The 135,128-nt window shown below is 50.2% G+C and overlaps 4 protein-coding genes across 7 annotated transcripts; all 4 read left to right on the top strand.

Moving 5' to 3' along the window:
* Positions 1 to 8,474: 8,474 nt before the first annotated feature.
* Positions 8,475 to 33,215, top strand: Abcb10 (ATP binding cassette subfamily B member 10). 2 transcript variants are annotated; one of them, XM_026412786.2, is made up of 13 exons: positions 8,475 to 9,950; positions 16,928 to 17,128; positions 18,001 to 18,203; positions 20,698 to 20,832; positions 21,489 to 21,635; positions 22,433 to 22,568; positions 24,114 to 24,209; positions 25,157 to 25,366; positions 27,621 to 27,700; positions 29,071 to 29,251; positions 30,479 to 30,522; positions 31,368 to 31,402; positions 31,779 to 33,215. In XM_026412786.2, exons 1-13 carry the CDS (start codon positions 9,464 to 9,466, stop codon positions 32,008 to 32,010), a joined length of 2,187 nt encoding a protein of 728 aa, XP_026268571.1. In that variant the 5' UTR covers positions 8,475 to 9,463; the 3' UTR covers positions 32,011 to 33,215. The 2 variants fall into 2 exon arrangements, with proteins under 2 accessions (XP_026268571.1, XP_026268580.1); XM_026412795.2 differs by lacking the exon at positions 8,475 to 9,950 and adding an exon at positions 12,019 to 12,247.
* A 5,780-nt stretch (positions 33,216 to 38,995) lies between these two features.
* Positions 38,996 to 89,068, top strand: Nup133 (nucleoporin 133). Of its 2 annotated transcripts, XM_026412927.2 has the most exons (26): positions 38,996 to 39,245; positions 43,822 to 43,940; positions 46,137 to 46,240; positions 47,927 to 48,034; positions 49,288 to 49,422; positions 50,271 to 50,441; positions 51,773 to 51,928; positions 52,192 to 52,262; positions 54,877 to 55,024; positions 57,269 to 57,416; positions 58,409 to 58,566; positions 60,082 to 60,173; positions 64,137 to 64,300; positions 65,071 to 65,165; positions 67,340 to 67,564; positions 70,779 to 70,901; positions 71,775 to 71,874; positions 72,485 to 72,736; positions 73,495 to 73,628; positions 74,938 to 75,096; positions 76,547 to 76,682; positions 79,331 to 79,449; positions 80,011 to 80,091; positions 81,038 to 81,102; positions 81,747 to 81,835; positions 84,870 to 89,068. In XM_026412927.2, the coding sequence occupies exons 1-26, from the start codon at positions 39,064 to 39,066 to the stop codon at positions 85,004 to 85,006; spliced, it is 3,471 nt and encodes a 1,156-aa protein (XP_026268712.2). In that variant the 5' UTR covers positions 38,996 to 39,063; the 3' UTR covers positions 85,007 to 89,068. The 2 variants fall into 2 exon arrangements, with proteins under 2 accessions (XP_026268712.2, XP_026268721.2); XM_026412936.2 differs by lacking the exon at positions 47,927 to 48,034.
* A 1,830-nt stretch (positions 89,069 to 90,898) lies between these two features.
* On the top strand, positions 90,899 to 93,790 carry Acta1 (actin alpha 1, skeletal muscle). Of its 2 annotated transcripts, none has more exons than XM_026412460.2 (7): positions 90,899 to 91,005; positions 91,874 to 92,014; positions 92,110 to 92,434; positions 92,551 to 92,712; positions 92,811 to 93,002; positions 93,152 to 93,333; positions 93,409 to 93,790. In XM_026412460.2, the coding sequence occupies exons 2-7, from the start codon at positions 91,886 to 91,888 to the stop codon at positions 93,550 to 93,552; spliced, it is 1,134 nt and encodes a 377-aa protein (XP_026268245.1). In that variant the 5' UTR covers positions 90,899 to 91,005; positions 91,874 to 91,885; the 3' UTR covers positions 93,553 to 93,790. The 2 variants fall into 2 exon arrangements, with proteins under 2 accessions (XP_026268245.1, XP_026268236.1); XM_026412451.2 differs by having other exon boundaries at positions 90,915 to 91,023.
* Positions 93,791 to 115,672: 21,882 nt separating this feature from the next.
* Ccsap (centriole, cilia and spindle associated protein) lies at positions 115,673 to 130,511 on the top strand. The gene is made up of 3 exons (XM_026412319.2): positions 115,673 to 116,125; positions 127,102 to 127,370; positions 128,283 to 130,511. Exons 1-3 carry the CDS (start codon positions 115,777 to 115,779, stop codon positions 128,457 to 128,459), a joined length of 795 nt encoding a protein of 264 aa, XP_026268104.2. The 5' UTR covers positions 115,673 to 115,776; the 3' UTR covers positions 128,460 to 130,511.
* Positions 130,512 to 135,128: the final 4,617 nt, after the last annotated feature.

Here is a 135,128-nt window from a genome sequence, read left to right on the forward strand (position 1 = left end):
CTCTCCAGGGTGCAGGGGTGAGGTGAGCCTGGCTGTGCCTGGAAGCTCTCCAGGGTGCAGGGGTGAGGTGAGCCTGGCTGTGCCTGGAAGCTCTCCAGGGTGCAGGGTGAGGTGAGCCTGGCTGTGCCTGGACACTCTCCAAGGTGCAGGGGTGAGGTGAGCCTGGCTGTGCCTGGAAACTCTCCAAGGTACAGGGGTGAGAAGGTGAGCCTGGCTGTGCCTGGAAACTCTCCAAGGTACAGGGGTGAGAAGGTGAGCCTGGCTGTGCCTGGAAACTCTCCAAGGTGCAGGGGTGAGGTGAGCCTGGCTGTGCCTGGAAGCTCTCCAGGGTGCAGAGGTGAGGTGAGCCTGGCTGTGCTTGGAAACTCTCCAAGGTGCAGGGGTGAGAAGGAGCAAGCCACAAAGAAGGTAGGGGGAGTCCCTGGGCTTCTCTGCTCAGAATACACCTGTGAGTGTCAGGAATATCCCTTGGATCTGGGGGCTGACCATTTGTACTGCAGTGGATACCAAGTCCTGGGCTGGGTGGGCAAGTGGAAAGGCAGTGGAACCCCCACTCAGACATGTCATTTGTAACAGGTGACACAGAAGCTCAGGAGGCGGCTCTGTTCCCAGCCCCTGGAGGCAGAGGCAGAGCAGCCTGGGAGCTTAGGAGTTCAAGACCAGCCTTGCCAGTCCAGCAAGACCCCTTCAGAAAGGAGAAAGGAAAGGTTTGTTAATGACAGTTGCTAAGATAACTGGTTTTCTATAAGGAAAACAATGAGCCTGGACCCACCTCATTATACACTACAAAATCAACTGTAAGAAAATCTTTGCTAGCTGCTTTTCTGACAGGGGATTAATACCCAGAATATAAAGAACTCAAAAAATTTAGGATCAGAAAAAACAACCCAATCAATAAATGGTCAAGTGAACTAAACAGACATTTCTCAAAAGGAAAAATACAGATGGCTGGGCATGGCAGCACATACCTGTAATCCCAGCAACTTGGGAGGCTGAGGCAGGAGGATTGCAAGTGAGAGACCAGCCTCAACAACTTAGTGAGACCCTGTCTCAAAATAAAAAAGGACTGGGGATGTTGCTCAGCGGTTAAGCATCCCTGGGTTCAATTCACCTCCCCCCCAAAAAAGAAGAGAAATACAATTGGCCCCCAAATAAATGAAGTACTGTTCAACATCTTTAGCAATTAGGACAATACAAATCAAAACTACACTGAGATTTCATCCCACACCAATCAGAATGGCAGTCATCAAGAATACATGCAATAATCAATGCTGGAGAGGATGTGGAGATAAAGGACCACTTTACACTGTTGGTGGGACTGCAAATTAGTACAGCCACTATGGAAATCAGTATGGAGTCTCCTCAATAGACTAGGCATGGGACCACCAAGTGATCCAGCTGTGCCACTCCTGGGTATTCATCCTGAAGAAGTAAAGCCCTCTTACTCCAGTGACACACGCATACCTGTGTTTATAGCAGCACAATTCACAATAGCCAAACTGGAACCAGCCCAGGTGTCCATCAATGAATGAATGCATAAAGGAAATATGGTTTATACACACAATGGAGTTTTACTTGGTCATGAAGAAAAGTGAAATCCTGTCATTTGCAGGAAAATAGATGGAATTGAAGACCATCATGTAAGAGAAATAAGCCAGACTCAGAAGGTGAAGAAGGGTCATATGTTTTCTGTCATGTGGAAACTGCAGAGGAAACAAGGATAAAAATCATCTTATGAAAATAAAGAGATACAACAGAACAGAGGAGGGGGCTGCAGATGGGAGGAGTGCAGGGGGAGGGGAGGAACAGTGTTATGTGCACGTATGGAATATGTCATGGTGGGAGTCTCTGCATTATATATAATGAGCCAATAATGTGAGTGTGAGAAGGGCTGGGTGTAGCTCAGTGGTGGAATGTTTCTGGGTTCATCCCCAATACCACACCCAAAATTTTAAAAAGAAAGACAAGACCAGAGGGAAGGGTCCTGTCAGGCAGGTGGGGACGCAAAGTATGAGCAGACTGGGCCCTCCCCGCCCGCAGGAGGGAAGGAAAGCAGGGCCCACGCCTGCAGCTCCAGGGGCACGTCTGACCAGGGCCTTCGGAACTCACAGGCCTCGGCCTGAAGTGGGGCCTGTATCCAATGCCGGGGCTCATGCAAGTCTTGCAGACAGCTGCCTTTGATCAGGAGACACACCATTATCTTATGTGCCACCTTCTCAAAACAGGCTCCAAAGGTGAGCGATGCTTATTTAGCTGGGCTTTCTGGTGGAAGCTCACTTAGACTCACGGGGATTTTATAATGAATGAGATTCCCGCAATGGGTCCCACAGCTCCCTGCACCACGTGGTCTCAGAGCACCCACTCAAGGGCTGGCCAGACTCTGCACAGTGGTGGCCCTTCTGGGTCCCCACAGCAGGTGCCATGCAGGCCTCATTCCTTCCTCAGACTGCACCCAGGTATTCTGCTGCCTGGACTGGAGAGGTGACAGTTATTCTGGCTGCCACCTCACTAGAAACCATGTCATACCACAGCCACCCCTGGCAAGACGCTGGCCAGCTGTAAGCCCTGTCCTCTCTTTGGCATTTGCCCAAAACTGAAAAAAAAAAAAAATCCCAGGGATTGAAGCTAAGGCTGTTTAACCTGAGCCACATCCCCAGCCTTTTTTATATTTTATTTTGAGACAGGGTCTCATTAGGTTGCTTACAGCCTGGCTAAGTTACTGAGGCTGGCTTCAAACCTGCAATCCACCTGACTCAGCTTCTCAAACATTGGGATTTCAGGCGAACACCACCACACCCAGCAAAATCACATCTGAGGAGATTAACACTAAGAGAGCTTCTGTTTTTTTTTTTTTTTTTTCAAGAGGGAGTGAGAGAGGAGAGAGAGAGAGAGAATTTTTAACATTTATTTTTTAGTTCTCGGCGGACACAACATCTTTGTTGGTATGTGGTGCTGAGGATCGAACCCGGGTCGCACGCATGCCAGGCGAGCGCGCTACCGCTGAGCCACATCTCCAGCCCATTAAGAGAGCTTCTGTATGGTGTATTTTTTTTTTTTTTTTAAAGTTTCATTTGTCTATCTTTGTGGTGCTGGGGCTAAAACCTGGGGCTTCACCAGTAGGAAGTAGGAGGTGGCCAACCCTTACAAGTATTCGAATGTTCTTGGGCCTCAAGAGATCATTTACTAAATAACAGACAAACTCCCAAGCTCAAGCTGCAGTTTCTGAAGGGACCGGGGTGGCAGGAAGAGTGGGGCCCGCAGGTGGGCAGCTAGGGCAGCACTGGGGCTGACCATGCATGTTTGGAGCCAGACCACCTGCAGTCCACAGCCACCACCTGGTGGGAAGAGACATGAAAAATTTCTGTGTCTGTTTCCTCATCAGGAAAACGCAGGCAGTGAGCTGTGCTGTGAGTCTGCTGCGACTGGCATCTGGGGTGCCAGGCAGGGCAGTGCTCCCTAAGTGCCACCTCCAGCTTCCGTTTCCTCTCATGTGAATCAGAAAGTCTAGGCAACCATCCCAGAAGCCACTGGTAGCTATGACAGAAGCCTGTGATTGTGACCCCTGTGCAGCAGGGCGCTGACAGGCACCTCTCCTCTGCACGCAGCCATAGTCCTTGATTTGGCCAACTCTTGGTGCTCTCTAGGAATGGTCCAGTGAAGGTGGTGTTTTCCTGGGTGCCTGGTGATGGCAACAAGTGTCATGGAGACACCTGTTTAGTCCCAGCCTGAGGCTGAGGCCAGGTCCCAGGTGGGGCAGGACTGCTTCTGCAGAGGCCTCCCCTTCAGCTTGCAGATACACTTCTCCCGGTGTCCAGTGTCTTCAACAGAAGACCTTCAAGGGAGTATGACTCATCCTCTCACAAGTGTCCCCTAGTTTCAGAGCCCTCACCCTCCTCCAAACAAGGGACTGTTAGAGGCATCCACTGACCCAGCAGGATGAGCATGAAGTGACCAGCAGGCTGCAGCCCTGGAGGTGGAGAGAGGAGCTTGCCCCACTAAGACAGTGTTGAGGTGCCACGGAAGCTGCAGGGGACCTCCTGCCAAATAGAAGGCAAATCCCTTGCCACAAAGAGGCTCAGCAGGCTCTGGAGGCAACAAGCCACACACTGGGGACTGCAGTCCATCTGTAGCAGCTGACCTCAGGAAGCCTGCTCTGCATGGGGTGTGGGTACAACAGCGGGGCACCCCTCCTCTGAGGTGGCCAAAGGCTGTGTGCAGAGGTGGAGGCAGCTGTGCTGGGCTCAGCCTGCCCCCGCAGAGGGTCAGGACAAGGAGTAGGGTGCTGCAGTGGGCGGGGCTGTGGTGGGTGGCACAGACACCAGGAGGGTGGGAGCAGACCAGTAGCAAGATGCTGAAGGTCAAAACAGGCTTCCTGGTGGCTGAGAAAGGCGTAGGAGGCACCCTGAGTGGGATGCCGGGGTTCCCCAGAAGACAGCCCAGCCAGAGTGCAGCAGAGCACTAGCTTAGGCAGGAGCCCTGCTGCTGCCACCCTCCCACCCCTGCTCTCCAGCTCTGGGAAACTGGGTGGGGGGTGGGGTGGAGAAAGGAGAAAAGCAATGGCAAAGACAGGGGCAGAGGTTTGGTACCAACGTAGAACCCCAACCTAACAAAAGCCTGTGCCTGCCTGGTATCCCTCCCAGGAGAGGGAAGAGGCGACCCGCTCAGCCAACCTTAGAGGGTGCATGTGCCCGAGGCACCATTCAGCACACTAGAGGCTGGCACAGCCACCTGCTCTCCTGGGACAGAAGGAAACCTGTCTGACCTGCTCTGACCACTTACTAAGAAGTGCCCGAAGCCTGGAGACTGGCAGAGGGGCTGCTGGGAGTTGTCTGGGGGGGCTCCATCTTCTGCCTACCAGCTAGTGCTGCTAATCTGGTGTTCACAGCTTGAGGAAGAGGGGTTGGAGGAGAGAGAAGTGGCACCCATTCTAAGGTGACCTCAAAGGTTATCCCATCTGGTCAAGGGGGATCAGCCAGCTTTGAGTCTGCAGTGCCAGTCTTATTCCACATCCCCCCTGCCCCTTGAGCAGTCACCTCCTGCCTGTCCGCAAATGTGACCTGGAAGTCAATCTTGGACACCTCTTAACTCTGACTACCTGCTGGGTGTTCCCAGCGCTTACCTGGTGGAGGGGGACACACTGCTCTGCTCCTTTAGGCCAGCCCACAGCCCTGGGAACTGCCCTTCAAGGAACTCTATTTGGGGGTGGGAGTGGCTGGCTGGCAGGTGGCATGGTGACTACAGAGAAGCCAGAGGAAGATTTCAGGCTTTCTAAAACAGACTAGAAAGACAGTGTCTCGTTCACATGGTCCTTCCAAGGCCTGCTAGCCACCCCAGGATAGCCAGAGTGCTGCTGTTCAGGACCAGCAGCATACATCCTGACTTCAGATATGCAATCAGGTGTCTGAATGTTGGGCTGGACACACAGATGAGCATGTGTAAAATAAGTAATGTCTTTTTTTTTTTTAAGAATTCATTAAACATTTTATTTTGATTTAAAATCTCAGTATGGCTTTCCTTGCTACCCAGGGAGGGATCCATACGGCGTTGTTCTTGATTCCCGTTGTAACTTTAAAGGGAAACTGTCACAATGTCCGGAGCCCTTGATGTCCTGAAACAACCAAATTCTAAAATAAAATAAAATAAAATAAAATCTCAGTATGAATTCATAATTTGTATTTTCATTTAACATTTATAGACAAATTTAAAATTTGAGAATATAACTTTTAAATACATAAAAATATCATTTTTACATTTACATCAACGTTAGTGGGGTATGGTGGTACATGCCTGTAATCCCAGTGGCTTGGGAGGCTGAGGCCGGAGGATCATGAGTTCAAAGCCAGCATTAGCAACTTAGTGAGACCCCCAAGCAACTTATGTGAGACCCTGTCTCAAAATAAAAAAACAGGCTGGGGATGTGACTCAGTGTCAAAGCACCCCTGGGTTCAATCCCCAGTACAAAAAAAAAAAAAAACCATTTACATCAATGTTAACTCATGTTAATTGAGATTATATCCAAATTTGGGTGATCTGAGTACAATTATAGTTGCTGAACCCTTTAGACTTTCACTGTCAATAAGAGGCCAATTATATGATCATTATTATATTGGTCATAACAACATCAGTAATCAATTTTTATAAATGATTCATACATTCATTTATGAATCATAATGATAATGTTCATTTATTTCCTAATACCTAAACATGGGCAGTAACAACTTCAATGATGTTTGGTATTTTGCTTACTTTTATGTAAAAACCGTAACTTTGCACATTTCAAAAATGTCATCATAAATATCAAGGTGCATGTGTAATTTAACACTTATCTTGATGATTCTGAGATGGATTCACAATAGTTAGTGCCACATTCACACTCTTGCCTTAGACAGTGCATCTGTGAGCTGGGCTTACTTCTCCCTCCACGCATGTCCAAAGGGAGGCCGAGGGGAGGAAGGTTTTCACTAACCAGTCTGAGGTGCATTGCCTTGTGTGTGTGTGTGTGTGTGTGTGTGTGTGTGTTTATGTGCGTGTGTACAATCTGTAGGTATTTGGAGCAATCTGACAGAATAGAGATTCTAAATGAATCAATTAAAAAGAAAATCAAAAACAATTTAAAACCCATGGTTTGACATTACATTTGCAATGGGACTATTCAATAAATTAGGTATATGATTCTAGAATTAATACTACATTGATTTCTCCTCATTTTTAGGATTATCATATTTTAAAATGGTTTTCAAGATGTCAAGAAAATAAAGTTGTGACAGCAAGGCAATTGGATTAGAGGGAGAAAGGGGTACCTTGGAAATAAAGTTTTAATATTTTATGATGCTGGGCTGGGGATAGAGCTTAGTTGGTAGAGTACTTGCCTTGCATGCACAAGGCCCTAGGCACCCCCCCAAAACAAAACAAAAAAAAAAAAACCTGTGATGCTAAGTTACTTACCAAAGATTCAACATTTTTTAATTGAATAAAATAGAATAAATAGAATACAACTATATACCATTGGAAAATGTAAGAATTGTCTTTTTTGTTTGTTTGGTTTTTTTGTTTTTTGTTTTTTGGTTTGTTTGGTTTTGGGTACTAAAGATTGAACCCAGCGGTGCTTAACCTCTGAGCCCATCCCAAGGACTTTTTATTTTGAGACAGGGTCTCACTAAGTTGCTGGTGCATGCCTCACTGATCCCTCTGCCAGGCATTGTTCTGTCATACAGTGAGCTTGAGTTATGGGGAAAGAAATGCATTGGGAAGGATCAGATGACCCAGGGTCAGGCTGCAAGTCAGGGAGCGGCTTTTGGCTTCCAGCATTCCTGTGTCCACTTGGGCTTCCACTTTGCTGAGGTGGCAGACACCTAAGAAGTCTGCCCTTGAGGTAATCCTGTCTGGGTTTCCTCAGAAGAGCTGCCTTCTGAATTCATACCTGTCAGCTGCTAAGCCTACTGACCCTACTCCCTGAGGGTCAGATTTTGTCTGAGGTCAGCCACACCTTCACCAAATGTCCTTGTCCTGAGGGCAGGATGGGCTTTTATTCTAGCTGCTGTGCTGGGTGCACCCACCCCTAAGCAATGTGGTCCTCCCCATGCACCTGGGGCATCCTTGCCTTTTCAGAGAAACTTCCTTCATTTCCAATACTTTCTAAAAATCCTGGACATTTTCTGTGTATTCTTATGCTCCTGAAGAATGCTGGCTAGGTATATTAATATGGTTGTCTGGGTGACTTTTTTTTTTTTAAGCCTGACATTTTTGTTAGGGGATAACTGTTTTCAGATTACCTCCCCAACTAAGTTCTAGAAGTGTAACAACATGGAGAGCCTGTTTTATGAATCAGCTATTCTGGAGCTGTTCTCCCATGCACTCCAGGCCTAGTGCATACTGGCTGAGAATTCAGGGCAGACTCCAGGTTGATGAAGGCAAGAGTCTGTGGCCAGTGCCTCATTCCCTGGCCCTCCACAGCAAGTGTTTTCTGGAAAGTGGGAAAAAGAGGAAACTTAGGTTTGGGCTGAGATGGCCACTTCCTCTCCATCTGGGAGGGTTGAAGGTGGCAGGATGCATCATAAGGTCACCTTATAAGGTCTACCTCAGAAGGCATTGCCTACTCAAAGGTCAATTTCACCCTGCAGGGGAGGATTCTGCCCTAGGTCTGAAGGACTGGATTTCAGAGGACTTTACTTCCTCCTTCACAGGAAGATCAAGCCATGACATAATCCCTAATCCTACACTGCCTTCCTGTTATTGGCCCTTCCACTTCCACCCCTTGTATCTCAATAATCAAGCAATGAAAAAATTATTTTAATGGAAATTTTTAAAATATCAGATAACAGGGGCTGTTATCAGCGGTAGGGCGCTTGCCTAGCAAACTGTTCGAGGCCCTGGGTTGGATCCTCAGCACCACATAAAAATAAACAAATGAAATAAAAATATTTATTAATACAACTAAAAAATAAACATTTAAAAAATATATCAGATGACAGATTACAGGTTTTTGTAAGTGAAACTTCCAGGACTGGATTTGAGTGGCAAGAGATGATAACGTGAATGGGGCTGGATCCTGCATTTGGGATTTTAAACTTTTGTTCATTATGAACATTTTTTTTGCATTTCTCTTGATTTCTTAAAATTCTTAAAATTGCACTGAAATATTTATCTTGATTGTTGAAGTTTTTGCTTGCTTTCATTTTGTGAGACAAATGAGGTGAGTCCGGTGAAAATACCTAGGAGTCCACAGAACTCTACACTGCCCGCGCTCACGAGTGGGCCGGATGGTTTCCCGCGGTTCCAGCTCAGATGCCCACGAAGACTCAGGGCGCATCCTCTCCCTGAGCGCGTGGATGCTTCCAGTGGTCTTCTGGCGGCCCGGTGACCCCACGCCAGGTCATCCCAGTTTCTCCCTGCCAGCCCTCTCCTCCACGCCTCCCCTAGCCGCGTCCTCCCGCTGGCTTCCGCGCCTCCGCCGGGACTCTGCACCACACAGAGTGACCCGCCCTCCGCCTGCCCCTCCCCTTCGCCTCTGTCCCGCTCCACCGCGTCCCCGCATCGGCTCCCCGCAACGCCCCTCCCTCGCGCCTCCAGACCCCCAGGGCCGCGTACGCCACTTCAGTGCGCTCCGCCGGTCTCTGGCCTGAGAACGTGGCCGCGCGCCCCAGAGCCACACGCGGAGGTCGCGGGGGAGCGACCGGGAACCTTGCAGTGCGCAGGCGCGGGCGCCCAGTTCCGAGGCCCGTGCGCGGCACTGGCTGCCCGGCGGGGGCGCTCGGGGTGGCGCGGGTTGGGGCCGCCCCGGGGTGGGCCTTGCCGCGGCGGAGGCGGAGGCGGGCTCGGCCTGGGGGCGCCGGCCTGATGGGGCGGGTGACAGCGGCCGGGGAGGGGCGGGCGGCGCGGCCTCCACGCCCTGCGCTCGAGCCGGAGGGGTCCTCCGGCGCGTGGCGGGACTGGCGGGTGAGAAGCTCCGGTTGGACGCGGCGCCATGCGTGGCCCCCTAGCCTGGCCGCTGCTGCTGCTCACGCGGCGGGCCCCACCCGCCCGCGCGGGGACATCTTCGGCCCACAAGTGGACTATGGCCGTCCGTGCATGGACCCCGGCAACCGGCACCTGGACAGCGTCGGCCCATGAGTGGACCCGGGCCGCCCGCGCGTGGACCCCTGCTGCCCGCGCGTGGACATCGTCGGCCCACGAGTGGACCCGGGCCGCCAGAGCCCCTACTCTCCTGTCAGCGCGGCCGGGATTGCCGGGCGGCGCGGGTCTTGCGCGGGCCCCGGGGCGCTGGGCCGGGTCCCAGGGCAGCGGGCTCCAGAGCGGCCCGGCGGCGGCGGCCGGGGCTGGGACAGAGGCTGGGCGGCACCGGCCACCAGCGAGCCCCGGGGAGGACTGGCGGCTGCGCCCCGCTGTGGCCGGGCGCTCGGAAGCCCGGAAGCTGCTGGGGCTGGTGCGCCCCGAGCGCGGGAGGCTGGCAGGTAGGGAGCGGTGCCGCGAGGGGCCGCTGCGCGCGGGGTGGCCTGGCTCGCCTGGACGCCGTCGGGGCGGTGGAGACCTGCAGGTGGCCGCGCCTGTTATAGGGCTTGCCCTGGGCTCTCCATGGGCTGGCGCTTCCAGCCACCGGCTTCGTGGGAGCATCTCCTTTGGGACATTCTCTGAATGAATTGGAGTTTCCCTCTTTTTAAAAAATTAATTCTGCCAAAAATATACCTACTTTGCACCAGCATTTGAACCATTTTTAAAAAGGTGACCGGGACTGGGCTCTTTAATCAAGCACTCAGCAGTCTTTCATCAGGTGATACAAAGTTGTGCGAACCCCGACGACGCACCTCCTGATTACCCTGAGTGGTGATTGGTGACCACCTGGCCAGGACTCCCAGGTTGCCCTGGCAAAGAAACTGGACCTTATTCCATAGAATTGTAATCGAGTGGTTTTTTAAAAAGAAATCAAAATGAATGATTTTAGAAACAACATACAAATAGAGAACATTTAATTTATTATTTATGGTAGTGAGGATTGAACCCAGAGACGCTCTGCTGCTAAAGTACATCCCAGCCCTTTTTATTTTTACTTTGAGATAGGGTCTCACCACGTTGCTCAGGCTGGCATTAAACTTCTGTCCTCCTTCCTCAGCTTCCCTCCTTCCTCAGCCTCTGGAGTGGCTGGAGTTACTGCTAGGCCACTGCTTGTCTTAACCATTGGAGGGATGTCTACATAGCTGGCAGGCAGAGATGGAGGGCCCTTCCCCTGCTGGGCTTCCAGCTCAGTGGAAAGAGACAAAGGAGGACATCTTTATGGTTGGAGAGAAGGGCCTGTGAGGTTGTTCCTGCCACAGAATTCCTTGTTGGCAGTTCCTTGCCATGGAAAGTGCCCTCCTGGGGGCAGAGTTTGGGTTCAGGTCAGGTTTGCACCAGAGGGGAGCAGGCAGGTGCCACCTCTCATCTGCCACCCACTTGGGAGTCTAGGAGATTCTTGGGGTGCTTAGGTATAAAGAGAGTCATTTCACAGTTCAGTTGATTGTTGTAGATTTTGATGGAAAAGATCCTTTTCCTCTTTTAGAAGAGTATCAAGGAAAGAGGTCTCCCTGGGCTGAGCTGTCTCACAGACTGGGGCTGGTCCATCTTCCAGTGTCCAGCGCTTAATGTGTGGGGCTGAGGGGAAGCACCTTACATAAAGGACCAAATGACTCAGGCCCCCATGGGGTATCAAAGACACAAGGGTCCCACAGTGTGCCCGGTGCTCCTGTAAGTGGCTCGGGGCTTGGTGGAGACATCCAGTTTTGCTCTATTTCTGAATCATCAGATGTCAGGGTTTCTAAGTGTCCAGTGTGCTGGGATCACCGGGGCCAGCCCTGCCTGTCCTGTGACCTCTCCTGTCACTCCCACAGTCCCCACCTGTCCTATGCTAGCATATTGTAAACAGTGCCTTAGACAACCAAGGACTGTCCCTCCTGGTGGGAGCTGTTGTGGTCTGCCTTGTTGGAATGTTAAATGTGTGATTTCAGGAATAAACCTGTAGTCAGCACACCAATTTTTTTTAAACAGATAGGGCATATTTTATGTCCTGGGGAAATTGATGAAAAGCCCTCGTTAGACCATAGGGTCTCCTCAGAAGTTGTCATAGATAGCTTATCAGGGCCATCTGGGGTTGGTGTTTGGGTTAGTGGGGATCACTATTAATTGGTAGCTGATTATCCTAAGAGCATCCAGGTGTTGACCGTCTCCGAGTGCTACGGTTATGGAGCAGTTGTATGTCTTCAAGTTGAGATGCCACAACAGCTGAGGTGACAAGAAGGAATTCCAGTGTTAATTTGTTAATTTTAGTGGGAAAATCCCTATCCAAAAATGTAGGTTTAGCTGGGGCTGAAGCTCAGTAGCAGAGTACTTACTTGCCTAGCTCCTTCAAGGCCCTGGGCTCCATCCCAGCACCAAACACACCCCCCAAAAGTAGGTTTATATTTGAGTAAAAAGCCTTCTCCATGTCTTAGCAGTTTGCTCAGTGTGCTCCTGAACTGTGTGGTTCTGTTTGATGTCATCGATTTGTGCCAGGAGCTGGAACACAAGAGCCTGCCCTCAGACGTGCTTGCAGATGCCTGCTAGGCACGATTAGCTGTCTCCACTCCTTCTCAGGGAACTACTGTCCTCTGACTTGCTCTACAAGCTGCTGTCTCTTTCCCTTGGCAGAGAAGTGCCAGAGCCTTTTGCACTGATAACTCTTCTTCTTATCATTTTGACCACAAGGAGCCCCAGGGGGCGTGGAGCCCAGGAGGAGCAGGTGTGTGCTTCCAGATAGGAGGTGTTTCTTCAGGCCTCCTGCATGATCGGCAGATAGGCAGGCGGGGTCAGCCTCCAGTGAGCCTGGGCCTCAGGATGCTGTGCTGCCAGGAGGCGCTTCCAGCCCAGAGTCTTCCTGTGTGGCCTCAGCCCTGGGAGGCAGCCCATCTCCCTGGGGGGGGGGGGGGGACACAGTCCTGGTGGCTCTGTGGTTAGATTGTGGACACTACCTACCCTCCATGTTCAGCTGGTACCTGGGTAGAAAGCTCAGGGGTACTGCTCCCTGAATTACCAAGGGGCTGGGTGATGTGAGAGGGAGCCACTGGCTGAGCTGTCCCTACAGCAAGCACAGGGAACACAGTGGCCATGCCACTATGGAGAGGCCAGGGAGTGCTCAGGGTGCTGCTTCCTAGAGCCCGACAGGGCAGGATGCACACCGGATGGGGCTCAAGGACCGGGAGGGTGAACCCTCCACATGGGACACCCTCCAGTGCCACAGAAACCTGTTTCAGAGATAATGCTGGCCTTCCACAACAGAGCTGTGAGGTATGTGGCTGGCTTTGAGCATGGTGTCAATACCGTCAGGTCTGAAAGGATAGAGAATCGTAAAACGTCAGTTACATGCAAATAATGGTTTAGATACATTGGGTCAAATAAAATGTTATTTAATATTATCTATTTTTAAACATTATTATTATTATTATTATTATTATTATTATTATTATTATTATTATTTTGGTACTGGGAATTGAACTCAGGGGCGGTCAACCACTGAGCCACATCCCTAGCCCCCTTTTTAAAATTTTATTTAGAGACAGGGTCTCACTGAGTTGTTTAGCACCTCGTCGTTGCTGAGCCTGGCTTTGAACTTGCGATCCTCCTGCCTCAGCCTCTTGAGCTGCTGGGATCCCAGGCGTGCGCCACTGTGCCCAGCATTATTATTTTTATGGTACTAGGGTTAGAACCCAGAGCCTTGGCCCTAGCTTTATTTCTTTTCTTTTTTGATGTAGGGGGTACTGGGAATTGAATCAAGGGGTGCCTACCACTGAGCCATGTCCCCAGTCCTTTTTATTTTGAGACAGCATTTCAATAAGTTGCTTAGGGCCTCATTAAGTCACTGAGGCTGGCTTTGAACTTACAGTCCTCCTGCCTCAGCCTCCTGAGCCACTGGGATCACAGGTGTGTATCACCTCGTCTGGTGCCCTATTCCTTTTCTTATTGTGGCAACTAGAAAATTGCATTACATGGGTGGCTCCCATGGTCTGCTGGGTGGCCCCCTCGCTCTTGGTGGGGCAGGTCTGGCCTCTGTGAGCAGGAGCCAGTGTGGGCAGAGGCAGCAGGTGCACCTGGGGCTTGGGGACTCATCTGCAACTCCCTCCAGGAACCTGTGGAGTCTGCTGAGCCCTCTGCCCCTCTGCTGGCCCCTTGTGCCTTTCCCTCCCTCCCTGCATGCAGGGCCCCTGGCCTCCCCTCCTGTGCTCCTCCATACCACCCCCTCCACAGCATGTCTCCCAACAGCCTGAAAACCAAAGCTGCTCCCTCCCCAGCTGCCTTCCCCTGTGGCCCAGGCCAGGTGGGACCATTCCTGCACTGATGGTACCACAGGTGACAGCCGGTTTTGTTTGCTGGGACTGGCCCTGGACCACAGGCTCTCCAGACACGTCCAGTCTGTTCCTCACAGCAGCGCCTTGGGGAGGTGTAATTTGTACTGCCATTCACAAAATAGAAACTGAGGCACAGGGGAGTTGAGTGGCCTGTGCAGGGTCAGGCGGCTCAGCCAGACGTGGGATCCAGCCAGCCCCGCCTCATTCCACCCTCTGGCCGCTTGGCCCCAAGCCCTGTTCTTCCGAGAGCCCAGTGTCTGCCCCAGCAGCCTGAGTCTGCACTTGCTCCCCTCTCTTCCGAAGGGTATTTCCCTTGTTTCTGAATGCCATGCCAGGGAAGGAGGGGAGAGAGCAGCGCTGAAGGTATGAGGAGATGCAGCCGAAGAGGTGGAGCCCTGTCAGGCAGAGATGGATGGGCCGAGGGAGAGGCTTAGTCCTGGAGGAAGGCTGGGGACAAGTTTCACAAGGGTCTGAGATGCAAGTTAGATTGACTGTCAATGTCAGAGACAGTGACACACAGCGAGGCCATGAACACAGGGATACAGTCAACCCAAAGCTGGAGAAATCTTCACTTTACCTACATTTGACTTGTGATAGAAAGAGGCACATGGCAGTAACACATGCTGCTGTGTATTTTAAGCAGGGTGTGTGGCATGCTCCTGTGATCCTGGCCACTTGGGAGGCTGAGGTGGGAGGATCATGTGAGCCCAGGAGTTCAAGACCAGCCTGGGCAGCATAGTGAGACCCGATCACCAACCGAACACACAGTCACCCTTAAGATATCTGTTCAGATGAATGAAAAGCAAACCTGAGGGTGTGTGACCCTGCAGGGGGCTTGAATCTAGCCTTTCCTTCCTCTGTGTTGAGTCCCTTGACGGTGTGAGACCTCAGAGTCAGACACCAGGGCGCTCCATTCACTGGAGTGAGAAACCAGCGCAGTTGGGGAGACGGACCTTCGTGGTACTGCACAGGTGCTGTACTTCTGGGGGGGTTCTATGTTGGTCCTTGGCCCTGGGACGGCTCTTCCCAGCGGGGAGCTCTCAGTACTTGCAGTCCCTTGGGGGCACTGTGGCCAGGCGCAGGGTGCTTTGAAACAAGACCTGGCCTTACATCAAGGTGAGCCGGCCTTGGCCAGTGTCATGCTAGCCAGATAGACGCACTGCTTTTTAAACCTGGCCTCACGTTCTTGGTGGGGTGCAGGAGGACTTTGGGCTGATGAACCTTTGCTGCCGCCTTTGCCAAAGGTCAGTTCGCTCATTCATTCGACAGGTGTGGAACTTTCACTTTGTGCCCATCCCTGCAGAGGTGGGGAAGAGCAGGGTGCAGGGCAGGCCAAAATCACTCCTGTCCTGGTGGACGCAGAGCAAGTCAGGCACACTTAGATGGCCAGCCGGTGGCAGACGGAGACCCATGAGGAGAGGAGGAAGCAGTAGTGGGGCCGCAGAGCCTGGGGAGGGGAGGCTTGCACTCCTGGAGCTCTTGGGCTTCCACTCCCAGAGCTCTCAGGCTTGCACTCCCAGGCTTGTGCTCCCAGAGCTCTTGGGCACACCAGCTGCTGTGAGGCCTACACTTTGCTCTCCTTAAGCCTGTGACTGTGTGCGCCAGCCACCAGCCAGCGCCGTCTGTCCGCCTAGTGCTGGGGCTCCTCTTCACAGGGATCTGTCCACCTTGAGCCTAGCGGGGACCAGTGGTTCCTAGTGTGTTCCTTAAGTGTGACGTGTGCACTGAGCGCCAAACCAGAGGCACCCAGCAAATGGGAAGTCATGCTGCACCTACCTGCCTAGAGCTGCTCTTGGACAGAACCTGGGGGGCTGTTAGATATCACTCTTGTGCAGGTGCCCTGCACACATGTAAACTTGAAAAACCAAAAAGTAAAAGACCACACAAATGTACAACTGTAAGGCACCAATAAGAAGTGTGGGGAGAAGGACAGCACACTCGTGGGCATTTGTGTCCTGAATTTGTTTTAACCAATAGTGATCCTGGTGGAGGTTCCATTTCCATGCCTGTGAGGTTACCTTGTCCTCTTAACGACTGCACAGCATTTGTAAAATCAATGCTGCAAAGTAGATCTCATTTGTTCCCCACCAACAGAAGAGTAGAATGTTTTTTTGCTGGTATGAGCAGTGCCTTAGTGAACACTCTTGAATCATCTTTTTTTTTTTTTTGGTGCTGGGGATTGAACCCGGGGCGCTTAAACATTGAGCCTCATCACAGCCCTTTTTATTTTTTGTTTTGAGACACAGTCTCACTAAGTTACCTAGGGCCTCACTCAGTTACTGAGGCTGGCCTCAAGTTTTTGATCCTCCTGCCTCAGCTTCCTGAGTGTCTGTGATTTCAGTGGGAACACAGCACCCAGCTGAGTCTGTTTTGACTGCCTGTGGAAGTGTGTCTGCAGGAATTTTTCAGAGCTGTTATTTTGGATCAAAGACATTGTGCGTTCTCAGTCTGAGGGACTCTGGGCCAGGCTGCTCTCCATCAAGATCATGCCAGTTGCATTCTCATCAGTGGGAGGGGCTAGCTCCACAGCTTGGCTCGTGGCTCGGCTGGCATGCCACGTGCCCTTTGCCAATACCACAGCCACAGTGGCAAGCTCTGGTTCAGACTTCACTGCTGCCCTCCCACAGGTGCAGATGCCTGTGTTGTGTGCTCCTGATTCGATTCTGTAGTACCTTCTCTTCCCACAGGACTCTCCCCTAGTCTGTCTTCAGGGACACGAACCCGCGTGTCCTTATTCATTTCCACACGTGCTGAGGCCCCAGTGCTTGATTCCCCAGCAGCAGTGATGTGTAACAGGTCCAGAGACTGCTTCCCAAAGGTCATTCAGAGGTCTGCAATACTAGACAGAGTCCAACCTGACCTGGAGTCTGTCCTGTAGCTAAGGGAGAGAGGATACCAAGGGAGAAGCAGGTGTCTACAGCTGCAGCAGAATGCCAGGGTGGGGAGAGGCCAGGATGGTATCCGGGATGCCCTGCTGACTCTCAGGGTGTGTGGCATGCCCCTGGGGTCCACCTGCAGTCTGGAAGTTGAGAAGGAGCCCCAGCAGCTGCCCCACTAAGCCGCCTTCTGTCTTCCAGCCGCTGTTGGGTTTCTGGCCGTGTCCAGTGTTGTTACCATGTCTGCCCCTTTCTTCCTGGGGAAGGTCATCGATGTCATCTATGCCAGCCCCTCCATGGACAGTAGTGCCAGTTTGACTGACCTCTGCCTGGGGCTGACCTGCGTGTTCCTGTGTGGTGCAGCTGCCAATGCCGTCCGCGTCTACCTCATGCAGTCTTCAGGTGGGTCTCGGGCAGCGAGTCTCCAGAGAGGCCAGGGGCCCACTGAGCCAGCCCAGCTCTTCTTCTCTGCCAGCATCACATTCAGGGCAGCAGATCCCAGTCAGTCAGAAACAACATTGGAGTTGTTGTTGCTCCAGCGCTCTCTTCTTGCCTCTGTTTTGCCTACTTGGGCTCAGCAGTGGGAGAAATGCCATGTGGGTCTTATAGGAGGTTTGAGAACAAGGCCCTTGGCTGCAGATTGGCACCCGAGGCTTTAAGGATGGCACCCTGCTTTCTGCCCTGTGCTGTGTATCGGCGGGGGTGGCAACTTTGCTGTATTTCTTCTGAGAAGTCTACTTGTTAGCAGGCAGGAAAACACTCAACACCGATGCCAGGGCACTGCCTCTAGGGCTGTTGTGCCGCTCCGTTAATAAAACACTGCGTGCACAATTCACTAGTTCTCACACCAGAGCTCATTGCAAAAGAGGTGCCAGGAAGGAGAAAAATTACCTTTTAAAGATCAGTGTAATCTCCGAGTGTGGTGGTGCACACCTGTAAACCCAGCACCTAGGGAGGCTGAGGCAGGAGACTCACAAGTTCAAGGCCAGCCTCAGCAACGTATGAGACCCTGACTCAAAGTGAAAAACTACCAATGACGGGGATGAGTTCAGTGGTAAAATGCCCCTGGGTTCAACCTTCAGTGCCAAAAAATAAATAAGAAAATGGGAAAGATTTAATGTATTCCAGCTTCTTCATGATACTCTCTATGTACCTCCTGTCTCCTCATCAGCAGCACTGTCCATCCTAGGAGGAAGTCAGTGACAGGCTGTGTGCAGCCGTAGTGCTCTCCTGGTGATGGGCAGCACTCTGAGAGCCCTCTGCTTGCTCCACAGGTCAGCGCATTGTGAACAGACTGCGAACCTCGCTGTTCTCCTCTGTTTTGAGGCAGGATGTTGCTTTCTTTGACAAGACTCGCACAGGAGAATTGATCAACCGCCTGTCCTCGGACACTGCGCTCCTGGGGCGCTCAGTGACTGAAAACCTTTCAGATGGGCTCAGGGCTGGAGCCCAGGCCTCAGTTGGGATTGGCATGATGGTAGGTGGGCTTCTCCTGGGGACCTGATGGCTGGGTGGGCTCGGCTGGGCCAGGCCTCTGCAGCCTGACAGGTGGAGGCCAGCTGTCCTGGAGGCTGCAGTGACGGGGTCTCCTCTCCCACTGGGCTCCCTGCATCTCTCCAGAAGCTCCACAGAATAGCCCCTCTTGATGTTGCTAGGTTTTCTGAGCACTCGGGAGCCCTGGAAACCCAGCAGTGGGAGGCAGGGGAGCTGGGCCTGCGGGAGTAGACCACGCTTCTGCACAGTGGCAGCTGTGCTCCTGCAAGGGGCTCTGCACCCCTGGCTGTGCTGTCCTTGGTGGCTGGCTCGGCCTGTCTAGTTGGCTCGCCTCACTTTCAGGCAGTGTTTGTTCTCAGACCAGCACAGCTGGCCTGATGGCTGTGGCAAAGCCTTGTCCTGACCTTAGTGTTCTGACCATGCTCAGAAAAGCGAAAGGACATAGGGCTGATGATGGTGGTGTTTGTTTAACAGTGTGAATGACTGTTATCATCTTGACGTGTAATTCCTGTCACAATCACTAGTGAGGAACTGTATTTTACTTTTTACATATTATGACTCCAAGCTCCAAGTGTAAGGAACATCTCGATATGGGTGCAGAATTTTCCCTGGCAAGGCCTGATCCAACTTTAGATTTCCTAAAATTTGCAAGTGAAACAGTAGCTTGACATGAGGAGGGTTTGCAGGCATACTTGAAAGCTTGCCAATCATGGAATATTAATCTTAATTAACCCTAAGTGAAATCAGCAGTTCAGTTTTCCAGCCACACCTGCCATAGTTCACGTGCCCAGGGCCACCTGAGGCTCTTGTTTGACAGCGGTTTCTGAATGGGCGGTATCTGAATGAGGGGCTGAGGGCCATACCCTGTAACGCTTTCTTACAAGAAGAAGAGTTTTTGTCTTGTTCTGTATCCCACTTAGCATCGGCAGGGATCGGAAGGACCTGTTGCTAGCATCTACCTGCTAGATCTGTTGTACAGGGCAGAAAAGAGCTTTGAAGTGTCATGGTTTTATAGCTGCAGGAGAAACAGACCCCGGGAACATATGCCTTCCCACACTCAAGTGCCTTCATGGTCCTGGGGCTCAAGAGAGGGCAGTTGGGGAAGCTCTGTACTGTGAGGGAGAGTCCAGTGTAGTAGGAGTCCTGTGTGAAGGGCCTACCCCCTTCACTGGATGCCATAGCTGAGGTCCACAAGCTTAGAGAGCAGTCGTGTGTTTCTTGTGGTCTGGAAGCTGCAATTCCAGGGTCATTCTGAGGCTTCTTCCCTTGACCTGTCAGTGACCAGCATCTTGCCATGCACTCACAGAAGAGAGCTGCCCCTCCTGGCAAGCATGCTCCCCTAGCCCAGGTCTGCCCCTGACCTCTTTGGGCCTTAGTTACTTCCTCAGGCCTCATCTACAACCCTGGGGTTTAGGGTTCCCACACAGGAGTCTGGGGTAAAAACAAACTTCCAGCCACAGTGGTCCTCTTATGGAGCATCGTTGAGATCGGTCCTCTGCTCTGGAGGAGTGGTGGGCTTTGTTCCTCCTGCACAGGGCTGGGGTCCACCCCCTGAGAACGGATATTGCCCACGTCACCCTGCCATTTTCTCCCTGTGTGAAAACATGTGCTGGCGCAAATGCCCCTTTCTGGTGCTGGGACCCTGGTTAGGCAACAGAAGGACATTTATTAAGCCTGGATGCAGAACAAGGTGGGAGGGTGGTCTGGGCTCACCCCAGTCCTGGAGAATCCCGGGGGCCTGTGCCTCTCTACCTGGAGGACACCATCGGATGTGAGCTGCTCCCTGAGCCTGTGAGTACCTCGTGGACCTGTGAGCATACTTGCTCCTCCTCAAGTCCCGTGTCTTGCTTGGTCCTGTGGTGGAGAGGCCTCCCAAGACCGGTGGCCCCGGACATGTGCCCCTCTTCCTCCTCATCATCTAACTCCCACCTGTGGGCCAGGCCTCTGTCCAGCACCTGGGTACTGCTCACTGTGTGAGAGCTTGGCAGGAGTTTCCCCTGAGAGAAAAGACCTAATTGGCGGATCTGCCCGTTACTTTCCCTTCAGTCCCTGGTGTTCCCGGGGGACAGTTAGGAGACCTGCTTTCTGTGCAAATGGGACCTAGCGGGTTCTGTCATGTGCTGAGCAGACACTAGTGCCCCTTCACAGGTCACTGGATTGCAGAGTTGACAGGACACCTCTGCCATGCACAGCAGATGGTGTTCTCCCTGCTGGACGCCCATCTGCCCCCACTTTTGGACCTGCTGCCCCGACGTGTACGGATTGGCCTGAGCACGAGCATCCCGTCTTTCTCCATTGGCTGTGTGCCACTTTACTTCTGTGTAGCACTCATGGGGTTTTATGAAGATTAAAGAGGTCTGAAAAGCTCTCCTAAGACAGGCGGCCTGGCCTGGGGACAGTGCTGTCAAGCCGCTTCCCTGGCACAGAGCAGAGAGGACTGCAGCTCCACCTAACGAGCACCCCCACTTTTCCCACAGTTTTTTGTCTCGCCTGCCCTGGCCACTTTTGTCCTGAGTGTGGTGCCTCCGATGTCCATCCTTGCAGTGGCTTATGGGCGATACCTGAGGAACCTGTCCAAAGCCACACAGGACTCTCTGGCACAAGCCACTCAGGTAACGGCCTCCCCGTGCTGTGGTGTCCAGGGGAATAGGCTCAGAGCAAGGGCCACAGAGCACAGCTCTCCCTTTCCTCACTCTGCAATCATTGCACCGCGTCACAGAGCACGTCCAACCTGACCTGACACTGTCCCACTCTCTCATGTCTTGCTATTGCTGTCTCTGGCAGGGCCAAAAGCTAGTCATGTTCTGGTAATAGTTTTTATATGATACTGTGCCCTCCATTAAGTCAATAAGCAAGTTCTAGAGTGCCTTGTGAAACCAGGTTTGCAAAAAATGAAAATAACTTGATATTTTCATGTTATAAAGCCATGCTTGCTTATCATTGGAAAAATGTGAAAATATGAGAAAACACAAAAACATGGATAATCCTGCTTCAGAATTAATACCATCAATGTTATGAAGTCTTTCTTTTTACCTGCATAAGCCTGTGTGTCATCTGCCTGTTCTCTGTCAATCATCTGGCTCTGTCTGTCTGATGTGCTTTTCAACAGTGGGGTGGTTTGTGTACTTGGCCCTATATCCTTTCCTGACCCAGCTGGGTTTCACAAGTGTCTTTCCATTGATAGTGTTTTAAATAAGAATCACATTTTGCTTCTGCTTCTAGACTCAAGTGTGCCCCTTCTCCCTGTAATGCACCTGTGTCCCTGCAGCTAGCAGAGGAGTGCATCGGAAATATCAGAACCGTGAGAGCCTTTGGCAAAGAGGTGGCTGAGGTGGAGAAATACTCCCACAGAGTGGACCACGTCATGCAATTGGCAAGGAAGGAGGCCTTTGCTCGGGCTGGCTTCTTTGGAGCAGTAAGTGGGTCATTCTGGAAGGAATGGAAAAGCAGGTGCTAGTATTGTGAGAGATGTTTATTCTATGGCTCTTGACACAATAGAAAATACTTAGTCACTATCAGGAAAACAGGTAAATACCAGGAGGAGAAGGTGGTCTAGGCAGGTTGGGCTGGTTCTCAGGGTAAGTCCCACCTGGGCCCCTTAGTTCCCACTTTCCCGACCTCGACCAGGGCTGGGCAGCAAGTCTGTGTTTGAACAGGCCTCTGTGTCATTGTGATACAGATGAATTTGATACCTACTAAGGATTACCTGGATAACCTCAGAGCCTTTCAAGCAGGAAGTGTAAGAACTCGGTTGCCATAAACCTAAATAGGACACATTTCAGTGATATGTCCAAACTGGAAAGGACTTTAGAGGTGATTTGGTAATTGCCACAGTTAACATGGAAACAGTGACCTAGAGAAGGCTGTCCTTACCAAGGCCCCACACCACCTGATGGTCTAGCAGGGCACCAGGGCCAGCTCAGTACGGAGTCACAGCATCAGATGTGTAGGTGAGGGACGGGTCCTCAGTCTTCCTTTGCAAGCGGAACAGAGTGAGTGGAATGGGAGCCTGGTGGGTGTCTCAGCACCTAGGTTTTCATGGTGATGAGATTATGGCAATACTAATACTATTTCAGTATTTTGAAACATTGTTTTGTTTGAAATCCAGATGAAATTTTAAGTCTGAAGAAGGAAATCAGAGGCCTGGTCCCTGCTTTTGGCGTCCAAAGAGGCCCTTGGTTTTCCCTGACTCTGTATTTTCTCCTCCTACAGACAGGACTGTCTGGGAACCTGATCGTGCTATCTGTCCTGTACAAGGGAGGACTGCTTATGGGCGCTGCCCACATGACGGTGGGCGAGCTCTCTTCCTTCCTCATGTATGCCTTCTGGGTTGGACTGAGCATTGGAGGTACATAATTTAAGTGATCTGGGGACTTATGAATTAAAAATCAGGCTTTCATCTGAACAAACATTCCCTATGATGTTATTCCAACTGGTTTTAAAAGAAAATGCAGTTATGAGAGTAGCCAGTGGGCCCTCTGGGACATTCAGGGTCTTTGTAGACCTCCTGCAGCTCAGCATTGCTGGGAGCCATCTATCCCTGCTGTTAAAACAGCTGCCGCTGCTCACAGATGCAGATGCTGCTCGCAGAGGCCAGGGTGATGCTGAACATCTGTGGACACAGAAAACACAGTCCTGTGGTGGTGATAGTTTTACTACTGGCAAATCACTGAGGAATAAAGCTCCTTTTGTACAAAGCTAACCATACCCAAAATGAACAATCAAAAATATCAACACATGCCAGGCACAGTGATGCATGCCTGTAACGCCTGTAAGGCTCAGGAGACTGAAGCAGGTGGATTGCAAGTTCAAAGCCAGCATCATCAACTTAGCAAAATTCTGCCTCTAAACAAAATAAATAAGTAAAAAGGGATGGGGATGTGACTTAGTGGTTGGCTCAGTGGTTAAGAGCCCCTGGGTTCAATCTCAGATGTAATATGTGTGTGTGTGTGTGTGTGTGTCTATATATATGTTTATATATATATATATATATATATATCGACATATTTGCTTGACATATTATCAAGTGCATGAAACAGACTTGCTTGCTTTTGCCAAGACTCTCTCAGAGCTGGATGCCTGCTTTCCCAGCTGCTTAGATGCTGAGGCAGAGGGATCACTGGAGCCCAATCACTCAAGGCCAACCTGGGCAGCATAGGGAGATACTGTCTCAAAAACAAAAAGGAAGAAAAGGGAGAGAGGGTCTTTCAGGGTTTAGCTTTTGCTGTCTGTTCCTGGAAGGGGAAAAGCCTTTGTGAAGTCTGGAGTATTTTTTCTGCACCTCGCACAAGACCCCGGCCAGCCTGGCAGATAGCTGTGGGCCTTGTTTTCCTCCCAGCCTGTGGTGGAAAGGCCAGGCAAGTGACTGAGGTCTGGTTAAAGGACGCTGGTCCTGTGGTGTCAGTGCACCTGGTGTCTGACTTAAAGGTTTTGTTGTTAACAGCTGAAAGCAAAGGCTTTTCCTCTGTCTTGCTCCACCACTGAGCTGCACACCAATCCTTTTTTATTTTATTTTGAGGGTCTTGCTAAGTTGTGCAGGCTAGCCTTGAACTTGTGATCCTCCTGCTTTAGCCTCCTGAGCAGCTGGGCTGACAGATGTGGGCACCGCACCCACCTGTGGTTCAGTTTTCAGAGTGCTTTGTGTACAGAGGCTCCCTGACTGAGGGATGGGCTGTGTCCATATAACCAACCCAAACTGGAAAACAGCTAACGTGGAAGTGCCTTCAGCACACCAGCCTCGGCTCGCTGCCCAGAAGCAAGGAGGTCAGGGAATGGTGAGGACGGTTTCACCTCCTGACTCAGAAGTGACAGATCTCACCTTAAAGTGCACCTCTGCAGGGCTCCCATGGGATGGAGCTGCGGAGCCATGCTGATGGATGCTTCTCTCCTGCAGGTCTGAGCTCTTTCTACTCAGAGCTGATGAAAGGCCTGGGTGCCGGTGGCCGGCTCTGGGAGCTCTTGGAGAGGCAGCCCCAGATGCCTATTGACGGTGGGTGTGAAATGGGCTGCTGTCTGCTGGGGGTGAGGCAGTCTGGCTTCTTAAGTCCAGCACATTACAAGGACACGGTCCCCATGCACAGCAGGGAAAGGGTCAGGCTTCCTATGAGAGGGGATGAGGAAGGACGGCTGCTATAGGCCACCATCCTTAGATGTGTGGACACTGACCTCCAAGAAGGGCCACAGCCAGTTTACCAAGCAGACATGTGAGGGGTTGGGATGGGAGGAAGGGGCCAGACCTAACATTTAAAAGACTGCATTTCTTGGCACTTGGGGTGGGGTGAAGGACCTGGTACTGAGTGGCTGGAGCCTCCTCCTTGCTTGTGGGCAGCTTCCTGCAGCCCTGGGCCTGGGCCAGCTCACAGACTCAGCAGACTTGGCAGAGGTTATGACCACTCTTCACCCTCATGGGCTCCTAGGCACTTTGGGGTGGGCAGGTCCAGCAAGATGGTGCTCTCCAGTGTGATGGCCCTGGACACACACCCTACGAGAGGCTGAGCCCTGTCTCCCACACCAGGGCAAATGGCGCTGGCAGAGCAGACCTCTGACTCCACTATTGTGTAACCCTCCCCTCATCAAGTATTTATTCAGGGTGACATGACGCCCTGCACCAGGAGAGTAGGCTGGGAGAGGCCAGTGGGTTTACATCAGACTGCTCAGAGGCTGGATCTCCTTTCACTGCTAGGCCAGACAGGCTGACCACAGAAAAGTCCACAGAAAAGCTGGACTCTCCGGCTGTGAGATCAAATGAGCCTTTATACATGTGATCCTATGTTTGCAGCAGGTGAGGGTGGCTGCATGGCCAGCCTTAGAGACAGGTCTGCACCTTCAATCCCCAGGAGTGCCCTCTAAGTGGCTGCAGGGGTCCCCCTATCCCCTGTCCATCTTCAGACAAGTTTGGTTTTTGCCTTAAGTACCTGGGTTCCTCCTGTGTTTCAGAAGGGGTCACTTTATGTGAGAAGAGCTTCCAGGGGGCCTTGCAGTTTAAGAACGTGCACTTTGCCTACCCGGCTCGTCCAGAAGTGCCCATATTTCAGGATTTCAGTCTTTCCATCCCGGCAGGATCTGTCACAGCTCTGGTTGGCCCAAGTGGCTCTGGCAAATCAACTGTGGTCTCGCTCCTACTGCGACTGTATGACCCCCTTTCTGGTAAGTGGTGCCACGCTGTGGGCAAGGGCACCCTCCTGACTGCAGAGCTTTGGGTGCTCTGCGCCAGCCACTCCTTCCAGGCAGGAACTCCCCCAAATGGGAGGCATCCTCAGTTTTCCAGATTTTGTGTTCTGCCTCTTCAAACTCAGAATTCCAGCTCTCCCTGAGAGAACAAGAGTGAGGCAGGTGAGGCCGTGCTTGCAGCCAAGGGGCTCTTGGGCTGCTGGGCACCCCTCATAGCATGAGGTGCTGCGCACAGGAGCCCTAGGAGCTCCAGAGATGCTCCTGCCTGGGGGTGTTCATTGGTCATGAGAAAACACTTAGTCTGGCCATCTGGCCATCAGTGATTCATGCCCATGTGACAGCCCTATTGAAATGTTTTGAACCAGGAGGGATTTTCTTAATGGATTTTTGGGTTTGTTTGTTTGTTTGTTTGTTTTTTGATACCAGGGGCACTTAACCACTGAGCCACATCCCCAGCCCTTTTCTGTTTTTTTATTTAGAGACAGGGTCTCACTGAGTTTCTTAGGGCTTCACTATGTTGCTGAGATTGGCTTTGAACTTGTGATCCTCCTGTGTCGGCCTCCTGAGCTGCAGGGATTACAGGTGTATACCACCGTACCCGGCTGTCATTCTAGTTTTAATTTTATTTTTAACTGAATTACAACATCTTTTTCTAAAAAAATATTTATTTTTTAGTTGTAGTTGTACACAATACCTTTGTTTTATTTATTTATTGTTATGTGGTTCTGAGGATCAAACCCAGGGCCTCGCACATGCTAGGCGAGCTCTCTACCACTGAGCCACAACCCCAGCCCCAAATTACAACGTCCTAAAGAGCAAAAGCACATGATTTCACTTTTTTACATCCTTCCCATAGTAGATAATCAGTGTGTATCTCTTTGGATTTGGATTGAAAAAAAACGGTTGTCAGCAAGCAAACGACTATCAGTGACTAGAGTTGTGACTTCATGAAGAGTTTCTCTTCTAGTACTCTTGTTTAAGCCGCATGTAGCTGGTGAGAGGTTGTGCACACTTGGCTTGCAGATCCTAAGCCAGGAAGCCCCACCTGCTCTGGATGAGGGACCATTCTGTTGCCTCCAGAGTTGCTGTTGGGATTCACTCTTGACATGCTATGAAGTTCTGAGTTTAAATAATCGTAGCCAGTTAGATACAAATCAAATCAAAATAAGTTAAGTCTGGTTTCTTGCAAAACAAATAGAATCAAGGTCGAGAGAGCTGCCCTTGAGCCTCTTCCATGGGCACAGCACCCCTGGGTTTCCAGCTGGCCCTCAGCATCTCAGCTCTGCTGGAGAGGAGCTGCACTCCTGGTGTTATTAGCATTCAGCTCTGAGTACCCTCAGCATGCAGAAGTAATTCTGCTAGTGAGGACTGTGAAGTTGGCCTCTGATCACTTAAGATCTCTGCCGTGGCGTGGGTCAGATTCTCAGGTGGCAGATAATAGATTCCCCTGGGAAAAAAAAATAGATTCCCCTGGATTAGATTCATGCACAGGGGATATTTTAAGGAGTAATAAAAGCTCAAAAATCACTGGGCGGGCTGATAAAGCAGATTCCAGGTTGTGTTCCAGGGCACTCTGAGATTTTTTTTTTTTTTTGAGAGAGTGAGAGAGGAGAGAGAGAGAGAGAGAGAGAGAGAGAGAGAGAGAGAATTTTTTTTAATATTTATTTTTTAGTTCTCGGCGGACACAACATCTTTGTTGGTATGTGGTGCTGAGGATCGAACCCGGGCCGCACGCATGCCATGCGAGCCCGCTACCGCTTGAGCCACATCCCCAGCCCCCACTCTGAGATCTTTGCCCGAGAACAGGTGGAGCTCGAGGCCACTGCTAGTGCTGGCCCATCAGGTGGCTGTGGGATCTGCACTACCTCAGCACTGCACCCCTGGGAGGACCAGTAGTGGACCAGCTCGCCTCTCCCTTGTAGCTCTCTTTTGACTCAAGGCCCCTCCTGGGGCATCTGATGGTGGGGCCTCAAGTCACCAGGAGGAGGAGCTTGGACAGGCCGAGGAAGGTGATAAGGCCTGGCTCTTAGCCCACGACTGAGGGAGCCCTAGACTTGGCACCCAGAAGGCCCCTCTTAGCTCTGAAATTCACATGCTGGCTTGGGCTCCACTTGGGGAGTGTCATTAAACTTCACAAACCTGCAACTGGAACTCTCCTACCGTGCACAGTCTGTGTTCCTGTTAGCCGTTGACTGCCTGGCGCTCAGCGACTTTGTTCTCCCCCTACAAGGAGCTGTTCTTCTCGATGGCAATGACATCCGCCAGCTGAACCCAGCCTGGCTGAGATCCAAGATTGGGACCGTCAGTCAGGTGAGACAAGGCCTCTGTCCATCATTCACTCTTTGAAGCTGCTTCTGCCCCTTGCTTTTTCTGGAACTTGCACCTCTCAAGAGAGAAGGACACAAATTTCCAGGAGTGCCAGGCTCGTCCTGTGGCAGGTTTTTGCCACATCCCAAGCGTCAACTAGTTGAAGCAGTGGCTTCATCCAGGTCTGGGGCTTGTGCTTCTCTGAATACGTGTAGTCTAGAGCATGCAGGGAGACTGCAGATGCTTTCAGGGGCTTGTCCCAAGCCCCATGTCACCACCAACCATTCTCTTGCTTTGTGCGACAGGTTTTCGGAATAAACAAGCAAAGGCCCCTCATGAGAAGTTCAGGTTTCAGAGTTCTGGGCTGGGGCCAGTGGCGCAGTGATGGGTGCTAGGCAGGGTGTACGCTGAGCACTGGAGAGAAGCTGCAGGCAGCCTTTCTTTAGGAACCCTTCACATGCTGCCAGGATATGCTCCCACCCAGGAGGAGGAGGAGCCCCTCTACCCTCAGTGGGAGTCATCTGGGAGGGGATGGACAGGGGTCCTCCAGTCCTGAGGGAGGGGCTCAGGTATATGTGGGCTGGCCCCTGTGGGCTCTTGCTGCAGGGTGTCATCTGCAGCATGGTGAGGATAGCAGGTGCTCAGATCAGGCACTTTGTTATCGCTGTTTACTGGTGACAAGACCTTGCTTCCCCGAATGCTGAAGTATAACACCAGAGAAGCACACCGTAAAGGATGGCAGAGAAGACTTCTCCCAGAGGAAGAAGGGTACCCAAAAGGCAGAATCCTTGGAAGGGGAAGGTCTTCCCTTTTTATAGCTAACATCTTCTTTCAGCTTTCCCACACTCATGTCTTTTGTTTTCCTTTATCTTGCAGGGAAAAAATGCAGGTGGGAAGGCCCAAAAAGGTGGGAGATAGGTGGGCTGAAGGAGTAATCTGGGCTGGAAGGGCCTGGGGCAGCTTTTGATTAGCACCTCCCTATTTGCTGGGAGCTGCTTCATTAACATTTCCTTAGGATGGGCTCCAGGCCTTGGGGACATTCACATTTCAATTTCCCCAAGTGCTGCTCTGGTTTCCTGGACTCCATTCTCTATAATGGCCTCCATTTTATTTATCTTATTCAATATTAGACCGATTTACCTAACTACACTAACTACCTATCTTTAAATCTGGCTTCACCTTTAGGGTAAGACAGAGGTCCACGGAGTGTTGGGGGGCCGGAGCAGGAGGACGATGATGTAGAGCCAGAGCAGAGCCTGTCCTTTGTGCCAAGGGCCCATCTGGGTCTAGTGCTGTGCAGAGTCCAAGGCACTGAGGTGCTATTGAATTCTGCCTTGGAATTTGTGACACACATGCTTTGTTCCAATTTGTAGGAGCCAGTTTTATTTTCTTGCTCTATTGCTGAGAACATCGCTTATGGTGCGGACTGCCCTTCCTCGGTGACAGCAGAGCAGGTGGAGAGGGCTGCAGAGGCCGCCAATGCTGCGGCCTTCATCCGGAAGTTCCCCCGAGGCTTCCACACGGTGGTCGGGGAGAAGGGTGTGCTGCTGTCAGGTGGGCCTGTTGTCTCCTCTTTGCCGTGTAGTGTCCCCTCACTCCCCCACCCCACCCCCACCCCTGTGTGCTGGACTCACAGGAGTGCCCTGCTCCCTGGCCTCAGACTGCACCACTGCCATGGCCAGGTCCTGTCCTCAAAGCCACGGGCAGAGCCTCGCGGCCTCTGACCTCTGTGAATGGCTTCGAAGTCTCCCTCTCCTAATGCCCAGAGCTGTCCCAACAGCTTCTGGGCAGTACTCAGTTCCTCAAGGTTTCTTCTCATCTGAGAAAAGATGTTTTGTGACTGGAAACTCAGAGCCCTGTAGAGCAAGGCAACTGTGAAGAGCAGGTGATCTATGCCCACCCGAGGAGGCAGAGATGCTCTCCAGCACTGGCTCTAGCCCACCTGTGTTCTGAGAGGACCCAGCACTTGGTCCCTGCACACTGGCCGCACCCAGAATGCCTCAAAGCACAAGTAGCCCATGGCCGGCTACTCCAGAGACTGGCCCTGGATAAGGGAGGGTCATCTTGGCGTCCTCCTGTGCTAGCTTCTGTGAGGGGCTGGGTCTAGGGCACCATGGTGCCGGCTAAAGGGGATAAACTTCTGGGTGAGTTAGCCAGAAAGGAGTGCCCTTACCACAAAGCTAATGGGGAGGTGAGTGTCCTGAAGCTGGGGAGGAGTCCTGGAGGAAGGGAGGGGCAGGAGGTGGAAGGGCAGGGTGTCACTACAGGCTTCCAGGTTAAGAGGAGACCATACACATGGGAGGAGTAAGGACCAGTGTCTACTGGGGAAGCAGGTGCCCTTTATTCTGGATGCTTCTAGTGCTGTCCAGAAGCCTCCCATATCTGAGCTCCTAACCCCCTGAGGGGGAGTGCATGGGTGGAGGCAGAGCCCTCCACACTGTGTTGGTCAAGACTAGGCTTGCACCTCTGATCCTGAGACCCAGTCTTGCCTGTGCCTCAGTCTTTCCTCTGTAAAGTGGGAGTCAGTTGGGGTGCACCTCGTAGGGTAACACACTTAGATGACACCTGCTGGGTGGGGCGTCCTTAGTGTAGCTGTGATAAAAGTTGTTGCTGTTAATTCTGAGATTGATGGGAAGACAAGGTATTGTAAAAACAGATCTCTGTTCTCCCCTCTATCCCAGCTGTAGGCAGCTGGAGAAGGTACCTCCACATGGCTACATGCCTCATCAGGAAAGCATATTCCTAGAGTTTTTGTTAAGGCTTTTTGTTTATTTTTGTCAGGTGGACAGAAACAGCGGATTGCAATTGCCCGCGCCCTGCTTAAGGTAAGTGTGAAGCCTCTCGACTGGGTTTGGTGCCGTTTTCACTTGGATATCTCACAGTTTGTAATTTCCGTCTTTCTTCCTTATTTTTGCGTTGGGGGGCGAGGGGGCGTAGGTTGTCGACCATTCTTGTGGAAGGTAAGCAGAGCCCAGCGGCCATGTCCAAGTTCAACAAGGGCTTCTCGGGCCAGGAGCTGTCGTGGCTTTGGGCTATGAGGGAGAGCAGAGCAGCAAGTCATGTCCTCAAGAACCATCTGCACACAGTGATCCCAACTCAGGGGACCCAGCACATGCTGGGCCTGCGTACCCACTGCTGGTCGAGTAGTGCAGAGCTGAGGTCCAGGCAACCTCAGGACAGGGAAGGGCCTCACTGGCTACAGGTCAGAGAGCTGCCCCGGAGGACAGCCCCTGCCACAAGTTCCCCTCAGGGACATGGCGAGTTAAAGACAGCTTCACTTAAGCACAATCTCCATAGCATAAACTTCACCCATCTTGGCTGTACTTCTCAGTGACTGTTAGTAAATTTAGAGTTGGTTGAACACAGAACCCACAATCAACTGTAGAACTCTTCATTGCCCTGATGGTGTCTGCCCGACCTCCACTGTGCATGCCCCTCCTCTCTCCCTCTACTGACCCAGCTGGCCACTGATTTTGCCCTGTCCTCCATGCTTCTGTCCTGGTAAAGTTGCCCAGGTGGAACCACGCCAGTGTGGTCCCTCCCTGAGCATGATGCTCCAAGGCCCACCCACACTGTGGCACATGTCAAATGTGGTTCTGTCTTATTACTGAAAACTTGTATTTTCCACTAAAATCATCTTTTTCTTTTCTTTTAAATATTTTCCCTTCAGAACCCTAGAATTCTTCTCCTGGATGAAGCGACCAGGTGAGGGTGTGTGCACATGTGGGGCTGTGTTCTGCACAAGGCACTCAGGAGTGTCCCACTGTAGGAGGGACCCTGCACAGTGAAGTGAGGCAGTCTGGGCCAGTAATGGCAGTCAAGAGGCAGGGGACAGAGGGGCACCAGTGGGCATCCAGCTCGGGAGGGGCCCTGATCCCTGCAGTTGGCACCTGAACAGGGCCTTCTGCTTGGATGCCACCGTGGTTCTAGAGGTGGGGGGTCCTGCCTGCCTCCTTGCTGTCCCTGCTCCCAGCAGGGAAATTTGGGTCAGAACAGAAGTTCACCATAAGGAGGGCCAGAGTGTGGCCCTGGGGCTGTGCACTGCTCTGGCACTAAAGTCTGCTCCTGTGGCCCTGACCAGTGCGCTGGATGCCGAAAATGAGCACCTTGTGCAAGAGGCTCTGGATCGACTGATGGAGGGAAGGACAGTGTTAGTCATTGCCCACCGCCTGTCCACCATCAAGAATGCAGACGTTGTCGCTGTTCTTGACCGTGGAAAAATCACCGAACACGGGAAGCATGAAGAACTGCTTTCAAGACCAGACGGGATGTACAGAAGACTAATGAGCAAACAGAGCTTTCCCTCAGCGTGAAGAAGCAGCTCCCCATGCACTGAGCCTGGGAGGCTTTAAAGCAAGGTGGCACTGCAGGAAAAACACAAGAGACTGATGAAATCCCCAAGTCACACTTCAAGATACTTGAAATAAGTCTATTTTTCCAAAGTATGTAAAAATATTGTTTTGAACCATCCCTGTTATCAAGACCTTTTAGCAGTGTGACTTTCTAAGTGTCCCCGCACCAGGGCCTTCTCCTGGTTCTGTGCTCCCCTTCATGGTGGAGGGGAGCACAGTGTTGCCCAGCACCTTGTGCTCTTTGCCTGACCTCGAAGATTCAAACCGTTGTGGAGAGAGCTCTTGAAATGGAATTATAAACAAGGAGCAAGGACTGTGGACCAGCTTAGCACACATTGTCACCCAGTGTCCTCTCACTGGGTAGTAGAAGTGCAACTTGGCCTTTACTGTGCCTGGAACAGGGAAGCGAAGCTGCCAGGCAGAGCATTAGGTAGAGGAAGGGGACGTTCACGCTACCTGTGCCCTGGAGTTACTGCAATGTGATCCTGGGGTGCGACATGCACGGTCTCCAACATCCTGGCACCTGGAATCCTGACTGGTTTGAACATGGGAAGGAAGCGGTTCCTCCAACTGGAAAGCTTTGTGTTCTCTCTTCCCGTGTCTGTTTCTGTGAATACTCTTGGAGCAAGGCACAAATTGCCGGGTATCACAAGAAAGAGGAATGAACATGAACTTTACATGTCAATTGTGTGAGGTATGCATTTGAAAATTATCTGTCAAAAGCTTATAATTCCCAGAGAATCTAAAATTTATAGTTTTTATAATACTTTTGAACTTTCATTAATATAGCTAAAATCTGAATAACATGGCTATCATTTTCAGCCATAAGATATTTGAAGAAAGTTTGAAAGCCCTCCTGCTCCACAGAGCCCGGAACCTTCTGTTGTGGCACTGTCCTGAGGAGGACACCAGTGGCCCCCCTTCTTGTATTTATGAGCATAGTCTTGTTCACCTGAATGTCTCAGTCGCTAAAACAAAGTAACTGCACAGACATGTTTGCCATGTTCTGATTCGTGCTGGTAACTTGCTGTTGCCTCAGGAAAAACTGCTTTTTCTACATTGATGATGCCAGAGCCTGAGTTGCTATTGCTGACGTGGACTGGCCTCCCTCCAGAACCTCCTGGAAGAAGCATCCTGTTTCAGTAGAGGCATAGAGTGTTGTGTTTTTGTTTTGACAAAAGGGAATTTAATAATGAATAAAATGATTCAGTGAATGTAGTGTTCTTTGAATTGATAAACAATACATCTGTGGTGATCATTTTAACAAGCTTTGTGTGTATTTTCTACAGTTTGCTATTTCAATGTTGTTCTCAGAAGGCAGACAAAACACAAGTCAAATGTGGGGGGGGGGGCGTCTCTTTTGTTCCTCACAGGGATTTACAAGATTGAGTTTGATGATTATTTTTGCTTTCTAATATAAAATGTTTGATTTCTTTACTTTTTTTTTTTTTGTACTGGGGATTGAACCAAAGGGTGTACTGCCACTGAGCCACATCCTCAGCCTTTTTAATTTTTTTATTTTGAGACAGGGTCTCACTAAGCCTCTGAGACTGGCTTCAAACTTGCCATCCTCCTGCCTCAGTCTCCCAAGTCACTGTGAACACAAGTGTGTGCTGCTGTACCCATCTTGTTCATGTCTTTAAGTAATATTTTATATCATATATTAAAATGTGTAGTGAACTTTATCTGTGTCTATCACTTGCACAACTTTATACCATATTAGGTTTCTTTTTTAAAATATTTTTTAGTTGTTCATGGACCTTTATTTTATTTATTTGTATGTGGTGCTGAGAATCAAACCCAGTGCCTCACGCATGCTAGGCAAGTACTCTACCACTGAGCCACAACCTCAGCCCCACTATATTAGGTTTCTTACTAGAATTTTCTATAGAGATTCAGGAATAAATAAAAAATATAACAAATACAGAAAAGCAATCATAATAAGAATTGAAAGCACATATAATTCCATTCCTTCCTTCCTTATTGAAGACTGTCATCACTTCTGTGCTACTTATATTTGTCTAGTTGCTTCAGATCAGGGAATGTCCTGTGCCCCACCAGGACCTGTGGACACAGGGAGGAGAGGGTCAGCAGCTCTGTCCTCAGGGGCCTCCAGCCTAGCAGGGCATGGCAGGCAAATCTAATACAAGAACAGCCACCTGTCACACAGAGATGTGACCAGCCCTTGCCTTGGTACCGCGTCATCCCTCACCCATTCACACTTTTATTTAATGCAAACTTTCTGCATAGCACCAGAGTTGATGCTCTGGCTATCCTGCAGGTGACACCAATACCTGTTGTCCCACTTCCCAGGTCAGGAAATGAGCATGGCAGGCTGTAAATTAATGCAGCAGCATCACCACTGTGTGTAGCCTCGGGCAGAGTGGGGAAGGGCAATGGCAGGAAGCAGCAGGAGCTGGTGGTGTGTGCATGGAAGCTGCTAGACACCTTGCCTCTCACCTTCTTGCAGAACCCCTGGAGGACATGGAACCAGTTTAGAAAATAAGCAGAAAAGAAAAGGAATGTCACTAGGATTTGACAGGTGTGGTTAGAATCTCATCCTGATGAGTTTGCATATTATTGTATGACCTCTGGGGCTCATCTCTGTGGGCTCATCCCCTGACCTTGGACCCTGCAGGTTCCCAGGAAATAATCACAAGTTAGACCATCATAAAATAGGCCAAACCCCTGGAAGTACACTCCTTATAAAGCAGGGCTCCATTTGGGGAAATCTTTTTGTCCCATAAAAATGCCAAGCTGATTAAAAAAACAAATAAAAACAAATATAAATGTTATAAAACAGTTAAGTACATAAATGAAAGATGTATGAAAACTACACTATCAGTATTCCTTTGGGGTGTTCTTTTGAACCTGAGGCATTGTGGAGTTTGCTCAACAAACCCTGAGCATCCACTTGAATAGATCCTCTGCCTGCACCTACCTCACAAAGCTAGTGCAGCGGTCAGCAAGCTGCCCGCTTACCTATGTGTTTATGACCTGCAAACTAAGGATGGTTCTTAGTTTTGAATGGTTGAAAAAAATCAAAAGAATAATATTTCAAAATACATTAAACATATAAGAAATTCAAATTTCAGTGGCAGTAAATAGAGTCTTGTTGGAACACAGCTGTACTTTTTTTTTTTTTTTAAAGAGAGAATTTTTGATATTTATTTTTCAGTTTTTGGCGGACACAACATCTTTGTATGTGGTGCTGAGAATCGAACCCGGGCCGCACGCATGCCAGGCGAGCGCGCTACCGCTTGAGCCACATCCCCAGCCCCTAGCTGTACTTTTCCATGTAGGAAAATCCATAGCTGCTTTGCCCTACAACGCAGAGGGGAGTGGCTGTGAGACCCCTAGGCCTGCAGGCTGAGATGCTGGATGAGAACTCTGCTGACCTCATACTGCGTTCTGCACTTCTGGAAGGACTTCTGTGCTGAAATTCAGCTATTTGGTGTCATTGCAATCCGGTGAGGGTCAGGTGAATGCCTGGAAGTGTCTGGGTGTGGATGATTTCCTGCCTTTCCATTTCAGCATCTGTTACCAGCCTGCTGAGAATGGGACCTGATGGTTCTACCCAACCTGCAGGCAACAGTTCTGGCTGCTTCCGGCTGCTGACTGCAGTGATCAGTACCACATATATCAATGTTTGATCTTCACTGCAAGGGCACAGAGCCGAGGCACATCTGTATGGGACCTGAGGCTGGGCCCTCACACAGAGCTGTCTGAACCAGCAAGGCATATTTCTCTTAACAAAAGTGGTGTAGACTACATGTGGAGGAAAAGATGCATGTTTTCTTCCCATTCTAGGTTCATGGCTGAGGCCCCTATAACGAAAGACAGATTTATAAGAGAAAAGCATACACTTTTATTTAATGCAAACTTTCTGTGACCTGGGAGCCTCAGGAAATGACCCAAAGACACGGGAACTCATGCGTTTGGGTTTTTTTTTTTTTTAAGTTGTCAATGGACCTTTGTTTTATTTATAGGTGGTGCTGAGAATCAAACCCAGTGCCTCACAGCTGCCAGACAAACTCTCTACCACTGAGCCACAACCCCAGCCCCATCATGCATTCTGAGACTTGGGTTTGATGAGCATGTTGGGCAAAGGCATGTAATACAGTGGGGACTACGGGGATTCTCGACAAGGCCTCTTGGTTCAGAGTCTTCCTTGTGTCCCTGTCTTCAGGGATATGGATGATCCTTTCCTCCAAGTACAGGAGGGCACCTCTTACAAGAGGGTCCTATGACTTGCCTCAGGGATAAGGGCAGGTCAGAGTGACTGTCCTTCTCTTCCTTGATGTCTTCTCTTTTTTTGGTACTGGGAACTGAACTCAGAGGTGCTTAATCACTGAGCCACATCCTCAGTCCTTTTTATTTTTTGTTATGAGATAGTCTTGCTAAGTTGATTGGGGCTTTGCTTAGTTGCTGAGGCTGGCCCTGAACTTGCAATCCTCCTGCCACAGCATCCCGAGCAGGAATTGCAGGCCTGGCCACTGTGCCCAGCGTCTGCTGTCTTAAGTGCCAAGGTGACATATTTTGGGTAGTGTGTCCTGAACCCCATCACTGCACAAACTGTTCTTTATTGTGTATATTTAAGGTGTGAAGCATGTTTTGACACACATACATGTGGTGAAATGATGGGTGAAATAGGGTCAAGCAAATAATTGTCACCTTCCATAGGTATGGTGCAAGAGCACCTAAAAACTCTTAGCATATTTTCAATGTTTCCTTGTAATACCCAGAGAAAGAGGAAATACTTGAAAGCAAGCTGCAAATTCAGGGGGGAAACTCAGGCGGGAGAAAGTAGAGCAAGGTGAGGTCAGGTGCCACACGTGCACAGATGGTTTTGGGGCTCTTATCTCCCAAATACCAATTTACTTAAGTGTTAGGATGGCCTTAGACCTGAGCCTAAGCAACTCCATTTTAAAAACTCCAGTTTGAAACGTGCAGTTTCACCAGGCACACCCACAGAACCCTCCAGTATGAACACAAACAAGTTACTTCCCCTCACCCTGATAAACAGAGTGAAGCCCCTGGCAGGCTGTCCTCATCTGATAAGAGGAAACCAAGAAGATCAAGGTGGAGACCACCAGACCAAATGTTTCTGACCCCAGGTTAAATGATGTGACTGAGATATCAGTGGTAGCTGATAAGGTTTGAAAGGAGGGTCAACCCCCCACCAAATTTAGTGTAAATAATTATAGAGCAAATTAACAGGGATTCAGCCAGCCCAAACAAGGATGCATTTGAGCTGGAAAGCCTGATGAGGACCTGACATCCCATCACTTGTCATCATTCTTCAGCCGCACGAGCAGCACACTAGCTTCATACTAGAGGTTCGAAACATAGAAATTAACTAGTGAGATCAAATTAAAGACACATAACTCTCAATTTACCTTTTTCTTGCCCAGCTCAGAGGCGGCTTCCCCCAGCTCTTGCCTTTAGCCACCTGATGGCGGTGGCGAGGTTTACACAAGAGACCAGCAAGAGAGAAAGAGGCACGCCAGAGAGTGAGCTTTTATTGGGGAACAAAAAATTCAGCAGAAAATTCCATCCAATGAAGGTCAAGGGGGATGGCATTCCAGGGTCAGGGTCAGTGACTGGTTTTCAGGTCAATGGTCAGTCACACCCCCACACGACAAGCCCTAGCACCTGGGAAGGGTGGGGAAAAGCTCTGACACAGCTTGTCTGAGCGCCTCACTTCTAGCCAGGGAGGTAGCTAGATCACGTGGGAGAAAGGCTTCCCACAATCATTTCCTGAGCCTTTCTGTGATCCTCACCTCTCTCAAACTCTACCGCCTAGTCTGGACAATGGTGAGAGCTGCAACTTCTCCCTACCATCCTCTCTCCTGAATGGCGGTCCACTCCACGCCAGGAAAAGTCTGCCTTGGTTCTGGACCTGATCACTGCGATCTGAGCGAGTGTGCATCTGCTATACATAAAGTCTAAGGCTTAAGACTTTTGAACTTAGCATGCAGAGGAAATGTCTGTCATTAGCCTATCATGATTAAGTGTGTTTTACAGTGCTTAGAACTAATCTATAATTGTTTGCTGTGAATTGATTATGTCTATTGCAGTGCTTAAGGATTGTTGTTTTCTTGATTAAGAACCTAGAGTGAAATTATATTGAGTAATTTGAATGAATAAAGCATTGAAAGGGGAAGAAGCCCGTGGACATTCTTTATTTCTCCCCTTAACTGCATACCTGCAATTTTGCCCCCTCAGACATTAAGCCATTCCCTTATTTCAAGATGAACGTCTACTAAATATCTGTTGGGTGTGCACGAATGTATCAAAGTCAAATGTCTTCTGTCAAAACACTTGAATGTAGCTACTTGCGAGTTAGCTATGAACACAAAACTATTATGCAGAATAAAAATACCAGTCTGTGTACAGGAGCATAAAGGGACCTCCAGGTTTTCCTGGGACGCAGCACTGAAGGAAGGGGCTGCTGGGCCAAGTAGGAGGGCAGGCAACCCCGGAACAGAAATGTGAAGGGCAGAGGGTTTCAATTTCTAGAAAGGTAAGGGAGGAATGGTGGATGGGCAGGCGTGGCAAAGCCGGCCAGTCAGATCAAAGCAGCTCAACAACCTGCGGCTGGTGGTCAGCCGCCAGAGTCCGTCCCAGAGTAGCGTAGGCCTGCCCCAGTGCACCTGCTAGCGTGTGGAGGGCCGGAGGGAGCGAGATCAGGCCAAAGGGAGCGAGATCAGGCCAGAGCCCCTGCCCACGATTCGCGCTGCAGCACTAGCGGTAATCACCACTCACCCAACCCGCTCCGACCACGCCCTGCGCCTGGGCGCAACGTTTGACGTACTTTCTACGCGCCTTTAGCCCCCGCTCTGATCACGCCCCGCGGCTTAGTGATGATGTAATTTTCACGCGCCTTCCGGCCCCTCCGACCACGCCCGTGGCGTTTTGACGTCATCTCCCCGCGCCTTCCGGCGCTAGGGCTTTCAAGTTGTGGACGCGGGAGAACCGTGCTTGTTTCGGTCGTCGCTGTTCCCTGCGGCCATGTTCCCGGCCGTCCCTTCACTGCGGACCCCGGGTCCAGGGTCCCGAAGGGGCCCGCTGGCCGGTGTCGGGTCGGGCTCCACACCCCGTGCGACGAGCAGGAGGGGCCTGTCCATGGGCTCTGGGGTCGGCAGCCCCGGGCTCTTCTCGCCCGCAGGCCGGCGGAGCTCGCTCAGCTCACGGTGAGTGGCGGCGCCTGGGAGGTGGCCCGCCTTGTTCTTGCCGTTGTTTCAGCTCCGTTTTGGTTGTCGCTTGAGTCCTAAGTTTGCACTTTTCGTGTGTCAGAAGACAAAAGTGCAACAAATTTAGTTGCAGTTCTGATTGACTTTTATTTGCGATTCGTGAGTCCGCGCAGCCTCCATTCTTCAACATAGGAAGGGAGCCTACAGTAGCACAGTAGAGGGTCTCTTAAGGCGGAAAGAAGGAAGCAGCGCAATAGGAAAGGTTGACGGGTATCATCAGGTTACTCTTTTGCGCGTTAAAGCAAAGAGGATTTCTTTATAATACTCAGACTCGAATCTCTCATTCTCAGGAAAAACTCATGGGTTGGGGATCTGCCCGCCCTTAAAGCTTCAGCTTGTGAGACTCCATTTCGGTGTGGTCTAGTCTTTGGGGCCTGGTGCAGGAGCTCAGTACAAAACGGCGGCTTTCCATCATTTTTGTTTAACAATTCCCACCGTTTGGTCAGGAACTCAGTTAGGTGAAAGTAGGAACAACACTAAGGGTGTGGCGCTACTTTGTTACGTTATTTTGGTGTCCAGTTTTCGACACATCATTCATAGGTTACCATGTCCCTGTGATCACCAGTTCCTTCAGGTTTTTTGTCATTCTAGCTGAAGAGAAATCATTTGACATTTGATGGATGGCTGCATGCAGATGGAGAGAAGGTAGTGTACCAGGAAGACTGCTGTTAGGACTGGAAGATAATACCAAAAAATGTGGAATATGCTTTTTACTAGGGTCCACATGAACCAAACCAACTAAAGTCAACTAGATCACAGAATGAGCCAAATGAGTCATTTTAACCAAGTAGCCTGTTCAATTCCTTCCTTCCTTCTTTCTTTGTAACTGAATCTACTATATCTGATGTATTTATCCATGTGCAACAAGAAGTGTTTGTGACTGCACAGATTCCTCCTTGTTTAGCAAGTAGGTAGCAAAGATTCTTTTATCTAGCATTCCATGACCAACTTAAATTAAAGCAGAGAGTGAGAACAAGTGGGTCTATAAGTCTAACTATAAAGGAACCACTAGTACAATTTTCAGAGATACTTAAAAAAGTGCTGCTAAAGTTACCTGCTAGGTGGACTAAAGTCTCTTAAGGCATGTATAGATTTGGGGTGAACTTGACCTGCTGTCACTTTACCACAGTAGCCACTGAATGAAATTCTAGTTACAGGATTATCCTGCCAAGTGAATGAGGTAGGCATAAGCAAGGAAAAGTCGGAAGAGATCAGCACCTCATTATTGTGGGAAGTCTTGTTCCCATGTCTTGGGAAAAGCTGTTCACAGCATGAAGTCATCAACTTCTTATCTGGTTTGCCTTTGAATGTCTCTGGTTATGGTTTTGTGGCTTGGTGAACTCATGTCAAGCATGAAATTTATCCCTTGAAGCTTTCTAGCTTTAGTTTACAAGGCTTCAAGAACAGAGGAATTTTGTTCTTAGTGATTCCATGATTTCATGGATTGGAGGAATCTAGAAAATTCAGAATCTTGTTCAGTCTACAGACAGATAATAAAAACTCGACAACAGTGAACAGGACTGATCTAATAACAAGTGTATTGGAGTTTTTCTCCAAAAAATGATTTTTCTCTCTACAGTCACCCCATTCCCACTGCAGGTGTGGGGCCAGTCAATCTCATCAGACTTGGCCAGACTGTTTAGATCAGGTCTCTAAGGATTTTTGTGATTGACCACATAGACACTTTTTAAGTTTGCTCTGCTGGAACTTTTGGTAAGGAGTCTGATTGGACTTGGCAAACCTCGGGGTTAGGTGTACCACACCAAGGTACACTTCTGTGTACACCCTCAAATGGGATATCCCACGGACTTAGTGATAGAACCAGTATTTCCAATATACCCTCCCATAAAGAGCAGATTTTAACTGAACTTATATAAATAATTATATTGCCATAAAAACAAGAAAATTCTTGAATAGTTTTCCCAAATTTTAAGGGATCAAGTTGGCAGAAAGAGCAGGAAAGTAGGCAGAAAAAGTAATTCTTGTTCTACTTGAACTTGGGATCATCTCTATCTTCACTAGGATTTTGGAAGTTCTTACCCAGTTCTATGATATGACGTAAATGCTGTCAGAGTCCTTTTTATGACTCTGCTTGAAGAAGAAGCAGTTTTTGACTGTGGCTGATGCCCAGTGCTTTGCAGCAGAATCGATATCTCTGCCTTGGGTAGCAGAGACTTAGAATAGATGTGGTTAAAATCTGATGAGAATCACCATAGCCAGCAGCCAGCCAGGAAATGTACTTCCATGGCCTGGAACACTTTAACATGACCACAGTTGTGATTGATGGCATGGTAGATTTCAAGGACTCATATAGTTTTTGAAACGGTCATATCAGTAACTATCCTTAAGTATAAATTTTTAATTTTTGTTCTTTTTAGTTATACCTGAATGACAGTAGAGTGTATTTTGACATACATACATGGAATATAACTTTGCATTTTTGTGGTTGTACATGATGGGGAGTTATATTGGTTGTGTATTCATATATGAACACAGGAAAATTATGTCCGAAGTCATCTATTCTTTTCCATTTCCATCCCCCCTTCCTTCCCGAGACTCTTCTCTGTCCAATCTGGGAAAGCTCCTTTCCCCTACCATTGTCGGTATCCAATATCCCTTAAGTATATCTTGAAGATTGAGCATCATTTATTATTTGACAGTGATTCTCATATAACTTAACATTACCTAAGCCTAATTAGCTGGGCGAAGTGGTGCACACTATAATCCCAGCAGCTCTGGAGGCTGAGGCAGGAGGATCACAAGTTCAAAGCCAGTCTCAGCAGCTCAGCAAGACTCTGTCTCTTAAAAATTTTTTTTTAAAAATAGGGGGCTGGGGATGTGGCTAGGTGCCCCTTGGTTCAATCCCTGGTACCCCTGCCCCCACCCCGCTGCCCAAAAAAAAGCCTAAATAATCTTTTTTTCTTCACAGTACTTGGGATAAACCCTATGGGTGTTCTGCCACTGAACTACATCTACAACCCTTTAAAAAATTTTAAATTGTTCAGTCTGATCTCAAACTTATGATCCTCCTGCTTCAGTCTTCCAAATTGCTGGGATTAGAAAGGTGTGCCACTATGCCAGCACCATCTGTCTTACAGGATGAGAAACACATGTTTTTTATGGCTTTCTTGAGACACAACTGGAAAATCCCAAAGTTAATTCAAGGTCAAAAAGATCTAATTTAGAGTTTGATTTTGGAAAGTTTGTCAAAAATGTCGAAAGGCTTAAATTTCTTAGTCATCTGTTTAGTCAGTGTCAAAAAATTATTTTAAAGGCACGTACAAAAGGTTACATAAGGGGCTGGGGATGTGGCTCAGCGGCAGCGCGCTCGCCTGGCATGCGTGCGGCCCGGGTTCGATCCTCAGCACCACATACCAACAAAGATGTTGTGTCCGCCGAGAACTAACTAAATAAATAAATAAACATTAAAAAAAAAATTCTCTCAAAAGGTTACATAATTGTGAGCAAAAACTTAGTTCATTTCAAATATTAAGAAGACTCCCCTTTGTTAATAAACAAAGACCAAATAGAAGACAACATGAAATACAAATTGTCTTGAATGAAACTAAATATGTTTCCTAAACCTTTCCCATTCTCAGATCAATAGTGTAAGAAAATTTCATTGGTTTAATAGAGGAGACCAAATTCTGCTTTTGCCTATGTGCACTGCTAGTATTCACACTCATCAAATCTGAGAGAGCAATCATCTCGTCTCAGCCAACAATGACCACACATCAGGGAGGAGGTCCACGGCTTCCTGGGCTCTTCTCACCCACCCATTTCTGTCCTGCGCACCCCTCTCTTCTTCAACAATCAGCCACTCCCCATCAAAACAGAAAGGATACACCTCAAGTCATACCTCAGAGCTTCACTTAATTACAAACGTGCTTCCCTTGCATGTAGAGTTGTTCCTTTTATTATTTTAAGTTATTATATAGAAAGTAGAATTTTTAGTGCTTAGTAACTTTAATTGCTAGTGAGAGCCCAGGAATAAGTTCATCATACACCAGCATTTTATGAGCATACATTTTATAGCTTCTACATTCACAGGCGTACAGGACAGTTTTTCCTTGCGATAGGACACATTACTAACAGACTCAATTTTTAATTTCTTTGTAATAAGAAGCCTAAACTGATGAATATAAATGTTCAGCAATTTATGTTTTAGTATTTCATCTTATTTGAAAAGTTCTAGGTATTCAGTGAATAGAAGCCAAGAGAGAACATCACAGGGATGGGGTTGTGTTGCTCTTACAGTGACTTCTCTGGACCCTCGTTGGGGGCATGTGGCTCTCACAGTAATTACTGAGCATTACTGGTTGAGCCAGGGGTCCCTAAATCCTGTCAGCCCTTTTTTGAATGAAAAGTACATTTACTCACACAGTATGCACTTGCCAGTGTTTAAGCTCACTTCCTTATTTATCAAGATCCTTTCATCACTTAAATACATATTTAAACACTAGGGTAGCGAAAAGTTCTAAGTGACAAGTGAAGTAATGTGGTCTCTTCTCTTTAGAGGAACACCTACACGGGCATTCTCACACCACTCCGTAACCGAGTCTGTGAACTACGATGTGAAGACGTTCGGATCATCTCTCCCTGTTAAGGTCATGGAGGCCCTGACCCTGGCAGAGGGTAGGTGTTTCCCTCCACTCACCTGTCAACATCTGTGAGCGAAGCAGGCCTCTTGGGTGGATGGACCTGCGGGAGGGTAGAGCATCTGACTGGTTCTTTGCTTCAGTCCAGACACATGATGTATTCGAGAAACAGGGCATCATTCTGACACTATCACATTTAAGTCCAGTGGTTTTAAGTACTGTGCAGAATTCAGTCACATTTCAAAAACTGATCAGATATATGGAATTTAGCTTTAAAAGCAACTTCCAAAACTAGTGCAGTATGTTCAGGTCACACTCCATTTCTGGGTCCTTTGTGGTGTCCCAGAGGCTGTGTGTACAATGGCATGGAATTACCAGTGTAGAGTGATCTCAGAAGGTTCTGTTGGCTGAGATTCATTGTAGAAGTTCAGAAGGTGTGGTCAACACAAAATTGGAAGAGCAACATTAAAGAGTGAGGAATTGGGCTAGGCATGGTCGTGCATGCCCATAAACCTAGCAATTTGGCAGATTGAGGCAGGAGGATGGCAAGGTTGAGGCCAGCCTGGGCACCTTAATGGAACTCTGTCTCAAAGTGAAAAATAACAGGGCTGGGGATGTAGCTCAATGGTAGAGTGTTCCGGGATTCAGTCTCTAGCAGAGTGGGACTTGCAAATTAGACTGCTCTCTGTACATACCTAAGTCGGACCCCTTGACTCTGGCTTTTCTGAAAGTGTTTTTCATATTGCAGCTTGTTACTGAAATCAGTTTAGTAGTTCACAGCTAGCATTAAAAACAACAACAAAAAAAAAAATAGAAGAGAATCACGGTATCAGAGTACATTACAGTGTAAGTAATTTTGTGTATCGCTTACTGTGAATAACATTAGAGTTTTCAGTATACTCCATTCTTGCTAAGCATGATGGCACACATCTGTCATCCCAGTGACTTGGGAGGCTGAGGCAGTAGGACCACACATTTGAGGCCAGGCTCAGCAACTTAGTGAAACTCTCAACAACTTCGTGAGACCCTGTCTTAAAATAAAAAGGACTGGAGATGTGACTCAGTTTTTAAGCACCCCTGGTTTCAAGCCCTGGTACTGAAATATGTAATATATATTATTATATGTATTACTCCATTCTAAAGGAAGGGATGTTTCTCATGGATTTGAACTTGCATATCTGGCTTCCAATCCTGGGGATAGTTTTTAGACTACTAAACTACTAACCTCTATTATATGGTGCTCTGCTTTAAATATACTTTTCTTTTCCCCTGAAAATCTTCAGCTTGCATTGCATTAAATCTTTGAACACACTGCTTATCCATGCTACCAACTTGTTGATAACAAACAACACTGGCCTCAAATCTAGGCATTCAGAGGAGCCAGTCCTGGAAATGAGCATGTGTACACTGAGAGGTGTAAACTCTAGGCTCCTCCTGTGGATGATGCCCAGGGCCAGTGTTGAATCAGGCCATGGAGGCTTGCCACCACAAGCCTGGAGTTTTGAGTGCGTTAATAAAAAGGGCTTCCTGAGCAGGCAGAAGCTCAAGTTCAGCAGAGCCCCAGCACAGCCTGGGTATGCTCCGACATTTTAGCTTATAAGTTGTGGATGCCTCAGGTTCCCCCACCTTAACTCAAAGAGCAGAATTCAAACTAGTGCCATTTCCAGGGCCATCAGTCCCTTTGTGGAGGCCTGGCATCTGTGCGGAAGGTGCCGCAGGTTTGTCCTGTCTGTAGGGAATGCCCTTGGCTCCATGTGGTGGGACCTGCATCCTACTTCCAGGGGCTCTGATTTGAAAAGCATGTTCTTTTGAAGGAATGTGATACTTTTTTTTCCTTGAAATGTTTTTCATAGTTAATGACGGGGTTATTAAATAAAAAATGTATTGCTTTTCAGTTAAATTATGAATTCAGCTAAATATTTCTAATAGAAAGTAGGGATATTTACTTATAACAAAAATCATAAACCTAGGCCCAAAATGCAGTTGTTGCCTTTATGTATATTCTAAAGGCAAATATCAAAGTTAAAAGATCTCTTGCTTAGAAGTCAGTGATTCTTGAATATTCAGGAGCATTCCTGGTTGTCCGTTGATCTCCTGTTGTTGGTTATCTCCTGTGTGTTTCTGTTGTCGGTTGATCTTGTGAAATGAGGCGGTGGCCGTTGTGGCACAGGAAATGTTGATCAGCTTTCCTCATTTGGGATTTAAGGTTGATTGCATCCTTGTTTCTCCACAGTTGATGACCAGCTGTCTGTTCACATAGATGAAGGTGGCTGGGCTTGCCTAGTCAGCAAAGAGAAACTGCTTGTTTGGAAGATTACTCTGTCACCTGTCACCAAGGTAAAGGGGAGTACTGGTGGGTTGTTTGTTTCTATCCTAGGTCTTCAGAGTTGGTGGAGGATGGTTGTCTGTGCCTATGTGGGTTTCAGGGATTTGTGTATGAAATGCTGAGTGCACATCACATTTGTGTCCTGGGAAAAAAGTGTTCTTTCAGTAATTTTAAAATTGAAGTCTGTAATTTTATTCTCTCCCCAAAGACCCACCCTAACCAAATAAAGTGAACATGGCCTCAAGTTGTTACTGTCCTCCTAGTAAAGAGTAAGCTCCGCACAGGTCTCTGGGCCTTCCTCCACCTTGTTCCTCCAATTCCCAGTGTTCTCTCTGCTCTGCAGCTGGCTCAGGGTGCTTCGGCCTCAGCACAGTCTTGTGGGCTTTTAGCCTTTTTTTAGGAGAGGGGCTCCAGCTGTTTAGTGTGACCCCTTAGCTGCTAGGCTTCCCATCTTTCATGCCTTCCCAGGGTGCACAATTCCTTGCACTTCTTGTGCATGTTGCTCTGTGGGGTAGATGCTTACCACATTTCTTGGGAAAGTCAGTGGTCTGTGGAATGGTTCCTGTGTCCACAGAAGCACTGTCAACACAGCACACCTGTGCACTAATTTTAAGGAGAGTCACATTATTTACTTTCATAAAATCAGAGACATTGAAGTTAACAATGATGCCAGGGCTGGGGTGTGGCTCAGTGGTAGAGCACTCCCCAGCACGTGTGAAGCCCTGGGTTCCATCCTCAGCACCACATAAAAATAAATAAAACAAAGGTATTGTGTCCAACTAAAACTAAAAAATAAATATTAAACAAAACATGATGTCAGTCCATCTGCTTAGTGACGTCTGAGATTACGCTGCCCACATCAGCTAATGAGCTGAGGGTGCTTATTTTCAAGAAGATACAACAATATTTTGTTCAATCTACTGCAAGGTGCTTAATACAATAGGAAAAGTGAGACCCTTGCTAGGTGGCTTTCAGAGTGTGCTCCACAGTGTGGTCAGTGTCTGGTGTGGCGGCGGCTCACCTTTAGCAGCCTCTTCCTGCGCAGTGTCTCTGCCACCCCTCCTTACCGTATGTGTACTGGCCTCCGTGCTGCTGCCTAGAAGATGGCGCTTGTGATGAGTGTACATGATGGAGAGATCCCAGGGATGGTTCTGAGGCAGCAGGGGCTTTGATACTTGGCTCAAAGTCAAAGAGGCATTGTCAAGGCAACTTGGTTTAGTTACTTTTTGGTCAAGCAAATTTTATTTCTTTTTTTTTTTAACCTTTATTTATTTATTCATTTTTATGTGGTGCTGAGGATCGAACCCAAGACCTCGCATGCGCTAGGCAAGCGCTCTACCACTGAGCCACACCCCAGTTCCGGTCAAGCTAATTTTCAATGTCCAGCAAATCGCAGGAGCTTGGGAAAGGTTCATAGGAAGCTTCTCTTCACCTGAGGACTCTTATCCACAGGTCTGATCTAGAGCTGCATTGGTATTCAAGATTCAGCCTAGATCTTACTTGTCTCAATTCTGTGAATGTTGTTAAATTCCTGTAGCCTGATCAAAAAGAGCTGCAAAAGGACAGAATACTTGTAGAATGTTGTTTTCTAGCAACAAATCAGAATCTGCAATATGCAGAGAAAGGAAATAGAAAAATCATTTGCACAAAGACTTGGGTTTCATGCAAAAGGCTTTCTGTTTGTGTGTGGTCTCCAGTTATCTGTTTGCAAAGAACTCCAGCTGCCACCTAGCGATTTCCACTGGAGTGCCGACCTGGTGGCCCTGTCCTTCTCTGCTCCCTCAGGTGAAGCACATTCCATTCAGGTAGGTGACTTAAATGCTTATCGAAATGAGGGCATTCTGAATGAGGGACATCAAACCCAAATTTAAGACATTACTGTAATGTACAGAAATAAGACTGTGGCACTGACAAAGAGGTAGATGGTGGTGTGTAGAGCAGGGTGGAGAGTGCATTTTAGACCCACAGTGTGGAGCAGGACAGAGGGCACCTTCCAGACCCACTCAAGGACTGCACTAGTCTCTGACAAATGCAGAAGCACTTCAATGAAGGTCACTCAGTAAATAGTGTTGGAACAATTGGTAATCTGTTAATTTTAAAAAACAAGTTGCATGAAGATTAACTTGAAATGGATCATAGATCTAAATGTAAAATAGAAAATATTTTTAGAAAAAGAAAGGAGATAAATTGTCATGATCTGAGATTGGGCACAGTTTTTAGAAACTTCAAATCATGATCCTTTAAAGTAAAAAATTGGGAAAATTAATATTAAAATAAGATCAAAGTTAAAACTTTGCTTAAGACAAGAAAATGAAGAGACAAGCTACAGACAGACAATATTCGTAGATCATACATCCAAGAAAGAAATTATGTCCAGAATATAAAAAGAGGTCTTAAAGCTGGATAAGAAAACAGTGCAGTTTAACAAGAGTCACTGGGGAGAAAACCAAACAGGCAGCACAGGTCTAGAATGAAACTTTCCAGGCAAGATGTGGGGTGGGACAGCCTCGAGGCTTCCCTTTCTCACGGGTCAAGGCTCGTACTATGGGCCCAGCAGTTCCATTCCTGTCTCTTCACCCTGGAGAAGTGAAAACTGAGGTCAAGGAGGAATACCACACAGGTGGCACAGCTGCTTCCTTTGTGATGTCCATTAGCAGGTGGCAGGGCAGCTGAAGGGGTACCTCCATGGTGGAGTGCTTCTCATCTCAGCAAATTGAGCCGGCAATGCCTATAGTGACCCAATGTGTCTGAGGTGGGAGACTGAGGAGCAGTCAGCGTCCTACTCTGTGATTTCAGCAAAAATGGGTTGCCAGGGGTTAGGGTGGGAAGGTGCTGCCACTTTGGGGAGGTGGGTGGGACTTTCTGGATCCTTACTGTGGCTAGCTATGCGAACCCACATAAGTGTTAGAATTGTTCCACGTAACAAAGGAAAGGCAGTTTTACTGCTCACTCACTTTAAAAGCAGTTTTAAGATAAAGAGTCCTTGCTCTGACTTCTTCAGCATTATCAGACTCTGCCTGTGAGGCCTCCTTGCTGACTATTGTGGCTTTGTTTCCAGGCCGTTGCTGTCATGGTTGCCACTAGAGAAGGGTCCCTCCGCTACTGGCCAAGTCTCGCTGGGGAGGACACCTACACAGAAACATGCGTGGACTTGGGAGGGGACAAGATCTGCAGGTTCCTCACGGCAGTCAAGGTGTGAAATGAGTGTTGCTTTATGTCTGGGGAGAGCTGTGAGCTGGGACTATGGCTCCTAAGCAGACGCACAGCAGGGACGGGACCCACAGGGGATGAGGAAGTTAGAATAGGAGTCTGCCACTGCACACTTGGTGGAGCGAGACCCCTCTAGGGGCTCTGAGGGCTGGTATTGGGTGGTGGTGAGTAGTGTTCACGTCTTTTAGAAGTGTATTATGATCTGAACGCTGTAAATAATGACTGCTGATGCCCAAAGCTTGACTTGTTTAACTTGCATTATGGTGAACCTATTATTTAAAAATCAAATTTAAAAAGAATTAACTGTTTTTCTGCTGCAAAAGTTTTTCTGTGTAGAATTTGTATTGTTGGTCAGAAGGGCTGGAGGTGTAACTATTGGTAGAATGCTCGCCTAGCATGGGTTCAGTCCCTGGTATCACCAAGATAATCATGTCATCGTATTGAACAGATTCTTAATTATGTCAGTAAAATAATGTTGTGCTTTTATTCGTTCTTTTAAATTTGTTTAAGGTGAGGATGATTTTTCTCTGCATCAAAGAGGTTTTTTTTGTTGTTTGTTTATTTTAGTGGTTCAGGGGATTGAACCCAGGGCCTCATTCATGGTAGACAAGTGCTCCACCACTGAGTGACATCTCCAGCTCTTTTTAGTTTTCATTTTGAAACAAGGTCTCACTAATTGCTAAGGCTGCCCTGGAGCTTGCCATCCTCCTTCCTCAGCCTCTCAAGTAGCTGGGTTTATAGCCTTTGCCACCTTACTTGGCTCCAAGTATTTTTTATTAGTTCTCTTCCTTTTGGTGGTGACACTTACCTAATCTCTCTGTTTGCTCACAGGGAGGAAGCTTCGTCTTGTCCTCTGCAGGGAGCCAGCTAATTCGGTTGATACCTGAAAGCTCGGGGAAGATCCATCAGCATGTCTTGCCACAGGGGCAAGGCGTGCTTTCAGGGATTGGTCGGAGGGTTTCCTCCCTTTTTGGAATTTTGTCTGCTAGTAGTGATCTCATGGTAAGTTTATAAAATGTCTGTTTTGGAAGCTCATTTCTTACCTGAAAGTTTCCTACGAAGTTGGTTTTGCCTCCATATGATTTTAAACTAGTTTGTAAATTTAAAATGTGTTTCATAAGGATTGAGTTGACGTTTTAAAATTACCGCAAGTATCCTCACTCTCATGACTGATGTTCTGACCCTGTTGGAAGTCCATACCTGTGCATAGCTGAGGAAGGGGAGATGGGAGCTGACACTGTGCAGTGTCTGCTCTCTGCCAAGGCTCTGTCATGTCGTGCCATCATTATGACAGCCTGTGAAGTAGAGGGCCTCCTCAGTGTGCCACGAGCGGCAGGGCTGGGGGCTGTGCCCAGGCTGCAGAGTCTGTGGTGGCTCCCCTGCCGGCATCTGCCCCCTACCCCCTGAAGTTATCTTCTTGCCGGTTGCTTTCCTCTCCTGCTTCCATGAGTTTCCTCTTTCCTCCCAACACTGGGGATGAAACCTGGTGCTCTACCGTGGAGCTACCTCTCCAGCCCTTTCTATTTTTTTTTTATTTTGAGACAGAGTCTTGCTAAATTTCCCAGGCTGACCTTGAACTAGAGAAATCTCCTTCCTCAGGCACCACCATGCTTAGTTCCTTGAGTGTTCTTCTTTAAAACAGAACATGTCTGAAAACAAATTTACCAGGTTCCTTCTCTGCCCTGGACCAAGTGTACAGAGCTCGTCTCTCGACTGTTCTGCTAAAGGCATCATCACTTCTTCAGTGACCACCCAGAACCCTGGTGCTTTCCTAGACTCTGTCTGCGTTGGGGCAAATTAAACGCTCCCCTCTGGGTCCCCTTCCATTCCTTTCTTCCTGGTGCTGACTTTAAGCCCCTGCACTTGGCAAGCTTTTCCCAAGCTGCTGGGCCAGGCCAGTGTACTTCTGAAGGTCCTGCCTGCCCCATTTAGAACCACGCTGGACACCCAGGTAAACCTCACACAGGGCTTGATGAGCACGTCTGTGCTTTTGCAGCTGCATGGCCATGTGTAGCCTTTCCTTCCTCCCTGCTATTGGTCCCCTAGGGCTCTGGGTTCAGAAGCCATTACATCTGCTCTGCTTACCAGAGCTACTGACCCACCTCCAGGACTTGGCTGTATCTTGCTATTTTTCAGATTTATTTTACAATTGAAGAGGACATCTTCCTGAAGGACCCTGTACTTCCACACCCCACTCTGCTCTCCAGGCCTGTGCCCCCACCTTGCTCTTGCTCCTCAGTCCATCATGAGCACTGATTGCTCAGCCATCCTGCACATGGGGTCTGAGGTCTCATTGGGCCCTTAGGAAGCATGACTTCTTTCCCTCTGTGCAGCTTGCAGGTGTTTTCTGGGACAGAGAAAGCTCCAGCTTCTACAGCCTCACCAGCTCAAATATCAGTAAATGGGAGTTGGATGAATCATCAGAAAAGCAGGCATACAGCTGGGATGTGCACCGAGCCCTGAAGGAGAACGTCACTGATGCTATCTGGGTAGGATGGCACTTCACGCCCATGGCTATACCAGCTCCTCCCTTCGCTATTTGAACACAGTTGGACGTTACAAGTGTAGGGTGCAGAATGGGGTATTTGTATCTCCATGGTGGGTGCTCATCAGTCGCTTGATGCATCAGTTTCCAGGTGTATGCACCACTCACGCAGCAGCTATGAGCTGCTTTATTAGGTGTCGGGGGCACAGAGGGAAAAGGAGTGCTTCTGGTGCTTGGGAAGCTTATGTTTTTGATATTTCCCCTTAGGGATCTGAAAGTAACTATGAAGCTATTAAAGAAGGGGTCAACATTCGGTATTTGGACTTGAAGCAAAACTGGTAAGCAATTAAATTGTCCTAAGAAAGATAGAAACAGTTTGGGAGATAAGCTGGTGGCTCTTCTAAAGCCAGCCTCCTACAGTCTGTGGAGCCTTCCTTCTCTGGGGGTCCACAGGACAGTAGTCCTCCAGCACAACCTGTCCACATCCAGCAATCCATCCTGCTCCTGCTTCTTAGAGTGGTGCCACAGCTTCTGCCTGTCCTATGGTTGTTGTCCTGCTGTGTGAGCTGGGCACTTAGACTTGCTGTGCTCCTCCTTGCAGTCTCTGAAAACATTGGAAAAGCCACCCGGGAGGTAAAGATGGTATTGCTTATTTTATCTCTGCAGGCATTTTAATTAAATATGGTTTATCTGTTTCCATTATCAGACTTGGAAATTTAGCACTGCTGCTTGGATATCCAAGTTCACCATGGGTTTCACTGTTCTCAGATTTGGAGGCAGAGGCTGGGAATGAGGAAGGGAGCATGCTCAGGAATTGCCGTCCTGGGGGCTCCTGCTCCCAGTGTGGTCCTCTGACACATCCTTGTGAGGCTTTGGAGACTGGCTCACCCCTTGATCTTCCTGCTCTCTTGAGCTCCACACAATGCAGATCTCACTCAGGCCCTTGGGGGTGGTGACCAGTATGCACAGGAAATTCCAGCCACGTGTGGGCTACTTCTGTTCCAGAGTGTTTTTCTTCCTCAGTGCTCTTGACACTTTTGATTTAGTGCTGTAGCCTGGTTTGTGTTTGCAGTGAGCAGGCTTATGAGTTCTTTTGTGAAGCTGTTGCAATAATAAAGCCTGTATATCTTCATTTCAGATATGAAGTTTGGATTTTTTTTAATCTTAAATTTATTACCTTACATATTCCCACATAACTTGTCAATTTTTACTGATGTACAAAATTGCAATTATCTTCCTGTCTTTGCTACCTGAAATAGCTTCAAGGTTTTTCAGATATGAAGCTTTTTTTCTCTCTTTTTATTTTTATGTATTTATTTTGGTTCGGGAAATCGAACTCAGGGGCATTCCACCACTGAGCCACATCCCCAGCCCTATTTGTATTTTATTTAGAGACAGGGTCTCACTGAGTTGCTTAGTGTCTCGCTTTTGCTGAGGCTGGCTTTGAACTCAGGGCCCTCCTGCCTCAGCCTCCCGAGCTACTGGGATTATAGGCGTCAGCCACCAAGCCTGGCAGATGAGAAGCTTTTTTTACTGGCATATAAGAAGCTTGTTTTACAACTATGTCAAAGAAAATTGGTCCTGGCCCCCCCTGCTAAGTGGACTAACTACCAGAGAGACTCCTGAGGCTCTGTTCTGTGAGACTTCACTCCAACCCCTCTCGTGTGGAAAGTTCTTTGGGCCCCATAGAACCCTGCCAGTATATCACAATTTTAAACTAGAATTCTTTAATTCTTTGAAAAGTTCTAGTGGATGTGGAGCGCAAGGGAGAACTGAGGACAGGTGCACGACGTGAAGTGCCACATTGTCTGGGTACTTGCCCCTGTTCTTGGGTGTGACTGTTCGTGGAGGGAGCTGGCCTCCCTGTTGGTATTTCTGAGGCTCCAGGGAAGGTTGCTGGCACTGCCACTGCCACTTGGTTTTTGGGAAAGGCTGGGATCAGAGAGCATTGCGTTGTCTGTTGGTGCAACATCTTTGGAGTAGTAAGAACAGCACACAACTTTAATGAGAACAAGGATTTTTTCACAGTATAGCAGCCTGGTGTTTCAATAACTTGTGCCTAAAATTAAAAGCAATGTTATTCCTCTGGACAAAGGCTAAGTTGTGAAGAACTGATTAGATTGCCGGTTGGCAGGCTTGTCCTGTGACGGGCTAGAGCGAAGCTGTTTGGGTTTGGGCCCTTGAGTCCTTACTGTAACATCTCTGCATTGAGTTTGTGGCATTGAGTTTGTCTCCCTGTGGTGCTTAAATCTGCTTCCCAGAACAACTTCTGTTACATTCTGGGCCTGAGCTCATTTTGGCCTGAGGACTATTCTGTGCCATTCCTGAATTAGGTGATGTGTTGATCCTTGATTTATTGAGGCAAGTTTATTGAGTCCTCATTTACATTTGGTAATATTTATCATTTTCTTCATTTTATCATTTTTAAAGTATGATTCTGAGTTGGCAACTGTGGCAGTCAACCACAATCTCAGTCAAGATATAAAACAGGACTGGGGCTCTGGGCAGTGGTGGAATGCTTGCTGAGCCTTGTGGAGCCTTGAATTTGATCCCCAGCACTGCAAAAGAGGGGGGTGGAAGGGAGGGAGGGAGAGAGGGAGAGGGAGAGGAACACTTCCATCACCCTCAAAAATTCCCTTCTGCCCTGGTGGTCATCAATCTGTTTTCTCCATAGCTTTGCCTCTTTAGAATTCCACATGATTGGATCATATGCTACACAGTCTTTTTGAGTTTGGCTACTTTCACTTAACATAATGCATTTGGGATTGATTTCTTGCATTGCTCAGTCATGTTCCATTTGCACACAGTTTATGGTGTGAGCATGTTTGGTTTTTCTCTTGGGTCAGGATCTGGGAGCAGAGATGCCAGGGTGCATGATGAGCATGTCTGAGTTAGTAAGAACCTTCCAGGCTGTTTCCCCAGAGGCTGCAGACTCTCTTTTTCCCTGGCTAGTGATGGGCTCCTGATTTTGGCAGCTGCGTGGCATCCTGCAGACAACCCCTGCCTGGTCTATTACTCCCTTGTGACAGTGGAAGATAATGGCTGCCAAATGTCAGATGCAATTACAGTAGAAGTCACTCAGTACAATCCACCTTTTCAGGTAAGTCAAGTTACAAAGTAGCTCAACACATTTGAGTGTTTTTCTAACCATTGAACACTTTTTGGGATCTTGTTCTCTGAGTTATATCTGTAGGTCTTGGAAATGCTCTCCAATATCACTATCTCATTGGCTTTTCTGTCTCAGCGTCCTTTTCCCCAACTGTGGCTAAGGGCTGAGAATGGAGGTACTGCAGGTAGTCTGTGACCCCTGCTGCAGCCCCATGTCATCATTTCTGTGTTGCTGAGTGGGCAGGAAGCACTAGTGCAAGGCAGGAGGAGGCCGAAGGTAGTGAGGCTTCATTCAGAGCTCCAGGGAGCCCTGGGGGTCCACAGAGGGCTTGTATTTCAGGCAGCAGCACGTGCGCTCCTCAGAGCTCACAAATGCCGCTGAGTTCCCCTTGCCCTCAGCTGCGTGTTCTCAGAGAAGCCTTCACAGCTGCACACCCTGCGTTCACCCGCTGCATTCTTCTAATTCTGTTAAGTCTTTTTCTCTGCATGACATTAATCGAATCCCACAAAAAAATCTTCTCTTTTTTTTTTTTTTTTTTTCTTTTTGGTACCCGGGATTGAACTCAGGGTCATGCAGTCTCTGAGCCACATCCCTGGCCTTATTTTGTGCCTTGCCATTGATGAGGCTTGCCGGGTTTCTGTTCTCACGACTAAAAGGCTCAGGGGTCACTCTAGTTAAACGGGGCTAACTGGGCTGCACGAAATAACCACACAAGAGACACAAATACCTTTTTCTTTGGGGTCGCTATAACGGCTCCTCTGACCTTAAGGGTCTGCAGAAAGAGAGAGAGCGAGATCAAGTGCTGACCCCTTTTATTGAGGAGAAGCTATTCAAATGAGGCAAGGGGTCAGGTTTCAGGGGGCTGAGTCTATCTTCATGATGTCCACTGTCAGCAGGTTGACTGACACCTGGGTAGGCTACACCCAAGGGCACAGTAAGGAGGGGACACACAAGGCACTTCCATGGAAGATTCTATCCTAAACAGGGCAAGGGGTTCTATTACAAAGGAACAGGTGAGCATAGCTTCACCCATGGGGCTGTAGCAAGACACACCCATTTCTGTGACTGAGTGCCTCAGCACCCAGCTGGGGAGTGTAACTCAGTCACCCATAAGGTTGGCCTCCCACAGAGGCTGGCTTTGGATTCACCATCCTCCTGCCTCAGCCTCCTGAGCTGCTGGGATTACAGGGGTGCACCACCAAGCCTGGCTCCTTTGTTCTTTTATTTCAAATGGAAATGAACGTTACCAAGTGTTTCTGTTTTACAAGAAAGGCATATTCATTGTTAGAAAAAATATTTCTGCTAGTACAAAGGGATATAAAGAGAACAATTTTAGAATAAAATAAATCCTAGGTTCCCACTTTAATGTAACATTTGTAACATAACTTCTTTAATGGCAGTTTATTGTTTTTAACATTTTCTAATTTTATCATTTAATTTGGTCTTTATTTCCATTTCTGGCTCTGGTTCTGTACATGAACAATTGGCTCAGTTTTCTTGTGCTTGACGTGCTTTTTGTTTTGTTTTATTTTATTTTGATGCTGGCCTTGAAGCCTTCATATGCCAAATGAGGTTGAGCTTCTATGTGATGTCTTGACAGTGAAAGAAGAGTCAGAACCTAAATGTTAACCAGGGATTATTTGTAAGGATTTCCCAATCCTACAATAAATAGTGTGGTGGGTTAATAAGCTTTGTTTTATCTCTCATATTTGTTGTGGGCATCACCTTGTAATTGGAATACTTGAAAACATTTTCTGAATTTGCTGATTACTTGCATCTCAGCCAATGACTGCTCTGACTGATATTTGTCCAAGTTTTGGGCTGCTGTATGTAGCAAGCACCCAAGGTTGCGTGAGTTACAAATAATAGAGAATTATACACACAGTGCTGGAAGTGGTCCATACCCAGGGTTTCTGGGCTGCCCTTGCTGCATCATCTTGTGGTAGGAGGGCAGGTGGGTTCACCAGGGCCCTGATCTCACTTCTGAGTAGCCCAAGGCCCCTCCTGACCCCTCACTTCGAGGGCAGGTTTTAACAGGAACTTGAAGGGTCCCAGGGTTGGGACCATCGATGTACAGAACTGTCCTGCTATGCTCTGCAGGTCATCTGATAGCCAGTGTTTGGGCTTTCACAAGGAGCCTGGTGAACTAGCCTGTCATTTCATGGGCTGCTTTCATAGGTATGCGATTATGAAATCATACAAACATGTACTTTTGTTTCTAAATTCTCCTTTCAGTCTGAAGACTTGGTCATGTGCGGGTTGATGGTCCCAGACTCTTCAAGCCAGACCGCCTACCTGTACACTGAGAACGCTGTCCACGTGTGCACCACTGGGACTGGGAAGTTTTCTCTCCCTCGAGAGAGAATCAGCTTCAATTCACAAGGTGCAGTAGAGGTCAGAGAAGGTGCAGCTGGCAGCTCTTGGTCAGCCTTGTGGTTCTCCCTCTCTCCCCACACGTTGCTTGGGCATAGTACCTCCAGGAGTCACTGAGACTTCATACTACATCTGGAGCAGCTGGAGTGATCTTCCTGAGAAACCACAAGAACAGTAGAATCCCCAGCCTGTTAACTTATGGAGAAAAATAGTTGTGTTTTCCCCAAGGGAAGAGACCAAGAAGGAAAGAGATGGCTCTTTTTTTTTTTTTTTTTTTTTTTAAAGAGAGAGTGAGAGAGGGGAGAGAGAGAGAGAATTTTCAATATTTATTTTCTAGTTCTCGGCGGACACAACATCTTTGTTGGTATGCGGTGCTGAGGATCGAACCCGGGCCGCACGCATGCCAGGCGAGCGCGCTACCGCTTGAGCCACATCCCCAGCCCAAGAGATGGCTCTTTAGGGAAGCCAACGCTTGTGCCAGTGAGGGTGGCTTGTATGAGTTGATGTTCTTTAAACCAGTCTGCCTAGAGCCCTGACTAGAGTCCAGATGCTGGACTCCTGCGTGGAGGCACCCACAGTGCAGGCAGGCCACAGCGACTCCCAGGTGATCCAGAGGGCCATGTGGAGGATGGAGCCTGTGGCTTAGTCCCAGGGCACCAGCAGCAGGTAGACGTGCTGAGGCCAGCAGGCCTAGCCCCGTCCAGTGGCTACACCAGGCAGAATCAGGCTGGAGGGCGCCACAGTGAAAGAGGCTGCTGTCTCAGCCTCCCAGAGGAAGTGCTCTTTTGAGCCCCTGCTGTCTTGCAGGGCTGGCTTTATCATCCTGAAGTGAGGGCACAGGGTCTGCTTCTTAAAGCAGTGACTGGTTCTTGGCCTTTGATTCTGGAGCTTAGAAGCCAAGTGCACAGTAGGGAGGAAGTGTGATGGTGCTACATGGCCACAGCTTCTGCCCCACGAGGTGGGCTCCACAAAACGTCCTGTCTGTGTGTGCTTTTCCCTCAGGAGATGGCATCCTGGGCGCGGGCTCCTGTGGCGGCATTCCCCTCCTGTTCTCTAGAAACAGCGGGCTGGTGTCCATCACTTGCAGGGAGAGTGTGTCCCTGCTGGCAGAAGAGCTGGAGGAGTCGTTGGCGTCTTCAGTTGCTGGACCAAGCAGTGATGTAATGTGGTTACCCATCCCATGTTGTCCATCAGGAAGCCAGACGTGTGTTAAGAAGCCTAGATGAGAACGTTCATTCTTTGATCTGCATCATGCCCCGGTCCTCCTTCCCAGAGCAGCTGCTTTTAAGTCTCTGCACTGTTCCTTCTGACACTTTTCCTCTGCACTTTCAAGCAGTATGTGTGTCTGCTGTCTCCCGCTTTGCCACCTTAGGGGTGAGGGTTCAGGTAACTTGTTTTTCCTCCTGTGCCGTGTCAGCACAGGACCTCTCATCATAGTGACATAGTGAACATGGCTTTTGGTTTCCTAAGCCTGGTAACATGCTAACTGCATCTCCTGCATCATAGGACTCTCTGTGGGTCTTGGAGGATGGAAAAGGGTCAGCTCATATTTGCTTACTTAAATGTCTGCATTTGTCACCCTACACCTTCCAGCAGCTCTGAAAAACGCTTCTCAGGGTACTTCTTTCCATGGTCAAATCTCAGGAAGCTGCATCTGCACAGCCACCACTCTCGGCTCCCCTGCACTATTCCTCAGCCGTTCACACCTGTCCCCACTCCACACAGGGTGGCTTGTCCCAGCACTGCCAATGCCCTCTGGTTTCTTCTTCCTGGGTAGTTAGACTCAGAGTTTGAGTTCAGATTGTGCTTATTTCTTTTTTGCTGGGATGAGTTTTAGGAGAGAGAGTGGGGTGAAAAACTCACTTTTCCCCTGTCATCTTGAAACCTGAGATACCTATCCTTTTCTGTGAAGTTTTTTTTTTTTTTAATCTTTTATAGGAGACTAAAAATATTTGGTATTGTTTTGGATATTTTCCATTTGAATTATATATGAAACATAAGCTATTTTGTAATTTAAAGTGATTTGATACAGTCTTTAGAGAAAGCAACATGCTCTCTTTTTTAAATGTTATATATATAATATTTAGCTGTAGGTGGACACATTACCTTTATTTTGTTTTATGTGGTACTGAGGATTGACCCCAGTGCCTCACATGTGCTAGGCAAGTGCTGTACCACTCACTGGGCCCCAGCCCAGTCCCAGCAAGCAACATTCTTAAGCTTTGTTTTGTGGTCCTGTGGTTATTTAATTTTATAACTAACTACCCACATGCTCAGTGGTGTGCATTAAGTGGAGCTGTGTGAGAGCAGACCTGTAGATGGTGTTGGTCTTGCTGAGCTCCCCAGGGAGTTTTGCTGAGGTTATGATCACTGAGCTGTCCACCTTCCTGCAGGACCTGGGGGGTTGGTCAGCACTGGCCATGTGTTTAAATGCCGATTACATCTACAATCTCTAGAGGGGTGTAGGGTATGTCAGGTGTGGAGATGTCAAGCATGGAAGAGTGAGCATGTATGTCAGGTGTAGGGGTGGGGGTGTGGTATGTTTGTCAGGTGTAGGGTGCCTCAAGCTTGGAGCACAGGCAGCAGTGTTGGGGCTTCAGGTGATCTGGTTCTTCCATCAGCCATCATGAATATTCTGGACCTTCACCTCTGAACTCTGGCTTGTGTCCTTGCAGAGCATGGTCTTTGAGACTACCATGAAGAATGGGACAGTAGCCCAGGAAGACAGGACCAAGCTGCTGAAAGCTGCTTTTCTGCAGTACTGCAGGTACGGTGTGTCTTCAAGACCAGGGCCATCCTGCTGCCAGCACTAGCTGTTGACCTTTGGTTTGGGATGGGAGCAACATGGAGGGTGGGGGCATCAGGAGGGTCGGTTTTCTTGAGCATTAGTGCTTTTGCCAGCAGTGGCTCTCAACTTGGGGTCACTGAACCTGGTGGACACAGAGGGCTCACTGGACAGGGCTTCCTGTGGAACATGCCCCCAACCTCCTGGAGAGCAGTTGTACTAAGACAGCTTGCTGGGGCTCCTTGAGTAGCAGGCAAGCAGAGGAGTTGTTGGCGGTGATGAGACTGGTCTTTGGTTGGGCTTTGCCACCTACAAACTTGCCTCAGCGCTGAGGCTGCTGGAGCATAGCTGGGGTCCTGTAGGTGGGCTGCTTGACTGTCCCCACTGGGCCTGTGTGTGGGGACTCGGCTGGCTGGCTGTTTGCTCTTGGCTGGGCCCACTCATCTTACTAGGACCCAGTGCCAGTTCTGCTTCCCATGGCTCCTCAGCACCTCAAGGGAGCAAGTGCATACTGTGGAGCTGCCTATGAATTGCAGGCTGTCCAGTAGCACCCGTCCCTCTTCCCGCAAGAGAGACCACCCAGATTGCCTGCAAATGTTGCCAGGTGCCCTGGCACAGAGGGTAGCGACACTTGGCAGTTTCTTTTTTTGCTAAGGTAACACTACTGTTTTTGTGCACATTTTCTTTAAAATTGCTTTTCATGTTATCTGGATTTTCGTTTTACTTAGCTCAGAAGATATAAATATAAACTCTTTTTTTTAAAGAGAGAGAATTTTTTAATATTTATTTTTTAGTTTTCGGTGGATACAACATCTTTATTTTATTTTTATGTGGTGCTGAGGATCGAACCCAGGGCCCTGCGTATGCCAGGCAACGCACTACCGCTTGAACCACATCTCCAGCCCCCAATATAAACTCTTGTTTATGAGTGTTTGGGGAAATTTGCTCTGTAATTTTTTTAAAAACCAAACAGTGCATTTGTAGGAATGGAAGAAATGTAACAGCTTTATAAAATGCATCAGACATTATGTAAAAGATGTTTCATTTTTCAAAGAAGTTTCCTGTTTTCATCTTTTCCATCTTGGTCAGAATAATGTGCAGTAGTTACTGACTGTCATGGATAAACTGCTTCATTGTGTTGGGCAGTAGTTTTTTTCCTGATGTTCCACGTTGCTATCATCTGTGCTGTGAAATAAAAGGATCTCTGGAGTTAGAGCAGACAGCAGAATTTGAGTGCTAGAGGCCCAAGGACTTGAAGTTCTGAGTGCTCATTGGTACAGCCTGTTCATACATATTATTAACCTAGCAGCACTAGAAATGGAAACGTGTGTGATGAAAGTGGAACTAGGGAATAAGGTCGTTAAACATAACTGAGTGCGTTTTAAATGTAAACACTGTATGTTTCCTCTAAGTATCCGGTAAATAAACTGTCTATCCTAAATTCTAGTTTCAGAGAAAAAGGTGAGAGACGATCACAAAAAAAAAAGTACTTCATGGTATCAGGTCCATTTTTAAAACAATTGAGATCCTTTGGGGAAATTGCCCTGTTTTTGTCTTTATCTAGATTCCTGTGAGTCTTTGTTGGTAATCCATTTCTGCCCGTAACCTTATAGTCTGCTGTCATTTGTATCATTGGATTCTTGTACGGGTTTTCTAGGCTATATACAACTAGCAAAAAGGGAAATCAGGATGTATGTATGGCTCCAGGAATTTTTTGTAGATCGAGAGCAGAATTGGAGTGATGATACAAGGAACACACACCATTGTCCCAGGCTTGAACTCCCAAATCATGAGGGCAGGCAGGTCTGTTGGAAGTACAGGCCTCAGCAAGGGACCAGACCACGCAGGGCGGGAAGGTGAGCCATGCACCAGCCTAGGGCTCCTGGGCACCACTAGGACGAGCCTGCCAAGCTGCCTGAAAGCACCATGGGAACACAAAGGACAGCATCCCTGCCCCCACCCCATTGCTGTGTGGCTTTTTAGTTGGATCTTGCTCTTGTTGCTTCTGTGTTCCCCGAAACCTGCAGTCTGTACCAACGAGCACCAGGGTCTCCAGGTTCCACCTGCCAGTTGTGCTTTTAGGTGGTTTTCTGTGTTTCCCTCATCAGCTCTATCTGCTTTTCTACCAGGAGAGCATTTTAGCCCTTTTCTGGTCTTTCCGCTCCTTTTCTCTTTCTCTCTCTCATTCAGCGCTGGCTGCATGACCTCATTTACGGGTTGCAGGTGCCAGTAGGGAGGACATACTGGACCTGCTGCCCACTGCCTTGCCTGCCTGTGTCTGCACTGTGCAGTGAGGTTTGGTGGTGCTCCGTGGGGACTGTGAGTGGCAGGCTGAGCCCCATGGGGCGAGCTCAAATCTCAGTTCATCTTAGCGTTTTCCTGTACACTTCTGTGTTCTGGTACCTTCCTTAAAAGGTTCAGTGAATTCACATTTGAACAGACACTCCTGAGGATTACAGTCCAGCCCTACTTTGCCCCCAGTGAGCTGCTGAGCCTTGGGACAGATTGGGAATACCCCTGGGTGGAGTTGGCCGAGTGCGGGTATATTGTTGGCAGGGCTTGGTTTAGCTGATTCGTCTGTTTTGAAGTCCCCAGAGTTCACTGCATCTGCTGCCTACAGATCTCAGACCAGGACCCTGCAGCCCAGCTTGCAGAGTACCTGATCTTACCAGTTTTTGCACTTATTACTGTTCCATCAGATATAAACAAGGCAGCAAGCCACCGTCATGATTGCTTTAGTTGCTGTGGCTGCTGGTGGTGGCCTCTGATAAGCAGCCTGTCCACATGTGGTGCTTAGAACTAAACTAAATATTCTAAACTCAGTGGCTTAGAACAGCGGAAGTGTGTTGTCTCAGTTCTGGAGGCCAGGGCCCAGGATTGAGGCACTGTGGGGCAGGCTCCCTCTGAGACTCTACAGGAGCCCCTCCTTGCCTGCTTCTGGCTGCCAAGGCTGCTGCTGGCAGTGTCATGCTGCTGGGCTTGTTGGTGCGTCAGCCCATCCTCCCAGCGTGACCATCCTCTCAGGGTCTTGTAAGGGCACCGACTGTAGGATTTGGGCCACATTAATCCCTACCCTAACTGGTTGTTTCTGCAGATGCTTTATTTATAGACAAGGTTTTGTTCTGAGTTTCTTCTGGATAAGAATGGGGGCACTATTCAGCCCCCTCAGCGTAAGATGATGGCTAGATGTGAACCTGAGTTGGGAGGGCCTCAGGAGCAGCACCTGGGTCTCCTGCTGGTCTGACCTCTAGCTCCTGACTCCACTGGTAGTCCTGGCTGGGAGCTCAGGCAGTCAGGAGTCCTGAGGAAGCAGCCTCTTCACCATGAGCAGATCTAGGCTGCAAAGCAGGATCAGCCTGGATTCCTGCAGTGACCTCTGTCTCATTTGCTATCCACCTGTCAGGGTGAGAGTCAGAATGGCCTGGAAAACAAGGATGGGCCATGGCAGCTCCACCCACTGCCTTCCATGGTCCTGGTACTGCATGTACACTTCGTGCCACGGTTTGCCTCCTTACTGCCCTGGGGATGTGTGCTATGAGGAGCATACACCCTGCTGCATTCCTCCTGGCCCCTGCTAGGCCTTGGGTGGCAGCTTTTCTGCCCCTCTGCAGGCTTAGTGGCCTGTGTCCTTCCCTGTCCTGGTGCTGCGCACATGTGGCTGTCACTGGCTATTGCCCAATTCCCCTGACACTGTGCGTTCTGAGGCCCCGGTTCTTGGTGTCTTGCTCAAACTCCTGTGTCTGGTGCCTGCATGTTGCAAGCATTCAGTGTGTTTGTTGGATTCATGGCTGCAGCTGAGGTTTCCCATTGTAATTAGTCATAATCGACAGTACTTCAAAGGCTGAAACCCATACATGGGACTTGAACCTCCTGAGTAATTTTCCATGGTAAGTTTTTGGAAATGTTTTGCCTCCCTTCTTACTTTTGTTTTCCAATTTGTTTCAGGAAAGACTTGGGTCATGCTCAAATGACAGTTGACGAGCTGTTTTCCTCCCACTCCGACTTGGATTCTGACTCTGAGCTGGACAGGGCTGTAACCCAAATCAGTGTAGATGTGGTGGATGACTACCCAGCCTCTGACCCTCGGTGGGCTGAGTCTGTTCCTGAAGGTAAGAAGAGTTTGACTTTGAGGAATGACCCATTTGAGGAGGAAACTATGTTTTAGTTTCTCAAACAATTGGGAATTTTCGCCTGATATTATTTTAAAAGTTGTAACTGTCCTCATTAGTAGATCTTGAACAGGACTCAAGGTAGTAATCTAGACAGCAGAAGAGCATCTGGGGAACATGGGAGCAAGCACTGACTGCTCCTTCAGAGACAGGCTGCTTTTCTGTCTTGCATTTTATTTCTGTAGGAACTCAATGGCGTGTAGGCCCCCAGATCAGAAGATGGTCTTGGCAGACTGTGTATTTGGTTAACAGAAATGGCAGGCTCTCCTAGGTGCCAGCGAGTCTGGTACCAGAGGTGGGCATATCATGTCCTCCAGCCTGCCCTGGGTGACCTCTCTAACAAATGGCTCTTCTGCAGCAGGGAGACCCTCTGTGGTTCGTGGGAAGCAGGGTGCTATCCTTAATGGTCCTGCTTTAGGCAGACATGTCCTGCTGCCCAGCTCCTTTCCATAGCTGTTTCTTTGGAGCTGTCAAAAGTATAACTACAGTGTTTAAACTAAATAGAGCATGCTTCTTGTTTTGAGTAAGTACAATATGAATTTTATCAAACCCTTCAGATTTCTTTCTAAATTTTAAAACAATGGAATAATGTAAATAATTATTTTTGAAGGACTGGCCCTGTCCTCTCAGGTGTTTTCAGACCCTACTTGACTAGCTGTGGTGATTCTGAAAGCTCTTTTGGGTTCTTTCCCATTTCTGTGTTCTCACAGAGGCACCTGGGCTCAGCAACACCTCCCTGATCATCCTCCACCAGCTGGAAGACAAGATGAAAGCCCATGGCCTCCTGGTGGACTTCTTACACCAGGTGAGAGTCCCTGAAGGTTCAGGCTGCTCTGGTGCCCCACACCTAGGGTGCCCACTCTGTCCTGGCACTTCCCAGTGGCCTGATTCGAGTTCCCATTCCCTGTGCAGACGTAGAAATGAGCAAGTCAGGGCGTGTGAAGGCTGCTACTCCAGCCTTGAAAATTAGGTTAAGAGAAGAAAGGAGCACTTTTCCAAAGAAATGCAACATCAGCTTTTTTGTCAATTTAGCTTTGACGCTGTCGTGTTCATCAGACCAGCTTCTTTCAAAACAGGGTTTCTTGCAGGCTTGCTGCATGCCTTCATGGAAGAACTTTGGTCTGTGTACGTTGTGCTGATAGGTGACATTGATCACAGCAAGGCACAGGCAGACTCATGGGAGGTCAGAGCATCTTCTGCAGGGCGGCGTCACCTTGTTGAGGGTGTGAATGCTGGGTGGGGTGCCACACTTGGATAGGCTGCTTATCAGAGGCCACCACCATGAGCCTTGTGGCTTTGCTGGCCCAGAGACCCAAATGGAGGCTCAGTCACTGGCAGCACCTGATAGGGTCTGGAAGCCCCTCTCTGGCTCTGCCTTTATGTTTTCATTATCTTCCCATCTTTACATCTTGTCTCTGATGAGGAACTACTATGGTAACAGGCAGGAAATATGTGGGACCAGGACCTTTAAGGAAACACTTCTGGCACAGAGCTTTTGCCTTCCTTGAGCCAGTACATGGCCAGTGAGGCTGTGTCCTTATTTTGAAGGTGGGAGTGAGGTCAGCACCTCAGGACACCTGCTACCCACTCTGGTGAGGAGGGTCCTGTGTCGGCCTTGAGGAGTAGAAGTGGGCCCAGCCCCACCTGCTTCACTCATTGCTATATGTAGTGGCCATTAAATGCAGGCATCAGGAGCCTTATGGAAGAACTACACCTGAGAGAGTGTTGAGGGGTGAATTCAAATCATAAATGACTGAGTGACTCTTAAAATAACTTTTAAGGTAACCAGGTGAACAGGTTGAATGAAATGTAACAGTTAGATTCAGCAAAAACATTCCATTCATTAAAAACAATGGATATGGGGCTGGGGCTCAGTGGTGGAGTACTCGCCTAGCGTGCAGGGGGGCACTGGGTTCCATCCTCAGCACCATATAAATGTAAAATAAAGACATTGTGTCCACCTAAAATTTAAGAATAAATATTTAAAAACAAAATGGATATCTAGCTGGGCTGGTGGTGCATGTGTATAATCCCAGCAAACTTGGGAGGCTGGGGCAAGAGGATTGTGAGTTCAAAGCCAGCCTCAGCAAAACGAGGTGCTGAGCAACTCAGTGAGACCCTGTCTCTAAAATACAAAATAGAGCTGAGGGTGTGGCTCAATGGTCAAGTGCCTCTGAGTTCCATCCTCGATACACACACACACACACACACACACAGGATATCTAGCTAGGCACAGTGGTGCACACCTGTACTCCCAGCTGTTCAGGAGACTGAGGCAAGGAGGATCCCAAGTTCAAGGCCAGCCTCAGCAACTTAGCCAGACCCTGTCTCAAGATAAAAAATAAAAGGAGCTGGGGTTTGACTTAGTGGGATTCTGTTCAGTAGGAACCCTGGGTTTAACCTCTTGTACCAAAAAAAATCTTTACCATCATTGTCGTCATTGAATTTTATGAAAAAATAAAATCCTTAGAACAGCAGTGTGGAGTGAAACCTCTTGTGTTTTAGAAAAGGGAATCTGCTAGCAGATGAGGAAGTGAGAGTGAGAGGAGCAGGTGCTAATTGATGACATGGAAAACTGGCCACACTTGTGTCCTGGTTGCTTGCTGGTTCTTCTGTGGTGGCTCCTCTAGTGCTCAGGAAAGCTGGATTCCAGGAGCCCACCAGAAGCCACCTCGGCAGGCGGTGCCAGCAGGTGTGCAGGGCAGCAGCCTGCCAGGTCATGGGCTGGAGCCAGCCCTGAAGGTGAAGGAGAGGTGATTGGTATAGGTGGGAAAGAATAGTTTGACCATCTTGAAAACTACGACCAGGAACTCAGGATATCTGGGGTGGACTCGGTTGGCTCTAACAGGCATGTCTAGGCTTCCTGGCAGTCTTGCCTGAGGAAGCTTGACCAGGCGGCTGCAGGTGCAGGGAACAAACTGCCCTGGCTGCAGGTTGCAGTGAGTGTTGTCTCAGGGACTGTGCTTGTCTTCTTGCAAGGTTGGCCTATTTGGGCGTCTGCGCACATCTCCAGTCAGAGGGACACCAATGGCAACCCGCCAGCTGCTCTGTGAACACGCGGAAAAGCTGTCTGCAGCAATTGCTCTCAAGAACCACCACTCACGGCGGCCAGACCTTGTGAACACTGCCATCCAGGCAGCGCTGAGCAAGAGGGAGCGGGAAATCCCAGCCAGCCTGACACCTGCAGACGTCTTCTTCCGCGAGGTCAGAGGCGTCCTTGTCTGGCTTTCTTGGCTCTGCAGAGGGTACCATTTGCTGACTGTTCTCAGACAGGGCAGACTGAGGATAAACTGAATCTTAGAAGACCCCATGTAAATTTTAAATTGAACTCCCAGTTTTATGGACACTGCTCCTCAGGTGTCAACTCATTGTTACCTGCTCTGCAATAGAGCTTACCCAGCTGACCTAAATGGGCTTCCTGCTTGCTTTGGGTGCCCAAGGGTTCCTGCCTTCACAGCCCCTCCTGGCTGCCTTGGAAAGCTAGCCTTCCCTGGGGACTCCAGCCTTGGCCCCTTGTGAATGTGGGCCACTTCAGAGGCCAGAGGTGGAGTGGCTATTCTCGGCTTTCTCACCTGCCACATCTGCACAAGCCTCTGCCTCCCAGTGGCTGTCCCCCTCCACTTAGGTGGACCATGATCACCAGGAGCACTGCCCCATCCTAGGCTGCACCCTGGATCTCGTCTGCCACTGTGTAGTGGTCGCTGTACTGAACCCCGTCAGTTCCCTCCTGGGTTCCTGCTGATGCCCACTTCATGCCACCTCTTTTTGTAGCGCTGTCTGTGATATCACCCCTGTGATATCTGGAACATCAGGCTCTGCTGACACCTTGATTCTGGCTCTCCACTCCTGCAGCCAGGCTGTGTCCTAGGGTCCATCAGACTGGGCTGGGTTTTTCTTCTCTAGTGCTTGCTGCACTTTCACCTAAGCTCAGACTTTCTGTTCAGTCTCGGGAATGTGTTGAGCTTGAATTTCTTTTTCTTTTCTTTCTTTTTTTTTTTTTTTTTTTTAAAGAGGGAGAGAGAATTTTAATATTTATTTTTTAGTTTTCGGCGGACACAACATCTTTGTTTGTACGTGGTGCTGAGGATTGAACCCGGGCTGCACACATGCCAGGCGAGCGTGCTACCGCTTGAGCCACATCCCCAGCCTCGAATTTCCTTTTCTTAAACCCTGGGTTGGTTAGTTCCTGGGGAGTGTGAGGAGTAGCACTTTGTTTTACAGTACTGGGCATGGAGCCCAGGGCTTCGTGTGTGCCAGGCAAGCGTTCCACCTCTGAGCTGTGCCTCAGTAGCACTTTTTGGCTCTGTTTTAATTTTTAATGTAAGAAATTTGGCAGAAAATTGAAAGACAGTCCACTTCAAGTTTCCTAATTAACAAGTCAAATTGTAACCTTGGTATTTTCTTTGGTCTTTATTCAGACATAGTTTTATATGGTAAGCAAAGATTTTTAAAATGTCATTAATGGTAGATTTTAAAACTATCATAAAGACCTGAGCAAGAGGCTAGCTCCTTTCCTGCATTTGGCTTGGAGGGCAGTAGGGAACAGTAGGGCATTAGGGCACAGTAGGGAATTTAGGGCATGTATAGCTTTCCCGCCAACTGAGTGGAGGTCATTTACTGGGTACATAATTCACGAGTAGCTCTTTAGGAGCACCATGCAGCCAAACTGAAAACAATACTGTGCCACATGAAGGTGTCTTCAGCACATTCCCATCACCCTGGTATGCTGCTCTCTAACCCCCTTCGCCTTCCCTGTGCATGGCCACACTGCCAGGGATTGCTGGAAGAGGGATATGTGAACACCTCACATGTGCAGTCTGTCCATGTGGGGTGATGAGTTTACATACTGAGTAGGCATGTAGCCCTGATGGCCTCTGGTGGAGGGCCACGTGCGGAGCGTGTCCTCTTTGGCGGCCTGATGGAAAGTGCACTGACAGCCTGCACTATTGGCTCTCTTCCCGCCTGGCCCCTCTGCAGCTGGGGAAGTGGCACCACCTTGGACTGGGAGCAGTTTGAGGCCAGGGTGTGCTCGAGAGCACCAAGGTGGACACTTGTTATGTGTGTACAGTGAGTGTGCTTGCTTTCTTACCTTGATCATCTCTTAGTGGTCACAGGGGAGCAGTTCTAGGACCCTGTGAATGCCAAAATCTACAATTCCCTGGTATAATACAGAGTAATGTTTACATAGAACCTATATATATCCTCCCCACTCACTTTAAATTTTCTCTGGTTACTTATAATACCCAGTGCAGTTATTTACTATTAAGTAGTGTATTGTTTTAGAAATAATTTTTAAAAATTTATTTTTATGTGGTGCTGAGGATAACCTTAGCCCCTAAGGAATAATTTTTTTAATGTCTACATATTGGGTACAGTCCCAACCCTGTAGGCCTGTTGCATTCTACCTTGAGCAACATTGTAACTTTTTTCTCCCATCATTTTTAGTCTGAGGTTTGAGTGCACAAAGGTGAAATCTGTGCTGTGGGCAGCCAACAGTGAATGGCTCCATTATTTCCATCTCAACAGCATAAACATTCTTACCTTTCTACTCACAAAGTAACTGTCTACTCTAGCACCTGTGGCTGGGTCAGGTGGAGGCTTGGGTTTGCAAGAGTGGCTCTGCTTGGGCCAAGTGGGGGTGGGGACTCCCTGGGGCAGCAGGACTGAACTGTCCAGTGCTCTGCTGCAGCACCTGTGTGGACCAGAAGGCAAGGAGTCAGGAGCTGGTTTCCCAGCTCTTTGCCCAACACAGTTGGGCCTGAAAGAGCACATTACCGCCATTGCAGAGGAACAGCATTGGTAGCTAGGGCTGTGTGAAGGTCACATCCCAACCCTGAGGCACAGCAGCAGGTGGCAAGTACTTCAGCTACTTGGAGTGTGAATTTAAAAATCTACTTGGTAGGGGCTGGGGATGTGGCTCAAGCGGTAGCGCGCTCGTCTGGCATGCGTGAGGCCCGGGTTCGATCCTCAACACCACATACCAACAAAGATGTTGTGTCCGCCGAGAAATAAATATTAAAAAAAAAAAAAAAAAAATCTACTTGGTAGCAATCCAGGTTTCACTGTTTATAAGACTTGGTGATTCCATGGCTCTTCTTGTTGGTAATGAGGATTTAACCTGGGGCATTTACCACTGATCTGTATCCCCAGTCCTTTGAGACAGGGTCTTACCAAGTTGCTTTGGGGCCTCAGCCTCCCCAGCCACCGGGATTACAGGCACGTGCCACAGCACAAGCTTGGACACTCTTAAAATTTGGGAGATTCTAATTTTCTTGTTTCTCAACTTTGTGTCCTATATTATCGGATAGTAAGTTTTCTCCTGTCTAATGATCTGAGGATGTGCCTTGGAGACTGAGGCTATGGCACAGCTGTCCCCATGCCTCCATGACTTTGTACTAAGCAGTGACTCTACCCTCAGGTGTCCCAGGTGGATACCATCTGTGAATGTCTGCTGGAGCACGAGGAACAAGTCCTGAGGGACATGGCGCTGGACTCTCTCGAGTGGGCAGAGGTGGCCATTGACGTCAACACTGTTCTCAAGGTAGGCCCAGCTGCACCAGCATCAGTGGCTCTGGAGCTGAGAGGGAAAGACAAGAAGGTGGTTTCCTTGTCCCTGCTCTGTTGTAATTGACTTAGCAAGACCATCTCAAAGAGAAAAAAAGGCTGGGAGTGTGGCTCAGTGGTAGAGCACTTGCCTAGCATGCATGATACCCTGAGTTCAGTCTCTTGTACCACAATAAAAAGGCAGAGGCCAGGCATGGTGGCACACACCAGCGGCTCAGGAGGCTGAGGCAAGAGGATCACAAATTCAGGTTCCCTGGTACAAAAAAAAAAAAAATGCAGAAAGAACCCATAGTGCTGAGTATGTATTGTTTTTGCAGTACTAGGGATGGAATTCTATGGTTTACCTCTGAACATCCCCAGCCCTTTTTTATGTTAGACAGGGTTTTTAAAATTAATTTATGTATTTGTTTATATTTATTTTTTAGTGGTAGCTGGACACAATACCTTTATTTTATTTATTTCTATGTGGTGCTGAGGTTCGAACCCAGGACCTCGCACATGCGAGGCCAGCGCTTGTACCACTGAGCCACAACCCAGCCCTAAATTTATATATTTTTGAGACTGAGAGTCTTGCTGAGTTACCAAAGCTAACCTTGAACTTGTGATCCTCCTGCCTCTACTTTCTGAGTCACTAGGATCGCAGTTGTGGCCACCGCATCTGGCCTGAGAATAGACTTTGGTGTTTCAGGTCACCTTCTGAAGCTCATCAATCTGGACTGCACTGTGTCTTAGTGGTAGAGCACTTGCTTGTCACGTGTGAGGCCCTGGTTCAAGCCCCAGCACCACAAAAAAAGGAAAAGGAAAACAGATATGTCACTTCTGACTGTGATAATATGTCTCGTTTTTCCAGGACATGCTGCAGGCTGCTAGTCATTATCGCCAAAATCGAAGCTCCTTGTACAGGAGAGAAGACGCAGGAGGAAAAGAACCGGAATATGTCCCTTGGACAGGTAGAACACTGCTGCTCACAGGGTGTTCCTTATAGCCCGTTGTCCCCAGAGCAGGTCTGTAGGAGCAGAAGCCACATGTGCCCCACAGCCGGTGGTGTGCCTGCTCAGTGTGCTCCTGACAGCCCAACCTGTTGGCAGCTATGTCTGAGCACAGGTTTGTGAGTGGCATGAATAAACCCCAGTGCCACCTCCAACATGAGCAGTGCTGGTCTGCTACTCATTCCTTCTCATGCACTTGTAGACTCCCCTAGCATTTGCTTTAACTAATACTCATTGTGCATCTACTGGTGCAAGTAGTAGATACAACTGGTATCTCAGTACAAGTAGCTGCTCCCAAAAGCAGGCCTGGCAATGGGCTGTATGTTACGTTGACCTAGCACCACAAAGGAGGTGCTGAAGCTTTGACAGAGTTCAGGAAGAAGAAGGTGCAATTTGCCTGACTGCTGAGGGGAGCTCCACAGGCAATGTGGCTCATGCAGGGTACAGGCCAGTGTCACCTGCACACAAACATGCTTCCCTCTAGCAGTGACGTCACGTGGGCTTTAGACAGCTGATTTTCCCTCAGCCACTGGGAAACCCTGACAGCCAACAACTCTTTGTGACTTCACAGCAACAAGTGGGCCCGCTGGCATTCGAACCAGTATCATGCGCCAGCACGGGATCATCCTGAAGATTGTCTACCCGCAGGCGGACAGCAACCTCCGCAACATCCTAATGGAGCAACTGGTTGCACTGATTGATTGCTACCTGGATGGCTATGTTTCACAGCTGAAGTCTCTGGATAGGTCCAGTGACCAGGAGAGATATAACAGCCTGGAAATGGAGTACCTACAGAGACGCTCAGACCTCTTGTCTCCTCTACGTGAGTGCAGGGTGCTTTGTGGAGGCTCTGGGTCTGAGTGTGCAGGACCAAAGGAGGGGTCAGACACCCATATGTCCCTGTGCCTCCATATGGGACACCTGTGAAAACCTAAATTGAGCAACTAAAACCAAAAGTACCGAGGGTCTTTCCTTTTCTTTGCTGCCCAATTTAAGCTTTTATAGGTGTCCAGCAGTGGATGTGCAGCCTGGCCAGCGTGGTGGTGTCTTCCCCGCCCTAACCAAGAATTTGGAGTGTAGCAGACACTACGGCTGTCCCTGTGTGTTTAGTCAGCCTTCTTCAGGCACAGCACCTGCTTGGGCTACACCAAGTACATACAGATGCTGTTGTGGACACAAAAAGATGGCACCCACCCCAAGGCCCAAGGGACAGACCAAGAGGGCAGTTGATTAAACAGTGCCCTCAAGAGCTCAGTTCTCGAGCATTGCAGGAGCAGCCTCACAGCAGAGTGTGGCATGGTTGGGGAGGGCCAGGCAGGCATGCTGTGGAGCTGAGGGCCAGGCATTCTGGCCAGGATGTGGGAGACAGCATTGTGTCTGGAGGCTGGAGGGAGGCAGTGGACTGTGTCTTCACTTTGGCAGTGCATGTGGATTAGGAAACCAGTGTCAGCAGCCAGAAAGGTCCTCGTCCCCTTGGTTATTCTTAGTGTGCAGTATGAACACAGAGAAGTTTCAAGTACTGTTTTCACTATGTCTTTAATGTTTACTAACAGGATTTCTTTCTTCTGTTCTCATTTTCAGTCACCTTGGGCCAGTACTCATGGGCTGCTTCTCTAGCAGAGAAGTATTGTGACTTTGACATCTTAGTACAGTTGTGTGAGCAGACTGACAACCAGAGCAGGCTCCAGCGCTACATGACTCAGTTTGCCGATCAGGTAAGGTGCTGGACATGGTGGGTGGTGGGCCACCTTATGGTCAGGCTGCTCTCTTCCATCTGTCCCTGGGGCTTTGGTGGGTGCCATCATTTTGTGTACACAGCAGCACCTGTGCTAGTGCAACCCAAACAAGTGCTGTGCGTCCTGTGCCCACAGCAGCATCTATAGGGGTGTTGTGGGACCTCACTGGCTCCTTGTGTGGTCAGGGCCCAGCTATGGGGTATGATGTGTACAGAATTTCACAGTAGTGCTGAACTGTGTGCTTTCCACCCATTGTGACTTTTAAATTCTTATTATGGATTCCGATCATCTATGGGCATTTTCCCTCTACGTGTACATTTCCTTTAATGTGTTCCGTGATTATCTTCAAGCCCTGCTGACTTCACAGCCTGCTCACTCTTGAGTCAGCCTCAGCTGCCTGCTTTCTGTGTTGCTGCTTAGTCAGGCTTTTCTTCCTCTTTGGTCTTGTGGTTTCTAGTTGTGGCATGGACTTTGGGGTGAGAGAGCAGTGTGGTGGGATGAGTGTCTTCTCCTGGGACAGCCCTTTCCTTCTACAGTTGCAGTGCGAGGCTGAGTGTGGCAGAACCGGCAGGGAGATGGCCAGGGCTCTGTCACCACCTCTACCACTATGCTTCATTTCTGATCTCGTGTCTTTTGGGAAGAGATCTCTGATGTGAATATCTCCTAATTCTCCCCTGGTCTTCCAGTCCGTGTGCACTGCATTCCAGAGTCCAGCACAAGGTTCCTGGGGGCCTGCCTGGATTCCCACTCACTATGCTAGCCCCCGTGGCTGTCCATGTGGCACTGCCTGCGAGGCCTTGCTGTGGATGGCACAGTCCCATGCTTTCCAGGAGAATGCTCTGTGATGGTGGAGATCATGTTTATATCCATTGTCCAAGAGAGAGCAGCTGGACACACGTGGCTGTTGACTGCTAAGGCTCTTGACTGATGCCTGAGGAACTGAAGTTTTAACATTAATTAAATTTAAATACTACCCATGGCTGACAGCTCCCTCACCAACTTGTGTACATTCCGATTCTGCCAGTAGCAAAGCCAGTGATCATGAAATGAGGTTCCTTCTGAACCTGAACCTACAGGCTTGTCCAGTGAGATGATTGAATTAGGCAAACAGGAAAGTCACTGTCATCGTAGGAATACGTATCGACGTAGTAACAGCATAGGAAATTATTGCTTAAAAGGAGAACCTACTTGGGGCTTTGAAAGCTGCTTAGCATTTTGTTGTAGTGAGAGAGTGTCTTAGAGCTGCACTGACAAGCAGTAATGGGTTCTCGCCTCTGTGATCTTGTAGAATTTTTCAGACTTTCTCTTCCGTTGGTATCTGGAGAAAGGAAAGCGGGGCAAGTTGTTGTCTCAGCCTGTTTCTCAACATGGACAGTTGGCAAGTTTTTTGCAAGCTCATGAACATCTCAGCTGGCTACACGAGGTTAATAGCCAAGAGCTGGAAAAGGTAAGAAGGACCCAGTTGTGTAAAATGGGTGCATGTAGCTGTTGGTGTGTTTTGAATTCATTCGGTTTTAGTAATTCAACCACTATTTATGGCTGTGTGCCTGAGAAGGGGTTAGTGTCTAAGACATATACAAGGAACTCCAAGGCAAGAGAACAAGGAACTCAACTTAAAAATGGGCAGAAGACCTACGTAGACATTTCTGGAGAGAAGTGGTATGGATGCCACAGAGGGGCACGCTGGGTGTCACCACAGCAAGTACAGGACAGTCCTGCAGGCCAGTGCACGCCTTACAGAGTAGCCTCCTCAGCACAACAGGAGAGCGGTGCTGGGAAAGAGGCAACAGAGGGAACCTCTGTCTGGTCTCGGTGGGAGTGTCCCCCAGTGCAGCCAGTGGGGGGCGTGCTGGGGCTGCTCAGAGATCAGCAGTGGCCACACACCCTTCTACTGACTTCTGGGTGTCCCCAGACAGTGTGACATCAGTGTGCCACCCACACCTGTGCACTGTGTGGTTATAGCAACACTGACTGTACAGCGGCCAAGTTGAAGGATCAGCTGCATCCACGTGGGGGAATGACAGGCACCTGCATGGTGGTGCGGCACTCAGCTTTAGAAAGAAATCTACCATTGGCTACAGCATAGGTGACCCTAGAGGACCTGTTGCTCAGTGGAATAAGCTGGGACTAGAGTGATGAGTACCGTAGTCTCCCATCCAAAGGGTCTGGCATGGAGCCATTCAAGCAGAGAGCAGACAGCATCAGAGGCTGAGGTGAGGGGCAGAGGGCCGCGGCCACCATGCCAGCTGCAGCCCAGGAAGGGAAGGTGCTGCTTGCATGCTGCCAGTTGATGGCGGTGCATGCACTCAGGGAGTAGACTTCAAGTATTCTTACAATGGAAAATAAGTCCTTGAGTAAGGGAGCTATTCATTGGCCTGATTTAAGAGTTCCACATTGTATGGGTGTGTTATAACCTCATTTTGCACTCCATAAATGTATGTGCTTGTTTTTGTCAACTTATAATAAATAATGTTTACAAATTTAGAAGGTAGTACTTACAGGTTATTAAATCCTCCCACTCTGGAATAATTTGATAAATCTGGCATTCTCGATTTATGATGACTCTGTCATTACTTCTAATGCCTCAAAAAAAAAGTGAGCTGTTGTGCTTTGGCTACTCGTACAATAGAGTAATGTCTGGAGCGGTCGTTGCCCTTTATTGTAATGAGCATGTTCTCAGAGCTAGCTCATTCCAGTTGGTTGAGTAAAGCACTCCCCCAGCAGGTACCTGGCGGCCTGCCTAGTTGAGACTGCGGCTCCAAGCAGGCTGGCTGTGCCGATTGCTGGTGTGCCATCGTGGGCTCGCTCAGGGGAGGCTGCATTCGGGGTGTGCTGAGCCCTGCTTCCCAGTTGGGTTGGCACCAGGACCTTACCGTGCTTTTTATGGTTTGTTGTAGGCTCATGCAACGCTTCTGGGTTTGGCAAATATGGAGACTCGTTATTTTGCCAAGAAAAAAACACTTCTTGGCTTGAGTAAATTGGCTGCATTAGCTTCAGACCTTTCAGAGGATGTACTGCAAGAAAAAATTGAAGGTAAAAAAAGAAACAAGAGGAGAGCCATGTAAAGGTCACACTGAGAGCCTGGAGTGCGCGTAGCCCTCTCTCATACAAGGCTCTGTGTACTTCACATTCCTGCAGTTACTTGGTTATGTGCTTGAAATCCTTATTCTTTGGAAAGAATTTATATTTTAATTCAGAATTCCTAAAGAATAAAAAGTCGGGAAGAATGGCATACGCCTGTAATCCCAGCAGTTTGAGAGGCTGAAGCAGGATGATCCCAAGTTCAAAGCCAGCCTCAGTAACTTAGCAAGGCCCTAGATGGCTCAGTGAAACCCTGTATCTAAATAAAAATATTAAAAAAGGGATGGGGATGAGGCTTAGTGGTTAAGCGCCCTTCAATTCCTGGATTCAATTTCTGATACAAAAAAAGTATACACACACACACACACACGCATGCATGTAAGTTCAAGTGAGCATGACTGGAGGGCTAGTTAAAGTACTCTAAGATGGGACTGCAGAGAGAGCCCAGGCTTCACATGGGGCTTCTCGTAGGCCGTGCTGTTGGTGGAGTTCTGAAGCTGTTTTGTAGATGAAGTGAGGAAATACTGTTTTGTTTTTGAGAACCAAGAAGGGAGTCACAAGTGTGAAATGAAAGAGAACTGTTACATATTCAAATTGCAGATCTCGGGTGGGGTCTTGTCTGAGGGCCCCACACCATCCCATGCCATGAGCCCTGTGCAGTCTGGTATCTCTTCCAGTTTCCAGTGAGAAGAAACGGGGCTGTTGACCAGGTGACCTAGGAGGGTTCTGCTGAGTCAGAAAGTACAAGAGCCTTGAATAGCTCCTTCTGAGTGTCAAGAGTGATGGTGAAGGATTGCATGTCACAGTTTATGAAAGAAAAGCCAGGGCTGGACATGGTGGCACATGCCCATAATCCCAGAAATTTAGGAGGATGAGGCAGGAGGACCACAAGTTTGAGGCCAGCTTTAGCAACTTAGGGTGCTGTCTCAAATTAATTAATTAATTAATTAAAAGAGTGTGTGTGTGTAAAAAGAAGGTAAAAGTCCATGAATCCACAGTGTTCCCCAAAAGGGGGGGTCAGTAAAATGCTTCTTTAGAAATGATTGACAGCTAATATGGACAGGGTGGTTGATGTCACCACTTTGCAATTACAGTGAATGATGGGTCACCAAAAGATACTAGAATTAGTTGGGTGCTGTTGCACATGTCTACAGTCCCACCAGCTCTGGAGGCGAAGGCAGGAGCAAATTCAAGACCATCCTGGGCAACTTAGCAAGGCCCCCATCTCAAAAAGGTGGCAGGCCCATTCAGTTCTGGGTCTGGTAAAAGGTGTTCCCAGGTTTTCAGAGTGTTGGTACACAGATCAGACACAGCCCACATCCCATGCTTCCTGGGGTGGTGTGACAGGTGGTACCTGCTGTCACCTGCCTGAAGTGTTCATCCTGAATCTGGTCACAAGGGGGCAGCCAGTATGCCTCAAGGGCAGAACCTTTTACAGAGTACTCAGCTGGACATTTAACATTTCAGCAATGCAAAAGACAGGCAGCCCTAGATTATAGAAACCCAAGAGCCATCACCCAGAATTGCAGTTGGCTCTTAGGTCACACCTCTGATTTGGGAACCACTGAGAGAGCCTGGATGTGTTTAATACTAGGTGACTGTAGCATGCTGTGTCCACTCTGTGAGCTTGACTCTGAACCATGGTGATCGGGTAGTACCTGCTGAAGTCTGTGGACGTGGTGTGCCATGACAACTGCACCCTCCATGAGAGGGGGACATGTGTAGTCAGACTGTCCAGCAGCAGGCCAGGCAGAATGCCCAGAGACATGCCAGGTCCCGCAGAAGCTACAGATTTGTAATTTTCTCAAAATAAAAATTGAAGGGGGCTGGGAGTGTGTGTAGCTCAGTAGTAGAGGGCCTGCCTGGCACGTGCAAGGTTCCAATCTAAGTTCCCAGCACCACTGTCACACACATGGAAGTAGTGAAATAAATAGGCCTGGAGGAGGAGCCTCTGCTGTGTGGACAGACTGAGGTCTGCACAAGTGGTTATTTTCAGGTCTCTCGATGGATTCCCTTCAGACTGTTGTCATGACTTTAAAATTATATGAATAACTGTATGGGAAAATAAATAACCATATGGGAAATCTGTAAATTTTAGAAAAAAACACACCAAATAAGTTGTGTTGAAATAGGTCCAAGTTCCCTGAGCTACCCTCTGGATCTGCTTTTCTAGGTATGGAAGTGCACAAACATGCTGACTTTTTAAAAAACTGAGTATGTGTGGTGCTGCAGGTACTTTGACTGCACATCAGTACCTGCCCAGCAGCCCAGAGAGTCTGCGCACACAGAGGCTTTGTGTGCTGGCCAGTAGACTGGCCGCATGTCTGTGCAGGCACTACTCTTCTCTTGTGCCCTGGTGGCTTTGCCCCATTCCCCTGTGTGGATGAGGCTGAGCCACACTGGGGCTAGAGTCTGGGCCCTGTCCCTCTTGAAGCAGCCAGGAGGAAGCAGTGCTGGTGGCATCCTGAGGTCATTGTGCAGCAATGCTGTGATGTAGCAATGCCGTGGCACTAGAGCTCTTTGTCGTCGTAATCAGTTTTGCTTTGTGACTGCAGATTTGAAAGTCTCATCTTTCTCCCTCTCTGTCCTTGGAACACCAGCAATGGCTGAGCAGGAGCGCTTCCTGCTGCACCAGGAGACCCTGCCTGAGCAGCTTCTGGCAGAGAGACAGCTGCGCCTCGGTGCCATGCCCGTGCTGACAGCTCCACAGCTTATCAGTGTAGGTGTTGCACCTCCTGCTCCCATGCTCACAACACCCCAGTGTGTGCTGGCCAGTCTCCACCTACCCGGGCTGCTCCCCTGGCCCTCCAGATCCACCTCTCGTGACCAGGAGGAATCACCTGTAGTTCACTTTCCTGGTACAGGAAGAGTGCATTGTACAACTGATATTTCCTCCACAATGTCACTCTTCAGTCTTCAGATATTTCCTCTAGAATGTCACTCTTCAGTCTTCCGTAGCAAAATGGTTCTGAAAAGGATTTGTATGGTCCATGGGTGCCACCCATGCCTCTTTCCTGGGAACCAAGTGTGCCCGAGGGTATGGCTAGGAGGGGGTTGCATGGGCAAGCTGGCCAGTGCTTTTTCCTCCTGAGTAGACCAGCACCCCACACACACCTCCCACCAGGCCAGCCTGCTGTGGTGCAGCTCACTGGCCTCCACCTGGGTCATGGTTCTCGGCCTTAAAAGCCTCTAGCTCACTCTAGGACAGAGTGGCTTCTCCCAAGTTCTCTGGCATTATGCTGATAGCTGAGAATGACCTGCCTCGTGTAATTCGTTGCAGCTGTACATCTGTGAAGAAAACAGAAGAGCCAACGAGTATGATTTCAAGAAGGCTCTGGACTTGCTCGAGTATATCGAAGAGGTGAGGCAGTTGCCCAGGCTCTCAGGCCTCAGCCTGGAGCAGAGCTGCCATGGGGCTCCGGTTCCTGGTAACTCTCATGTTCTAGTGCACAGATAGATAACAGCAGCTTTTCAGCATTCTGAGGTATTTTCCTCACAGCGCTCACCTTAAGGGGAGTGTTCTCACTTTCAAAAGATTGTGCTGCTCTGCAGGAAGGCCTTCTGTTAGGGCAGGGTGAATGGGAGTTGTTTGGTGGATCTTAAAAACCCAAGGTTAGCTTTTTTTTTTTTTTTTTTTTCTCCAAACACTTTTTTAGTTGTCAGTGCACCTTTATTTTGCTCATTCATATGTGGTGCTGAGGACCAAACCCAGTGCCTCACAGGTGCTAGGCAAGTGAGCTACAGCCCCAGCCCCCAAGGTTAGCTTTTTAAAAATATTTTTTATAGTAAATGGACACAATATCTTTATTTTATTTTTATATGGTACTGAGGATCAAACCCAGTGTCTCACATATGCTAGGCAAGCACTCTACCAACTGAGCTACAGCCCCAATCCCCCAAGGTTAGCTTTTGTACAACCTCATTTAATAACCTTAACCTGAGGCTGGAGATTTAGCTCAGTTGGTGGATTGCTTTCCTCACATGCACAAAGCCCTGGGTTCAATCCCTAGCACTATAAAAAAAAAAAAGAAAAAAAAAGAAAGAAAGAAAAAAAAAGAATCTATCTCTTGCAGTTCTTGATGACCTGGAGTGTAGTGATCCAAAGCTAACTTGCATAGGGCAGTTGGCTTCCCTTTCTAAACAGTACTAATGTCTTAAAAGGAGTTTTTAAAAATGATAAACTATAGTATCAATATTAAAAGCAAAGACACTATTTATGCAGGATTAGGAGTTGACATAAATAAAATTGAAGACTCTTTCTTTGTGACAGCCAGAATTTAACCAGGATGCTTTGTTTTGCTGTAAAGGATGAAGATGTGAACATTGACGACCTGAAGCTGGAAATCCTCTGCAGAGCCCTGCAGAGGGACGAGTACGTGCCCCGGTCCAGCTATTCGTCGCCGGGTGCCGGTGCTCAACAGCAGGAAGTGCTCATGCAGTTTGCTGCTTGCAATGCTGCCACAGAATGTGACCTGCTGCTTGAGACAGTCTGGGAGGCCACAGCCCTCTTGTCTGTGCAGAGGGGGATTTCCACCCCTGGCATTCCTGGTCAGACATGAGCCCCAGGGGAGCTGGGCCCAGGTGTGGACCTGGGAGGTGCAGCTGGGTCCCTGAGGAGCTTTGTTGTGATGCTCAAGCACCCACTGTATGGCCCTCAGTTCATTGTCCTATCCCAGGCAACCAAGAGGAGCCTTGTCCTGCTTCTTGTTGGTGCTGGTGTTTGGTGGCTTGCGTGTTGAGCACTTCAGAGCAGGGCTAGAAGAGGAGCTCCCTTCTGCCACCCAGGCAGTGTGAGACAGGCTTGAATTCATAACCGTACCCATGCACTGGTATATGCTGTCTGAGGTTCCTCCTGTGTCTGGAAGTCAGGTCGGTGGTGGCTGGGAGCATGTCCACACTGCAGGCCTGTTGTTCAGCTTTGACCACCATCACAGAGAGCGCTATCCATCCCCATTGCATCCAGATGGGACCACAAGAGTGATGGTGCTATTTCCTTCATGTGTTTTTGTTTTCTAGCTGGTCCAGTTCAGATGGTAAAGATGATCCAATCGAAGTGTCTAAAGACAGTGTCTTTGTGAAAATCCTACAGAAACTTTTAAAAGATGGTAAGCATTTTGTTACTATTAGAAATCACAGTATCAGGAGCTGGGTTTTTGGCTCAGTGGTGGAGCACTTGCCTGGCACATGTAAGGCGCTGGGTTCAATCCTCAGCACCACGTAAAAATAAATACATAAAACAACGGTATTGTGTTAAAGAGAAAAGAAATTACAGTATCAGCCAGGCATGGTAGTGCATGCCTGTTATCCTAGTGGCTCATGAGGCTGAGGCAGGAGAACCACAAATTAAAAGCCAGCCTCAGCAATTTAGCATGGCCCTAGGTAACTTAGCAAGACCCTGTCTCAAAATAAAAAGGGCTGGGAATGTGGCTCAGAGGTAAAGCACCCCTGGGTTCAATCCCTGGTATCCAAAAAAAAAAAAAAAAAAAATCACAGAATCACTTCTCAGTTTACAAGTCTTTGGATAGTGGGTATTTGTCCAAATGTCAAATGACAGTGGATTTAAGATAAAGCAATTTCAGCCAGGTGCAGTGGCATGCACTGTAATCCCAGCAACTCAGTAGGCTCAGACAGAAGGATCACAAATTTGAGGCCAACCTGGGCAACTTAGTGAGATCCTATCTCAAATAAAAAGTGAAAGGGGCTGAGAGTGTAGCAAGAAAAGCAAAGTAGTGATGCAGGAGGGACACCATGGCCACCACTGGTGTGACTCCCCAAACCTGTAACTGATGGCAGTAAGAGTTCCTTTGATTTTTCATTTAACTTTTGTGAAGGCTGAAGGTTTCTAATTAGCTGTGAGCTCTGGGGTGTATTATGAGCTATAAGGTGAAATGAGCTATGAGGGGTCACTGACCATACCGTACTTAAGAACAAACTAGAAGATATTTGTACAAATCTGTTTAAGACTAGGATTCACTGACAAACAAGAGAGTAATCTGTTTTATGTGTGTGTTTTGTGCAGAAGGCAGTAAGCAAAATTTCATTTGGTGATAAATAGGTGAATAGGCTGTTTCAGATACAGTGTTCATTCTTGAGGGAAAGGTGAATTTGAGAAAACAAGCTTTTATAAACTGCCTTTCACGTTCCAGGAGCAGAAAATATTCAGAATATTGGACAAAAGATGAGAGACTGCACATTTTATACATGAAAACAAATATGACTCATGTTTATTGTAGACTCATGAAGTTAGGGTGTGGGGTGCCAGAATCCAGGCTATGTGCAGAACAGACTGAGCTCCAGGCAGAGACACTCCTCCATCATCATTGGGAGGGGTGTATGATGGCAAGCCCAGGGCCCTCCTGAATGAAAGAACTGTTCGTCAGGTCAACACATCCATGCACTGGACGCCTTAAGGGCACAAACCTGCAAAATACATGGTGCATTCTCACACAACACGCCTGGCCTGCTGTCTGGCATGTGGGAGTCGCCCAGAGAATGTTGGTTGTTAAATGTGGAATTACAAGCACATCAGTGTGCCCAGCTCCTCTAGACCAGGTCCTCCTGCCGTGCCTCTGTCCTGTGTGGCATTTCCACAGGCCAGGGTCTCTGGCTTAGCCACATAAAGAAGGGACCCCAGAGAAGCACCAGGCCCCACAGCCAGTGTTCTGAGCTGCAGAGCCTTTTGCTGGAAGTTCATGAGAGCTAACCTGTGTCTGTGTTTGGAGTTGGGAAGACACTGGACATGACGGCTATCTGCACTTGCAGAGGCTCTAGCTGATCAGATAAGTGTTGGGAGGGCCCAGCCTTGTGAGCAGGTGTTCATGGACATGTGTAGAGCTTAGTTCTTGGTGCTCAGCACCCACACCCAGTAAATGATGGAACAGAGAGAGAGCAAGAACAGAAAGTCCTGGTTCTACACAGAATTGTTGAGTTTTGTACACAGACGGACACCAGGAGAAGCTCCTATAACTTAGAGGGGCATGTAGCCATCCTGCCTTTGGGGCCCTTTCCACATAGGGCTGTCATATAAGAACAGGTTCCAATGTGAACTGACACTGCAATGTGGGCTCTGGGGGTCCAGGGTGGCTGCAACCCATGGCTGAGTTCATCCTACAGACAAGAAATTGACCCTGTGACAAAGCACCTTGCCTTGTGGAGTGAGATGCCATGTCCCCTGGGAGCACCGGGGTTTTTTTTTTTTTTTTAGGCAGTTGCCAATACCTGCTCATTGGGGGTACTTATCAGTGTTGTTTCCTGACTTCTCTTGAAGATTGAAGGCTGTATTCAGCAGGCCAAGGGTTGGCTTGGTCACAATCATGGGGAGGGAGGTGTGCAGCGTCCTGAACCCCTTCCCTGAAGGAGGATGGGCCTCGTGCCCTAAAGCCAGATGCAAGGTGGGATTTTCTGGAGGCTGACCTTCTGACACCCAGGTGGTATCTTCTCAAGAGTAATAGTACTTTACAGAGAAAAGGTTTTTGCTAAAAGTGTGTTAATGGCAGTAAGTAATATACACATTTCAGATTTAGCCTCTAACATTTATTAATCCAGATTTTTATTCTGTGAGAAATACAAAAAAATGGTGCTAGACACTGGGAGTACTTTGTTTTTAAAACCAAAACTTGGTTTTCAGAACTTATGGTGATGTAACAAATTATATCTTAGTCTTATTAATTTAAAATTTTGGTTCATTTTCTTCACTTGTCAAATGAAGAAATTTCTCATGCTTTCTTGTACCCATGGAGATCTCACCTTGCCTGGCCTATCTGGCTGGTGCTCCTTGGAGTGGCCTCTGTGGGCCAAAAGGCTGTGCTGCCTGCTGGTCAGACCTCAGTCATTACCCCTGAGGCACCATGCCAATGCTGTTGACAGCCTCTCTGCCAAAGGGTTTCCCAGCTGGGGAAGAAACTACTCAATGTTGTTTTCAAGTGATTGTTAAGTGTGACCTACACTGTGGGAAAGTGTAGGACTCCACATCTGCTGAAGCTTGCAAGGAGGCGCTGTCCACCTGCAGAAGAGACCTCAGGGGGGCAACTCTGCCAGCCTACTTGCTGGGGGTGGGGGGCGGGAGGCAGCTCGCACAGGCATGGGTCCAATGTGCTGGAGAGTTCTGTACAGTAAAAGTGCTTTTGTTCTTGTCCACAGGCGTCCGGCTCAGTGAGTACCTGCCAGAGGTGCAGGGCCTGCTACAGGCAGACCAGCTGGGAAGCCTCAAGTCCAACCCGTATTTTGAGTTTGTTTTGAAAGCAAATTATGAATATTACGTCCAGGGACAAATGTAAAGTGTTCTACAACTGGTCACTTTCTAAGATCTGTACAAGTGTGTCCTTATAAAATTTGAGGCCTTAAACACTGGGGAGCTCGTGCACTATGGTATCACGTGCAGCAGAACTTTCTCTGCTGTATTTGGAAGCTGATATAATTTGCTGTACTGTGATTTTGGCTTTATCAGTTGTCTGTGCACTTACTGCCCTTTCTCTTCATAATTTTGTGGTACTGGAGGTTGAATGCAAGGATGCTATACCACCAAGCTACATCTCCAGCCTTTTTTATTTTCTTAATTATTTAAAATTTTGAGATGGGGTTTCCCTAAGTTGCCTGGGTTGGTTGTCGTCCTGCCTCAGTCCCTGAGGTGCTGGGATCATAGGCCGCCATGCCCAGCTGACCCTCTCTGTTCTCTGTAACGTGGTCCAGTGAGTTTTGTGGCTCATCCTTGTTCTGGCTGCACGTGCACACATCACTTCTAGGCCTCGGGGTCCATGACCCTTAAAAGTGAGGAGGGCCCTAGAGTATCTCTGATGTTTATGACACTGGAGAGGATCTACGGTGTTTGACTTCTATTTTGTTTGGGACTAGTGGGAAATACCTGTCTAGCAAGATAAATGTCATATTTTACTGACTTAACAGAATTAAAAGCAAAAAAAGAGTGGGTCTAAGTCATGTGGGTTTGTCCACCAGGCGACCAGCACGCTGGTTTCATTAAAGAGGTTTGTGGCATAGAAGTTAACTAGTGAGATCAAAATAAACACACACAGACTCAATTGCCTTTTTCTATGACCAGGTCCGAGATAGCTCTCCCCTCGAACCACCTGGTGGGGCAGCAAGGCTTATTCAGGACTAGCAGGAGAGAGAGAGAGCACACCAGACAGTGGCATTTTATTGGGGAACAAGAAATTCAGGGGAAAATTCCATCCAATGAAGGTTGAGGGGGGCAGCATTCCAAGGTCAGGGTCAGTGATTGGCCTCAGGATCAGTGGTCAGTCACCCCCCCCACACACACACACGCACACACACACACGGACAGGCTTCGCACCTGGAGAGGGTGGGGATAGCTCCGAACGCCTCACACCCAATCTGGGAGGTGCCCAATCACATGCGAGAATGGCTTCCCACAAGTTTGATAACTGAGTAAGTTACTGGGAGCATTTTTAACTTGCACATAAATGAATGAGTTTCAGTAAAAGTACTTCAGTGGATAACAGTTGGTGTTATCTTCTGACACCCTACCCCCCACCCCCGCTGTCGCTGTGGGTGGTAGTCTGGTGCTAGTGGCGTTTCTTCAGTCATCACCGTAGTTGCCCTCATCACTACTATTCACCATGCTGGAGACCCCTGGGGTTTGTTTTCTCCAATCTCTCTGACCTAACCAGTTGTCACTGGGCACTGTCTGGCTTTAGATAAAAGCAGAATAGCAGGCATTGCTGGCCAGCCACTCTTGGCCAGGCGAGTCTCACTAGCTGCTTGCCCGACAGCTGAGAAGGTCAGAAGTCAAATGTGGTGCAGAGCCCAGTTGGCGGTCCCTCTCGCGCCCATTGCTAGTTGGGAAGGAACTTGGCGACCCCGTGTCAGAGCCAGGTCAGGAGCTTGTTGGAGGTACCGTCACAGGTCAGTGGCTAGAAGACCAAACTTCAGTTCACACGACATTAACTGTGATGACACAGTGCTCTGGGGACATGGGCTCCTTCCACCTCCATCTGCCACCACAGTCATCCCCTGCATAAGGCAAGGGTTCCACCTGAAGCCAGGCCGATGCCCAGGCCCCAGGGTTCTGTAGTGAGGTGTGGCCTTCCTGGCAGGGAGGGAGGCTGCTCCCTGGCTGTCTGGGCTTAACAGCTCCAGAACAGTAAAATTGGAATTGAGACATGGTTTTAAATACATTTTTCTGCCTTGCTTTTAGAATTGCTCCATATCACTCTTTATCATTAATGATTTTGGGTAAATCAAGTAACAGACGATGACTCTGGGTGCGACCCATATCCTGTAGAGGGTGTTTGCCCGTCTTATACACGCTATCAAGGCCCACTGGGGGCCTTGGGTGACAGCAGTGAACCCAGCAGCTGGCCTTGGGGGTATGTGAGGGGGTCCAGGACAGGCAGACAAGCTGGGCCCTAAGTGGAGGAGCTGCCTGAAGCCTGGAGCCGGGTCTGGATCCCAGGCCTCCTGCACCTTCTGAGCACACTAGGGCCTGCTGAGGAGCTCTCTTCCCATGCTATTGAGACCCTGAGTGCCTGCCTCGTGTGAACAGTGCGTTTACCAGACGCCAGTTGCCCAGTAAGCACTTGAGGAGGGGAAAGCCTATATTTAGGAAAGGTATGTGAAGAAAGAAGGAAAACACACATTTGGGAAAAAAGGGACTGGAGATGTGGCTCAGAGGTAGAACACTCCTAAGTTTGATTCCCAGTACCTCACACACACACACAAATAAAAAGTTAAAAGTAAGGAGGAAACAGATTCTGTGTCCATCACCTTTCCATCATTGTGACCAAATACCCAAGAACAACAAAGGGAGGAAGAGTATTTTGGCTCAAGGTTTCAGAGAATTATTCCTTGGTCGCTGGGAGGAGAGGAGTGGTGTGGCTGAGGGAAGAGGTGGGCAGGGGTGGGCCCAGGAAAGATGCACCCTTCCACGGCAGCCCCAGTGCCCGTCTTCAGCCATGCCCACTTGCCTGTGGTCACCACCCAGTCCATCCATTCAGACTGGCAAGGGCAGATAGGTGACAGCTCAGGATCTAATCACTTCACCTCTGAACATTTGGGCATTAACAGGAGCTTTTGGGGGACACCTCACATCCAACCCATAAACCCCTGTAATACTCCAGCCAGAAGAAACTGAAATACTTCTTAGAGTGTATGGAGCCAGGAACACTAGGAAGCCCAGAGACTCAGGAGGTTGTGAGGATCACAGGCTTGAGGCTGACCTGGGCCACTTGGGAGACCCCCCCCCCAAGGGGATGTGGTTCCATGGAGAAGGAGGCCGGGTACTGGGGACTGTCTGTACCCTCTGCTTTGTGGCCTCTGGTGGGAGCCGGTGTGAACTCTCCTCTGCTCTTGGCCATTGCTTCGCAGCCCTGGTCCCCATCACCGCTGCTCCTGATACCACCCCTCTTGCAGATCCAGTTTCGATGTTCTTCCAGCTATCTCCACCCCAGGGAGAGCTCAGTCCTGCAGGTCTACTTTCTCCTCTGTGTACTTGGCCCTTGGGAATGCATGCCTTAGTCCTCAAGAGGGGTGTTTTTTTGGGGGGTGGGGGAGGTTGGTACTGGGTATTGAACTCAGGAGCACTCAACTACTGAGCCACATCCCCAGCCTTATTTTGTATTTTATTTACTTAATAAAGACAGGGTCTCACTGAGTTGCTTAGCACCTTGCCATTGTTGAGACTGGCTTTGAACTTGTGATCCTCCTGCCTCAGCCTTCTGAGCCACTGGCATCATAGGCATGTGCCATAGTTTGCACTCCCAAAGTTGAAACATGGGTCGTTTATTGGTTGTGGGTTTTGTCACTTTTAATAATGCTAGAATTATCTGCGCAAGCTCCAAATACGGTGAATGTTGCACTGGCCCTCCCACCATGGGTTACTACCGCTGTCCCTGACCTCTCCAGCCCCTTTCCCCCCCGCAAACCCTCCCAGTCACAGGAGGAAGGACACCCAGGGCCCAGGCACTCACTAGTACAACTTGGCTCAGTCCCAAGGAACACTTTGATCCAGCTGCAGATGCTGGAATCTTCCAGAAATGACTTACCCAAGGTCACTTAGCAGTCAGGGGAGGCAGATCAGGATCTGCTTGATCCCAGAGTGCACTGGGTGTGGGGAAGGGGCACAGAGGGGCCCCACTGCATTTGAATCCTCAGTCTGGAGGTAGCCATCATAGAAGAGGAAGAGGCCAGAAGGACCAGGCCTTTTCTTCTGGAGCCTCGGTCCCCCACACTTGTGGATGGGTAGCCTGTTAGGGAAGGTATCTTCTCTAGGGGACAGCTGCTCCTGAAGTCCTTGGTTTGTATTTCAAGAAGCCTTTGCCTCCTCCTTGGAGAAGATCCAGAGCCCCACCAGGGCACCTTGGTGAGCCCCTGTCAAAGTATAAGTGTTCAAAGTGACAAGAGTATAGGTATTGTTGGAGCCCTTCCCTCACACGCAAGGCCTGGGTTCCCCCACAGCTGGGGCCTGTGCAGGATTAACTTGCTCAGCAGAGGGGAGCTGCGCTGTGTGGCTGAGCCTAAGTGCTCCTCCACCAGTCTCTGGTCTGTTGGCCACTGAGAGACCAGAGTGGGCTGGGGGCCTGGGTGACTGTCAGGGGCCTGTCAAACCAGCAGTCACATGGGTGGAGCGCCAGGTGGGCCTCTCTTTACGGCTGTCAGTGTCTGCCTTTCAGGGACTCCCCCTTCAGACTCCTTGCCCTGGGAGAGGCAGGCCAGTCTACCTGCTGAGGGCCCAAACAGCACATCCTCCTAAGAGGTACATACAGTGCACTCTGGCCACCATCTACTCTTGCCAGCAGACGCCGCGTTAAAAGTGAAATGTGGTCACCCATTCTCCAGAGTAATTGGGAAAGCTTTCCGCGGCCCCTTCCCACTGCTGGGTGGCTGTGCCAACCCAGGGAAGGCTGCTCCCCCAACCAGAGCACTCTCCTACTCTCGCTGTTCCTTCCACACTAAGCCTGAACTGCGTTGCACAGAAGCCAAGGCCTCCCTTCTGGCTTGCACCCATCACTGAGCTCTTCACAGAACACTTCCTTTTGGGCTGTCCTTGTCCCCCACCAAATGAAGCCAAGCTCCCACTGATGACCTCTGCTGACCCTGCTCCACCTTGTCACAGCAGATCCAAGTCCTAGAAACGCAAAGGCAGATCCCTATATATCAGTGGTATAAATAGCCCCAGCACAGCTCTGGCAGGTGGTGACTCTAAGGTGGACTGGGAGCAGCCTGGCCAGTGGACATCATCCTCTAAATATAAAGGGTTTGTTCAGCCCTTGTGGGAGAGGGGGAGTCCAGCATGGGTCCTCTCAGTGAAGACACTCCCCCCACACAGACCCTTCTTCCACCTCCAGGCCTAGCTAGTTGCAGGTTAGGACCCTTCTTTCAGCCCCAGGAAAGGGACACACTCAGGGGCCACTGAGGTGGGAGGTGGATGCCAGCTCAGCCCAGCCATGCAGGGTTGAGAGTCCTGGAGCAGGGGGTGCATACCCCACCCTTCATCCCTCAGGAGCTCCTGGGGGCTGTGGCACCCCACCGGCTCCCTCAAGGCCTGTTGCCAAGCCCCACCTCCTTCCACTGCTCCACCCTACACGCCAATTGCAACAGCTGCATGCCCTCCCCACTCCCTCCCCTCGGTGGCCTCCAGGGTGGGGAGGGGCTGTCCTGGTTGAGCCACTGGATTGGGGAGGGAGGGGGTTATCCGGCAGGGCTCCCTTCCTTCCCTGCCTGGAGGGCTCCCCTCTGAGCCCACCTGGCCGCCAGCTCCTCAGGAAGCTGCCTGCAGCAGCGTGGGGCCTGGGAGAGAGCTGAGAGGGGAGGGGAGCAGGAGGTCAGCTGTCAGCACCTTTGGAGTGCCCAGTGGGTGTGAGGTAGACTGCAGGGAGGCCTTGAAACAGGTGCAGCTCCAGAGCAGGGGCGCTAACCAGCCCCGTGGGTGTGCAGGGGCCCTTGCCCCACCCGACTCTGGCAGGCAACTGGGCGGGTCGGGAGGGGCAGCCCGCTGGGGAGACACTCCATATACGGCCTGGTCCGAGTTACCTGGGCCAGGGCCAGCCTGCTCCTTCTTTGGTCAGTGCAGGGGATCCGGGCGGGGCCCATGCGGAGAACCAGCTGAAGGAAGGGACTCTAGTGTCCAACACCCAAATATGGCTTGAGAAGGGCAGCGACATTCCTGCGGGGCGGCGTGGCTGGAGCGCCCACGGGCTATATAAAACCTGAGCAAGGGGACAAGCAGTCACTGCAGCGGACAGCTCCCAGTGAAGCCCGCTTCCCTCCTGGAGCGACCAGGGCCTCAGCCGAAGAACAGCAGGTGTAGTCACCCGCCCAGGTAGGGTGGAGTGGGAAAGGGGACAGGACAAGGTGGGAACTTGGGGGGAACTCCTAGGACAAGGGCAGAGCCAGCTGTCCAGCCCCAGGCCTGGGCCACCCTGTGCCTCCTTCAAGTCCCAGGTGCTCTATTTTTTGAGATGGGGCTTTACCATGTTGCCCAAGTTTGCCCCAAACTCGCCATCCTGCCTCAGCCTCCAGGGGAGTTGAGATTACAGGCGTGTGCCATGGCACTCCACATTTCAAGGGCCTTAAGGAGAAGACAATCAGCTGGAAACTTCTCCAATCGGACTGCTCTCCCTGGTGTTCAGGACATACCTGAGGAGATCAATTTTAGGATGTGCTTTGGGAGATTCATAGCACTGCTTTATTTTCTGAAGCCAGCTCCCCCAACCTAGCACCAGTGGCAGCTAGGACCACTTTCCTCAGGATGGCAGACAGATGCAAGTGTCCCTCCTAAGTCAGAAATGTTCAGGGTGTCCAGAACAGACCACCTCTCCCTAGATGGGGCACCAAAGCTGGTCTGTGGGCCAATCCTTACACCCTCTAGCTGGCCAGGAGCAGACAGCCCAGCTTAAACCCCTCTGAGCTAGAGCCTAGCTCCTGGAGCAGGTGGAGTGCAGTGGCGCCTGGCGGGCAGTGTCCTCTGGACCCACCATGGAGAATTTTTCAGTGTGCCCTTCCTCTGGGACAGCATTCCTGAGCCCCTGCCATGTGCCCCGGGCTCCTCTGGCTGCACTGAGGCTCAGCACTGGGGTGTCTCTGGGTCCTTGGGGTGGAAGGTCCTGGGGCATGGGGGCCTTTTCTCCCCAGAAGCTTCTTAGTGACTGCTGTTGGTCACCACCTTGCAGAAACCAGACACCATGTGCGACGAAGATGAGACCACCGCCCTCGTGTGTGACAATGGCTCTGGCCTGGTGAAAGCTGGCTTCGCCGGTGATGATGCCCCTAGGGCTGTGTTCCCCTCCATTGTGGGCCGGCCTCGCCACCAGGTCAGGCTTCTCTTCCAGAGGGAGCTGGGATGGTCCGCGTGTTATGGGTCCTAAAGACCGCGGTAACCAGTGCATGGTGTCTTCTCCTCTGGCAGGGCGTCATGGTGGGCATGGGTCAGAAGGACTCCTACGTGGGCGACGAGGCCCAGAGCAAGAGAGGTATCCTGACTCTGAAGTACCCCATCGAGCACGGGATCATCACCAACTGGGACGACATGGAGAAGATCTGGCACCACACCTTCTACAACGAGCTGCGCGTGGCCCCCGAGGAGCATCCCACGCTGCTCACAGAGGCCCCCCTGAACCCCAAGGCCAATCGCGAGAAGATGACCCAGATCATGTTTGAGACCTTCAACGTGCCCGCCATGTACGTGGCCATCCAGGCGGTGCTTTCTCTCTACGCCTCCGGCCGGACCACGGGTGAGTCCCTGCGGGTGCCCAACCCCGCGCCCCCCGCCCCCGCCCCCCGATCCTGCCGCGCCCGGGGGCCCGCATTCGCGGACCTGCGGCTCAGGCGCTGCCTGATCCCGGCGTAGGCATCGTGCTGGACTCCGGCGACGGCGTCACCCATAACGTGCCCATCTATGAGGGCTACGCCCTGCCGCACGCGATCATGCGCCTGGACCTGGCCGGCCGCGACCTCACCGACTACCTGATGAAGATTCTCACAGAACGTGGCTACTCCTTCGTGACCACAGGTGCGCAGCCCGGGCTGCCCGGACGGGAGGGTGGGCGGGCGCGCGCGTGCCCCGGGGCTCGGTGCTGAGGCCGCCGCCGCTGCCTCTGTCCCCCGCAGCTGAGCGCGAGATTGTGCGTGACATCAAGGAGAAGCTGTGCTACGTGGCCCTGGACTTCGAGAACGAGATGGCCACTGCCGCCTCCTCCTCCTCCCTGGAGAAGAGCTACGAGCTGCCCGACGGGCAGGTCATCACCATCGGCAATGAGCGCTTCCGCTGCCCGGAGACGCTCTTCCAGCCCTCCTTCATCGGTAAGCCCCGACCCCGCCGCCCGAGGTCCCCCCGCCTCTCACCGCCCCCCAACCGTCCCGCCGCTCCCCCTCCCCCAGCTCCCAGGTCCCGCCGCTCCTGGCCCCGCCGCCCCCTGCCGGGCCGCTCACGCTGTCCCCCACGACCCCAGGCATGGAGTCGGCGGGAATCCATGAGACCACCTACAACAGCATCATGAAGTGCGACATCGACATCAGGAAGGACCTGTACGCCAACAACGTCATGTCGGGGGGCACCACCATGTACCCAGGTATCGCTGACCGCATGCAGAAGGAGATCACGGCCCTGGCTCCCAGCACCATGAAGATCAAGGTGAGCAGCGGCCGGCCGGGTGAGTGGGTGGGCGCGCGGGCAGGCGGACGGCCCTCCTGACGCGCTCTCTTGCAGATCATCGCACCTCCTGAGCGCAAGTACTCGGTGTGGATCGGCGGCTCCATCCTGGCCTCGCTGTCCACCTTCCAGCAGATGTGGATCACCAAACAGGAGTACGACGAGGCGGGCCCCTCCATCGTGCACCGCAAATGCTTCTAAGCGCCCGCGCCCGCGTGCGCACTCTCCTCAGGACGATGGACGCGCTCGCGTTGCGGGGCTGGCCTCGGCCGTCCGCGGCGGTGACCCCTGCGACAGCCCCCTCGTCGCCGCCGCAGCCTGGCGCCTGTCCATAACGTGTACATACCCAACGCGATTTACCTCATTTTGTTATATTTAAAACAAAGCCCTGTGGAAGGAAGTGGGAGCTCGAAGCATTAAAACCTGTTTTGCTGCACAACGTGTCTGTCGTCTGTTTACCCGGGTGGGCAGCCAAGGAGACGAAATCGTCTCCCGCCCCTTTCGGGACTGCGCCGGGTGGCCTCAAGCCCCCAGGGGTGGTGAGCTGCCTCCCTCCCTCCCCCCAGAGCCTGGACAAGCGGCGGGCGCTGGCCATGGTGCTGCCCAGGGCCGAGTCCCCAGAGCGCATCTCCACCGCACTCACCGGGCTCCCGGTTGAATCTGCAGGTCTAATTAAAGGAACTGTGCTCTGCGTCTAGTGAGCGCCGCCACACACACCTGGCACCGAGAATTGAACCCAGGGGCTTTCAATCACTGAGCCACATCCCCAGTCCTTTTTTTTTTTTTTTTTTTAATTTGTCTTTAAATTGGAGGCAGAGTCTCAGGAGGCTGAGGCAGGAGGATCAGAAGTTCAGAGTCAGCCTAAAGCTAGTTTTAAGATAGTCACCATCTCTTCCAAACTGGGAAGTACTTTGCTTTGCACCCAAGAGGAGCATCCCCCTAACCCCCAACCCCGAGGTGGGAGGAGGGTGAGGAAGCCTGGGGCTGGGCTGAGGCGTGGGCTGAGCCCCATCTGGAGAAGGGAGGTGGGTAAGGGAGGAGGACCCCTCACCCATGCTTTAAAGGCACAACAAAGGTTTTAATTTCTATAGGAGAATGCAATACCTATTTTTTTTAAGTAACTAGTAATAATCCCAAGAGCAGAGGTCCCTAAATTAAACAGATTCTAACACAATGAAGATAATAAACCCATAAGGAAATAGTTCTGTAGGTGCAATTGTGACAGAGCGAGATGGTAGTTGTATTTCGTGCTGAACAGTATGGTGTCCTTTCAGGCCTGCTGCCTGGTTTTAGAAATCTTGGAGGCCTCCAAGACTAATGCTGTCAAATCCAGATATCAGGAGAACCAGTCATTTGGTAAAGTTTAAGATGTTAGTAAAACAAGGGTTGGGGAATAGCTCAGTTGGTAACCACCAAAAAATGAAAAAAAAATTTTTTAATAAAACACATGCATGATAACATGTTTACTAAAAAACATATTTTTCTCTACCCAGTTTGGATAAAAGTTTAAGATGGGCTAAATTCTAGAGTTTCAGAGGAACCCAGCTTTCATTGATAGTATGAAGTACACATTGGCACATCTGACACAAACCAGGACCTGAGTCACTTAAATAAGCTGCAAGCCTGTGTGGAGTGGGGTTAATGACCCACTTCTGTGACCCGCTGTGTTGCTAGGGTGGCTCTGGTGTTTCAGGGCTGGCAGCAGGCTTGAGGCTAGTGCTCGACATCACTCATCTATTGAAAAGGATAGCAAAAGTGGGGATTGTGTGGCTCTTTGAAAATGTAAGAATTACCTCTCGTGATATTTCTAAGAGAAAAAGAAAAAAATCTAAACTAGGATGCATCTTATCAGTGCTGTTTATCTTGTGTTTTTTTGGTAGTAGTTCATGGTCCCAGGCACTGGGCCAAGTGTGCTACCCAAACTAGGCCTGAAAGGATTTATGGGGTAATGTTGAACAGAAAGGAATAGATCTTTAAAGAAGAAAATTAACCAAGGCTGGGGATATAGCTCAGTTGGTAGAGTGCTTGTCTTACATGCACAAGGCCCTGGGTTCAATCCCCAGCACCAAAAAAAAAAAAAAAAAAAAAAAGAAAGAAAGAAAGAAAAAAATTAACCAGGTGTGGAGGCCATGCCTATAATTCAGCAATTATAAGTATTGCCAGCTTGGGCAATTTAGCAAGACCCCATCTCAAAATTTAACAAGACTATCGTTTCCCTGGGCCCAAACATGCACTGAGTTTGATAAGTGTCCAGGACACCAGCTGGATGTCCAGGGGCCTGGATCCTCAGGGTAACATGCTGAGGGCCCATAGGGATCCACTGAACTGTGGAAAACAGGAATGAAGGGCAAAAGAGACAAAGGAAATAGGCCAAAGTGATCAGTCACTGTGGGGGGTGACAAGGTGATTACTATGCCATTTTTATACTTCTGTGTCTCTTTAACTTCATTTCCAACAAACATTAATATTAAAAGCATTAAAGTGGAAAACAAAAATTAATAAACAGAAGAGAAAAGGTCAGGCTAGCCCGGCAGCCCTAAATTCCATTTCTAGTGGAGGGTGTTTGGAGTGTGGGCAGATTCATCACACCTGCTGGTCAACTGTGGCAGGCGCTTAGGCTGGGCAGGGTGCAGGGTGGCACCTGTGGCTCTCATTCTCTTCCTGGGCTGCACAGAGCCCTGCACACTTGACTGACAATAGTGCACTGAGAACTGAATTAGAGGCCGAGTTCAGGCCTCCAGTCCAAGCTGCCTAGGAGGCTGAGTTCCATGTCTGGAGGGCAGAGTTCATGACAGGAGAGAGCCAGGAGGCTGCTCTACAGGATTTCACAAAGGGGGGAACTTGAGGTCTTCCCTGAGAAGCTCTGGTATGCTTCAAGTCACAGCTGCCTCTTCCAGGGCCCCGAGTCCAGCACTCCTCCCTGAACACACACTGCTGTCTCTGGGACTGTGGTGTGAGACACACTATCACTCCATAGCATAGGTTGGCTGTACCTGAACTTCTCTAGTGATGCCTTAAAGGTGGCTGGGGCATGTCACCTCTGCCTCTGGGTCACCCCTTTTTCAACCTCTAGTGCTCCATGCAGGCAGCAGCCAGGTGGAAAGCAGGTCACTAGATCCAGTGAGGTCTAGGACACTTGTGCTGAGACTCCAGGGGTGCCAGATCCAGCCTACCAGACCTGGCCCTCCCTGTGGGTGGGGGAGATTGTGTTTCTTCCCTGACTGCACCTGTCTGTGCAGGCCAGGAAAGAGCTGGGGCCTGCAGCACCTCCAAGTTCTTCTCGCTCACATAGGCTGAGGAGGGAGGCCCACTGCATCAGTCCCAGTCCTGAATGGGGGTGGGGGGTCCTGTTTCCAAGGGATGGTGGATTTTTTCTCAGCCAGGGAATGTCTGTGTCCTGCACCCAGCTTTCTGGTTCTCTGAGTGCTCAGGCAGGGGTTCTCACCAACCTGAGGAGGGGCATCAAGGCATCCAGAATTCAGCTCATTTCCAGCCAGCTCTAGAACTGTGTCACCCCACTATTGACGTACTTATTGGCACCCTCCAGGCCTCAGATATTCATGCATTTATTTAACAAACAGTCACTAAGCACCTAGGAGGTACAAAGAATAGCCAGAAGAATGGGGTTTCAGCCCTCGGGAGCTTCCGTCCCACCTGGGAGACAGACACTTATCAAACAGCAACTCACATCATCCTCTCTGCAAACTGGACCCCTGCTACAAAGGAGAGTCCCACTGAGCCTCTCAGGAGTGCCAGTGAGGTGGCAGGTGGAGCACAGGCACCTCCTGCAGGCTCAGGTGGGCCCTTCAAGCCTTGGAGGGAGGTTGTGGCTGGGGTATGGGATGGTGCCCAGGATGGGGGCAGCTTGCAGGCCCCCTTGCTGAGTGCATACTCCTTTATGGGAAGAGCAATGGAGAGCTGTTGACCTGGGGATGGGTGAGCGCTGGTTGATGCATGAAACTCTGGGGCCTCTATTTCAGTCATTGGGTGCTGGCCAGGGAGAAATGGGGCCCTGGAGTAATGTGGGGAGGGAGGCAGCCTGGGTCTCAGCCCTTTCACTTCCTCTAAGTCCACTGGTGCCCTGGGGCTGGCAGGAGTGTCCTTAGAGCCAGAACATTCTCTATAGAAAACCCTAAAAGACCACAAGAGGATGAAAGCCTGTGCTATTTTGGTCTCCTTCCTCATCATGCACTAACTTGGGGAAATGTTAACTAGTAAATGTCTGAAGAAACCTGCTTGAGGAGGGCTGGGGTTGTGGCTCAGTGGTAGAGGTCTTGCCTGTGTGAGGCCCTGGGTTTGATCCTCAGCACCACATAAAAATAAATAAATAAATAAAGGTACTGTGTCCACTACAACTAAAAATATTAAAAAAAAAAAGAAAGAAAGAAAGAAAGAAAAAGAAAAAGAAAGAGACCTGCTTGGGCAGCTGGCTTCACCTGTCTGCCCTGGAGACCCTGCTTTGTGTGGGAAAAGGGAGGGAGAGGGGCAGAGAAGGGAAGAGGGAGAGAGGGAGGGGAAGGGGAGGGGAGGGGAGGGTTAGAGCAAAGTGGAGAGAGGGATGGGGCAGAGAAGAGAAGAGTGGGGAGAGGAGAGGGAGGGATAGAAAAGAGGGATAGGAGAGGGAAGAGAGAGGGGGCAGAAAATGAAGAGGAAGGGGAGAGGGAGGGACAGAGAAAAGAGAGGAGGAGCGGGATGGGAAGGGGAGAGGAAAGGAAGGGGAGGAGGGTGGAGGGGAGGAGGGGTCAGGGGACTGGGAGGTGGAAGAGGAGGGGGAGGGGAGGCACAGCTGTCGCTGGAGCCTGCCACCCCGTGAGTCACAGTGCCAGCTCCCTCCGCCAGCCTCTATTTTTACATCAGCGCCTGCTGCCTCTGAGTGGTGAAATGAGCCTTCCCGCGGGTGGAGGGGAATCTGGTGGCAGAGGGTGAGGACGAGGGAGTGATTCGGACGTCTAAATAGGAATGGTAAAGCCATCCCTCTCTTATCAGGAGCTCTTCTGCCTTTTTAATAACCAGGCACTTTAGGCTGCAGCCTTTCAGGGCTGGGGAGCTGCCAGCCTCACAGAGGGCCAGCTGGGAAGGGAGCAGAGAACCCACTAGGACCCACTGGCCTGGTGCACGGGCAGCTGCAGGAGGGCTGAGGAGCTGTACTCAGACTCCTGGGGGTGACCCCACAGCTGCCCCGCCCAGGTAGCAGGCTCCTGAGCACACGGTGGCAGGAAGGGAGTCCAGGGGAGCACGGGCTAGCACACACGCAGCTGGACGCTGGCCTGCCAGCTTGCAGGTGGCACTCCCTCACGCCATCTGTCTGTGTATCTGAGCCTCAGTATCCTCATCTGTAAAGAGGGTGCTGTGCCAGCTTTGCTGGCTGGGGATCACAGCAATGGACCAGTAGCTCTGGTCTTGCTGTTTGTGATGAGAGGGACCCACGGACAGCGGACAGCGCTTTACCTCAGTGTGTCCAGCACAGCTTGCCCCTGGCTCCTGGGGAGTGAGGTGGTACCCTTTTTTGGCCTAAGATAGGTACAGAAGCCTTTCCAAAGTCATTGAAGAGGGCCAGGGGGTCAAAACCTCAAGCCCCACTGGGGCCCAGTCTCCCTTCCAGGGAAGGGAAACTGGAAATATTAGGTTCTTCCTCCCCAGGGCTCTGTAATTCAGTGGGTCTTTGGTGCATCTAAACCAGCTATGTGGAGTCCTGGGCTCTGAGACCATGCTGAGTCCTCCTGTGGGTGTTGAATGATGGAGGATCCTGGTCTCCTTCCTTCTGGGAGGGGCCCAGGAGTCATCTTCTTGCTACACCCTGGGGGGACGGAAGGCCAGAGCTGAAGTGTGCGCCTGGGTCCCCAGGTTGGACGCTGGCCCTCTGCCGTCTCCTGGCCCTTGTGCCTTATGGGGAAGAGACCTGCTGGGTCTGGTCTGTCCTCCAGAAGAGTCCTGCCTTCAAAACAAGGAGCTGGGACCTGGCCTGGGCCTGCCTGCACAGGGTGGTAGAGCCCGGGACCCCTGCAGAGCTCCCTGAACCCTGAGGGCCAGCCGACAGCATCAGGCCCATGCAGGCACAAGCTTCTGTTCTGAGACTCCTGGCCCAGTTGACCTCTTTCACATGCTCTGCCTGATTCTAGAAGGAAGCAGAGGGACACTGACAATGTCCTATTCTCTTTTTGCTTACCTCCTGGGGTAAGAAAGCACAGTTTTAAACGCAAATGTTGGAGCCCAGGGAGGCCCTGGAGGCACCTCCCGGGTCTCCTGCTGGGGGAGAAGGAACCTGCAAACCCCACCTGGGTGGTCCAGGGGCCATGGTACTGGCTCAGGCTGTCCTCCTTTTGTCCCTCCTCTGGGGGCTTGGCAGGAGCCTCAGCCCTTGCGCCTGTGCCTCCACACCTGTTGCAGAAGGCTAGGCTCACAGCTCTCCACCCCTCTCAGGTTTCTGGACTTCTGCACAGAGCTGTGTGCTCCTGACTGGCCCCTGTGCAGAAGGTGATGGTGCATCTGCCCAGGGGTGCAAGGTGGCTAGGCCCTGAGCTGCTGGACACCCTATCAGGCCCAGGTCTCCCACCTGGGCCTTGTTGGTCTGCGGTGCTCCCGGAGGGCAGGGCTCACGCTTCTCTTGTACTGTGGCCCCAGAACCTACACAGTTCCTTACACCAGGGTTGCTGGCTGACAGGTGGGGGAACTTCCCTCTGGGAGCCCGAAGTATTCCCATTTATTAGATCTGGAAACCGAGGCTGAGGGGACTAGGAAGTGTCTTGTCAAGCAGACATCTCCTGCTGCTATCTAGTGGTGTGTCCTGGGAGGCTCCTTCCTGGGATGGAGGGACAGAGGCAGGTATCACCTCTAGATACCTCAGCCAGTCCCCTGATGAGGGGGCTGCCCCTTCCTTGAGCAGGCTTCTGACTCTTCTGTCCTCCATGACCTGCATGGGTTCCCCTTCATGCTGTTGGTCCCTGTGAGCATCCCTGTCCTTCCTCGAGGGCAGTCCCCACGTGGTCCTGGCTGGGCAAGAGCACAGGGCTGGGTCTCTCTGCAGCTCTTGGCTGACTGGGAGCCTGGGCAGGAAGAGGCTGCGGCAGAGCCCTCTCTGCAGGCAGCCAGGGCAGGGCGGGTGGGGACAGCTGGGCACATGCCTGCCATTCCCCCCAGCCCGCTCATCCTCTCAATATAGGCCCTGCTGGCGCCCAGCAGCCCTGCTGCTCTCGGGCAAGGCCAGCGGGGACAGGCCAGGGCAGGCTCCGCTCTTCTCTCCTTGCATGGCCAGGGCCTGCAGCCTGCCTTCTGATTCGTGTGTATTATTAGTTCAGGGAGGGTGGGGCGACTGTCTATGAGGGGACCCTGTCCCTGAACCTGGGCTTGGTCGGGGTCCTGCAGCCCCAGCTTCCTCCAGGCCAAATGTGGAGATGCCTCATGAGCTGGGCAATGTCCTGCTGTCACTGACTCACAGGGACCTGCACCCCGGGGTTCCTTCTTCCTGTGAACTTGCCTAGCTCTGGCTGGCAGAGCCCACTTACCTCCCCTGTACCTGGCATGTCACAGCTGGGCCATGTCACAGCTCAACAAGGAATGTTCATTCTGGAGACTGGGAGGGGCTGCCCTGGAGTAGTGGGGCTACGGGGGTCAATACCTCCTGCCCCACACCAGGAGGGTTGATGAAAAGTGACCACATCTCTAGGCAAGGGGACCCAACCCCCTTCACACACAGCATCCAGCGGGGGGAGGCACCACCCATAGCCCCAGAGTCAGAGCCACCAGAGGAAGGTTTGTGCACTCTGTGGCACTGGGAGCCCTCTCTGGTCTCTGGGTGCCACCTCCCCTTTCTCCCCCAGCAGGGCTCACACCAGTACCTCCCAAGCCTTGGTGCAATGTCCTTGCTCTGAATCCACTGGTGCCTGGCGGGTTTGCCAGTGCCCACTCCCTGTCCTGAGCAGGAAGAGCCCCATGGCCACAGGTCCAGAACCCTGGGAAGCCTCCCCTGTGCCCTGCAGCAGGGCCCCAGGGGAGGTGGCCTTCCTGGTCTCCTGATCGGAAAGCCACTGGGACTGCACTTCAGTGTTTCAGCCAACTGTGCCCCATATCTGGGCAGACAGCAGTTACCTGACCACCAGCCACCATGCCTGCTCAGTGCTGGGCAGGGAGCAGACCGGCTCCCCCACCTCCCCTCCCTGCAGGACAAAGGGCAATAGGGATCGCTCCTTGTCTAAGCTCAGGATACATCCAGTGCACACAGGCTCACAGATCCTGGAAGCTTCCAGGTGGAAGGCAAAGGAATCTTGGCTTGACAGCAGCCTAGAGGGTGGGGAGCACCAAGGGTTTGAGAGGCTGGCTTTGCCTCTCCAGAGTAAAGGAGGCCTAGGAACTGCTGAAGACCTTCCGGGTGGGCTGTGCCCAGGGCCGATATGCTCACAGAGGCGAATAAGGCAGAGGAACAGGCCATTTTGGGGCACCTACTGTGTACTGAGCAAGGTCAGGGGAGCATGGCTCCTGCCCCGAAGGGCTCCTGCATTCTGGAGAAGCTGGAGTGGGCTGCATCCGCTGCCCACAACTCTCCTGCCAGATTTGAGGGCCCAGTGCCTCTGGCTGGCACCCACAGGACTGCAGGATGGAGGTGAGCAGTCCTGTGGATGGGGAGAGCAGACCAAGTCTAACAACTATGCAGGCTTGAGGGCCCCCAGATGTAGGACCTTGGGGTTGTAGCAGGGTCCACTCATGCTCTGAATTAGCCCTTGCCACTGCCACTGAGTTTTAAAATGGACCTGATTCTTTCTCCTCCTCTCCCCCTGCTCCTCCCTAACCTCTCCCTCCCTAATCACAGGATGACCTTTCCCCCCATGCAGGCAGAGCACACACACACCACAGGAATGGGGTAATCCAGACTCTGGGGGTGGCAGCAGAAGACCTCCCAAATTAACAAGTGAAATTACAGCTGCAACAGAGACCACCTGGAGCCTCGCCTTTGAGCCACCTCTTTAACAGCCCCCTGTTCTTGCTGACGGGCAGAGAAGCACAGCCTCTGGGACAGGAGCCCCCTGTGTAAACCTCCTTTCCCTTTTTCTCAAAACCGCATTCTCCTTACTGGATTGGCATCTGGACAGGGACTAAGCTTTCAGCAACAGGGTGTCCATTTGCTCCCCTGAGCTTTCACTTCCTTGTGAATAAAAAGAGAACACCGTTTGTTCCAGTGGTGTGGGCTCATCACGGGGTAGCTGCCATTGTCATGCAAGCAGCAAGGCCAAAGCCACTCTGGCTCTCCCCGACCCCAGGGCCTTCAGAGGTGGGGCAAGCCTGGAGGCGGGGCCAAGCCTGGTGGCACTGCCTCGCCCAGGGGGGTGGTCTTTCCCAGGCCTGTGAAGAGGAGAACCGCTCTCGGTCCTCTGCAAGTCAGGCTCTGCATTCTGCTTGGAAGAGGAAGGCTTCTTGGAAGTATGGAGGACAGAACAGTGGCCCCCAGGGATGTCCCCCGCTAGTCCTGGGACGTGACCTTGTGTGCCAAGGGACTCTCTGGGTGTGGCTGAGGATGGACTTCCCAGATGGGAGCTTATTCTGCAGCCTGCCTTCTGATTCGTGTGTATTATTAGTTCAGGGAGAGTGGGGTCCTAGTAAGGGAGGAGGAGGCTCAGAGTCAAGGGGGAATAGGGGAGCAGAGGTCAGAGTGATGTCTTGGCAGGAGGGGCCATGAGCCCGGCAAACAGATGGCCTCTAAGCAACTGTCTTCTTCCCTGGAGCCTCCAGAAGGGACTAAACTGGTGGCCACTTGAGTCGAGACCCAATTCAGAGGTCTGACCCTGAGAGGTGTGGGCTGGTAAGCTTGGTGGTCAGCCACTAGTTGTGGTGATTTGTCACAGTACAAGGGCGCGAGTGGTGTCTCTTGTGGAAAAGGGCCTTTGGCCGACTTCTTCTTGACACTTTCTACAGGGCAACAGACCCTGCAGGGATGGGGTGTGATTTCCTTTGGGCCTATATTACAAACTTGTAATCCCACGGTAGTCAGGTGGACGCTGGTGCTGGGCACCCACCACCTCCCCTTTGGAACTGAAGGTCACCTGTACTGCTCTCTGACGAGGCAGCTGGCCAGCATCAGCCTTTACTGTTTGGAGTGTCTCCCTTTCCTGAGTATGGATGACCATAGTGTCCTGCATGTGGACTCTCACATGTTGCTTTTCCTGTCTGAGCGAGAGCATCTTCAGGAAAGGCTGCATTTGAGGGGCCCACAGCCCCAGAGTGTTCATGAGGGCGTAGTCTGTGCACAGGCCCCCAAGCCTGTGGCTCCCTGTGTTCAAACCCCTCCAGGAGAGGCGGCTAGACCTAAGTGGGGTTGAGGAAGCCTCCAACACCTGCTGTGTTCAAGACTGAGCCCCAGACTTCTTCCTCCTCTTCTCTTTCTTTCTTTAGTACCAGGGATTGAATCCAGGGTGCTTAACCACAAGCCACATCCCTAGTCCTTTTTATTTTGTATTTTGAGACAGCGTCTTGCTAAGTTGCTCAGGACATTGCTAATTTGCTTCGACTGGCTTTGAACTTGTGATCCTCCTGAGCTGCTGGGATTATAAGCATGCACCACCACATCCAGCTACAGAGCCTGAATTGTGAGGCCCTCTGCTGACCTGGGACCTGGCAGCTGAGCAGGACAGCAGAGCTGGGCACCCACCCAGTCCTACCACAGGAATGCTAACATCCACCCAGTCCCACCAGGTGGACCCTGATGCCCACCCAGTCCTGCCATGTAGATGCTGCTGTTCCCTCTCTAAAAACAGTAGCATTTTCTTCTCCATGAACTGGAGAAATGGCTGGAGCTATGTTCTGCATGTTTGGGAGCCAACCCTCTGGGGTTTGACCCCAGCCAGATGACCTCACCCTGATCATGTCACCTCTCTGTGCCTGTTTCTCCTGCAGGAACGAATAATGGCTTTACCCATAGGGCATTGCTATGAGGGTGACCAGAGATGTTTGCAAGGTGCTCAGAAGAGACGGCTTGCCCTGCTGGGTGCCTGCCTGCCTCACTCTGGTGCTGGCCTGGAACAGCATGCTGACTGGATCAGCTTCCATCCTCTTCGGTCCTTGGTGGAAGGTCGAGTGAATTAACACAAAAATGTGAGGACGATTCAATGAGGGGAAGAACAGCATTCTTATCAAATGGTTCTGGGGAAGCTGGGCATCCCCTGCCAACGCACAGAGCTGGAGTCCTCCTTCACCCATGCATGCGGTCAGAGATGGGTCACAACATTAACACAGCCACCTAGCCACTGAGAGTGAGCCGTGGCCATCGAGTAGGTGCAGGGCTCTGACTCCATAAACACAAGCAACAAAAGGAGGAAGAGACCAAGTGAACTTCATCAGAACTAAAACTTCTGTGCTGCAAAGGAGACCATCGAGAAAGTGAGAAGAGGGCCCTCAGGATGGGAGAAATGTTTGCAAATTGTATGTCTGGTAAGAGACTTGTATCCAGAGAAAGTGATTCTTCATTTCCAACATTAAAAACAAACTAATTAGCCGGGTGCATTGGTGCACGCCTGTGATCTCAGCAGTTCTGGAGGCTGAGACAGGAGGATTGTGAGTTAAAAGCTAGCCTCAGCAAAAGCAAGGCCCACCTGAGTTCAACCCCTGGCACCAAAAGAAAAAAAAAGAAAAAGAAAAAAAACTAATTAAAAAATGGTGCTTGGCATGGTGGTGCACACCTCAATCCAAGGCAGTCTCGGCAATTTAGCAAGGCGCTAAGCAACTTAGCTGTCTCTAAATGAAATATACAAAGGGCTTGGGACATGGCTCAGTGGTTGCATGCCCCTGGGGTCAATCCCCCATACCAAAATAATATGAAATAAAAATAAATTAATCAATTTAAAATAAATATGGGCTGGGGATGTGGCTCAAGCGGTAGCGCGCTCTCCTGGCATGCGTGCGGCCCGGGTTCCATCCTCAGCACCACATACAAACAAAGATGTTGTGTCCACCGAAAACTAATAAATAAATATTTAAAAACTCAAAAAAAAAAAAAGAAATAAAATAAATAAACAATTAAAGGCCCAAGGATTTGTATGGACTTTTCTCTAAATAGGTGGTGGTGACATGGCTGGTGAGCACCTGAGACTAAATACCCAGTGCAAAAGGACTATGTGGGTGTGGAGAAGTGGAACCTGACATCACCACAGGAATCCCAGACACAGCGTCTAGTCCCCAGACAACAAAAGCAGCTGGATCCCAGGAAGCAGCTGATGGGGCCTCCAGTCATACCTCGCCTCCTCCCCAGCTCTTTCTCTTTTAATGGGCATTTTTTTTGCTTTGAGAGTGGGAGGAAGGCTGGAGGGTTGTGCCTCAGGCCTGGGTCTGTTCCAGGAAACAATGCCAGTAAACCCCCTGCCCTCAGAACTCCAAACTGGCCAGGTGCCCCTGGACTGTTCCCAAACACAGGTGAGTCCCCCTTGCTGTGGAGCCAATCAGGCCACTGCCAGGACCAAAAGGAAACAGGAAACGGTTAGGTATGCTGGCTGCACCTCTAATCCCAGCCTCTCCGGAGGCTAAGGCAGGAGAGTCGCAAGTTCAAAGCTGGCTTTAGCAACTTAGTGAGGCCCTGAGTAATTTAGTGAGACCATGTCTCAAAATAAAAAATAAGAAGGACTGGGGATGTGGCTCAGTAGTTAAGCACTCCTGAGTTCAATCCCCGTAGATACAAAAAAAAAAAAAAAAAAAAAGGAAAGTCAAGCCTGGCCTGTAGGCTGGCTGAAGGAGGAGGGTGGGATGGGCAACTGTTGGGCCCTGAGAGCAGCCCCAGGTCTCCACTGGAGAGGCTGGTTCATGACTGTTTGTGTGTTTAGGGGTATAGAACCCTGGGCATTCTACTGCTGAGTCACAACCTTGGAACTTTTTATTTTGTTTTATTTTATTTTTATTTATTTATTTTTAAAGGTTACAACTAATTGAGGAAATACTTCCTTTTTTATTTTATTTTATTCTTTTAGTTGTTGATAGACCTTTATTTTATTTATTTATATGTGATTCTGAGAGTCGAACCCATTGCCTCACACAGGGCCAGACAAGTGCACTACCATTGAGCCCCAGCCCCAGCCTCAACCCCAACTTTTTATTTTTTAATTTGAGACAGGGTCTTGTTAAATTACTGAGGCTGGCCTCCAGCTTGTGATCCTCCTGCCTCAGCCTCTCAACTTCTTGGGATGACAGGCGTGTACCACTGCCATCTGGTTGATTCTCAGCTGTCTCAGTGCCCTTCAGAGGCCCACTCTCAGGCTCAGAGCCTTGTGCCTCTCTAATTCCCAGGCCACATCCTCTGCAGTGCACCAGGTCCTCGTACTAATTTCTCTCCTCAACAACTGTGAGCAGATTACTTCTGTCTTTGACTAATATTTTTGTTTGACTCACTTAAGTCCCAATTTTCGGTTAGAATTTTCATTTATTGGAATAAACATGCCACAGCTGGGCACAGTGACATGCACCTGTAATCCCAGTGGCTCAAGAGTCTAAAACAGGAGGATCATGAGTTCAAAGCCAGCCTCAGCAAAAGTAAGATGGTAAGCAACTCAGTTTGACCCTGTATATAAATAAAATGCAAAATAGGCTGGGGATGTGGCTCAGTGGTCAAGTGCCACTGAGTTCAATCCCTGGTAACCTCCCCCACCACCAAAAAAAATTAATAATAATCATGCCACAGATTTACTTAACTCAGGATTGAGGGGGCAAGTAAGCATACAGAGCTGTTTGTAGGATTGTGGTAGAATGTTGGGGAGACGCTTCTGGGGGCATGTGGGCTTCGCCCTGATATCTTCAGCTGGAAGTGCCTTGGATGTACCTGACTGCCGGGTTTCTGTTCTCGCAACTGAAAGGCTCAGAGGTCACTCCAGTCAAACGGGGCTAACTGGGCTGCACGAAATAACCACACAAGACACAAATACCTTTATCTTTGGGGTTGCTGTGACGGCTCCTCTGACCTTAAGGGTCCGCAGGAAGAGAGAGAGCAAGATTAAGCGCTGACCCCTTTTATTGAGGAGAAGCTATTCAAATGAGGCAAGGGGTCAGGTTTCAGGGGGCTGAGTCTATCTTCATGATGTCCACTGTCAGCAGGTTGACTGACACCTGGGTAGGCCACACCCAAGGGCACAGTAAGAGGAGGGGACACACACAAGGCACTTCCATGGAAGATTCTATCCTAAACAGGGCAAGGGGTTCTATTACAAAGGAACAGGTGAGCATAGCTTCACCCATGGGGCTGTAGCAAGACACACCCATTTCTGTGACTGAGCGCCTCAGCACCCAGCTGGGGAGTGTAACTCAGTCACCCGTAAGGTTGGCCTCCCACACCTGACCCTGAACATCCAGGCTCAGCAGTAGGCACCCTGCCCAGGGCCACTGTGCCTTGTGCTGGCAGCTGACCAGGAGCGGCTGCTCTCCAGTGCCCTAAGAGCTTCATACTGTACACGGCCAGTCTGGGAAAAGGTGAAAACTGAAAATTTAAAGTACTATTTCTACATGCATATTGCATTCATACTGGTGTAAAGTAAAAAACCCAAGACAAACCACTATAAATTAGAGGTTGAATGCTTCTAGAAACGTCTAGACACCAGTGAAGGGTGCAGTAGGTTGGGGCCTGTGTGCTTGATCTGGCCCTCGATGGCCCTCTGGGCTGGCCCCCACCCACTGCATTTCTGGTAGGTGTGAAATGGCAAGCTTCTGCTGAAAACTTTGTAGTGGCTGTAGTTAGGTGCAGTCTGAGGAACAGGAGAAAAGCTATTACCTGGGGCCTGTGAGCAGCAGGGATGCGCACGCAGGCAGGCAGGCAGTGCTTGGTCCTGATTTCTGGAGTGGAGTCTGTAGCTTTTGGCAATTCTCAAAGTTGGGAACCATGGACCTTTCAGTGAGCCTGGAGGTTGAGGCCAGGGTGGCCCATGTCCTGCCCTTGGCATGGCTATGCACACTGCAAGCTCTCACCACCCACTGTGCATGGACTCCAGTGCCCCCTGGGACCTGGCAGCCACCTGAGACCAGGGATGGTGGGGACCTTGGTGCTGCCAGTCCATCCTCATCCTTACAGCCATGCTGACTGGGAAGACATCCCACACCAGCTGTTCTGTGCAATGACGGGGTTCCAAAGCTGAATATTCCAAATTCACATTGGGGTAGACAACACCCCTCAGGGTTGCAGTGACGCCAGCTGCAGGTGGGCAGGGGATGAGGCTCAGAGGCGGCTCCTTCCAACCTTGGCCTGTCCTTGTCCCAGCACCTACAGGAGTCACAGGCCGTATTGAAGAATGGGAACGCAAACTACTGATTCTTAGTTTTACTCATTCCTTGTTTTACTCATACCCCTTAGTTTTACTCATATCCCTCCTCAACTTAGGAAGAATTTAAATCTGTTTTGGAATTGATTTCCAATTAAAATGTCTAACATGTTTGCCTCCAATGTGAGTTTCATATTACAAACTCCTGCAATTTTTTTTTAATATTTATTTTTTAGTTTTAGGTGGACACAATATCTTTATTTTATTTTTATTTTTATTTTTTATTTTTTATTTTTTTAATATTTATTTTTTTAGTTCTCGGCAGACACAACATCTTTGTTGGTATGTGGTGCTGGGGATCGAACCCGGGCCGCACACATGTCAGGCGAGCGCGCTACCGCTTGAGCCACATCCCCAGCCCATCTTTATTTTATTTTTATGTGGTGCTGAGGATCGAACCCAGTGTCCTGCGCATGCCAGGTGAGTGCGCTACCACTTGAGCCATATCTCCAGCCCTTCTGCAAGTTTCATTGAGTTAAAAATTGCAAATGCCAATCTTTTATGTTCATTCGGGAGAGTTAACAGTTTTCAAGCAGTTAAAAAAAATATTTAAAACCTTCCAAAAATAGAAATAATACAAAAAAATAGAATCATTAGAAGAGGAAATCAAAGCAAGAAAAGGTAAGAGTAGAAGATAGAGCAGAGTTGTGCATATAAACAGGCCACACTCCACCTTATACATTCTGCAGCTGAAGCAGAAGGAAAATAGTTTTCGGTGTCCACCAGAAAGAAGGAAAGTCAGTTTGTCAACAGAGGGCTGCATCCAGTGTTCCCTGAGAGCTTCACCATCTGGGCAGGTGTGGCTGGTCCTGACTGGAGCACTTCCAGCCTCATGCATTGCAGGCAGGAAAGAAGGGTCAGTTGAACAGCTTGTGTTGCAGTTGAAGGTCTTCAACATTCATCTTCTTGGTTTCTCTAGTCCCAGGTGAGCTCCTTCCGGATCAGCTGTGGCTCCCTGGCAGATATGGACCAGGAATCCCCGAGAGCTCAGCACTCAGGTAGGCCTGCCTGGATGCAGACCCTCTGTTCAGGTCTGGCTTCTCTCTCTCTGCAGGCCCACAAAGGTGCTCCATGCTTGTGATTGTGCCCTCACTTGAGAACTGTGTTGGTCAGCCCCAACTAGGGGATAGGGGTTGTGGTGGTCCCAGCATGTGATTGCAGGCCTCAGAGACTGCTGACTCCCTGGTTGGACCTGGGAGAATGACGATGCTGTCCACAGAAACTGGGACAGCAGAAGGGCTGGGGTGCGGGGAGGAAGAGGTGGCTCTGACGCATGAGCAGGAGAGGTTGACGAGCTAAGCTGGAGAACCCGTGGCCAGTGGGCTGGAAGGGTGGGGAGACCAGCAAGGGGTTGGACATTGAGCAGACTCCTGGTCCCAAGCAGGGATGGTGAGTGAAGAGAGGTGAGAGAGAGAGTTTAAAGAGGGGAACGTGCAGGAATTCCAGGGCGCTGGAAAGCCTACCACAGAGGAAGGGGTTGGGATAGTCCAGTGTGCTGAGAGAAAGCACTTATGGGCACATCACAGAGATCCATCTGGCTGAATCCAGCTGACAAGTGGCTCCCAGGTCCTCTGGAAGGGCTGAAGCAGCAGGCTTGGAGCTCTGAGAGGAAGCTCTGGCTCCAGGGGGCACCTCTGCTCTGAGGCCGCAGCACTTTGTACTTTGGTCTTTGTACTGCAGCTGCTGCTGTAGGGACTCAGCTGTGGTGTCCTCCTCTTACAGGGAGCTACTCCTGGCCCTGGCTGACCGGGATCCAGGCAAGGGCCAGGAGCTGCTGCAGAGCAGAGGTTGGATCTCAGCACTGCGCCCAGGCTGCAGGGGAGGCTGGGGAAATGTTCTAGCACCTACATGGGGGGAGGGTTTGTGAAGAGGGTGGAGTAGACAGGGGCTCCTGGGGATGTCTGTGTTGGGGGGACTGAAAGGAGAGACAGAGACAGGGACAGACATGCAGAGAGAAGCAGGGAGGTGTCTCTGGATGTAACAGGGGTTCACTTGATGCTTTGACTATATCTCTTGTGGCTTTGAAATTTACATGTGTTTTTTTTTTCTTTTTCCCAAACAACTTCTCCTGGATCTCTTCCCTGATCTTTGTTTCCTTGACCTCCTCCCTGATCTTCATTTCCCTGATCTTTTCCCTAATCTCTCCTCTGTAATCTCATTTTCTCTGAATCACCTCTTTAAAAGCCGCCTGTTCCTGCTGATGGGCAGAAGCATAGCCTTTGGGACAGGAGTCCCCTCTGTTTCTCCTTTGCTAGCAAAGCAATAAACCTTTTTCCTTTTTCTCAAAACTGTGTCCTTGTTATTGGATCAGCGTTGGGGACAAGGATTGAGCTTCTGGCAACGTGGAGGGACTCTGGGAGGGCTGATGGAGGGAGCAGAGTGGGAGGGACCAGGAGAGGTGGGAGCAGAGCTTGCCACATGGAGAAGAGCTTTCTGAGAAGGAGAGAAATGGAGGTGGAGGAAGCTCATGGACTATGGCCTCACTGACTTAGGACAAGTCCTGCAGACAGGATGGGGTGATACCCAGGAGGAGAGGCAGTGCTGGAGGCATAGGGAGGAGGGCTCTTGGAGGTGGGAGCCTAGGATGGTGCATGGAGGGTGGACTCCCACTGTTCATGTCTGGCCCACTGTGGTCAGGCCTAGTCACCAGCAGTTTTCCCATTTTCTTTTCTTTTCTTTTTTTTTTTTTTTCACAACTGGGGATTGAATCTGGGGTACTCTATCACTGGGCTACATCCCCAGCCCTTTTTATTTTTGAGACCAGGTCTTACTAAATTGCTGAGGCTAGCTTCCAACTTGTGATTTTCCTGCATCGACCTTTCAAGTCACTGGGATTACAGGTGTGCGCCCCCATGACTGGCCAGCAGGTTTTCTTATGTTGAATCTATATGCCTGTGTAGCAAATATCAATTGTTTTTCTTTTCCTTAGGGAGTCCTGCTGAGAGCCATAGCCAAGTAGGAATGATGCATGGCAATTTCCTTGTCAGCCTACCCCATGTTGCTTAGAGGGAGGACTCTCCATTGTGGAAATGGGCTTGCCTTGGACCCAGGTCATTTGCAGTGACATTGCATGAAAGGTGACCTTGCTCAAGGACCAGGGCGGATCCGGGTTCAGGACTATCCGGGTTTAGGGCGATCTGGTTTTAGGGCGGTTCCAGGTTTAAGGTGTATCCTGCTGGGAATAGGGCGTATCCTGCTGCCTCCAGGTGCCCACTCCTTGAGTTCCCGTGGAGTTCTCACAGGATTCAGAGGGTATTTGGGATGCAGAGCCTGGTGGAGGTGTGGATTTTTCCCCAGAACGTGCGTGTAGAGTGCCGGTGACAGTTTGGGAATAAAGAGTCGCTGTTTGAATCTATAAGGTGTGAGTGGCTTGTGATTTTGTGCCCAGCCAGACTGCGGCAGAGTCCAGCATCAGAACTTCCTTCCCAGGGTAGCCTCCCAGGCTGCTCTCATTGAAGTCTCTATTATGGTTTAGATGTGAGGAGTCCCCCTAAAGCTCATGTGTGAGGCAATGCAATAGGTTTAAAGGAGAAATGAGAGATTATGAGAGCCTTAACCCAATCAGTGAATTAGTCCTCTGATGGGATGAACTAAAGTGGTAGCTGAAGGTGGGTAGAGTGTGGCTGGAGGAGGTGGGACCCTGGGGGTGTGCCTTTGAGTTATATATTTTCTATCTGGAGTGTGGAGTTTCCCTGTTTCCTGATCATCATGTGAGCTGATTCCCTCCACCACACTCTTTCATCATTATGTTCAGCCTCACCTTGAGCCCTGAGGAATAGAACCTGCTGTCCATGGACTGAGACCTCTGAAGCCCTAAGCCCCTAAATAAACTCTTCCTCCTCTGCGATTGTTCTGGTCAGATCTTTCAGTCCCAGCAGTGAGAAAGCTGACTAAAACAATATCCCTCCCCCATGCTTGAGGGAGCAGATCTTCTCTCACCTGTTCTGCTGGGACCTGCTTTGAGTCTTTGGTGGGTGTCTGTCCATTTCCCACTGACTCCATGTCTTCTGTGAGCCCCTGAGGTCAGTTTTCTCTTGCTTACCCCAGTTCCCAGCCAGTGACATCTGCCCTACTTACAGCTGGTCATCTCTGCTCATGGGTCCTAATCTCACGAATAGAACAGACTGAACTTCTTCCACACTGGTGCTTGTGCAGTGCTGCATGAGTGGGTTCTAGAGTACTTCACATCCCTCATAGAGGACACAATTTCATAGATAACTCTCAGATCACAGCAAATTTCTTTCTTTGCTTCCTTCTTTCTCTCCCCTGCCCCCTTCCTTCCCTCTCTCTCTTTTGAGGGGTACCAGGGATTGAAATCAGGGGCACTTGACCACTGAGCCATATCCCCATTCCTATTTCATGTTTTATTTAGAGACAGAGTCTCACTGTGTTGCTTAGTACCTCTCTATTGCTGAGGCTGGCTTTGAACTCTCCATCCTCCTGCCTCAGCCTCCTGAGCCGCTGGGATTACAGGTGTGTGCCACTGTACCCAGCTAGATTTCTTAGTAGTTGTGTCCCTCTTAAGGTCAACTATATCCCAGGAGCCCTACCCCCAAGAACTATCAAATCCCATCTTTCTCATTCTTGTTATTTAAACACAAAGACAAATATATTGATGTATATTTGTCGTTTGCATGCTGTCTTCTCTGTTCTATATGGGTCTCGTTGGACTGTCAGTTCTCGCCTTCCACCTTAGCACCATCTGCAGGGATGGGCACATGGCCTGGGCATAGCTGACCTTTTCACTCAGGTACCTGTCACCACCTGAGCGTGGACTGGGTAACTTTCCTCTGTAAGTGAAAATTCTCTTGCTGATGGTCCTTAGTTGAGACAACATCATTTGGGGCTGCAAGTGGCTCTTTCTCCATCTGTGGGAGGAAATCCATTTCTAGACTAAGAGGGAAGCCCTTAGCAGGAAAGCAGAGTTCAAAGACAGAAGGAAGCCAAGTCCTAATGTTATTGAAACCCTGTATCTAACTACCTGAGCCAGTAGGTGACCTCCCAAGCTGGTATAAATTGTTTGTCACTTCTAATGGAAAGACTTGATGTGATAACACCTTTAAAAGAACAAAAACAAAACATTTAATTATGGAAAATAGGGACAAATTTTAAAAAATAAGATTATTTCTAATTCCATTTCTGAGTTATTAAAAAACTGGTATCATGGGGCTGGGGTTGTAGCCCAATAGTAGAGCACTTGCCTTGCACAAATGAGGAACTGGGTTCAATCCTCAGCACCACATAAAAATAAATAAATAAAATAAAGATAATATTGTGTCTACCTATAGCTAAAACAATATTTAGAAAAAAACTGGTATCACTCTAGGTGTGGGTGTGACTGTGTTGCAGACTGAACATGGCTGCTAGCTGGCTTAGCAGGGGGCCTCTCTGCAGTCTGAGTTGGCATTCACAGCTTGAGTTTTAGCTAGCATCTTAGGACAGGGCAGCAGATGTCCCAGATCTTCTGAGGCCGCTCCAGTTGTCTGTACATGACCCAGGCAGCCTAAGTTGTCTGCTCCACCTGCCATGCAGTGGCCACCTGAGCCTTTCCAGCACTAGTGGTGGGACTGCCCAGCTCACCCCAGAATCCCAACAAGTCTTAAGTCATAGTTGCTCTAACCGCTAAGTTTTGCAGAGTTATACAGTGAAAGGTCAACTGTGTAACTGCATGTCACCATTTCTTCCTCGCTATTAAATATCTACTAAGGTTCTTTTGGTTGTCTAAGCATAAGGGGAATGAATTAGAATGTCCCAGAGATGTGTCAAGGGGCAGAAGGTGACATTACTAAGAGGAGAGGTGAGCTTTGGTGGGGACTGCAGGGCAGCAGATGGTGGGTTCCTTCTGGAAGCTGCACTGAACATAAAACTTCAGGTTCTCAGGAGGGACAGTCAAACCATCTCATTGGGGCCAGTGCCCTCTCAGGGTCTTCAATCTGAGATGAGGGATGGGAGGGCACAGACACAAGGAAAAGGCAGTGAAGCCAGGAAAACCCAGTGCGGGAGCTGGATCTGGGTCGCTCATCCACAGACAGGCCTGCTTTTGCTTGTTAATTATGTTGCAATTTCCCAGAAGGTCTTTCCTTTCAAGGCTTTCTGCGCTACTGTATCCGGGCCTCTTTCTATAAAAGCAGGAAACAGAGGGCCTTTGGAAACTCTTAAGTTCTGCAGGGCAACATTTCTGCACACTGTAACCACAGGCAACGGGCTTCTGGGTGCAAATGCGTTCCTGAGCGGGATGGTGTTGTTGTCTAAGTTGCTCAGGTTGACCTGGAACTTTTGATCTTCCTGCCTCAGTCTCCCCAGTCAATGAGATTACAAAGTGTGCCATTGTGCCTGGCACTACGCGGCTTTTAATCAATCAATGAATACTGGTGTGTTAAAGATAAGAAAAGGCTTGCATTGAAAGAAAGGTTGAAAGTCAGAGCAACAGATACTGTGAACCAGAAGGAAGCAAGGTGACGGGCATGTAAATGGGCCGTTGAGCGTGGCGGCGGTAGTTTGGCCCGGGCCGACCGCTCCCCCCGGCTGACTAACTCTGGGTCTGAGCCTCCGGGGCAGCGCTGGGACGCAGAGTGCGGGCAGGTGGGCCTGGGCTGGCGGGCGGCGCCCACGGCGCTGGCGGGGGCCGGGTAGGCGCGCGGGGAGGCGTCTGCCCTCGGCTGGGGCGGCGCCTTGGCGTAGCAGCCGCGGGGCCGCCGATTGCTCGCCGTCGGCGACATCTTGTCAGGAAGCGAGGGACTACAGCCGCGCTTTAGCTGCTGCGCCACGCGCGCCACGGCGGCAAGAGGTAAGGCCGCTGGCCGCCCACACCTGCGCCCGGAGGGTGCTCGGCCCGCTCTCGCTCCGGCTCAACCCCGGCCTCCGCTTTCCGCCCGCGGAGCCGCCCCCGGTGACGGGCCGCCCGGTCCCCTCTTGGAAGCCCGAGTGGCACCGCCCCCGCTCCTGAACCAGTAGGGCCACCCCCACCCCGCCCCGACTCCGCCCAGCCCCCGCGACCCCGAGGGCGGCAACACCGCCCCCGCCCCGCCCCCGCCCCGTCCGGGCGGGGCTCCGGGTTTGAAACGCGCGGCGGGCCGGCCCGGCCGGGGCGGCTTCTGTTGTGTGGGCCCCTCAAGCAGCGGCGCGGAGCGGGCCGGCGGCGGATCGCAGCACCATGTCACCGGGCAGCGGGTTGAAGAGCGAGTACATGAAGCGCTACCGGGAGCCGCGCTGGGACGAGTACGCGCCGTGCTACCGGGAGCTGCTGCGCTACCGCCTGGGCCGCCGGCTGCTGGAGCAGGCGCACGCGCCCTGGCTCTGGGACGCCTGGGGCCCGGACTGCGCCTCGGACGACTCGGCCTCGTCGGCAGCGTCGGGCCCCGCGCCCCGGTGCGCGCTTGCTGACCCCGAGGAGGCCTCGGAGGTCTCGGAGCCCGCGGAGGCCTCGGAGCGTGAGGAGCCCGAGCGGCCTGCTGGGGAGCAGGGCGCGGAGGCCGGGGACGAGCAGGACGCGGCGCAGCCAGGTACCGGGCCCAGGGGCGCGCGAGGGGCCGCGCCGGGGTGGGACGCTCGGCGTCGAGCTGCCTAGTATGTTTTTTGCAGCGTTTGGGGCAAAAGCTTCCTGTTTTGTTTTGTTTTCGGTGACGTGCGGTGAACCTGCCTATCCCCACGGAGTTTGAAGGGCGTTGGCTCCGCCTCCGCCCTCCCGCCCTGCATTTCCTTAATTAGGTGGCTCTGGGTCAACCCAGCCGTGTGGCCTCTAAGCACAGGGGGACGAGGTCTCCTCGTCGGCGGCAGCTCCCTCGGCGAGCCCCTGACTCCGTCTGTTTCTTGCTGTCTCTCGCGACGGGAGGCGTTTTCATCACGCTCCCAAAGGTGCCCCGAGAGGTTAGGAGCCCCGGACTATGCCTGGTCATAATGAGGCCCGTGCTTTCCAAACAAATTCTCCGACCTCTCCGCCAGGTCTCTAAGGAATGCCGTGCGCTTGGGTGCGAGGATGAGCGGTCTATGCCTGGTTGCTCTCTGGTACTGCCCACTCATGACAGTGCTGCCCCGTGCCTGCCGCCGTGCGCAGGCGGCGGCTCGCTTTGGCCACTGCATAGGCCCTGGCCCTGCCGCTGTCGGGTTCAGAGCCTTCGGTGTGCGCTGGAGTCCTGGGGGGTGCTGGTACCCAGCGCAGAGGTAAAGCCTTTGCACAGCTGGGTGACTCGGGCTCCTGCAGCACTGACCAGGCGCCACCCCAGGTCTCCAGGTTTTAAGGAGGATCTAGTGAGAAAAATAAACACTGAGAACTTCAGTCACCGTTCTAGGAATATGTATTTTCAAAACAACTGTAAGACGTCTGAGAAATTCCACTCAGTCCCATTACTTTGCTCAGCTCCTCTTAGTTCATCCAAGCAGAGCTACCTTCCTGGTATCATGTCACGTGAATCCCAGCCATTCTTGGTGCACAGGACTCATTGCTGGAATTTAGAGTAACAGAAGGTGTGTGTAGGGGGGAATGGACGTCCCAGTGATGCCTTCTAAGGTGAGGTACATGCAGTATCAGTGCTGTCCAGTGGACTTATGGTGTGGTTGTGTGCCTGTGTTTGCCTGCCCAGGTGTGCCCCGTCTTCAGGATCACTGTGGTTGCCTTGGGAGATCCTGACTCCTGGAGGTTCTGAAATTCTTGGTTAAAACGTGTGGTTTGGCATCTGGGAGGAGGGGGATGCCTTCTACATTCAGGATGGGCTGTTGCCGGCACTTTGGCTTCGCAATTCCTTGCCAGAGTTGTTCTCCATTCCTGCGTTGGGAAGATTAGAAATGTCTTCAGTGAGTGCTTTTACCTGCTAGAGTGATGGCCAGACTAGGCTTGGAGTGCTGCAAAGCACAAACATCTCCCTGAAGCCATTCAGGTACACAGGATCTGCAGCTCTGCATGGCTATTACAGAAATACAGCCATCCCCAGCCTCACACACCCCAGCTTCCTGGTGGCTGACTGCTTACCACTCTGGCTTTCCTTTGGTCTTGTCTCTTTTCCAGACAGGGTCTCCTTATGCTGCCTAGGCTGTTTTTAAACTCTTGGGTCCGAGGCATTGTGCCTCAGCCTCCTGAGTAGCTGGAGCTATAGGCATGTACCACTGTACCCAGCTGTGTGTTCTCTCTCTCTCTCTCTCTCTCTCTCTCTCTCTCTCTCTCTCTCTCTGGGCCTTGTGCATGCGAGGCAAGCACTCTGCTAACTGAGTTGTGTGCCTAGCCACCTAGCTGTGTTTATGGACAGATCTTTTTTTTTTTTTTTCAAGGTTGAATGTGGCCTCTTGACTTTCACTCTTCTCAGTGCTGCTTTCAGCTGTACACATAGAGAGTAGCCTCCTCCTTCCCAATAGCCATGGGCTTCTGCTGGTCTCACTGGTGGTGACTGTGATGTTGGGCCTGTGGAAATGGTTGCCCAGGCTGCTTCTTAGGCTCCTTTTTCTTTCTTTCAAGTGGAGCTTCATCTGAGCCACTGTCCTGCTCTTCCTTCTTCCCTTGGGGCCTCTGACCGCCTTCTGTCTGGCCTGCCTGGCTGCCTCTGGGTCCTCTGGCCGGTGGCCATCACCTCAGGCTCTTCCTGGCCTTCCTTGAGAGGCAGCCACTGCAGTTTGGCTGTCATGCTTTTTTCTTGGTTTACCCCTTACTGTCTGGGGAAGGGTAAGGGAGGTGAGTGTTGGGGTCTGTGTCCGAGATGGTTTTATCCCACCCTCACTGGTGAGACTTGGCTTGTCTGGCATTCTAGGTGAGTCAGTGTCTCCAGGAAGTCAGAAGGTGTTTCTCCATAGCCCTGTGATTGCTGACTCCCCGGCCTCCTGGCTGAGGTCCTTGGCCTCTGAAATGGACCCCGTCTATTCTTGTCCATTGGGCTGGGCACCTGAAGGGCTGTTACAGTGACATGCATGTTTTTCCATTCCTGGAAGTTTTTTTGAAGTATTTTGTCGTTTCTGTACATATTTGTTTTTCCCTATCTTTCTTGTTGCTTCGTCTTGCAGTGCTGGGGATGCAGTTCTGGGCCTTGCACGTTAGGCAAGTGCTCTACCACTAAGCGGCACATACAGCTCATTCTTTCCTTTCTAGTTTTTTAAAACTGATACATATAACAAAAATTGTACAGCTATATATAGTGTTCCATGTGACATTTCCATTCACATATACACATGTAAGGTTTAAATCAGGTTAAGCATATCTAGCTTATCAAACATTGATCATTTCTTTATGATGAAAACACTCAGAATCCTTCCCTCTGTTTTTTTAAATACACAGTACTTGTTGTCCCCTGGAGTCACCTGACCATGCAGTAGGCTCCAGAACTCCTTGTTCCCATGCAATGTAACTTAGTGCCTATTGTTCAGCTTCTCTGTCCTCCCTGCAGCTGCTCTCCCAGCCCCTGGTCTACTCAGCTCCTCTGAAATCAGCTTTTTAGATTTCACCTATGAGAGGGCTCAGGCAGCCTTTATCTTTCTGTGCCACCTCCAGTTCCACCCATGCTGTTGCACGTGACAGGAGTCATCCCTTGCTGTGACTGAGCATCGCTGCTTCATGAGTGTGCATCATATTCTCTTCAGCTGTTCCTCTGTCGGGACACAGGTTGTTCCCGTTTCTTGGCATCCCAGATGCAGACGTCTCTTGGATATGCTGGCTTCTCTTCCCTTGGATGTGCATCCATGAGTGACATTGCTGGATCGTATGGTAGTTCTATTTCTAATTTTTGGAGGCGCTTCCACACTGTCTTCCAGAATGGCTGCGCTAATGTACATCCCTACTGGCAGCAGGCAGGGATTCCCTTCTCTGCATCCTTGCTGACTCTAGTTACCTCTTGTCTTTTTATATTAGCATTCTTACTGGAGTGAGGAGGCATTGTGGTTTTGGTTTGCATTCCCTGATGGCTAGTGACATTGAGCTTTTTTTTTTTTAATGTCTTCTTTTGAGAAATGTCTGTTTAGGTCTGTTGCCCATTTTTAAATTGGATTATATGTGGGTTTTTGCTATTGAGTTTTGGAGTTCTTATATATTCTGGATATGAATCTCAGATATAGTTTGTGTTTTCCTTTCTGTATTCCTTGACTAGATGTTAGTCTTTGTGAATTTATCCTCCACTTTTAAAATTTTACTTTCCTAATTTTCATCTTTCTTTCTGTTCTGTTTTCTGGGTAACATTCAGCTGTATCTTCCAACTCTTACTGCATTTTTCATTTGTGGGTCCTATTTTTTTTTAACTTAAGATTCAGTGAATCATTTTCTGGGCCTGCCTGCCTCCCAGCCTGTCTCTCCCCACCCCCCCCCTCCCTGCCTCCCTCCCTTTCTCCTTTTCTCCCTCCCTGCCTCCCTTCCTGCCCTCCCTCCCTGCCTCCCTCCCTTTCTCCTAGCCTCCCTCCCTTCCTCTCTATCTCCCTTTCTGCCTCCCAGCCTCCCTCCCTCTCTCCCTCCCTGCCTCCCAGCCTCCTAGCCTCTCTCCCTTCCTGCCCTGCCTCCCAGCCTCTCTCCCTCCCTCCCAGCCTCCTTCCCTCCCTCTGTCCTTCCCACTCTCTTTTTATTCCTTTCTGAAAATAAAGTCTCTGGTTTTTATTGGGGCACATATTGTCTTATCTTGCTGAAGACATTACTAGATTCTGTGTGCTTTCTTCTCTGTGTTGCATTAGCATAGTCTATTTCCCCATCCTCTGTTTTTGTTTTGGCTTATAATTCTGAATTGCACGGTTAGAAGCTTTTTTCAAGTGTGTGGTGATTCTAGGGTCCTTATTTTGCTTAAGAGATGGGTCAGGAAGGCTCTTTGGAAGTTCCCTGCATGTATATGGGAGGTGGGAGTGCTGACTGTGGGACCCCTAGAGCAACTAGACTGTCTCCAGTTTCTTATTTATTGAACCCAGAAGTTACCACTGAGCCACATCCCTGGCCCTGTTTTTATCTTTTTTTTTTTTTTGAGAGAATTTTTAATATTTATTTTTTAGCTCTCGGCGGACACAACATCTTTGTTGGTATGTGGTGCTGAGGATCGAACCCGGGCCGCACGCATGCCAGGCAAGCGCGCGACCGCTTGAGCCACATCCCCAGCCCCTGTTTTTATCTTATTTTGAGACAGGGCCCAACATGCCTGCCTCTGCCTCCTGAGTGGCTGGGATGACAGGCGTGTGCCACCTCGACTGGCTTACACTGAATCGTTTTTTTAGCAGAGGGTAGGTGATGTGATTTTAAAGTGTGTCTGAAATAAGAAAAGCCGTCCTGCCCGCCTCCTGCCCTGCTCACCCAGCTCTTCCTGGCTCCCTTGCAGCTTCATCCCCTCCCTTGGTGGCTTTGGTTTTAGACTTTGTAAACATTCAAATTTCATAGGGTGAAGTCTGGCTCCTGGTTGGACTCTGCCTCCCTCACTCCTTTTGGAGGAGGATGTTCTAGGATCCCATGGGGAGCTTGTGCCTGCCTCTTATCTGGTTGGGGCCTTTCAGTGGGGGAGTTCAGTTCAGTGATGTTTCTGACTGGTTTTGTGTGTGTGGTACTGAGTATTAAACCCAGGGGTGCCCTCCCACTGAGCTACAGCCCAGCCTCCCCACCCTGTTGTGTTTTTAGATAGGGTCTCCCTAAGTTGTCCAGGCTGGCCTCAAACTTGCAATCCTCCTGCCGCAGCCTCTCAGTCATTGGGATCACAGGCACGTGCCATTGTGTCTGGTCCTAGTACTGGTCCTGCTCTATTTGTTTTTGGTTGTTGTTTGTTTGTTTGTTTTTCTATAATTCTTGGCTGAATGGCATACTTCCTGGATCAAACCTATAACATTTTTCTTTTAAAATTGGAATTTTTGGTTTGTTTTCTGGGAGAACTCCTGAATTTTATCTTCCAAGCCCTGTATTAAAATTTTCCATTGTACCATTCCAATTTTAAAATCTGAGATAAGAGATCACTGTTTAGTTCCTAAGTGTTTTAATGTTTTTCTTCCACTTTTTTAATCGTGTCTCCCCCTTGTCTTGGGGGCAGCTCAGGTGCTTGCTCTGCCCCTCTGCTCATATGAGGTATGCCCTGAACCTGTTTCCCAAGAGATGGATCCTGTAGTCAGATGAGGACCCAGGTGTTCCTTCCTCTGGGGCACTGGGAACACTGTCATTATTCCCCTGGGATCTCTTATATGACCTTCCCCAGATGGTGAGTGCCCCTTGCCTCAGGGGAATAAGCCTGGAGGAGGGCTCCCGGTCTCTGCCCTCCTCACTGAGAGGCTTTCTTCTAACTCTGTTTTCTGGAAGGTGTCACCCATGACTTTCCCTGTATGTCGGTGGACCTGGGAGCCCAAGCCGGAGCCCGAGCCTGAGCCCAGAAACCAGGCCCCTGTGCTTCCTGCCATCCAGCAACCCACATGTCTCCCTGGTAGAAGGGAAACAACCAGTTCTGTGGCTGGATTGCTCTGAGCCAGAGTGGCTTAGACTAGGCTCCTTATAGTGCTGAGGTTTCTGTGGCCTCAGTCCCTCACCGCCCCCATTCTTGGGATGCCTTCTTTGACTTCAGCCTCTGCCTAGCTGGAGCCGCTGGGTCCACCCAATGTGGGACCTCTCCCTGAGCCTGGCCCTCCTGGCCACCTGTGCTGGCCTCCCAGGGCAGTGCCGAGATGAGCTGGCAGAGGCTCTGCTGCCCTTTGTGAAACGCCAGACAGCACCTCTCTGACCTGTTCAGGCCCCAGGAGTTACACAAGTCTGCTCAGGCCCAATGGGAAGGTGGAGGCATAGCCCTTGCATTCTCAGAGTCGCTTGTGGGGCTGGGTGCTGACTGGTCGGTGCTGGACCTTTGGCAGGACAGCCTTCTCAAGACCTGCTGTCTCCTGGCTATTGTCCTGGGTGCCTGTTCTTCAGGCAGTTGGGATGGCTCAGCCAGGTTGTGTCCTCGGCCCCTTGTCCCACTGGTTCTGCTGGCAGCTTGTGCTGAGGTCCTCACTTCCCTTGTCCTTTGCCTTTTTGCTTTTGACTTGTCCTCCACCTCCCTCCCCCATTGGGCTGGTCAGGGAGAGGCTACTTGCACATGTTTTCAGTGCTCATTTGACTCAGACCCCCCCTTGATTTATTTGCATTTTTTCTTTCTTTCTCTCCCTTGGGCTACCATGGTTTGTGAATTCTTTTAGTTTTTACCCAAACTAGTCCGTGGCTCTGTGGGTTCTCTTCTTGCGGCTCCTATTACTTGGCAGTCTCTGCTCCTTGCTGCCATTTCCTTCCGGCTTGTTCTGCTCATTCGTATTTGTGAGGTGAGTGCTCGGATGCTTTCCCTGCCTTTCTTTCTTGATGTGATCGTTTTAAAGTTGTACATTTCCTGATTATGGCTTCAGCTATATCTGCATTTTTGTCATGCTGTATTTTGACTCAGTTAAACACATTTTCTAATTTAGATATGATTCTTAAAAATAGTCACAAAAATTGATGAAGTTTTACACGTATGTATAGAACACAGACAAGGAAATATATTTATCTTAAAAAAAACTTATATTACAGAAACCTACTACAGACATGCTAAGTGAGGGCACTATTTTTTATTTTGAGACAGGATCTGGCCAAGTTGAACTGATGTCCCTCTCGCCTCAGCCTCCTGAGTAGCTGGGATTATAGGTGTGACCATCACCTGGCTAATGAGGACACTTGGGGAAAATTCCCAATAAGATCAGAAAAAGAAAAGGATGTCTTTTGTCCCTGTTGCTTTAGAACTTTTATTTCTGTGTGTGGTAGGACAGGCAGAACATGCAATTCCCCATCCTTCAGGGTGCCCGGCTCCTGACTGAACACTTTCAGGGTTTCGGTGGCCACAGTGTGCCATGGTTACTTAGGAGTGTTCTTATGTATAAAAATGGGAGAGATTTTTTTTAAAGTCAAGCTTAATTACCTTGTGGTTTAAGAAACATTGTATATAATTTCAGTTTTGTAGATGTGTGAAGATTTGACTTACGTCTCTGGATGGCTAAGGTCCTGCACGTGTCCACATTGTCCTGATGAGAACACATGTGCTGCCGCTGTTGGGCCTGCACACTGCACCTAGTGGGTCGGATTCATTAATTTCGGTCAAATGGTTTTAAACAGACTGTTCAGTAAGATTTCTGTGATGAGGGGGCATGTCCCTTGCTGACTAATATGTTACTGACACTTGGACTGTTACCAGTGTAACTGAGGAATGGAATCTCATTTTATTTACTTTAAACAGGTACTGAGTAGCCCCATGTGGTTAGCAACTAAGCACTGCACAGCGCTGTTATAAATCGAGGCAGAATTTGTTTGAACGTCCATCAGTTGCCTGTATAGAGGTGTAGCTGGTGGGGAATATTGTCTTTGTTTGTCTGAAATGTCTTTATTTTAAACCTTTTTCTTTAAAATAGGATTTTATTTTATTTCACACATGTGAGGCAGGCACTCTACCACTGAGTCACAACCCCAGCCCTTCAAATAGGATTTAAAAAACACATATGTAATTATCCTGTACCAGGCACTATTTTAAGAGTTTTTTAACTATTAAAATTACAGTGATGTGTTCTTATTTTTCCATTTTTGCCTTCTGCTACAGATGATCCCCTGCTGTGTCTTCCTGTCTAGGTGCAGAGGGCAAAGACGTAGTTATTTCGTGGTCGGTAGATGGTGGTTCCAGAATCTCAGGCTCTTCCAGCTGGCCAGCCTTCTCTGCCTTCTGTGTGTGCCTGTTGTCCTTGATGCACTGGGAGTTGAGTTGAGGGCATTTGTAGGGCTTCTTCGGGGCTGAGGTCTGCAGAGCATGATTGGTCTTGTGCTGGGTATCTGTGGACAGGGTTCTCCTGGGACCATATATTTTGGCCATTTTATGCCCTTGGGGTGGAGGGTGTTGGCCAGGGCCACCCTGGCTGCTCACCAGGATGGTGGCACCTGCCTTGCTGGGTTCTGGGCCTGCCCTGCTCTGCCACCCCTCATCCTTCACATGGGGACAGCCAGACTGCCTAGCATGGCCCCTGCTCTTCCCTTCACACCATCTCCCTGTGACATGTGGCACCCTTTATGGCTCTTTCCTTTCTGAAACTCCTTCTTTAGCTTTTCTTCTGGTGGTCTTTTTCAACTTTTCAGCTGTCCTTCCTTTGTCCTGCTCTTGAACTCTCTTTCTCTGCCTGCTCATTAGATAGCTGCACCCCAAGGCCTGGATCTGCCCTTCCCCTCACTTCTTGGTGACCCAGGCCACGCCAGAGCTCCCACTCACCACACTCACATCCAGCGCCATTGTCTCTCTGCGCTCAGGCTGGGGTCCAGCAGGCTGTTTCCTCTGCTAGGCACCCCTTCTCATTCTTGGGTGGGCCTCGCAGGGTGGCGTGACCACCTGCCCAGAACACCTGGCTTGGTGTACCCCACTGAGCTGGGTCACAGGGCCCAGGTGAGTCAGTAGCTGTCAGCTTGAGGGCCTGCTCTGATCCCTGCTGGCTGACCACCCTGGGGCTACCCTGGGTTGCTTGCCACTTTTCCTGGCTCGCCCTCTGCTCCTAGCTGACCTAACGTGTTTGTGCTACATGCCTCATTCCTAAAGTGTAGGTAGGACCACACTATTCCTCAGCTTGAAATTCCTCAGTGATTCTCCATTTGCAGGATAAAATTAAAACTCCTGAGTTTTGCATGGAGAGTCTGTATTCCTCCACTGCCTGCGGCCTCCTCCCTAGGCTCTCTGTGGACTTAGCATGTTGAAGTGTCTGTCATCCCTCTTCCCAGTTCCCTGGTACCCTTTCCTGTGCTGTGTCTCCTCCTGGCACTCCGCTCCTGTTCTCTGCCTGGCCATCCCTAGCTTCTGTTCTATTCCAGGTCACTCTTGCTTCTGGGGGCAGGCTTCTGGGGTGAGCTGGGTCCCATGAGGAAGAAGGGGTACTCATTAGCATGTAAGGGCCAGGTCCCACCCACCCCGCGCCCTCCTAGATCCTGAGGTGCCCCTTCCCAGTGAGCGCATTTGGGCTGCTATCAGGTGGAGCCTGGTGTCCCACCTCCTCCCTGCACTCCACTGCGGGGCTTGAAGAGACAGGCACACCCTGGGCCCCAGGATGGGACATGCGTCACCTGTCCCTCAGGGTTTGTAAGGAGTAGGGCCAGTGGTGGCGCCAGTCAGCACAGACCAGAGTGGCAGGTGGCCCGCAGATGTCTTCATTCGACTGCTGTGCGTGGACTGCCCACACAGGGTCCACTCTGCCCCAAGGGAATAAGGAAGGAGGCCACAGTGCAGTCTGGACTGTCAGGGGATCAGGCCCCCATGGCAGGCTTATGGCTGGCACTGAGAGGCAAGTTCTGTGGCTTCTGGAGGGAGGAGTCCACTAATGCCTGGACCCCAGGATTACCTTGAGGCAGGAGGCAAACAGGCAGAGCCTTTTATTATGAAGGAGGGATTTACAAAAAATAATGGTAAAATCCTAAAAGGTAACTAGGAGAAATCAGAGCTGTTTTGAAGGTGTCTGTACTTTTTTTTTTGGGGGGGGGTGGGTACCAGGGATTGAACTTAGGGACACTCAACCACTGAGCCACATCCCCAGTCCTATTTTGTATTTTATTTAGAGACAGGGTCTCACTGAGTTACTTAACGCCTTTCTTTTGTTGAGGCTGGCTTTGTATTTGAGATCCTCCAGCCTCAGCCTCCCGAGCAGCTGGGATTACAGACGTGTGCCACTGCACTCAGCCAGGACTGTCAGATTCACCTCACTCTGGGCAGCCACATCCACCATTTCCTAGTTCTGCTGGCAGAATTTAGGGCTGTGTAGACCTCAGAGCTGACCCCAGCTGTTGGGGAGCCCCCCAGAGCAGTTTACATGGTTTGCTGTTCATACTGGGAATACAGAGCTGTCATCTAGGTGAGGAGCCATGAAGACTGCTTCCTATTGGGACAGGGGCCTTCATGTTGGGGTGGCCAGCCAGTTCCTAAGAGCAGGTGAGCAGCATTTCCATGACCATGAATATTAAAAAGAAATAGCCAGTAATCCCAGCTTCTTAGGAGACAAGGCAGAGAATTTCAATTGAAGGCCAGCCTGGGCAATTTAGGACCCTGTCTTAAAATAAAACAAAGGTGGGGTGCATCTCAGTGGTAGAGTGCTAGCCTAGCATATGCAAGGTCCTGGTTCAGACCCCAGTACTATAAAAGAGATGCAATCCTGCAGCTCTAGTAATTAAAAACCAACATTCTGTGGCTGTCCAAGTTGACAGTCAGCCTCCCTGAGGCAGTGCCTTTGGGGCCTGGAGTGGGTGGAAGAGACCCACGCTCCTCCGCTCCTCCGGCACTCCACCTGTCAGGGCCAGGGGATGCCACACCACAGAAGGCAGGGCCCGCTTGCTCTGGAATAGGCCGGTTCAGTGTGGGACATTTGTTGTTTTAAGATGGGATAAAAGTCCTATGTAGATGTCTCTGCTTCTGTGCTAGTGAAACTTGGGAGTTGAGCCCTTGGTTAAAGTATTGCTGGCTTGAAGAAATATGATGCTGCAACCCAAACAGTAACTGCACGTAAGCGTGGTTCAAGGTATTTTTCTCTTGTTTTGTCCCTTTTTTCAAAGCACTGCCAGTGAAAGATGTAGAAGAAAAATCCGAACAACAAACCAGAGTGAAGGAGACGGACAAGTTACCTGCCGGTGTCAAACCCCGACAGCAACCAAGTGCCTTATTTGCTAGAGGAAGTAGGAAAGCGGTCAGAAGCCCCCAAAGATCGTCCAGTAAAATAAAAGAAAACAAGCACCCATTTGCTCTTTACGGCTGGGGAGAGAGACAGACAGACACCGGAAGCCAGAAGACCCACAACGTCTGTGCCTCTGCCTCGGTGCATGAGGTGCGGGCCTGCCTTTCTGTTCTCCCCTGGAAACCACTGGGATGCACTGGGCCTGCAAGGTCCTGGGGTGGGGTGGAGGTCAGGGAAGCCCAGAATCGGGGATGGTTACCAGCAGGAGGCTCTGGATGTCGCTACTCGAGCAGTAGGGGTTTGTGCTGGGTGTTGGCTGGCACCTGAGGGGTTTACTGACACACACCAGGGGAGAGTGGGACTGGCTGTGTGGCTATAGAGCAGAGAGGAGTGCAGCAGGACTGGTCTTGCTGCTGCCCTTGTGAAGGCTGTTCTCTTTGGCTTCAACAAGCTGGTGTCCAGAGCTGCTTGGTGGCCTGCTTCCCAGATGTCTTCCAGGCCCCTCTCCTGCTTGTCCAGGAGGGATGCATTTTCTCCCAGGGGCTCTGGTCCTCCGGTGAGGCCCTGTCTGAGCTCTGTCAGGACCTGAAGCATCTCATGGTGAGTCCCTTGGCAGCACTGATGCTGTGACAGCTGGAGCAGGGTGGCTCAGGAGAGGGATAGGAGCTGCCTGCTGGTGGCCATTCCACATGGCTTCCCTGAACTCTGGGCCCAGCAGATGCTGGCATTGGGAGTGAAATTTGAGGCCACTGGGCTGTTTTTCCAAGGACCTCAGTCCCTGGGGCTGATTTTAACAGGCTTTGCCGTTGAAGGGTGACGCCTGGTGAAAGCCCTGGGCGTTTCCAGGTGCTGGTTTAGAAGGTGGGCCCCTCCAAGCAGGTGCAGAGCTGACCCTGCTGCTCCCCAGATCTACTCAGGGTTTAGTCTTCTGTTGCCCAGCATCGTGTCACAGGCGTCTGGTGTGCGTGTTCCTGGGGGAACTCAGGTGTGCAGAAGGCCCGTTGGCAGGCGTTCTTGACGATGAGCGCAGAGCGGACTCACTTCTGTGTTTCTCCTCCCTAGATTCACGAGTCGGCGCTACGGGCCAGGAGCAGAAGGCAGGAGGAGAAGAGGAAGCTGGCTGCTCAGCGGCAGCGTGCGCACTCGGTGGAGGTGCAGAGAGGCAGGACAGCGAGGGCCCCCTCTGCAGAGAGCCCCTGGGTGACGGAGTACATGCGCTGCTTCTCAGCCAGGGCCTAGAGCTCCCCAGGGACCAGTCTGTCTGTGATCTGGACCTGGCCGAGACCTGGACCATGCAGGGCCTCTCGGAGAACAGCCAAAGGCTGTCCTGTCGTGAATCTCATCACCTACGTCAGCAGCAGGGCAGAAAGCTGAAGCCATAGACACTTGGTTACCTGTGAAGATGAGCCCCTGGCCCCTGGTATTCTTGTTAGAGTTGTGTCTGAGCATCCTACCTTTGAGGTACTGACACCAGATGCCTTTAAACAACTATGAGGCTTCCGTCCCCCTCTGGGTGGCACAGGTGGGATATGTCACTCACCCTAGGGGCCTCCAACTCACACTTATGAGTCCCCTGTCCTGCACGAGATTTGTGTTTACTGACACATGTGGTTTCCTTTGTGAGAGAATACCCAGCAAGTATCACTCCCTGTGACCTCGGGCCCAGTTCTCCCCAGGATCTAACGTCCATCTGTGGTGAAGCAGGGTGCTCGTGTTTGAGCTCACACCAACCTTCACGTGGGTTGTGTGTTCAAGGATTGGGCTGGCGAGGCCTGGCTTCTCTGGATGGTCTCCTGGGTGCTCCCTCAGCAGTTTAATAGCCACACACATTCCAGTAGATACAGCGCGGCCACTGTGTCTAGGTGTGATGCAGTTGTTGTGAGCCAGTTCACCTGTCTTTAACTATAGCATTTCTCTTCAGAACACATAAGGTACAGCCAGCCACAGTTACAGGCTGTGGACTCTAGCCTCTTCTGCAGCTGCTGGCAGGACATGTAGAACGTATGCTCTGGAATCACATGGAATGAACTGAGACACTCTCAGAGACACTGCCCTCCTGCCTTCTCCACTCTTCCTTCTACAGAACTTGGTCTTGGCGGTGTGTGGTGTTCCTGCTTCAGGTTGAACCGACCGTGTTTGGTTCCTGGCCAACAGATCTTACCTGTACCTTACAGGAGCATGGGGGCCTGAGCGCATGCAGCTGTGTCTCAGCAGGGTTGGTCCTTTTGTGCATTTGCCTCTAGGGTGGAAAACGGTCTTCACACTCATTTCTCAGGTGCTGGTGGGTCTCTCCACTGACGAGGCGTGTCCAGGAAGGATGAGGGCAGGTACTCTAGGAGAACGAGCAGGTCCTGCAGCTTAGCCCCTGCGGGCGTGAGTGGAAAGTTGGTGTTGGACTTGAGGCTTGGTATGCCTGGGTTTTCACTCAGGATCTCTCAAGTCCGCTGGCTCTTAGCACACAGACTGGTCTCACTCCACATAAATTCACCATCTTGTCACTGTGTCGAGCCGTGAAAGTGCCTCTTAGAGCCTCCTGAGTGCTGTGGTCCTGAGGTGAGTCCTGTATGGAGAGTGTGCCTTGTCGTGGAGGAGTGTGCTTACCAAGAAGAAGTTCTACATGGTGTCTGACATCCTGGCTATGAGTTCCAGTGAACTTTGGATTAACCAGCCACACATCTTCAAACACTGTGGGAACCTGTGGGTCATAGGACCCTGGCATGTGACGGTGTGGCTCAGATGGTTTCACCCACTGGCTGAGCATCATGTTGCATCTGACTGTTGGAAAGTCAGCCGGGCATGGCACCTGGAACCTCACTCTTCCAGCCTGTGTCTCCCGGACATCTAGGAAACACTTGTCTGTGTGCTTTCTGTCTCCAGGCAGAAGGGAGCCTGGAAGGCAGATCAGCAAGTCCCCCTTCTTTATAAGTGAAGACGGATGGACAAGGTAGTTAAGGGACTTCTGATGAGCATGAACAACCAGTGGCTAAGTGTAGTAGCTGTGGTCCCTCCTGTCTGAGCCCTCGATGGTCAAGATCCTCCTCTTCCCTTTTTTTCCCTCAAGGGCGCAGTTACCTTTTGAGCCTATGAATTTGTAAAAGTTGTGACAATGTGACATTCCTACTTTCTTCTTTTACTGGGAATAGATGTGGTGCTGATCATGTTCCTAATTCTTAGGACATGTTGCAAGACAGGGAGATAATGTAAAGCTGCCTTCAGGTTGGAAAAGTAGAACTGGTTGAGAATCCAGTGTTATTTAAATGCTACATAAAGTCTTTTAAAATTTTGGCTTTAAGTTCGTATTAAAACAATTTGCCATAAACCAACTTGTTTTTTTTTTTTTTACTTTTATACTGAAGCTAGTCATTGAATATTGGGAGCAATAACATCCAGCCCTCTGCTGGACCAATGAATCCTTGGGCATCTGACTGCCCTGCCCTGATTGGAGCTGTCTGGCTCCTGGTGCCCTGTTGGTGCACCCGACCCAGTTCCTGAGCGCCTTTGTGTAGCTCCAGTGATGACTGGGTCATGCTCTGGGGGTAGCCAGCACATACCCACCCCAGAGACCAGTGGTCAGTACCTCCAGTGTCAAGCAAGTCCCAGGCCTGAGTTCATGGGACAGAGCTTGTGAGGCTTCAGGGAAGAGTGCCAGCCTGGGCTGTCAGCTAGCGGAAGCTGTGACTGCTAAATCTGCAGTTAGGAACAGCCTTGGCAATGGTACCTTAGCTGTAACTGCGGAGTTGGAGATCGGGGCACTTAAGACACCTAAAAGTGTCAGCAGTGAAGGGGAGGGTGGAGCACACTAGAGCGGTTTCCTGGTGGCTGACACTTCAGTGTGGAGTAGCAACACTGGACTGCTGCCGATGGCCTGACCACAGAGTAGTTTGGCTTCCAAGGGCCAGTACCTGACCATAGAAAGTCCTCGCTCTGGAGTCTGGTCAGTGAGCATGAAAAATGGCCCTGAAAATATGACCTGGTCAAGCAGAAGTTTTGCATTGGGGGTGGGTTTTTGTGTGCTAGAGTGACTAGAGTTACCAGGAGTGAGTATGCCCAACACCCGGCCTGCAGCCAGGGTAGTGCTGGCCCAACCTTGCCCCTTCAAGAGCCTTCTCTTGGGATGCAGGTGCTGGGTGCCCTCCTCGCATCTTTCCCCTTAGCATGGCTGGTCTGAGAGCCCTTGTGTTGGCAAGCACTGGGTTCACTTCAGACTTCTGCAGATCACAGGCAGCCCTGGACTGCGGCCCGGGCAGCGAGGACTTGTCTTTCCTAAGAAATGTGGTTTCAGCTCACATTTCATATAGCATTTATCTGAGTCTTCTTGTTTCTGAGAAGCAGTTTTGGTTGGTGCGCTTGTGGCTGGAAGAGCAAGCACTGTGCTGGTGCCTGCATCCTCCATGGATGTCCAGCAGATGCACTGGGATCCAGGAGAGCTGTGTGCTGAACACAGCCTCGGTGGCCCTGGTGTCTGGAAGTCAAGAAAGTGTCAGTGCCGCAGAGTGCCCATGATGTGGGGTGGGAATGGGACTCCCTGCAGAGCTCTAGACACAGCTCCCTCTTGGGGGAGCCAGGTGGCCTGTGCAAGCTCGGCCTCGGAGCCCTCTGCAGGTGCATGCACATGCTGTGACTTTGCACTACTATGTGTTATTGCTATACACACCCTGCAGTGTTTTCCACTTTGTCTTTTAGCAAAGTCTCTGGTTCCAGATGAGATGGGCAAGCACGTTTTGTGTCACTGCACATAGCTGTGGAACACTGACCAGGTACATCTCAAGCCAGGGAGGACAGCCTGAAGAACCACCTTCCCCTGGTGTTCCACCCTGAGCTTACATAGCCTTATTCTCTTGTCCTCCTGACCTGAGCTCCTCATGGCCAAGCACAGAAGGAGCAGGATGTACAGACCCAATAGCTGCCACTCAGAGGCAGGAGATGGACACAGGAGATGGACATCTGCAGCCTATAGAGTGGGGACGGCCCCCTTTTTGTCTGGTTCTTCATTTTTCATGCTGAAGATCCTAGGAGACACTGTTTGGCAGCAGGAGCCTGAAGAAGTCATGGGGTTGGGGAGACCCAATATCTCTCCTCATTGGAGCTGAGGCACCACCAGCCTGAGGCTGGGTGGAATGGCTCTCTTCCCTATTGAGGGGCAACCCAGGTCCAGCAGTGGGCAGTGCTAGGCTGCAGGATCAGGAAAGGAACCAGCCAGTGCTGGGGAGAGAGGCAAGGGGAGCTGGGTAAGGACTCTGCCTTTTTTTTTTTTTTTTTTTGTAGCACTAGGGAGGGTGGAGGTCCCAGGATGCTCTACCAGAGCTACATCTCCAGCCCTTCAGTTTTAATTTCGATTCAGGGTCTCACTATGTCACCCAGGTTGGCCTTGAACTTGAGGTCCTGTTGCCTCAGCCTCCAGAGTCAGTGAGATTATAGGTGTGCAGCCCCTCACCCTGTTCTCAGAGTTACTTAGGAGCTCCTGGGCTGCTGGCCCACTCACCTTGTGCACAACACTCATCAGTGGAGCTGACCCTAAGCAGCAAGCCAAAGATGGCTAGGAACTGAGCCCATGGTGACCTCTTCCCAGGCCAGATCCGCCCAGGTGGGTCCACATCCTACTATCAGGCATGGGAATTGCCAATAGGGAGGCAGATTGGAACTTGGGGTCTGAACTTCACCATATCAAAAACATAGAATTAAACAGGATACAAATCAGCCACCAAAGAGGGATTCTCACCACTGCCACTCCCCTCCATGCCCACTGTGTGCTTCCACCAGCCTCTGGAAACCCTCTAGAGGAGCTCCTCTGTCCCTCCTTTGGCCCCCAGTGGGGGCCAGATGGCAGCTCTAAGCACTTCTGTGGCGTCCCCTGCCTGTGGCTTGGCAGCATGTCTGTGTCTGCAGTCCCTCACCTTCCCATTTCCTGGGCCTTTCCTTTTTGTGGTGTGGGGACAACCCAGGGCACCTTGTCCCTGAGCGACACCCTCCTCTGTTTTTTGAGACAGGATCTGGCTAGTTGCTGAGGCCACAGGCTGTGTCACTGCACCAAGCAGTTAGTTATTTACTTTTATGTGGCTCTCAGGATGAGCTTGTCAAATTCTGTTTCAAAATTCCATTTAGAAGTATTATTAACCTTCACTGAATTGACAGAGAGACACTAGCGCTGCTTAGATGCCATCAGTGCAGGTAGATAAGCAGCAGAGCCAAATGTGTCCTCCATCATAAAATACAGGCCTCAAAGTACAGTCCAGACCACGGAGACAAGCCGAATGAGATCCACCTCATGTCCCCGTGCTAAGAAATCCAGCAGCTGTGCCTGGCTGAGGGGGCAGGCTGGTCCTGGGGCCCTGCTGGGGCATGGCTTCCCAGGGCCAGGGGACAGCCCTCCAGGAACCACCAACCACATGCTGGGATGGCCCCAGGACTTCACAAGAGAAAACCAACTGTAATGGCAAGATGAGAAAAAGACATCACCATCTTTGCCTTCCAAGTTCCCAATGGCAAGGGACTTCTTAAGATGGAAACGAACCATTTTCCAGAGAATCTGGAAAGCCTCCAGTGTTTCCAACTAACACAGCATATGAAGCAGGTGAAGTTGGAAGGGTAAATTGGAGTCCTGTAGACAGCTATGTGACTGAGCAGTTTGCTCTGCTGCTTTATCCCCACAGGTGGATATCGAAGATCTCCATGATGAAACATGGAGGAAGACCAGTGCGCCAAAAGGAGAACCAAAGCTTCCCTGACCGTCACTTTGTGCCCTCTGGCCCCTTGGGCCCAGGTTGTCAAGTCCAGTGTTCTCGATAAAGTCCCCAGAAATTCTAAGATAGATCAGGAAAGAGTTGCCTGACAACTGGCATACAATCATTAAAAGCTCACAGGCAACTCGAGGCCCCTCTAACTGTTCCCCCCCAAAAAAGAAAAGCCCAGAGATGCTGAACGTGAGCTCCCACCAGGCCGCCCCAGCGTGCCCATCATTCCTGTCTGAGTTCACCACTGACCTGCTGGGTACTGGGTTCTTCCCCTGGGGGTCTTCTAGAAGCCACAGCCATGTCTCCAGCTGTGACATCCTGCTCTCACAAGAGAGCCAGGCTGCAGAAGGACTGTGACCACCCGTGTAAGCGATGCTATAGCCTTGCTCTTGCAAGACTGGAAACTGCCAATCCAGAATCTACATGCGCTTCCTTGAAGATGTGGTGACCAGGCGTCCTCCAGGGCAGGAGCCTCAGGAAGGGCACTGGGTCTACTCCCCAGCAGACCCCTCCTCTGCCGCTGCTTTAAGGGTTGCAAACAGCCCAGCGCTGTCCTAAACCCTGTTGTGAATGCAACAGGCTCCTCCCCTCCCATGAAGAGCTGACCCTGAGGGCAGTGGATGACACCATTCCAGGGTGAGACACTGGAGCATGGTCCAGTTTGAGAATTTGCTTCAGAATCATTTTTCAAAGTAAAATGTTCAAGGAATTGAGGGAAAAAACCCAAAATATCTAAAACAGATACATACTGATTTTTTAGTCAAATAACTTCCCAGAGTTTGTGTCTCTGTGCTTATTTATTGATTAAAAGAGAATAAGCACTGGGAAGCTTCTAAATTAAAGTTAAATTTCTGGTCCATAGTTAAAAAGTCCCAGTGGAAAGGCATATATGGTAAAAATGTTTCTTATTTCTGCACCAGGGACTGAACTTGGGTGCTCTACCACCGAGCCACATCCCTTGCACTTTTTATTTTTTACTGAGACGAGTTCTTGTTAAGTTCTGAGACTGGCCTTAAACTGTGATCCTCCTGCCTCAGCCTCCTGGGTAGCAGGATCAGAGGTATGTATACCATACCCAGTGTGAAGAATTTTTTTTAACCTCTCTGACTTAAATAATACCTATTTCAACCTTAGAGAAAGGTCTTTATCTATTTTTTGCATTGGCATTTTTAAGAAT

Source organism: Urocitellus parryii, chromosome 9 (genome assembly GCF_045843805.1).
Source record: "Urocitellus parryii isolate mUroPar1 chromosome 9, mUroPar1.hap1, whole genome shotgun sequence".
NCBI lineage: Eukaryota > Metazoa > Chordata > Mammalia > Rodentia > Sciuridae > Urocitellus > Urocitellus parryii.

Excerpts from the sequence above, each read along its gene's own strand:
- Acta1 (XM_026412460.2), top strand. The coding sequence starts at position 91,886 with ATGTGCGACGAAGATGAGACCACCGCCCTCGTGTGTGACAATGGCTCT. Across the intron at positions 92,713-92,810 it reads CTACTCCTTCGTGACCACAG|CTGAGCGCGAGATTGTGCGT; the intron begins GTGCGCAGCCCG and ends TGTCCCCCGCAG. Across the intron at positions 93,334-93,408 it reads CCAGCACCATGAAGATCAAG|ATCATCGCACCTCCTGAGCG; the intron begins GTGAGCAGCGGC and ends GCTCTCTTGCAG.
- Ccsap (XM_026412319.2), top strand. The coding sequence starts at position 115,777 with ATGTCACCGGGCAGCGGGTTGAAGAGCGAGTACATGAAGCGCTACCGG. Across the intron at positions 116,126-127,101 it reads GCAGGACGCGGCGCAGCCAG|CACTGCCAGTGAAAGATGTA; the intron begins GTACCGGGCCCA and ends CTTTTTTCAAAG. Across the intron at positions 127,371-128,282 it reads CCTCTGCCTCGGTGCATGAG|ATTCACGAGTCGGCGCTACG; the intron begins GTGCGGGCCTGC and ends TCTCCTCCCTAG.
- Abcb10 (XM_026412786.2), top strand. The coding sequence starts at position 9,464 with ATGCGTGGCCCCCTAGCCTGGCCGCTGCTGCTGCTCACGCGGCGGGCC. Across the intron at positions 18,204-20,697 it reads CAGTTGGGATTGGCATGATG|TTTTTTGTCTCGCCTGCCCT; the intron begins GTAGGTGGGCTT and ends CTTTTCCCACAG. Across the intron at positions 25,367-27,620 it reads ACTGTATGACCCCCTTTCTG|GAGCTGTTCTTCTCGATGGC; the intron begins GTAAGTGGTGCC and ends TCCCCCTACAAG.
- Nup133 (XM_026412927.2), top strand. The coding sequence starts at position 39,064 with ATGTTCCCGGCCGTCCCTTCACTGCGGACCCCGGGTCCAGGGTCCCGA. Across the intron at positions 46,241-47,926 it reads CTCTGTCACCTGTCACCAAG|TTATCTGTTTGCAAAGAACT; the intron begins GTAAAGGGGAGT and ends TGTGGTCTCCAG. Across the intron at positions 70,902-71,774 it reads ACGTCAACACTGTTCTCAAG|GACATGCTGCAGGCTGCTAG; the intron begins GTAGGCCCAGCT and ends TCGTTTTTCCAG.